Consider the following 144179-nt stretch of genomic DNA (forward strand, 5'->3'; position numbering starts at 1 on the left):
CTCCTGTTAAGTCTTTTATGCCATGGCGGTCCGCCTTTGTCTCCTAACACCAAGACATGTGCCATCCTTTTGTACTCCGAGCAAAGGTTCGGCGAGTCTCACACATATGAAACGATCTTGATTTGATTTATGCATATGTCGATACTCCATGACAAGTGTTCATTTCCGCCTCCAAAAGACACTCGAAAATCATCGTCGTACTCTCTCGGGATTTTTCCTTCATCTCACTTCATGACGATCGTGTATGTAGCACTGTCTGCATCTACACACAAAGAGCAAAAGATAGATTCATATTGTGAGTCGAAAAAACAGGGAAAGACTTGCTCTTCTAAATTCTTTGTTTTTCACTTCATTTACTTCAAAACTTTTTTTTTTAATTTCATGTCATCATTTTTCTCAGCACACAACAATTAATGATGATACCTGTGAACATAATAATGAGTCATACTGTAAAACATGATACATATTCGCGGCATTAATTTTTCGCGAATTGGAGCCGACGGCCTTTTTTGCGGCATGAAATTTTCGCGAACTGCCACTGGCATTCAATAGTGTAGACAAGAACTTTCACATGCATTTTAATTTCGCGAATCTTGGCGCTCACGAAATTCGCGAAATTAAGATGCACGCGAACATTCCTCGTTTTACAGTAAGTGATGCAGAGTCGTTTTCATGATTTTGCAATTCTAGCTTGAATTTCAACAAGCATTTAGAATTCATAAACAAAAATAAGACCTACAAACACAAAAATAATTCTGCAAAAATGATGATTCAAACACATACACACAATTAAACAAAATACTTAAAACTGAGGAAAAAAAAAATCATTTTCATACAAAAAAGATTGAAAAATTGAACAGTCATAATTTTGATTGACATGAGTAGCACCCTAATGGTTTCCTATGCAGTACATTCCCTTCCCAGATTTCTCATTTCTTTCTGTTTGCGAGTGATCTTGAAAATAAAGAAACACTAGCCGTGGTCACATTGACAAAACCTATGCAAAGTTCAAGTTCTCAGAACTTTTGCCAGTATGACCATACACTTTCCACAAATTTCTTGCAAAACTTCTGGTGAAATTTTTTAGTGCTTTTTTTACAGCTAATTCATAAGAAATATCATTCATATCCTTGGAAAATCAAACAATGGTTCAAATAAAACTGTATGACTGTAATGTAAACATTGAAAAAAAAAAAGACAACATAGACACGGACAACAAAATGTATGAACAATGGGATACGAGTTTCCAGTGTCATAAGTACCTTTCAAGGCTTCCAGTGAAAATATGCTCTCATCAGATATATTCTGTACCATCTGGAGGGAAAGGATAATAAAAGAGATAGAGAAATAGATACACATCATCACAGGACCTATTACACCATCAAATGAGAGATCATAGAGCATTTGACATCATCACAAACTCACATTTCTAATGTGGTGGCTTATTCCTAGTTACCCAATATGACCACCAAAGTACATTTGGGCAAAAAACACAGGTGCTGCCTTCAAAAGCTGGGAGCTACCAGTATACTGACTACTGAATGCAGTTTGGGTCAAAGAGTTGTGGAAGAGAGAAGGAAGAAGAGGTTAATTGTCAATGCTGATGATGTCATTCCAGCAAGTGTTAATACTGCATGCTTTATAGGCCCTATATGACACCTTTAACTGTCAGAAACATGGCCATTTAGGCTGCAAACATCCCTGGAAATTTGATCAGTTGACACAGTCATGCAAAGGATTTTCAGTACCTGCCTTCACATGATACAATTTCATGGGGTGTCGTGACAAGCATTTGTAAAGCAAAACTACAATGGCAGTAGAAAAACATATGCTATGCAAAGATTATGTCAGAACAATATTCTTTAGAAAACATTGACAAAGAATTGATGTCTACATAAGTGCTCAACTGTGACTGGCCATAATATTTCATTGATAAATTGTTCACCTGCTGGAATAAGTGCTCAAATGTGAATGGCCGTAATATTTCATTGATAAATTGTTCACCTGCTGGAAACCACAGTAATGTTGCTTGTTGTACTTGTAACTCAATGTGTGACTAAACATGAAGTGACAAGAACTGCCAGATAGAGAAATGAAAAGATAAAGAGAGAGAGAATGGGAGGGGAGAGATAGAAAAATTACAGATAGATAGATAGGTAGATAAATAGATAGAAAGAGAAAGAAATAGATAAATGCATAGATACCAGGTAGAAAGATAGATAGATGATAGATATGCCTGCAGACACAGATATAGAGAGACACATAGATCTCACATTACAATGTTAGTGCCTAACACACAGACTGACATATAAAGAGAAGACAAAACATGCAAAAGTGGCCATCTCTCACCTCGTCACTGACCAACACTCTGATTCCTCCTGTTCCCTGCTTTAAGACCCTGGAAATGTGCTCTGTGTCCACCTGAAATAGTGCTGCTAGCTTGGCCTTGAGTTCAGTGACCATCGGTCTCTCTAGGTACACAGCATGGTAAACTGAGTTGGGGGGGGGGGGAGGAGAAAAAAAAGAAAATTGCTCGAAACTTTTTTCTTCTTTGATTTAAAGTGAAGAAGAAGTGGCATACAGGTAAAAATTAGGTTCATTCCGAGCAGGAATTGCCAAAGCGGCAAGCCACGAAGAATTTGAGCAAAAATTGGGCAAATGCTGAGACTTGAAAACCACTGAAAGTCATGAAAATATCTGAGAGTGAAATTTTATAGAACCTACAATTTGTCGCTGCTGTCAAATGAATAATCTGCCATGGCAACTGCATTACACTGGATGTTCTGTAACATGTCAGCACCAATAATCTACACTATGCATTCACTGTACAGATGGCAGTACCCTGGAATCAACGACACTGATGGACAGTGTTTTACCAGCTATTTGTTTTGTTTTGTTTGTTTCTCACAGTGAAATGTTATTGTACTTTCAGCAAGAAGGCAAGTAAGTATACATATAGTGTGCTCATGCAGAACTTGCACACAAAACCCTCCCTCATTTTTTGAAGGATAGTGTTTGTCAAGTATGCTATCAAACAAAGCTTCATGGCCCAGTAGCATGGGGAAACATGGGTGGTCTGATTGAATCTTTTTTTTTTCTTTTCCACAGTCTGATTGAATCTTCATTCACTGCCCAACGGGGTTTATTAGAAAACCACAAATATAGAGCCCAACCGCCATGGGTCAGCAAATATGTGCATCAAAGCGTACGCTCATCGGTAACAGTCAGCTCCACTTGCGATTCTTTGCCTGTGTGTGCACTTACCGAGAGATCAGACAGAGAGAGCTATTCACAATTCTTTACTTGAATTCTCAAATATATTTGAGCCAAGCCAGCCTTTTCACTCCATGGTATCCCCACACTTAATACATTTCCCTGTCAATCTATATTAATAACAATATATTGAGGGGGAAACTGTTACTGCCCTCTTTTAAAGGTGCTTACAACCACACACTGACAGTCAAAGTCATCTTGGAAGGTATTATCTCATTGTACAATTGACAGTTGCTTTGCTGAGAAATATTCCTGCACCCACCAAAATGACTTTGAATGGAATGTATCAAGTTACAAGCAAACAGGAAACAACTGTTGATAAGTTGTTAACATCCACTCTTGAACTGATAGCTTACCTTGTTCTTGCTCTTGGCAAACATACATTGTCAGTCTTGGTCTTATGTGCCTGAAAAGAAGAATCATATCACATCACATTAATTCTCACATCCTGCTCCTTTTCACCCAACAGTCTGCTAATGATTCCATGGTCTAAATTATTCGAAAATTATGGGGCAGTCTCTGTTAATGTCTTCTTGATTCAATTGAAGGAGCACATACTGGTGTACTTCTCTTGGAAGATAGAACAAAAGTCTTGTGCAATACTCGTATAATCTCCAATTTGCAACACCATGTTGATATGTGAGAATCCAAGCTTTGCTTTATTGTAATATGCCATCTTATTGTTATAAGCAATGCAATATTTTCATCTGCCAACTGAAGACATTACATACTCGTGACAAAATATCAAATAAGGAGAAACTAAAAAGCATGCACTTCACATTTCATCTGAAAAACCCTAATAAACAAAAGACATGTCCATTTCTAATGCCAGATGCAAAAAGTCTTTTGCTATGCTACAGAAAACTAGAAGGCGTAGGGAACACACCTTACAGCCCTTAATAATGGCATTCACTCATTCATCTGTATGGCACAAAGTGTCGGGTTGATACTGTTTGCTGACTACTGGAAATCACCTAGGGCAAACCATTACTCACTTAATATTTCATGGAGTGTGTGCGTGTTGTGTGGGACTGACCACTTTATAGGGTTGCACCCTACTATTGCACCCTTCTCTTTGTGAGGATATTTGTAGGGCAAATTCCTTGACCCTTGATGTGCGAAGACGTTTATTTGGACTTGCAAAGCTTTTTCATCAGAATTCATTAATCCATTCAAACTTGGCCTAGCTGTAAGGCTAGCAAGCCCACTCAAGTGTAGCAATGTGCCTCAGTCCAACAAGAAGGCCATGATAAAATAGGGATAATCATGGGAGATGAGGTAATCTCCATCTAGACATCTGTGCAAATTGGTAAAGCATTCTAGCGTACATGTCAAATGGTGAATAAAGCACAAGGGTTCAACAGGCAAGAGTTGTGCCTCTATCGCAAATGGGACTGCCTATGTACATCCTTTTGGAGAGATAGAGCACTTTGGACTCAAATCTGAGCTTCTCGATTGCAAGGCAGACATGCTACCACATCAGCCAGCCACCTTGCCACCCCTGTGATGGCATCCACTCCATACCTTTCTTGTAAGGCGTTGTTGAGTCTAATTCCATCAGCTGGCCCTAGAATTCGGATGAGATCTTCCTTCGCTAGTCTGAGTAGATCAGATCCTGCATGAGAATGAGACCAAAATGACCGAACACAGATCAGAACAAACAATGGGTCACAAATAAACCAAAGCATTTTCCTGCGTGAAGGCACTTGAGAAACCCTGTTTTGTGATTGGCTAATATGCTGCATGTTAAATGAGGTCATTTCTTCCGTTATGTCAACTGCTTCTGCATTCGGATACACCAACACTACAGCTTATGACACAAATAACCCAACAGCAGGTAACAGTTTGGCAACTTCAGCAAACATCATCCAAAAAACCAGCACAACACACAAACAAATACTCTCTTCTTCCACAGTCACAAACAATAGCATTTGTGAGCAAAGATATCATAAGTGATCACGACAATCCATAAAAGCATCCCCCTTCTTACGCTCAAAATCACTTATACTGTATTATAATTACTTCATTACCATTTATATCATAATGCCAAATATTCCCTTCTACTGATTACTGATTCTCTACCCATATTGCAAGACTAACAGAAGACAGTGGCTGGATGAGGGTCTCCTACCTGCAAAGTTCTGGAATAATTTGCAGTAGTTTTCAAAGCGGTTCTGTTTCAGCCATTCTTGTGTTTGAGCTGCTGTAAAATGAGGATGTAATGGCTGCATGCCAAGGAAAAAAAAAAGGAGATGTAAAACCAACAATCAGTAATGGGATTGGAAACTTTTGACTTTAATCCACAGTGAGATTTACTTTGAATGAATGTGGTAAGCAGAACCTGTAGCTTCAACCACCATCAGAGTATTAGATTTACATGAATGTTAGTGAGTCAAACAAGAACGTACAATCTCATCATATCAAAACCATCGAAGCTGAGACGCGGCTAGTAAATCCATTGCCTATCAATCCTCATTCAGAAAATGACTAAATTAACATTAATTCTGCAATTTGACCACAGGCCATTATAAATGAGACAACTCAAAAACTGAGAAGAAAGTTTCTAGTGTAAGAAGAATTCAGCAGCATTCTAAAAAGTCAAATAAGAAGGACCTAAAAAGATCAATGTCACTATACAGTGCTATTACTTTTTCCACATTTCAGTTCATTCTGTATCAAACTACAAAATTACAAATCTGTCAGTCGGTAGGTAATTTAATCTAATATCCTCACAGTAATGTTGATGCAGTCCTTGACGGGACTATTGTTGATGAAAGAGGACCGTGGAAAGAGGAGAATGGCGGAGGGAAGTGACATAGGGAGAGTGTAAAGAAGGCAAAGAGTGACAGTTAAAGGGCAGCAGTGAGCTGGAAGTTGCACTAGTGGAGATGGGAGAATAAGAGACAGGGACAATTGTAATGAAGAATGGAGATAGAATTAGGTAAAGGGCTTGGAAGTCAGTGGAAGGAGAAAGATGAACCAGGAAGGAGGGAGAAGGTCAGAAAATCATGGAAATAAAAGAGAGAAGTGAAGAAGATGTGAAATTCACGAAATGAAGCGAGGGAAAACGAAGTCACTAAAGCAATGTTGGCTATGGAACGCAGAATTAAAACCTAAGTCACAAAATTATCTGACTGTTCTACTTGGGTAATCTGTCTGAGAGAAGCTTACCATGAGTGTGGCGGGCTGAGGAACTTCTGGTGAGAGTACATGATTTGAAGTAGAAGCAGGAGACCTACAGAGGAGAAAACATTCAATGATGAACAGAGGAGAGAAATGTCACAGTCTTGCAATGTGACTACAGTTCCATGTCTCAAATATTCAAGCAGCAGCAGTTCACTTTTACTCATAAAATCTTTCTAGTGCAACTTTGACACTGAGCTTGTTATGAAGTTGGCACTGAGAATACATTCCATTGATAAATCATTCAATTAGCATAGAATAAATCTGAGACAGTACCAAAATTCTGCCTACAAATGATGCCTTAATCATAGCTACAGAGTTTACCAGTTTGAAGAACCTGACAAATTAAGTGTCTCACCCATGAATGGAACTTTATTCTAAAGTTGAAAAAAGAAAACTTTAATATAAAATATACTTTTTCATTTTCAGATAATGCAGCCATCTGCACTTAATAATCTGTAAAAAGAAAGTAGGAATGATGCAAGTACCCAATCATGCTTTCACTCTTCAAAAGCTGTGTTATCATTTAAATCAGAACAGATGTTAATTAAAGCACTGTAGAATTCTGCCCTAAGAGTATCCTAGCCCCTTATTACTCCTCAACTGCTTGTAAGAGTCATGCAACAAATCATTTGTTAACGGATTTGTGCATATTTTCTTCGGAAGAAAAATGAATGTCTGCGCAGGGTTTTTATTTCATGATTCAGGTTAATCCCCCTCCACCCTGCTCCCCACCTCTCCACCCCCAAAAAAGTAAATGCGAAGACCTAATACCTTTCAAAAGCTGCGCTGTGATTGGCTAAGTTCGCTGACCTGTCCGGCGTGGCCCCAAAGCTCTGGTCTATGGACGAAAAACTCCGCTCAATGTTCGGGTAGTTCTGCTGCTCTATGGAGGAAAAGTTGTCGTTGTGGTACGGGAGGGGGCTGCTGGTGATTTGTAAGGAGGACGGCTGCCCAGCATCATGAGAACACTGAAGGAGAGACCAAAAAGTCATATTTATATACACCTCACTGTCAGAAAGGTGGCTTTTGATAAGTTGAATACCACAGTAGGAGGAGTTCTAAAGACTCTACCAAATTTCTCAGGACTAGAGAGAGAGGTTGCAGTATAATGACACCTTTGATACTACTGTTTGCATTTTCAGCCACCATCTAGCATGAATACAGTGCCAGCTAGATCAATGCCCAGATGATGGCCTGCAAGTGATTTGAAATCAGAAAGGTATGAGTAATGCCTTTACAAATGAAATATCTAGTCTTGTTCAGTTTATAAAACAAATATTGACCACTCCATTATCTGAGTCACAGTAGGCAATATTTGTATGCTATGCATTAGCACAAATTTGATAAATAAAGAAACAAACACTGGTAAATCTTTGCAACTGATTGACAACATCTCGACGGAAGAATTTCACTAATTTGAATTTAAAAAAAAAATAAAAAAAAACACACACTGGTAAATCTGTTTTTAAACACCCCATGAAGTGATGCCAGAATACCTGAGTGAGTCTTCTTCCATACTTCCCTCCTCTCAGTATTATCTGTGGAATGGGTAGAAATTGGCAACAACAGAGCCTAAACTGAATTTCTGAAGATTTTCCTTTTTAAATAAGGGTACGGAGAAAATTTGATTGACTGCCAACTTTTCTGGCATGCAATTCTTCCTCGCCTAATATTACCACACATATGCTGCTGATCTTCAGAAATTCATGTACATACATTCCCAACACATGTTTTATATCAAAAGCTTTTAAGAGCGCATGATTTGTAGCAGACATGAACACAATGACCTTCTGCTAAAGCTGCAATAAGCCCTTGGATCAAGCTCCAAATACTTTGAACACAGATCAATATACGCACCTCGGTAAGAACTGTACACTCGTAGGAAGGTTGGTACTTGTGTCTATCTGTCTTCTTCTCCATCTTTTCTCTGTCTGTCTTGTGTTTCCTGTCAGCTCCCTTTGGCTGTGGGACACACACAAAGACACAAGGGTCAAACAATCTCTCCAGTGTGGGACAAATTGCATCATACAGCATATTGTGAAACATTTAACCCTTTTAAAACTAGTCTAGTGTACACTCAGGCTAGTGTCTATGGGAAATGTGTGTTATAGCTGGATCAGCTGGTCCTGAATGGGTTGATGGAGGAGCCACAGTCAGCTCCATAGGGCTGCTTCACTCTGAAAACGTTGAACGGGAATTCCACCCTGAAAACTAGTTTGTGTGAATAAAAGCAAAATAATCAGAGGAACAGCAGAGTGAAATTTTGAGCAAATTCTGATCAAAACTAAGAAAGATATTATTTTCTTTTTGAAGTTGTCATCTATCAAGCATAAATTGGCAACTCAGTTGTGTCATGTGAGCTCATCTTCTATTTGCCTTGTGCATTTATTTCAAGCATGAATATTCAGTGAAGACATATGTGTGAGCATGAAGATTTGTGAGGCAATGACATGCTCGCATCTAATTTGCATAATATGCAAATTAGATCATCATATCTTTATCATCTCATTCACATATTAAGTGATTAAGACTACTATCACTATCTCAGGAATATGTGATCCTCCTAAATTTGATGTGCAATATCGACAAAAGTGTTGACTCTTCTCTGACCTCACCTTGAATACTTTGACCTGACAGTTGGCAGAGTGTAGATGTTTCTCCGTGCCATCATCATCCACATAGTACGTGTCGACTTGTATCCTGAAGACCACCCCCTTCTCTCCTCCATGTTTCTTGGCCGTGAATTCCGAACTGATGCAGTGGATCTGTGCAGCATTATTGAACAAAGATATACCCCATTAAAACCAAGTAACTGTCAATTACTGAAGCCTCCTCACACACGAACACAAGACTACTGAAAAGGCGATCACATCTCATCAGTTTCTGACAACCACATACAGGGGGTGGTTTCAGTGTATAAATGCTCCACTTTTCAAGAAATAGCCTTTTTGCCGACCTGAAAGTTAATCACTGCAGGTCATCACCCATTAACAGAAACATGTGACTGAAGGTGAGCTAACCATAGAGCTACAGCGAACAAAGCTCATGTTTCTGTGAGAACGTGGTATTAAAAAGTGTGCAGTATACAGGAGGGGAACTCGAGAACGCAGTCAGTCAGGGCATGCTTGGGCAAATCTGAGTGGCTGACCCGAGCAGTACAAACAGACAAGCAATTGGTTTCTCAAAAGAGTTTACAAAACAGTATGAGGAGGCTCAAAATTTTGGCCACAGTATAGATACAGGAATAGATCCAAAATATGTTAACATTGAACTTAGAGAATTAAGTCATGCAGATTGGATGGCTTTGATGCTTGACTGAAGTGAGCATACAGCCTTCTACACTTACAAACACTTTGAGCCTACATTCAGTTGTAAGAATGAATGGCTGAAATAACAATTCAGCATACACATACACTGCTGCTGGGTCGAACCAAGTTAAAAAGACACTAGTTAAGTTAAACATCAATTACAAATCAAGACCAGAAAGAATGTAACTGCATCAACTTGTCAGAAGGTCAGAGCCTGTTGTATTTGAGATACCGACATCATTTGGTTGACTAATCCTCAATTTGTTCTTAATACTGCATCAATACTCGATTCTTGTATACTTACCAAGTGGTAGAGCTAGTGATACAATAAATCCAAAACATGTGATGATGCTTATGTTCAGCAAATACATTTGTACATTCTACTTTCTACTTGCTCTGCAGGTTACTAATCTTGATGCACTCATTAAGCCATTACTACTGCCTGGTGCCATTAGGGCACATTTCTGCCTCTTGCTGATTAGAAAGAAACAATTGCAAAGACCGACATGGATTACGACACAAAAGTTCGAGTTCCTAACCTGTAGAAAACAGCCAACTGTGGAGGACGGATCCCAGAAGAACTCGACGGCGTTGATGTTCTGTGAAGCGGTGTTGTACTTGACGATGTTGTATGAGAGAGGTAGGTCGATGCGGAGGATGCGCTCTCCTGGCCTGTTGGTCTTCCAGCCGTGGATCTGTGCCTGCTCAGTGTACTGTAACCTCTTGTCATGGAATAGCACTCGTACGACACTCTGGAGGATGTTAATGAGGCAAGAACAAATGTCAGAACAACCCAAGGAGTAAAAACCAATCCTTAGAAAATCTCAATTTTATTTTGTTTTTCTGACTCTGCAGCTCTTGCAGAAAATTCAACAAAATTTCATTTTTTAGAAGTACACATTCCCTCATTTGTTACCAGTTTATATTAATTTTAACAAGGGAAATATTAGTCCCTCGCTTTCTGAAAGAGGGAAGTCAAGTCCTGTATCATTATGCTGAATAAGAGAAAATATGTCAAAATTTCTATATATTCTCTTTATATTGTTCTTCATACATAATGTCACAAACTGTAGTGGTCTTCTCATCCAGTGATGGCTGCACCAAAACTTTAAAAATTAATAACTTTTGAACGTATTGTCCGATTTTCCTCAAACTTTCACTGATTAGTTCTACTAATATTACAGCAGTCACTCAATCTAAATGTGAGTTTTGGTTTCATTCCCCTTTTACTTTAGGACTGGCTTAAATTCTTTGTGAAACACCCCCCAGGCCAAGGTACCTTGAATAGCTTGCCCTCGTAGTCCTTAGCACCCTGCCTCTTGATTTTCAGCTCGTAGGACTGTCCCTGGTTGAGGTAGGTCAGTGTCTCCTCATTCACCTTAGTGGCTGGGGAGGTCGCCGCATTCAGTATGACTTGAAAACTGCAAAGGAAACCATGACTCCTGTTGTTAAAACATGTTGCAAGAGATCCACACAAATCGTGCAAGCACGAGGGACCGGCCATAGTTAACTTACAAGTCTTTTCACTTTCATTTCAAACACATGGGTTGTGTGTTTCCATTTCTAAAAGTATAAAGATGACTAGGGGAAGAACTATCTGGAAGCTGCATTATTACAAAATCAATGGTATGAATTATCATTGTCAATATGCCACCACCACAGTGATAATCACACTTCACCACAGCAAATGTGAAAAGCTAGGATACATATAAAGATACATAGCACCTGGTAGGAACATGCACTTCTAGACGGTCAAATACTTTGTGCCGTGTTTTCCGTCTTGTTACATATGGTGTGCACCACTACAAAACAGTAAATAAAATTTCTAAGCACTACATGAACTAAATGTGCTCTTACATTTCTATCACACACACAAAATCTGAAACAAGTGCAGTGCAGTCTAGCAATGACAATCACATAACATGAGGAAGACATGGAACTGAAGTTACCATAGAACTTTCACATGGTTTCAATCCCAATGCTCTTTTACAATACAGCGAAATGAAAAAATTCTTTGGATCCAACGATTTTCAAAGTGAATAACATTGCTAGTCACTCTCTGGAGCTCAATATACATGTATGTGCCTGACTGAACAATCAGTGCTAATCCTTAGTCAGTGACAAAAGCACATGATAGCCTACACTTCTACAGAAGCTCAGTATTGGGTTGATCTTCTAAATTTACATTTAAACACAATTACATTGTTTGCATAACTACATAGGCTGCAATGTTCAATTGCATGTACAATTCTATCACAAATTACAGTCTACCATAAGTTAGATGGCAACTTATCCTGATATAGCATCAGATCCATGTTGAATAAAAAATTAAAAACAAAAATATTTGTAGAACCAATTCATTCCAACCCTAGAAATAAAAGTTCTGAAACTTCATAACTACCATCAGAAAAGGTTCCACAATTTATAATGCAAAAGAGAACTGCCACTCTACACTGAAATTGACTTCAATGAGTCAAGTGAATTCTCATAAGCTTAAAGATAAAATCTCTGAGTTTATCACATTTGGACAAAAAAAAAATTAGAAAGTTGCACACTTAAGTTTCTCATTCAATGTTTTCATGAAACAGTAACACTAGATGCAATCATACATGTATTCAAATATGACAAGGTGGTGAAGTTAAGGTGCCTTTAGTCTCCAAATGACCTCCACATACTAAATTTCCTTTTTTGACATGAAATCAAAATGACGAGTTTGCATCCTTAACATGTTATTGTGTGGCAATAACTTGAAGATCACAAGCTAGCTATCGCAATGGGTCCAGCTTGGACACATTTTGAAGCAACAAATCTTTTGTGTGTTGCTTTCACCACATAATCCCAAACTACAACCCACTTTAATCCTGACAAACTTTGGCTGAAGCACTCTTGTTGCTCTCCATTTATGTCTGAAACTGATGACTAAATCCAAACAAGCAATAACAGAGATTTACAATCCAAGATTGCAGCAGCCTTTTCCCCCCATAAAAATTCAGCAAAGTTGAAGAATGCTGATTGTGCATATGAACATTTGCCATCTGGCGGGGGGGGGGGGGGGGGGGGAAACAATCTGTGAGATTGCACAAGAGAGTAGCATCTCGTCGGTAAACATGTTTTGCTTCATTCTCGAACTCGAGTTCATTTTAGTGCGTGGGACGAGGACAATCACCCTCTATTCCATATGTACAAATGTTTATCATGCCAGCAGCAATTTGCCCAGATCTTTACTCACCCTCTTAAGAAAAAAACATGTTTGCAAGTGTATGTGACTGCACTATTTGTGACTGTACCGTTTTGTGTGCTTGTTCTGCTGTCTGTGTACTTTCAAACAGAGATCAGTGATGAAGCTGTACACATTTTGTTACTGGGATTCTTGGATTTATATCTGAACCAGGTCGGCCTTCCCACTCCATGGAATCCCATGCTATCCATCTTTAAAATATGCCTCAAGCATTCTGTTTAGATTCACAGTCCTTTGCTCGCATTATTCCTCCCCTAAAGGGGGTATCTCACTGAGCGGCGAACGTTTGAAAACGTAGCGAATTTGGGATTTTGCCAGGGTTCGTAAAGGGTTGCAAAAGGTTCGTTAACAGTCGCAAGAAAGTTCGCAAACGGTTTTTATTGTCGCAAAGTTTTTCTTGTCGCAAAGAAATTTTGAGCATGTTCAAAATTTCTTTGCAAACCTTTGCGAATTTGTATTTTCGCTAACAGTTGCAAACATTCGCAAAACACTTGTAAGAATTCGCAAACGGTCGTAATACGGTGTCGCTAACATTTTTATTTGATTCGCCACTGCTAGCGAACAAGTAACCATATGGTTCCTATATAAAAGCTTCTGAAACAGACAAGGTTCCACTCTAAGAAAGTTCTTGAAGCTCTTGACATCTCCATCATGTAATTGCTGCAAGTCTGTCCTCTGCAACAACCACTCTCTGACCCAAACAGTCTTTCTTCTCTTCTTCCTTTCTTGTTTTTCTTTATTTTATTTCTCTTATGCTGCACAATAGCTGTAGCAGCAGCCTGACAAAGCAGCTCTTCAAGGATAGCAACACCTTGAGCCTCTTCTTGGCAGAAATTTATTTCCATATACTGGAAATCCATCTTGAACGGTTGTCACAAAGGATCTGAATTCAGTGGAAGGTTTTACGTTCGTTTTATGGGTCTGACTATACATAATCGCCTGGTACTTTTCTAGGTCCAAGAACATTCGCAAAATTGTCGCAAAGGATTTGCAAAAAGTTGCTAATATTTGCAAAACTGTCACTAACCTTTGCAAAACTGTCGCTAACATTTGCAAAATTGTCGCTAACATTCGCTTATAGTCGCCACCTGTTTTTCACAAACATTCGCTGAAGTGTTGCTAATTGTCGCTAAACATCGCTAGAAGTCACTAACTGTCGCTAATGGCAGAAGCGAACTTTGATTTTTCGCAAACATTCGTCAGAAAAGATGGCGAATCTCAAATTCGCTAGGTTCGCAAACGTTCGCCGCTCAGTGAGATACCAGCTTAACCCTCCAGTCCTTCCATACCGTATGTTGCGTTTACACCATGTTCCCGGCAGCCACGGCAGCCCTGTTGTAGTGCACTGTGGATAGATAAGACAGTCTCCTGTTTTCCCTCCTTTGTATTCTGGTTTTGTTCTGTCCAGTCCTCACCCCACTGAACGTACAGCTATCAGACCCTGTTCTCACAGAGTCTGGTCAGGGTAGACTGTCAATATTTTCCTACTACGGACCGCCTCCAAGTTTTGTTACGGCCTATTACGTGCCGTCGTGTCTTGTTGCGTTCACCCTGTCTTATTACAGCAGCATACAAGATTCCTCATTATCACAGGGACTGCCGTGGCAAGTTTAAAAATCTGACACGGCATCCACGGCAATCACAGCCAGTCACGTTTGCCTATCCTGTTTCACATCCATCCCATTTTGTTCAAGGTGCCCTGAAACGTGACTGCTGTGGCCACCAGGAACATGATGTAAACACAGCATTATGCATTCTCCATTCTATCTCATAAAACTGCGGTCGTGTCATAACAATGTCATGACAGCATAGGATACATGGATCAAACAGAAGTCCTCCTACACAAAAGCCCTTACAAGTTTTAGGGAAGAATCTAGTTAATCAATAATTGCATCAAGGTAGGTAGAATTCTGCATCATTCTTTTCAGTGTCGTAACTTGAAATGTCATGCACAGGACTACAGTTTTGCAAATCAGCATGAATGCACCTGTAGATACATGGTAGTGTATTAAAGTCGAAAAACTTGCATAATGAGCGCAAGGCTATTTCAGCTACCTCCGGATGAGTTTACCAAGAAATCACAAAATTGAACAAGAAAGATAGGGGTTAGAATCAGAAATGAATGATCATCATTCAGTGGATTAACACGAAGAAATTCGAAATCTCTAAATTTGCATGCAAATAATGGAATCTTTGACCCCGTTTACAGCCCGGCCTCAATAGCGCGGCCGAGCCTCGCAATTTTGTCCGTTTACACTGCTGGGCTCGGCCGCGCTTTTAATTCAAACCTTTCAATATTTTGTCGTAGTGGCGCTCTGCTTGTAAACAAACGCAATTTGATATAGTCTGGTTTTCAGACCCTTTGCCAAATGGATTCCGTGGCGACGAAGTCCCCGTTCGGGCAAAGGCCTTTGCCGAAGGAAAAATCCTTTGCAGGACAAAACCACCTTAAACTATACTAGCTTTCGACGTTGAGGGGGTTAATATCCTGAATAGCGAAATAGTAAGGGCAGAGGGTTTGGAAGCCAGACTAAAATTGGCCGCGCATTTGGCCCAGTTTGCGTTTACACTGAGAAAAGGCCGAGACCACCTCCAGAGTGAGGCCAAATGCGAGGCCAATTTTGGAGCCGCATTTGGCCTTTTGCGCGTTTACACTGAAGCGGGGCTGGGCCGAGCCGCGGGCCGAGCCGCGACCAGCTTCGCACTGTAAACGGGGTCAAAGTGTACAGTGTTCATACCATAATGCATACACTACATGTGTACAGAAAATTACAACAAATTTTAATAAATAGGATGGACGGCTAAAAAAGAAATTGCGCGTTGTAGTTGGAAAGTTGGGCGTGCCTACGGGTGTGAGCAGGACTTCTATCATATTGACAAAAAAAAGAAAAAAAAAAGAAGAGAAAAACAGAAGGAAGTTGAATGAAGGACTACACTGGACTGGATAACCAGTACATCTGTACGTCTCCACACAACAGACCCAAACGGGCGGGTACCTTGAGGGCTCGTCCTCCTCCGCTGAGCGAATGGACGAGAAAGCACCCACAAACGCCTTCTCGAGACTGGTGGGGAGATCTGAGCTGGCACTCCTGGAGTCGTAGTGAGGGTTACCAAACGGCAGAGAAACTAGAACAGTAACACACAAATCACCCAGCGGGACAGTCCCTCTCCCAATTACATTTCAATCTTGTTTTTGTTTTTTTATCCAGACAGATTTTTACAAAAAGAGGAGAAACTTTGTTCCAATTCACAGAAAACAAACAAACCTACAAACAAAACCCCTTCACTATCTTTTTCAAGCAACAGGTGCATATACTTCAAACAAACATGATGGATCAGTCAAAACCACACAAGTGCCCGATCACCTATCATAATTGTAATAATCTGGTAGAAATATCAGTTGAACATTAATGCATTAGAAAGAAAGAGATTACAGCCCAAATGCAGTTAGGTGTTAAAAGGAAATGCCACTCCATGATCCAATTGATTTGACTATAATTGTAGAACAATTTAACCAAGCAAAGAGTACAGTACAAATTTCACTGAAAACAGATCTATCATCATATGAGAAAATATTGGGATTTGTAAAGTTTCACATATTTTCACAAAACAGCATGATCAGTCAAATTTACATACATACATATATGCAAATCAGATGAGATTATGCCATTGCCACACAAGATTCCCACACATTATATTTCCTTCTTCAAAATGAAAGCAAAATCAGAATTGTATCCTTTGCATCAAATAATTGTTGAGATGGAATATTTTATGAACAATGATTGTAAAGGGGGTTGCAATTACTGTGTTATCAACATTCTTTTAAAAAACAAAACAAAACAGTAGATTAATGAACAGTGAAAAGAGGCAATTATACATGATTATTCAGTATACAAATGTCAGCTGTTTGTCCCTAATAAGCCATCCATGGTTTAACACATAGTTTGTTGAATAGACTATCGGTGTTCAATCCAAAGGGAATTGTACTTTGTCAAGCATTCAAAGTGATGCACAAAATGTGTTGCACACAGGTAACAACTTGGGCCTCTAAGGAATAAAAAATGAAGCAACTTCAAGACATCTGTCTCATACTGCTAGATGTGTAAGCACTTGAATTACATGTACACAGAGATCATCACATCAAACATGCACATAAGACAAGGTTTAGGTAGAAGAAAGACAAAAAATGTGCACAATATACATGTTAAAACAGACAGATCTGATCAGATGTTTATACAAAATTATAAAAGAAACAAAATCATGCCCATGCTCACTGTGGTCGATGGCATCCCGCATGTAAACCTTTTTATCCTACGGACCAAGTCCAAATTCTAAAAATACTTACAGAATTATCGGAAGTTTAAAATCTTTTGTTTCAATTATGGGTTTCAAATCTGAAGACTTCATAATTAGGCATTTACATGAGAAATCATGGCTGAATAAAACTAAAAAAGTCTTTTCATTTCAAACCTTCAGTTTATAAATAATAAGCAATGCCCACTACAATATATGGTAAGAAATATTTTTTTTTTTCTGCTTTAAATGCAAATATGCTATACATAAAAATTGTGTATTCCTCCCATGGCTTGGCTAAATGCTTACAGAGAATTGAGTAAACTGTGTTTCATACTTGTATCACCACAAACAAAGTTAAGAGTTAAGATTTTAGTGCCAGGTAGAAATGTCACATGAAAAATGTCAGCCTGGGTAATAATGTAATGGGTAAAAATGCTAGGGGTATTTTTTTTTTTTTTTTTTTTTTTTGGGGGGGGGGGGGGAGGTGTTTGCAGTAAGAAATTCAGGGGGAGGGGGAAAGGTAAGGGGTAAAAATGTCACAGACAAAAATGTGTCAAGAATAAGAATGTTTGGGATAAAAATGGCCAGGGAAAATGTTCACGGGTGAAAATGTCAGAAGTTAAATGTAGTGCAACTCTGGTAAAAATGTCAGCAGTAAAAATGTCCTGAGGAAAAAAAAAAATCAGGGGCAAAAATGGCAAGGGACAAGTCTGATTAGATGATAAGAATTAATGTCCCTCCTAACAATTTCGCCCCTGTCATTTTTAAGTTTACATTATCACCTTTGACAATTCTGTGCCGACATCTTTATCCCAAATTGACATTTTCATTCCAAATTCTTTTTCTTGGGGGTATACACATACAATGATGATTGCTATTTGCTCTCAATACCACAGCAACTTTTGATCATGAGTTCCCCATACAAGTTTCCACTGACAAACAAGGAAAAACTTGAGACTAAAGAAAAACCAACAGAAAAGATGATGAATCATTCTTCTACTATCATACAATTATCACCACTAATGTCATTTTGAGGAATGCTAAATGAGGGAAAGGGGTTGATGAATAAAAAAAACCCCAAGAACAACAAAATAAAAACAAAGTGGGGAAATCCCTGCATACAGATGCCAACCTTGAAATCAACACTGCAGTATTATGAGGGCTTAAAATGATTTATGTGTGTGTGTGTGGGGGGGGGGGGGGGGGGTGGAAAGCAGTATTTTTACCTTTCCTACAGTAGACAGGGGTAGTAATGCAATTTGGGGAGGAAAAGTATTTTCCATGAAACTTGCATATTTCTGGCAAAAAAAAAAAGTTCAAAATACGGAGAAAAAAAAGAAAAAAAAAGTTGGCATCTCTGACAGCAGGTCTCCAGCACATCTTCACAATCCACTCAAAGGGACCCAAGAGAATGGGGAAGACAGGAGTACTTACCCAGATTGTTGGTCTTCCTCAGCTGCATGGATGGAGGAAAATGCTCCAGCCAGCGCCTTCTCGATGCTGCTCGGCAGATCAGTGTCACCACCTCTCCTGGAAAGTATTCAAAAGACACATCCTTGACATGGTGGGATAGAGGGTGAAAGGATGGGTGACGTTCGTTTACACTATTCCAAAGGTTCGTTAATCCAGAAAGGTTCGTTACTGCAAAACACACAAATTCTGCATACCTAGATGTTCATTAATCCAAAAATGAAAAGAGGTTTGTTACTCTGACCTTCTGAGCTGCTGTTTTAAAGCTTCATAACTCTGAACTTTTGGAATAACTAATCTTTGGAAGAGCGAATTTTTGGAACAGCAAACCTTCGGAATAGCGAACTGTAACAGAAAGGATGGCTCCACATCCATTTTCAGGTATACTGAATGTCTCAGATTCATAAAAGCAAGTATAGAAGGTTTATTCACCAATACAAGAAAAGAAAATGCCGCTTCTGATTCTGCCTTTGGAAAGCACTACATGATGACACCATCAATGCTTCCCAGTACATTGAAAAATGCTAATCTGAAATGAATGTCGGAATCAATCTTTGGCTCTTCTGGGCCCCATTTCATCAAAGATGTTAGGATAGCAACTCCTGCTAGAACAGCAACTTCTCGTGGCAAAAGCCAATCAGGAACCGGATTCTTCTTGTTACCATGACAACTGCCATTCCAGCAAGAGTTGCTATCACAAGAACCTTTTATGAAGTGGAGCCCTGGATTAACATTCATCAGATCACATGCAGCTTCTGAGAAACAAGCTGATGATGTGTGGACACATGAACTTACCCTTCGATGACCTCTTGTTTGAACATGGGCAAAGCCAAGACTTCACTGCAGAGAAAAGAGAAATAAATATCAAGAAAAAGAAGATTACAATCCCCTCCAGTTTTCATACTATGAATGATCAATTGTGCTCCATTTGTAGAATATCAAATACCAGTAATAAGAACTGATCAGGAAAGCAAACTGCTTTGTATGCACTATATCATGACATAAAAGTTAACACTACAGGTTTATGCATGAAATACAAACTCATTGTTTTCTCCTACAACAATTTTAGACTTCCTAGGGTGTAAACACTTTTCTTTTGCAATGCAATGATCACCAGCCTAAGGCTAATAAAGTTCGTCAGAAGTGTGGAGAGCAATTTCCAGATGCCACTCAATACTAAATAGTAATATTACTAAAGACTATTTTGAATGAAACCAGCAAAAGCAAAAAGTTTTCATTCAATAAGATTAAAACAAGACAGTCATATGACCATGACTGTTACTTTGAATGGCCACAAGGACAAGATGTTCGTGACAGAATGACTTTACATTCTCACAAGGTATTTTTCCCCTTTTTCTGGCTATCGGGTACTTGTTAATAAATTCATCACACTTTTCAGCAATTTTCATTAATTTGGTGCATGATGACCCTCATTCCACCACGCAACCTTTTCTTGATAAAACAGCAAAATTTAGAAGCAAAATATAACAAGTACATGATATACCTGCGCTGCTGTGTTGAAGCAATGATAAGGTCGTGTGTTTATTTGGTTTGTCGTTATTTCCCCCGAAATGATCAGTCTGTGTAATTAATAGTCTGTCTGACATAGCTGCACGTACTACGTGACTCAGGACTTTTGTGTCTACCAGCTTTATGAAGTTCTTCCTGCTTGCATTGTCTGGGGTCATGCTCATGAATTGTCCCCCTCCCCACACAAGTTTTTGAGTGGTCCTATCCAACAAACTCTAAGTGCAGATACAGTAGTTTCATGCACTGTTTGATTTGTTTGCAATTCAAAAAAATAAACTTGCAATTCAACACCAAGCTACAAGGATGTACAAATTGTACTTCTGAAGGTATAGTGGGCGACTATTTTCACATCGGATCGCAAGAAGTTGGTAATACTGAACTACATGTAGCTTCTAGGTGTAGCTACAACCATTTTGCAATGTATACTCTCAAAGAAAATGCAGGGAATCATAACACAAAAAAAGAGCATTTTCACAGCAAATGACCGATCGAGTGGAAAGCCTCTACATTTTCACACAATATACACTTTAGGTATGTATTATGTTCTGTTACAAGTGTTGTAGTCCATTTAAATTCATGCAGATGAAGTTCACTGATCTTGACAACTGACAATGAGAATTAACCTAGGCTCTCAGCTCTCCAATGAAGTTTCTAAAATCATTGTAAATCATTAAACCAAATTATATTCCCATTGGCCTTTAAAAAAAAAAAAAATTGGCTAGTAAAATGAAGCAACCTTTGACCTTGAACTCTGCCCTCTTACCCAGGTCACTCGTTTCTTAACCACTTACATTTGTATTCCTGTCCTTCCTATGTAATGATATTACCACTGGACATCTCAAGGTGTATTAATTAACCCGTCGAGGATGGACTGATTTTGCTACAACAAACATTTCCCATGCACGCTTGCCAAAGTATACTCGGGACTCGTCCTCAATGGGTTAATAAGGCCCCAAAATGAGAAACTTTGATAACTGATTTTTGCAACATGATGCAAAAAAACAAAACAAAAACAAACCCAAAACAGATCATTCTTGTGTGTGACATAAAACCAAATTTATACCTGACACATTGTGAATATCAGTCCATGTGTCTTGATTTTTTTTTTTTTCTAAAAACTAATCCCTCACAATCCAGTGTGTGTGAACAGCACATGATGAAACTCGCCTCACTTATCCTAGGGTGAGGCTGCCAGGGTCATGCTCCAGTTATTGGGCAGACCAGTACAAATACATATTGTATATCGTCGCTGGGGCGACAAGACCTCGTATCTCAAAAATGTCAAATGTTCAGGAGAGCCAAAAAACATGGCGGCCAAAGCACTATACTGAATGGGATAGCCGTTCCTTTGACATGCCGTGGTGGCTTCATTTGGGGGGTAAGACAGCTGGGATTTGGACAGGACATCACTTAACCGATTATTTGACCACTAATGCAAAAAAGTCATTTTCACCAAAATTTGAGATACAAGGTCTTGTCACCCCAGCGACGAATGCACATTTTCGAGATCTAATGCATTTCACTTGCAGCCATAGTGTGAATGGCGGCGTACAAAATTGATTTTTGCATCACAATCCAAAAGTCAATCATTCTTGTGTGTGCACAGGCATTATTACAGGATACTTCTCAATGCTAGAAGATTTAGCTGCCATAGTCATCCTCTATTCATACAAGTGTGCCTTCTAGTATGGACACACATTGTACTTTGTAGTAGTAATTCTAATGGTGTGTCATAAGCCTTGATTGGAAACTTGTCACAGCTGTGACATATACAGCAACAGCCATTGAGTTTCACAGATGAATCATCACTGCAATGGCATTATAATCTATTTCTAAACTTATTTCCTGTTTTAATTCATAATCTGATCATTATTAAAAAACTGTGCACAGTATTTCTGTTGCTGCTACTAGACAAAACCTGAAATTTAATGATTCTACTCACAGTATGAGAAAAATGAAGATTGTAACTCATGAACATTCCAAAAATCTTGATATAATAATACACCAGATTCTTGATTCAGCTAAATCTGCAATAAGATACACTTCCTGTTTTTCACATATTCCTCCTCTGAAAGCAAAAAAAAACCAAAGTTCTAGATGAAACAGCTCAAAAATGGTAATGTGACTTCAAAGTTATATATTTGTATGGACCTACACAGTCATACATTTTGTTTATTGCAGAATTATCTCTTTGAATCATAGCTCATTTACATTAGCTGCAAATATTGGAACCAGTATCCTCTACACAAGCTACAATGTACCACTTCCCCCATTCAAAGTTTGACTCTTTGTAGATAATTATATTCAAAAGCATGACTGGCTCTTTTCTGCCTCTTTCCCACATATTTGCCAAATTACTCGGATTAAATCATTCGGATTAAGTAATTCAGATTAGCGATCAACCCATACCAAACAAGACTCTAAAATCCCCATTGATTCTCTATGAGGCTTTATACATGACACATACTGGCAGTGGGTGAAATGTCACAGCAGGTGGTTTGTTTTTTATTGATTACTTTGAATGACAATTGCACGAAAAAAAAAAAAAATAGGATTCCATCACGATATGATCCTATTTTCTGGGCTCTTTTTTATATTATATATAAAAATGTCATTTTCTGGTTAGTTTCCCTTTTGTTTGTATTTATTGAATACCTACAATGCACTTCACATTATTTTGATATGTATATGCTTGTCAATAATAAAAGATATTTTAAAATCACATTATTTTCTTCTGCCTTTCATACCTGAAAGGTGGTAGTGAGGCTACAGCCGCTTTGTTATCTACTGACAGTTTTGATTGGTTTTGCCAATATATCTGATGTATAGGTGTCAGTTCATTTGCTGCTTCATTGTTCATGTGGGATTTGGTCAGCTCCACAGCCATAGCATCCAAGTGCGGCGGATGAGAATGACAAATGTTCTCACTCGGCTGCCTGTAGCCATCCGGCCCAACCACATCTCGGGTTACCAGGGTTCCCGAGCATGTTCTCCGCTTCCGACAACGCCAATAGATGAATCCGTTTGTCCGCCTCCTTTCAGTATAGGAAAAACCCCTATAGGAAATACAGGGTTTTCCTTTTGAGGTCAGGTACACCTCCATTGTACAATACCTGAAATCAAGGTAGCAATGGTAATAAATCTATGATTTCCCAAGAGTTTAAGTCTAGACTGATGCAGTCTTGTCGCTGTATACCACTACATACCAGGTTAGCTGTAGACCAAACACCTGCGTGCTGACAGCGCTGTTGGCACAAGTTTACGCATGCAGAGCATGTGTGCATGCTAGCATAATCCTATCATTACCATAGGCATGCAGATAGTATAATCAGTTGATGGGTTTACCCAGTAAAACCTTTCTTGTCATTTTAGGTTTGCTGCAGGTCACACGCAGGAAATTTGAATAATAATCACAATAGCCGACGATATCATATCCAAGCTGGCTTCTTCTTTTTCTTCTTCTGGGTAATCTGCCTCCTTCAATCCTGAAGACTGTTGTAGATCTACAGTTACTGCAAGTAACTTGGCTGCCAGCATCCAGTGAGGAAAAGTCATGCAAGAGCTAACAGGTGCTTGGTGTTTAAGAGTGCAAGTATTAAGCTCAAGATAATTTACTTCATGCCTTTGGTCAAATGGTGACAGAAGCACTCCACAGATGGCACCACAGTATGGTAGCGAATGGAAGATTACAAGTACTCCACTAACGGCTCTCTGTACACGGAAAGAAAGAGTACCATATATGCTGATGAGTTCCAGAGAATGGAACTTTTATAGGTGAAATCTTTCATCATTCAAACATCGCTCTATGAGACCAAGGGCTAGATGTACAGCATCACCTGAAGGTCGAAATCCACAAGTTGGTTGTGCATCTTGTACATGTAGAGAAGAGGGTAATGTACGTTGTTATTCTCTTCTGGTCCGAAGTGCTACCCATCCAAGTTGGGCAAGCATGTCAGCAACACTGGAGGTGTAACTGTAGTGATTTGTATCTGCTAGTCAGCAACCGAATCACCATGTGGATCTCGATCCATCTCACTTAAAAGTTGATTTCCTCTCTGTGACTTGCAATCTGCCTGCATCTGTACTGTACCACGTGAAGATGAACCACACTTGCTCAGATTTTTAATCTACCTACATGTAGTACTTGTAATTTGTACACAAAACAAGAGTAGCCCTGTTGGTGATTAAACCACACGAGAATGAGACTAAACTGTAATTAACCAACTTCAGCAGCATTTAGACGAAATGACAATCAGATGCATTTGCTCGTAGACTAGGTGGAAATAAGACCTATTCAACAAAATTAGATGAAATGGAAATAGACCAACTGAATCGTAGTGAATAATAGGCCAAATGGGTAGCACACCATACAGTAATTAGACCTACAGCTGTACTGTCCATGAAAAATGGACTACCTGAGAAATAGATGAACTGGTAATAGAGCAAATGGTACTAAAAAAAAACTGGGGGAAAAAAATTAAATCAACAAGATAGCAATTAGACCATTTGGTCATTAGACGAAATGGCAATCAGCCAAAGTGAGTACATGTACCAGATTAGACCAAATGGCCATTAGCCCAGATTGATCTAGGAGGTTACTGTCCAAATGGCTTCGGCCATGTTGCTATTTTAGACGATTTTGGAAATAGACCAGTTGACTGAGGCCTGTATTTTATTTCAAAGCACTAATGTAATTTCTATTCAAACAAACAAGAAGAAGAACAAAACAAAGAAACAGAAGCAAGCAATTAATTGCTAATTCATCAAAGCAATGTATTCCTGTTTCCTTTGGTTGAATTAAGAAAATTGGTCAATTTGAGACGGGGGAAAGACTACCATATAGGTACATATGAATGTCCCCCAGCACCCCTCCCCCCCCCCCCCAAAAAAAAAAAAAAAAAAAAAAAATTGCCACACCACTCCGCACTTACTAAAACTGTAAACGTTGGAAATTTTTGCATATTTTGATCAACTAGTGCAAATTCTATAATACGCAAAATATCTTCACAATTTTCTCTGCACATTTTGAATGGTTTGAATAGTGAGCTTTGTCAGTAACTAATATGCCCCCCGTTGTATGAGTGTGTGTGTGTGCATGTGCCCTTGGAGTATTCATTTGAGCATGTGTATGTGTGTGTGTGTGTGTGTGTGTATGTGTGTGTGTGTGTGTGTGCAGTACAGTAGTTTCTGTGCAGTCTGTGCATTTGAATGGATCAGGCAGCACCTGATGATATTCTGTCTTTTTTGTGACTTAGATGAAAACATACAAATATGTACAAGTATAAAGCAATAATCTGCACAGAGCGTGAATTCAAGAACCCGCAAAAATGTTTTTGAGCTGGTCAGTGCGAAAAATTAATTGCGTGAAAATATTGACGTTTACAATACCCTACCCTTATCAAAATGTAGGTGAACACAGATACACACACATTTGTCAAGTGGTGTGCTAATGTGGGGGGACATATACACAGTATGGAAGTCTTACCGAGACGGTCGTTGATGAATTTGTATCACCAATTTAATAGCTTTTGAAGTCATACTTTAAACAGGAATGGGCCAAAATTTGGCCCATTCCAAAATAATCATTCCAAAATGATTATTTTGATAATCATTTAATGATTATCAAAGAAGTCCTTGTCACAACTCCAACTTAGTATGCACAGAGAGCTGAGAGTCTGACACCAATAGATAATCACCTACAAAACAATTTTGTAGGATTGTGATTTTTTTACGCCTCTGCCATGAAGTGTCGCCGGAGGCATTATGTTTTTCTTATGCAATGCTTTTCAATGGCATGAACAGTTGTACAATAGGAGTCATTATCAAATGAAGTCAAGAGTCTTAATCTTACTTTAATACTCAGACAAAGTCGCAGTCACATGATCATGAATCAACGTTTGTAGAGTCAGCATGATGCTGGGCAAGCCAGATCTATATTTGTTTCATTTTCATTTGCCCCATCTTTCCTTTCAGGACACCACTATATATGAATAGTCTATCATTTATAGAATGTGAAGTAGAAAAGAACAAAAACATTTTTTTTTTTTTGTTTAGAGTCCCTGCCCAATTTCTTTCTTTGAGGCTGCCTGCTCTTTCTTTTTCTTTTTTGTTTAACTGTGTAAAAACAAAGAAAATATGATCTTTTTTCCATTTTTTAAAAATAAAAGATCACATTTTATATTTAAAAAGATCACATTTAAATATGGCCGTAAACAGTTTTCTAACTGCACATATCAAGCAATGTCAATAAAATGACTGGATATAAGACAATTCGCGCAAGCGCACGGCACTCCAAGATTGAGTGCATTGCTGCCATAGAGTTACATACCTTAAACTCTGATTGCTGCATATCATGCACTTGCACTGCTGCAGTGGCAGCTACATTGTAGCTGAGTAAAAATCTTCTGTATGCACTATCTGATATGAGCTGCGTTGCTGTATTTGAAATAACAGTTTTTCGTTATGCAATAACAAGGTGCAAACTTTTTGATATCATTGGGATTTATTCCATGTCACTGTCAAAAACACAATGGTGTTTGTTTGTGTGTTGATGAGAATGCCAAAGAAAGTCGTGAAGCCATGGTTTGCACGCACTGTACTGGATGGAAGGAAGACTCTCGGTGATATTTTTGCCGAGTTCTCAAATGGAGAATTTGATGGGGGAGAACCTCGGTATCACCAATGCCTGGGTGCCATTCGGCAAGCATCACTATAGATGCATTACGAGATAGCTCACAGGACAAACTTGCAACCATAGACACAGTTTGGCTAGATATGCACTCGGGTCACTTTCTATCTTAAAGGGACTGTACAGTTCTGGTTGAGGTGAGGATTAGCTTTTAAGGTTTTGCGAGATATTCAGAAATTCAAACCATTCTATGAGATGTCAATTAAAGAGCATGCAATTCTAAGGGGTATCAAAAGTTTATTTGATGAAAATCGGCTTTGAAATGGCTGAGATATCCAAAACAAGGTGAAACAAACAGATCCTAATAAAAGGCGTGGCCTGTCACGTTTTATTATTATCACTTTTTTGGATATCTCAGCCATTTGAAAACCAATTTTCATCAAACAAACGTTGAATCCTTCTTAAAATTACATGCTCTTTCATATTTCATATGAGGTTTCTCATTATCTCACTTAGGAATGTTATGAACCTGAATCCCCACCTCAACCAGTACTGTACAGTCCCTTTGATCCAGGGATATTTTTTTTTTTTTGAAGATTTCTTCGCTTTCCATTATGTGACCAGCAAATCAAAGCCTCGTAGTAGTGAACCATAACTCTAGTGACCACAAATCAGTCAAATTTAGAAGACTGCGTTTTAACTTCAGTCTAATGCACTTGTCAATGTAATGACTCACCCCACTACCCCCGGACATGGGTGCGTCATTTCCTCGTTTGGTCCGTCAAATTTGTGACCCAGGTGTTCGTCATTTTACCAGCTTTGTCCGTCAAATTTTTGACCGAGGGGTGCGTCAAAATCCCATCATTGTCGGTCACATTTTTGACCGAGGGGTGCGTCATGGTACGTCACTTGGCTATGGAAAATAACACGCATTATTTTGAACCGAGGGGTGCGTCACTTACTATGGAAAACTGCACGCATTTTTGCACGCTACCAGTACCGTATACACGTACCGCAAGTGAAATTACAGTGAGCGTTTTCCCGCAGCAAGTGAAAATCAAAGTCGGGAAGCGTTTTGGAATAAGAGGGTAAAATACTTGCCAGAATCTGGCAAGCAAATAATTTAAAAGCCACCCTTTCTCCTCACATTTTCTAAATAATGTTCTGTGGTGACAAAGGCGAATTTTTGACAGTAAAAGAAGCGGCAGCAGACGAAACTGCCTGCCGCATGCCATTTTCTGCTCGCGGGATTAGCCAGACGAGCGAGACGCGCGATGCTGTTAACAGTACGTAGTGCGAATCTCTACGTACAGCGACGACTGGGCTGTGTGTACTCGCGGGAATGCCGTGGCGTGGTGTGTACCTGCGCTGCAGTATGCATCCACCGGACTAGCAATGGCCGCGCACACACAGCGCATCTGCACACATGTGATTGTCATGTATGGATTGCATGCACAGAATACACACTATAAATGTACGGAATACTCAGTGTCGTATACTTCGTAGCATGCAGCAGCGTGATATACGGTGAATGACGGTACAGTGCTTACAGGGCCAGGGTAAGGGAAACTTGCCGAAACTTTTACAAATTGTGTTCACAAACCAAAAGAAAATGAAATTGCTTGAATAAAACGTATGCAAAAATCGTTTCAGTATTTTCGGGGGTGCGTCAAATGTACCGAAGATGTCCGTCAAAAAAGTGACCGAGGTGTGCGTCACTTTCTACGTGTTGTCCGTCAAAAAAGTGACTGTGGTGTTCGTCACTTGCAGCGTTTTGTCCGTCAAAAAAGTGACTGTGGTGTCCGTCAAAAACCCTGTGTTGTCAGTCAAAAAATGACCATGACGCACCCATGTCCGGGGGTAGTGGGGTGCGTCATTACATTGACAAGTGCATAACCAAAGAAAAAAGCAGCAACCAGAGAAACGCAGACAGAAATTGCATCGAATTGCATGGGAACTAAGACACACGCGCAAACCAACCAGAAGCAACAAGGCTCCCAAATCACATGGTGCATCTCTGACAGGGCTCTGCAGTGTGTGTGCAGAAGCTTTTTACGCATTGGCGATACTGGGGGGAAAAAAAGGAGGGGGCCTCCTCCTTCCTTTTTACCAAAAAAGTAGAGCGCTTAACAGGTTTGTTTAACTTCTTTTTTTTTCTTTTCTTTTTTTTACTTTGCCTTATTTTGTCATGCTGATGCTGGAGGCCAGAGGCCACTGTTGTGAGTTAAACTACTTATTTAGTTACTTACCACACAATGATTGATGTTCTGATGTTAAGTAAAATTAGCGTCCAAAACAAAACATAACAGGCCTCTAGACTACTAGATTCTAGGCCGTTCTACAGTCACAGAATCAATCTCGTGATCTTACTGTGATGGTGATTGGTAACCTAACTAACCTTGCGACTTTCTCTAGCGTCAGGCGCCGTTGCGCATAATATAGCATTGTACTCGGAACACTAATACGTTATTGGGCCACAATATTGTTACACAGGCTGGCCACATAAGGAATTTTCTCCCTTTAAGTCTGGCCTTAAGTTTTATGTTTTTTTCTGTTTCAAACCGTTTTGCCACAGAGTCCGAGAACGTTGCTGGCTTCCGATTTATGACCCCCGCAAGCGCGCCCGAGCTCGAGTTTATGTTGCGACTAGACTGCGATTGCGAGCACAGCACATACAAATGTAAGTCATGACGGTGTCTCACCTCATGTTGTATGCTCCTGTACCAAGTTCGGTGCCCAAACCGGACAAATTCGATGCGAAATCCTCCGCAAGGGCATCGTCAACATGAAGAGTATTACTCCACGCCATATTTCCTCTGCTCATGAAGGTTTTCTTTTTCTATCGACGAAATATAACCATACAATCTGAACACCTTTCCACCTCCACCTTCGCAGACTTCAATATCAACAACAACAATCGACCTCCAATATCAATGCAATCCGAACGAATTTGTATGGTGGCATCAAATACCACATGACAAAGGTAAATCTACACTATGTCTGGCCGCGCATCTGTAATAAGATTTTGAGCAGCGAGATATAATCATTACAGTGTATATGTAGTTAAGTACATACCATTGCATCTTAGATGTTTGGTTTAATATAAAATATTTTTTTCATGTTACTTTGGCAGCAAATATTATCGGCATTTAACCTTGGAACGCATTAGCAGATATGTCATTAACAGGGGATGGGGAAATAATAGGTTTAAATGAAGATCTGCTGTCTGCATGAAGGTTGGGTCTCTCTTCCCATTTCTCTCCCTCCCTCTCCTTCTCCCCCTCTCCATCTTTCTCCCCCCCCCCCCACCCCCACCATGTAATCATCATCTTCTTATCTTTGTATTATCCATTCCCATATCGATGAACACAGCTACATGATGGTCTCTTTATTTTTTGAAATCTCTCTATTCCCTTTTTTATTTCCTATCCCTCAATTTCTTTTCTTAAAAATTAAAGAGAAATGAAACCCAAACATACGTATTGATCAAGTGAATGCAGCAATATCAGTACTGCACATCAGTGAAAGTTTGAGTAAGATCTGATTATCAATTCAAAATGTATGAATTTTGAAATTTTGGTGATGAGACCACCGGATCAGAAGATTACTACATAATAATCATGTCATCACATGTGCACTACCATATAAAGAATCAAAAGATAGAAAATTCCACAAAATATCATTTTATATGAATAGTCTTCACTCCCTTCACTCCCTGGCCTTGTTACTGACATATGTCAAGGGTAATATGATTACCCCTCCTGCTTTCTGAAAGAGGAAGGTTTAGTGCTCCTTCACTATGCTAGAAAAGTGAAAATATGTTGAAATCTTTTAAGGTATGCATTTTCTTCGAGTTGTCTGCCACCTGTACAAATGAAATTTTTAAGATCAAAACTGCTGCTCTTTAATTCTGACAGGTAATGTTAAAATGTAAATCGGCAGTTGCAATCTGACAAATTTCATTTGTAAGGCGAACATGCAGACAAGAAAACTCACACCTTAATATCTCCCCCCCCCCCCCTGCTGAATAATCTCTTGCTTTCATTTAACATGCCTTGTCTGTCTTGGATTATTATACATGTATAACAATGTCAGAATTTCAGAGCTTGGGTATTTGTTCCAAGTTCATTGTGTCAATGCCGGCAACCAGGGATAGCCTGGTAATAGTGCCGATGACCTGAAAGCAGTAAATGACAGGTTTGATTCCTGTCAGCTCCTTTTTTTTCCTGATATGTTTGTTAAAAGTGTTGATTTTAGAAATACATTAATTTCAAAATTATATTCTTCATGAATAAGTACATATTCCTTTGACTTCTTACTGATATATGTTAAAGATAATATTATCCCCCACATGTTCTGAAAGAGATAAGTCAATTGCTCTTTTAATTTGCTAGAAAAATGACATTTTGCCGAATTCTCTTTTAACATTTTCCTTATATTGTTGTTCTGCTGACATCACAAACTGTTGCAGTCTTCTTATCCAGTGATGGTGGCATCAAAGCATTTAAGATTAAAACTTTATAACTTTTGAAGGGATTGTCTGATTTTCCTCAACTGACTTTACTGATGTGATCCACATGTATAAATGGGGAAACTTCCCATTTAATACAATTAAAGTGTTGTGGAAATTGGTGGGTTTACTACCAATATCTAGAAACACATGATAATATATTCATATATTTATGTATTCATGTATTTATGTATTTATATATCTATATGTTTATATATTTATATATTTTTATATTTATATATCTGTTTACATATTCATATATTTATATATTCATATATTTATGTATTTATATATTCATATATTTATATAACTTTGTATTTATATATCTATATATCTATGTTTATATATTTATATATTTATATGTACAGCTGACGAGTACAGGAAAAAATAAGTGAATTTCTACAAACAAATTTAAAGGTGATCATACTATGTTTGGCTTTTTGCACAAGTACTTAGTAAAAAAAAATGCTAAACATAGGGCATTGTAGTAATGTATGTACAAACTAACACTCCATCATTTTAGCACATCAACTTTCAAATAGTCATACTAACACGCACACACACAAAGTTGGAAACTGCTGCCCATTCTAAACCAAAAGCGTACCATCCCTTCAACTTTCTATCAAGTTGGCATAACGGGGTAATATTGCATTACAAACACACAGACAGAGACACAGGTCAGCACAAGGTTTAAATGGTTCTATCCTATTTTTATTACAGTAATTCAAAATCAAATTTCATTACATAATTCAATTCTTTTTTCATGACATGAATAAATCAGATTACCATTCAAGACATCATAATGGAAGTAAGACCACGCATAATTCGGGAGTCAAAACTCATCTTTTATGAAGACATAGTATTCCATCAACCCTTGTCACCAATTAAACCAGATATTCAACTCTCGTTATTGTTTGTGCACCTTAGCAATATCACTGCAACTCACACTGTCTTTGGTAAGGGCCGTTGTTAAGTACAGACAGGAGAATTGTTATCAGTTTAAGCATTTTTTTTTTTCTTTTTTGTTAATGGCATCCTGGCAGCACTCAAAAATTGTGGACAAATTACCTCCTTTTGGCCATGTAGAAATATGACAAGGTGGAACAAAAAGAGAAAAAAAATCAAAACTAAATGAACTTGTCACATGATTTAAAGAAGAATGTTTACATATGTACAGGAACTGGTGGTATTAAAGTAAAAATAAACACAACACTCAGAAAGTAATGTGCAAATGTCAACATTCCACCACCACCATGATCCCAAACAAATGCAGCAAACGCTGCAAAACTTTTGATATTTCATTATTCACACAGGCCTCAAACATTTTCTGTTCCCAACAATCATGTAATGCTCAAAGCTGTACTACAAATCAAAAACGAAAATGCTTTATCCCGTTTCCTTGTTGCAAGTTTATCAATCACTTCCTCCAATTATACATTTGACGAAGAACCTTCGTCTACATGGCCTTGAAACGTCACGAGTTACATTCATAATGCAACCAATTCCAGTGGATTCAGTACATGTGAAAAGTCCCCAAGAACATATTATACTGAATGAACATTCTATATAACTGTTGGAGCTGTCCTTGCTCAAAGTTGTAGGTTTCAAATAACAGGCTCAGAACCGATTGAAGTGGATTCGGTACATGTGAAAGGTCCCCACGAATATACACAGACTGAACACCTATATGACTTTTACAGCAGTCCCTGCTCCCAACTGTAGCTTTTAAATAACATGTATAAATGTTGTGTATTAAACAGTGAATATAGAATGCTTACCGTTTTCCTCTACCTATGTTTCTAGCTACTATGCACTGATAGCATATGAGTAGATGAAAGCAAAGATAGAAAATTTTTAAATTATGCATAGCCTACACGACCATACAAGGTAGAGGTATTGAAAAGGTCTACACAGAATGTGTATGCATCTATAAGACAAGAGTAGTAACTTTACACAGAGATCCCTCATTAACACTCTGGTGTCTTCTACGGTTCTACAAATGCATGGAAGTGGACAGGGAAGCTACTTTCCCTGTTAACACCTGGTGTTACAGTAATCTCAATTGGGAGCCATTAACACCCCCTCCCATATTTCATTCAATAACATTCATCTAGGGTAGCATTTACACACACTGACACCAACATGCACACTACATTTTCCTTACAGAGTTCCCATATTACTACACAGGCATGCATATACCTTTTTATACAAGAACTCTTTAACTAAAGGACACATACGTAACGGCTGTTCCTTCTTAAATAGTGTTTTATCTCTTCCTTCCAATGGCAAGAACCCCTGGGTTGGTAACTGATATTCTTACTACCATTGATCGGTCTGTAACGTTGGGGTATATCATATGATATCAATATGGGAGTGTCTAACATACGGCATGGGGGAAAACTTCAGGGTTAATTGCACCTTCATGCAAGTGTAAATCATACTGTACCACATTTTACACCTGAATGTCCAAAATATAGTACTGATCTTACTACGAGAATTACAGCTACCAGTAAATCAGTGAATGAAAGAAAAATCACTCCAGAGAAAAGTAGGCAGTACATGAAATACATACGAGGCAATGCTCACTAGAAATTTGTCTAGCTGGCATATTAAAGCAAAGTTTTGAAACATATATCTGGCAAACTACAGGCAAAACTTCCACCATGCAAAAGCAAACATACACAATAACCTCTAGAGCAAGCTAACTACAATAATGAAATAATCTGTTTTTTATACAAAACATTTACAAATAGAATCGACATACATATGGCACAAGAATTATTCTTGGACATATTTCACCTTCTTTAAGTGCACCATATTTACATTTGATTACACACAGAGCCCCAAGATTTCTAGCAGATATTTGCAGGCAAAATTGCTCAAACATTACAGCACATGGTTTGATTCCACACTTGGAGAATCAGTTGAAGATCACTTTCATTTTGCTAAAAAAAAAAAAAAAAAAAAGAGAGAGAGAAAAAAAGAATATGATAAGCACAAACAGTACAATTGCTTTTACTCATGTGTAGTTCTGATTCAAGGTTTGCAATTTTTAGCTGATAAAATGCAATGCAGGTACCATCATTCAACACTCAAAGACTATGTAAAGACCATAGTCTTGCCCTTTGTCTTGTAATGAATGACTTCAATGACATCCAGTAAATGATGACCGTCACGTGCTTCGTCAGTGATCACTTCATTATAAAGTCTCAATACCAAAGGCTTCTGTCTGCGAATGCTGGCAGCTGGAGCGTATTATTTTGACTGCAAAAATCTGCTATTGAATGAAAGGCTTGGGTATAAATGGGCATCTAACACTAAGCAATTTTACATCGAGATGTTGACAGATATTCCTCCTCCCACTTCTGCTTCCAACTTACTTTGACCTGTGATCAGGTTCTGCAAGATATTAAATTGTGACCTTTGACCGTTGACCTTATGAAAACAACTCCCAAAATCGAACAGTGTGCTGTCGCACTTTTGATCTGCTCATTTTATTGCAAGAACAGAGTACATGCAGATATGACTCACTTCTTGAGAACTACCAACCAGTATTCACTTTTCTTTCTTTAGCCATACACAGGGAGATTGAATTTCATTTGGTTACCTTGTACACTCCTGATGTTATCAGTTACCAAGCAAAAAACAAACAAACAAAAACAAGTACAAAACACACCCATGGAGAGATATCCAGATACATAATCAGACAATGTGGTGCCTTTGCCGCCATTCTGGGATGGAAGAATCTTCAAAAGAACAAGATGAAGAGCACAGATCAGATACCTCGAAATCAAATTACAATGAAGACAAGAAGGATCAGACAGTCATACGAGACTAAAACATTCACATTGGGTTGAAGTTTAAAAGGGTGGCAGGTCAGTATTGACCGATTCTGTGACGCGCTATGTGTATTTTTGGCATGGGCAGCGCCATTACTGCGGTGTCTCAGCCGACCCCCCCTCCTCTCTCCCCACCCCTCTCACGCGCGCGGAATGAAAAACTGATGCATGGTTGTTTTAGCCAATAGGCGTCTCGTACTGAGTGCGCGAATGCTTGCTAAATGCGCGAACCTTTGTTACAAGTGCGCGATAAACATGTTGCCCGTGGGGTGGGGGAGAGCAGGGGGGGTCGGCTAAGACACCGCAATTTGAGCTCATGGCTGCGCCCAGTGCCATAAAATGTCTGCTGCCCTCAACGAACCCGAATCGGTCAATAGGAACTGGAACAAGCCCAGTATAGGGGGAGTCATCAACACAAGAGGCTAGTCATGTCCAACTTTCCCAACTCTCCTGATTACCAAAGATAGTCAAAGAGGACACTTTGGCCTGGTTGTATAGACTCGGGTACCAGTGTTGTTTTCTGGAAGAAATGTGACCAGAAAATCAAGGAACTCATTTTTCTTACTTTTTAAGTCTGTTGCAATTTACTGTTTCACTGTTTTGAAGGGGAAAATGAGGCAGGTATGCGATGGCATTTTGTGACTCGTATGGCAAACGATCTAAACAGAATGAAACAGTTCCTCCTGCAGTCATTGTATTTTCAGGTAGTCAAAAAGTAGTAGGGGAAAGTTATCTTTAATATGATATCTTACTCTGAATTCAATTTTCACATAACTTCAGGTCAGCAAGAAATTTGAGCAAAATCAGATGGTCACTGGGAAAGCTGACTTTCAAACCATCATAACTTCCCAAATTGCATGTAAAACATCCAAATTTGAACTGAACTATTGCTTTGCTCTCCAACATTTTATGAAAAAAAAAGGGGAACAAACAAATCTCCTTGAACTTGAATACTGCAGACCCCTGTACTGATGGTACTTTGGGAAAGACAGCAAATCAAATCAGTTACATTGCGGTGAAAATTTTTCTCATCTGCATATTTACTCAGGTAACTCTGTGCCTCCACATTTTGAACTCGAGATGATTCCTGCGGTCTACAGGCGATGCAAATCCTGGAGGGGCGTGGTTGGCTGGAAAACCATCTTTGACTGCAATCCAAGCCCTTCTAATACCGATATACCAGCATGACAGCTACACCATGCCTGGAGAGCACAATCAATCTAGCCCAACAGTGTGGTGTGACAGCAGAGTACAGAGGATGACTTGAAAGACCACCATGCATCATGCTCCTCTCTCCAGCGCTCAACCATACTTGGCTCCCAAGCGGTCAAATTGGGAATCTCTTGACCAGCACGCAAATGCCACTACAGCCATGCATGGTGTTCATCGGATGTTGTGTCATACGGAAAAAGCATTAGCACACGCAGACAGAGTAACTCAAGGAGGTGAATCCCCCATCAGGCTACCAGAAGTTGGGCACCACAGCTCAGGAAAGTAAAATGGGAGGAAATATTGCGTATGCACCAAGTCTTGCCACAGACCAAACGTGGACAAGAAATAGCACACGTATGTTTTGAACTGCACAGACCAAAGGCACACACTGATATAAAAGAAATTACGATCAACATCAAAATGAGATCCAAGACTGTATGATTTCCCCCTAAGAGCATTCAAAGAATTTATAGGAAAAGAGTGCAAAATGGTGCATACTTAAATCTTGAAGGCAGAATATGCATACACAATAACTGTGGTCATGGTGGGTACATACAAACACAATGTGACAAAAATTATTAAAATGCAGATCTGAACACATCAATTAAGTTAATTTTCGACTCAAACTTGTACATGATGTGAGCACTACATTTACATGTTTTGACGATATCATTACACGCTTTTTTCATAATCTATGAGAACACAACTCTCCTTGTTGCTGCTGTCCTCTTATTCCCATTCCACTGCAGTTTGTCACCTCTCATATTTAAAGTAGATAGTATGAACAAAATTTCCATAACAATCTTAAATAAAGCCAATGACTGGAGCTATACTCTAAAATGCATGTGGAAAGAAATGAAGACTTATTATCTATAATGACTATGGATTCAAACTGGAACACATATCTGCAGCATAGCTGTAAATCTGTTTCAGTGCAGTATGCAAAAAAAAAAAAAAAAAAATATATATATATCTTCTATTCAGCAAAATAATACTATGTACACAGGTTCCACAACCCGTCAGTTGATCCTACACTACCAATGGACTATCAAACAGATGATTAAAGCTATAGAGCGCATCTTGAAGCTTTGTTTTGATTGATAACAATCTTTAAATAATATTTACTAAATACATACTGAAAACCAAGATTTTTTTTTCCTGCAAGGTTTATACCCAGCATAGGCAACAGTGTTAAAAATCTTTTTTCACTGATATGTATAGCACTTTACTTTCTTTAGCCCTTCCATGGTAGATATGTTAGATCTCCTTTATGAATATAGTATACCTCCTGTAAAGTTTTAAAGGTCTAGTAAACATGATACCACCACTGCAGCTACTTCAGCATCTCGCCTCAAAGAAGCTGACAGTTGACCCTAATGCCTTTTAAAACTTATTACAGCAAATTTTGCATGCTCCAGCTCATTTGGGGTTTTTTTCTCCCTCATTATAGGCAGCTGTTTGTTAATCAGGGCATCACTAACCACAGAAATCAATAGCCACACTATGCTCCCATCATACTTTGATTAGCCAACATGAATAGCAGATATTTTCTGCTACAAAACACATCAAAATGATCACCCAAAGTAAGAATCCGGTATACCTACCCATAAAGTGATTCTTTACTCCTACATATGAATATACGAATTTGTATACTTTGAAGCATATAGTACAATATCCATTGCTGTGATAAATCGTACAAAGTGGTAGTGAAAACTTGTAGAGGAGTATATTTTCTCACTACTTCAAACAGGAGTAGCTTTACCTTTCCTATGAGAACAAACGACACCTATGTACACCAGAGGAAAATCTACGGAACTGCTGCTATTTCTTTCTTACTGTTCACATATATGTTCACATCTTGGAGAAAGGCCTTACTGATTCATACTAATAGCTTTAAAATTCAGACTGAAATGCCCACTATACACACTGACATTCCATGAATAGATTCTTGAATACATTATGCAAATCACTGTAACACTTTTTTTTTTCCGATGTCCCTGGTACACACCATAAAGACTTCCCTGTCCAACAGTAATGGCAATAAAGGATTACTCCAATTTGGCTAACTACTGTATGAAATCTCACTCATGTCAAACAGAACTCTATCTCATGCTCCTTTTCCCATTTAACGTCATTGGTATTGTTTCATGTCAGATGAATGAAAAAAAAAAAAAAAAAAGATAAGAGGAAGAGGTACAACAGTTCACTTCCTGAAGAGATAGCAAACACCAACATCAAAGTTTTGAATTTACCTGTGGACAATACAGCACTTCAATACGCACCTAGTTACATGTCTGTTAGTTTTGATTATTTTCTACGCATTATACCAATATGTGAGAATTTGGGATACAAAATACTGGTATGTAAATACCATCAAGGTTGAACGGAATACCAAATTATATATGAAACTTGTTGTAGTACTGGATCATTAAATCAATTAACTTCTTTGCTTATACATGTGTTGCTCTTAAAACAGTCTAGTATAAAGGAGTGGAGTTGGCAAACATCAGTTATTGCTGAATTATGGTACACTAGTTTCAGTGATGCATTGTACAGGGGAAAGGTAAATTAAGCTGGCTTGTTACACACTTCAGCTACAGAATTTAGAAACGAAAATTCCATGAGAGAATTCCCTTATCATAAACCCAACTGCATCAAAGACTCACTGCGGCCATAAAGAACGATAACAGCAGTTACTGAAACAACGACTGTAAATTCTGAACAGAAGCGGCTGATGTGGTTCTTGCCATTATGGTAATTCTACCATGACAGAACTCTCAACATGCCATTGGGTCCCTTATCATTCATAACATGTGTTGAGATTTTATATCATTCGTAACATGTGTTGAAATTTTATATGTTTACAATGCATTTCTATGGCAACTGTTGACTTTACTCAGCTCAAGATATGGTAAAAATGAGCTCTTCATTGCACTTTTACTTCTACACAAAAACTCACATTTACACACAGCACAAAGTCAGTATTGTCACTCTGAATTCAAAGGAAAATGGGTACTGATGCGACCGTCGTTGAATGGTTGCACACTGCATGCCTCTTCATCGAAATCAGCCCACTGTTACGGGGCATGACAGCACAGCTCAACTTCCCCTACCCCTCCCCCCCCCCCCATCACCACCCAGGTAATACAAAACACTTTGACAATTTGCCTGATTTCAAATTTCATAATGGTTAAGTATCTAATCATTCTGTGACCAACAGAGTAGCACACACTTCCCTTCCTTCACAAAAGGGCACAAAGTTGCTACCAATGCAAATTAAATTTCATTTCGCAAACACCTTTAATAGCATGAAAACAGCAACCCAGCGCTCTAGCACTACCAAAAACCAAAAAAAGGAAAGAAATATTACAGTTGTTGTCACCACAGATCCAATAAGAGATGATGACAGAATTATGCTGTCTTGTTTTAAAGTACATTGCAAGTTACAAACATTGATTTGCATATCACATAACATTGCTTGTTTCTATGATTATTACATAGATATCGCGATAGAATGAACACCCAAGATTACAAATAAAAGGCCCTTTGACATCATGAAAAATTGACTCTACATAGCGCGTTGGCCACTGATAACACACAAGTTTGTCAATGTTATGTACAAACATCCCGTCTTACTGCTACAGCATCAACTCCTCGTCACAAGGTGTAAACTGATTGCAGGTAAGCCTTCCAAACACGACAAACGCCCCCCCCCCCCCTCCCCCCTCCTACCGGAATCGACGACGCTGCAGAGGTATGAAGGACTGGCGGAAAGAAGCTGCAAAACCTAGAGAGTTGAGACACTTCCACAGTCAACGGTGAGAAAAGAGAGACAGAGAGATATAGACTCAAGAGAGATAAGGAGATAAAGTACAGGAAGTCCAACTTTTGAGTTGATGAGCCACACACACACGGCTGAAGAAGTCCTCACTTATCTTCTGATCGCTGCTTGCGCACTGAAAGGGGGGGAAAAAAGTAGAGAGAGCCAGAGACATTGAATATGGACTTTAGACTCGTTCTCAATGTGACATATTGTTGATACTGCAATGGACAGCAAGGATAAACATGTCACACTCCTCAGTAGGAAGTGAGACCCAGAAAAATTGGTATACAAGACAAAACAATCATCTGTGTAGACTTTTGAACAAGACACAATGAGTTCACTCACAAAACAGACACATCTTTTTCCTTTTTCTCTTTAAAGATTGTCCTGTTCCACATTTTTTTTTCTACTTCTTTCATAGTTCCACCACTTCTTCCAAACCCTGCAACCTAACATTCATAATGTCTCCCCTTGAATTTATCTTTCCATGTTTTTTCTTACATGATTCTTACCACACAAACCTGATTTTCATTTTTCCCCTCATCAACATGCTCGTTCAAACAGAAAAATCAAGATTTTACCGTCACATTTGTTTTGAAGGTAAACAGCGTTTTACAGTGAACTTACCTGATTTAGAAATAATTAATTTATTTGTTTTGTCTACAGAGAAAAAAGTCTGTCAACAACATACTAAAAAGGATGCTGCTCAAATTTTGTGCTGCTGCCAGTTGGTAAACTTGTTTTTTATTTTCTATATTTCATCTTTCTGCAAAGACATGATGTACTCTTAAATGTACCACAGGTCATGTCAGACCTTTTAATTCAAGGCAAGCTGTGCAAGCTTTGATAACAGTAAGACTTTTTGACTTTTCTTGGAGAATGATATGAGCATTGGTTATCCACTCACCGCTTTCGTTGTTCCTCATGAGCGCTTCTTGCGCCATGGCTCGTGGTCCCGCATGCTCGAAGGCAAGGCCTAGCTTCAGCAGCGTCTTGTTTTTCTTCTCCAACATGTTGGCAAACTCCTGCTCCACTTTGCTCCCCATTAGTCCTCTCTGATTGGACAGATTAAAGAAATCAAAACTTGATTATGACATAACGTCGCTGGGGGGACAAAACCTCATATCTATAAAATGTCAAATGTTCAGGAGAGCAAAAGAAAAAAAAAAATGACAGCCAAAGCAGTTTATCAGATGGGACAGCCTTTCCTTTAAGATGCCGTGGTGGCTTTTGTTTTGGGGGTAAGACAGCTAGGATTTGGACAAGACATTACTTATCTGATTATCTCGTCGGTTGAGAATGATAAGGGCGTTAAGTGACCACAAAACCCATAGTGTTCGAGAAGACTTAAAGCCCTTCTCATTCTCAACAGACGATCTGACCATTAATCCAAGAGTCATTTTCACCAAAATTTGAGATACAAGGTCTTGTCACCACAGCGACGATAAGAAAGAACAGGCAGGACAGCACACCACACATGAGAGAGCAGTTGGGTCATGATTTACGAGTAAAGTGCAAGCAAAAACATTTTTTGTTGATACAATACACTGAATGCCAGTGGCAATTCATGAAAAGTGTCATGCCGTGAAAAAGGCTGCCTGCTCCAATTAGAAAAGTTTCAAACCACAAATGTTTCTGGTTTTACAGTAGTAATACATCAGCATATGAACTCTTTTTATTCTTGTGGGCAACTTTCATGATATCAGTGCAAAGTATTGACAGTGTGAGGACATAGTCTTTAATTTCTACAATTCTGTTAATATTTCTGTCCAAAATATACGTGGATGACACGTTCAAGCATTCTAGCCATACTGACATGTTCCATTGCATCTCTCAAGTTTTAGGTGTTCCAACAAGTCACACTTCAAATATGGTACATATTGACATACGGACAGAAATAAAGAGAGATGCAAAAATGTAAACACACTTACCTGGTTTGCTAATCTCAGTTCTGTCAGCGTTGTGTTATTTGTCATTGCCTTACACAATGCGCTCATGCCTTCACTAGTGATGAAATTTGACTCCAGGTTTAGTGTTTTCAGTGTCTTGTTTTTCTTTAGTACCTCAGCTGCGAGCTGTGTGCAATATAAAATGCAAAAAGAAATTAGCACTCAACTGCCACAGGGTTGGGTCACCTACATGAAATATTGAGCACTAATCCAACTGGAAAAAAAAAATGAGGGCCTTACACTGTTTACATGATTGCATCAAAATGGAACTGTAACGTAACATGTACTTTGCCTATGGTCGACAAAAGAATGTGACAGGATCAGTTAAAAAATATCACAAAAATTCTGTGTGCTTCTTTGACGGAGTATGCACAGTTCGTGTTCACAAATCTCTGTATGCAAGACAGCAACCATGATAATTCCAGTTTGATGGAGTAATGCATTGCGCTGTTGATATTACATCATAATAATTTTACTATACTGGCTGTCAATTTGACCAAAAGCATTGCTACATTGGCCCACCAGCTGTCAGTGGGAAATGAATATGCATGAGCTTTTGCAAAGCGAGCCTTGCTGATTGATAGTCATTTCCAGTACCAAACACTGGTAGCAGACTTCAGTTTTAAATTTAATGGCTTAACTTCAGAAATACAGATGGGTCTCCACAGGACCTCTCGCTGGGACTTGCCACTCGCGGGTAGTTTTACTTTGTCTCATGTGACAATTCTATGCTTGTTTTTGCTTGCAATTTCTATGACAGAGAGTGGCTTTCAGCAAGGGGAAGGAACAGATACTAGTAGTCCACAATACTGAAAATTGCATGGCAACTGAGTTACACACCCATCTGGCATTCAACCAACGACATGCTTTTTCAATCCTATCAGCTTTGAAAAGCCACTTGAGGGACACATATACTTGTTCCCGTACAAACACTACTGTACAAGCTGTTATTTTCCAAGTATAGACATTTTCACCAATGAGGAGGATACAGACATTTTCACGTGATGTTGTTTTCACCAGCTGACAAGGAGGCTATCACTAGGACACTAACGCCTGCCCATTTACTCCCCAAATTGAATGCGATTAAGATCAGGTGGCGATATTTTCATGTGTTGTTAAATTCGTGCCCCAACTGTGATTTGTGAAATTTACGGAAAATTTACTCCCCATGACACTAACAGCTTTTACAGTGTTCTCCTGCACTGGGAACTATGGTGGCCAGACTCTGCAGGTGGCTGCTACAAACAGGTAGCCTTTAAGAGAGGTTTGAATGGGAGATATGTGGCTGCATGAAGCTCAAATGTAGTCACTCACCAGTGCTGCTTTGTCTGCAAGACCTGTACTCGCCATACTCAGTGACTCCAGTACTGTGTTGTCACCGACAGCAGCAAAGATATCTTTAATTAGGTCCATTTTTATCTCCTGTCACATTACCAGGCAAACAGGATAGAAACAGCAGAAAAAGCAGTAATAGTGATGATCACAAATATAAGAACATTGAAGAAAAATAATGGGGCACTTCTATGACTACAACTAATAACAACGATAAAAATCATAATGACGATCCAATTACTTATGAATCAATCAATAGTCAATTAATGTAGAGAGACAGAGAGAGGTATTTAAAAAATTGAAGTAGAATCCATTGAATCAGTGAAAGAGCCCATTATGATCATTCTAACAAGGTCTAGCACAAACTTCCCTTTATAAATGTCACTGTAGATGCAACTGTAACTTATACATTACTTGAACTCTTTACATGCCCCATTCCACATGCCTGACTCAGTCAACGGCGTGCAAAGTTCACATATTTTGCTCAAACACACAAGCCCGCACAGACTGATCAATAAATCACTAAATGCTGCAATAACATCAAAGCTTAACCATTCCTCTCACATGTATCCGGCATCGAGTGGTAACTGAATATCAAGCGGTGTTTCCTATTGGATTTTCAAGTAAATTCGAAGTTTCTGTCACTGTTTTAAGTGCAAAAGTCATGCCTGGACAATAATGTAGCTACTGGTCATTTGAAAGAAAAATGATATATTTGCAATAAAATTTAAATCAAAGCAGCAGTTGGAATTTCCTCTGCAACTTTGCTCATGTCATTGCATGTCCAGCAAAACAAAAAATCTGTAACAAAATTACATGGAGGTGAAAAACAGAATGTTTTCCCAAGGTATGCCTGCATTGCAGTCTCACAATAATGTAAAACACGTGGGTGGCGCATAAACAGCTAATCACCATTAGAACCCATGTATTAAAACCAACTGTTGATGAGAAGTACTCAGAAAATAACAAGATCACATTGATTTCTTTCTCTTTTTTTTTATTACAATGACTATGGAGTGAAACACTGCAGAGCTCATTTTCTTAGAATTTCTGACGTCTACCCCTTTCACAGTCTCAAAATTTTAGCAAATTACGTCCAGATGTACCCATGTTCACAGAGGTGAAGCACGGCATTAGCATCCTACAATGGGGAAAACAAGTAGATTCAACAGAATACTGCAGTCAGTGCTGAGGACCAGTTTGTGCAATGGACCTATATGATTCCTGTGCACCAACCTCATACAACATCTTCTCAGATAAACTGAAGTCGTACCTTGATGTTATTCAAGTTGAGATTCTTCAGCTCTTTGTCGTTGGCCTTTAGTTTCTTAAGTGAGCCCTCTACGTCGGTCGTGTTGGGTGGCTCCAATTGGAAGTCGCCCTTTGGTATAGTTGCCTTGGTGACAGCTACATAGCAAGGAGGCATAAACAAGTAATGATATCTAAGATGTACGATGAAAACAATTGCAGAGTTTGATCACATAACGAATTAATTCCATTCTTCTTAATTTGGATTAAAGCTGTTAAAAAGAAAAACCAAAGAAAATAATTAGAAAATATGGAATATCTTAACTTATAACTTCACAAATATTCCTTGTTATGTAACATGTGAGGTATACCTAAAAATGTTTTGTTTTGCTCTATCTGAAGATGCACAAGCTAAATGTTTACAAATGGCTCTTAACCTGTTTGTGATGAAACTCTTCGATTGCATGAAATAAAGTCAATTACAATGTAAAATCAATTTCAACAGACCAGTCAGAAAGAAAAAACAACAACTATGCTTTGATCATTTGATCAACTCTTATATGGCAGTTTGTCAATCTGAAACATTAAGCTGAGGAGGATTTCAGGACTATTTTTATGATCATAAACGTAGTGATATATTCATCCCAGAATCGTTGACTTTTTGAAATTTATCCATTCAGCCACTGCAATGAAACATCTCTGAATGACAACCATGTACACTTAGTCAATAAGTGTTGCCACCATCTGAGGCTGGCAATATCTTTGGTTAAAAACTGTATTTTTTTAGAAGAAATTTGACCAAAATAAAATGAAATAAACACAAACACAGGAGAACTAACCCAAAATTGATATAATTTTTCACTAGGAATAAAATGAGTGAAAAAAAAATTGTGGTGGGCTCAAATGTAGAATCTGTGTCACTTTGCACAGGGTTGACTCACACTAAAATCTAGTTCACTGAACCAGTTTTAAGAACTGCAATGACTGTGTGCATTGGACCAATTAGAATTGCCCTCACAAAACACAAATGGTCTGTTTCACATAAAGTATGCTTTGCGAGCTAATAATAAAATGGCCTCACATGGTTAATCAACAGCTGATGAGTTTTGGTCATTCTCCAGTCACCCTCTTACACCCAGCAACCGGCCTAACCTCACTCGAAAATGCCACAGATTTGAAGCTTAACTCTTCCTCCCCTACACTGACAAGTAATCAATCAATTTCTAGGGATGAAACAGATTTGTTTAGATCTTTTTTTTTTTTGTGTGCAACTTTTGACAAGCCATCATCTTGCTATCTAGTGCTTAGTTTGATTCCTGTTGAGTGCTCCTCACCTGTTTTGAAGCTACTGTACAAGAGGATATCTCTGCACGAGTAATTTTTTGCACTTGGCCAAGTGAGATGAATTTCAAATGTTTCCAATTCCGCAGATTTAAGACATTACATAGTGGTATATGAAACAAGCAGAAATATTTGCATGCTTCTATTTTCGTGCTAGTTTTTGGTTGCGAAAAATGCACAAAAATTTCTACTTTTACAGTATCCTCTGGAGTCGCCTCCCTCATACGGCTACAATAGAAGCATGCCGCTTCACTGGAAAGGGGGCTATCACAGTGCATGCAGATGGTGGTGTAATCAACTTCACTTCTCCGTTTTTCAACTGTATCGGGCTTAATTAAAAGGTCTCCTAAAATCCTGAGGGTGATTATGGGAGCACATCCAGCTGCTTCGTCAATGCAAGATTAGAAATCCACCTGGAAGTCCTTATTACACCATCATACAACTTCCGTGCATCATTCACAGGAAAATTACATAGCATTTAAAGGGAAATTTGACCCAAATATGTATATTATGTGAAACAGCATTTAAAGGGAAATTTGACCCAAATATGTATATTATGTGAATCCATGAAATGCATCAAAATTAGTAGAACACATCAGTGAAGTTTGACACTGAATCAGTGACCATTCCTTAGTTACGAATTTCGCTACTAGAAATTTTGGCTGAATCCAAGTGCCGTCACAGGTGTATGGAAAGGCTACAACAATGTGATGTCACAATGGGACAGTGATATGAAAATATGAAGAGAATTCAATAGATTTTTATTTTCAGTTCAAAAGTGAGACCTTCATACAATAGCTGGCCTATAGAGTACTTGGTGCCACATTCATTACCCTTGATACACAGTGTCCAATGTTTAAATAATAGACAAACTGGGAGAACAAAGTTAAAGGAACTGTACAGTACTGGTTGAGGTGGGGATTCATGTTTTTGACATTCCTAAGTGAGATAATGAAAAGCCTCTTATGAACTATGAAAGAGCATGTAATTTTAAGAAGGATTCAACGTTTATTTGATGAAAATTGGTTTTCAAAATGGCTGAGATATCCAAAAAAGTGCTAATAATAAAAGGCGACATGCCACAACTTTATTAGGATCTCTTTGTTTCACCATGTTTTTGGATATCTCAGCCATTTCAAAACCGATTTTCATCGAATAAACTTTTGATACCCCTGAGAACTGCATGCTCTTTGACATCTCATAGAGTGGTTTCTGAATATCTCGCAAAACGTTAAAAGCTAAATCCTCACCTTGACCAGAACTGTACACACCCTTTAAGGTTGCAACAGGGATCTTCAATACAGCATGAAGGTTTTGAAACTTAATAAATTCAACACAACAAAGAAATGCCACAGCATCTCATTTACAAATGACCCCCTTGTCTGAGAGGGTCAGAGACATTCAAACTTTGCTTGGGAACTGTTGAAGGGTCCTGGCTCTACTAGTCTCCAGCTTACCGTGAAACTTCATCCTCTCCGTGCCCAGTCCTACACTGCGTTGTGAGGCATCGTACTGCTCCTGATCCAACATGCCGTGCAGTCCAAGGATACCTGGTGTGATGGTCAGACACAAGGCATCATGAAGCATAATGCCAAACTACTTCTTCTGAAGAAGACGATATGTTTTCTGATCTTGATCTACTCTCATTACCGAAGTATTGAACTAGCAGAAACATATTCTAATTCAAACACTCTTGTGATGCCATGTTAAACACTTCTCAAAATTTCTTCCACTTTAACAGGATGTCAAACAGTATCAAAAACTGGTAAGTGTGCAATTTAAAAACTTTAATTTCCTTTGAGATAATGAGGTTATCCAGGTACAATCACAACCAAACTCATTTTAGATATACTGAGTATAACATAAAGAAAAGGAATCTGTTGTTATTGGCAGCTGTCATAGTGTGGTCACTATTGAAGATTAATCAACTACTGTATACGCTATAATTTTCGCGTACATAAATTTTCGCAAATTGCCGCTGTCACACATTTTCGCGAGTGGTTAAATTCGCGATTGGGGGACCAGAGAAAATATGAAGTGGCAAAGAAAGTGTGAATTTTCAACTTACTAGCAAATAAGAATGATACTAGTTATACACTGCATGAAAAAAAAAAATTACCAAACTCTGCGAACTAGTAAGTTAGAATTCAACATTTTTGAAGTGGTTAAGTCCATCGCGCTAGATTACTGACGAGTGGTACGAGGGGTTGCGATAATGGATTGGCTCTACAGTATTCGTATGTAGACGTGGACTAGCTCGACCACCCCAGACGCTGTTAATACGCTGTGCTGTGCGAATGCTACGTAGCGACTGGGCTGTGTAAACTAGTTAGTAGTTAGACGTGGACGTGCTATATGTACGTGAACAAGCTTAGCCAGTATGGTCTGTTCGGTAAGCCGTGACATGGTATACTAGTACTGAAATGTTCGAATCATCAAGGCAAGGGATTCATTTTGGAAGGTAATATTTTCGCGTGTTGTTGATTTCGCGAATAGCTCCCAACTCGCGAAATTCGCGAAAATAAAACCCACGTGAAATATATAGCGTATACAGTAACAAATCAATGGATGTGTGGACACACTGTCACACCGATAACCTGCTCATTCTATGAGATCCTCCTCTGTATGTATATGAACAAATGAACAAAAGATATGGATGGATGGATGAATGAATGAATGGATGAGTAAATGAATGAATGAATGAATGAATGAATGGATGGATGGATAGATGGATGGATGGATGGATGAATGAATGAATGAATTAATTAATTAATTAATGGATAGATGGATGGATGGATGGATGAATGAATGAATGGATGAATGAATGAATGAATGAATGGATGGATGGATGAATGAATGAATTAATGGTTGATGACTGATTGAATGAATGGATAGATGAATGAATGAATGAATGAGTGAATGAGTGAATGAATGAATGAATGAATGAATGAGTGAATGAATGAAAGAATGAACGAGTGCAACCCTGTCACACCACTGACCTGCTAATTCTACGAGATCCTCCTCTGTAGCATGGTCCAGCTCCTTCTCCCACTCCTCTGGCTCTCGGTTTCCATTCTCCTTGATGTTATCCTTCTCCTTGTCTTCCTTCTTGTTCTCATACACTTTGCCTGTTTTACAAAATCAATCATGTTGAGGTTAGAAAAGATCCACATGCACATAGGTCACAAGTACATGCTGCCATCCACATATTTTCTCAAAAGTGCTTGCATCTTTAAAGTGAAATACATAGTTTTGGTAAGGGTTTGAGAACCCGTCTGGCACCATTTCATATTTGCTTGCAATATATCGAAAGAGTCTACAAAGAAACTTACCTGGCTGACGCGATTTGTCGGGATGATGAGTCGTTTTGGAGTATTTTGAGAAAAATAATAAAAGTCGGAAAACCAACTTTTATTCCAGAAGGATCCAGACTAACTCGGTCTGAGGGAAAACTCGACCCTATTTCAGACAATTTACACGCAGTTTGTGATCGCCATATTCTACTGTATAATACCAAACGAGGCCTAACTGAACAGACAGGAAAGTGCGTGCTAATCCTGTACAAAACAAATGGACAGCGCGCGGTCATTAAGCCTATACATACATCACCTGAGTTGCTGAGACGCGCTGTCTTTCATAAGTTTTTGTTGTTGTTTATCAAGCGTCTTTGATTGTTTTTAGAGGTGCTTGACAGGAGCACACTAATTTTGCATGCGCGCCAAAGAGGTTTTTTGATGCGCGCGTTGTAACAACTCGGACCATTATTGCGAGTAGCCAGAACGCAAAGCGCTAGTTTATACAGGCCGCTCCCATAGTACAACACTGTACAATCCAGAGGGACAACCAATACAACTCAGCCCGCCGTCAAAGCGAGGCCAAGTTATCCCCGAGTCTGAGTTTAGCCTGACCCCGTTCGGGTAAGTTCTGAGACTGAACCTTTTTGGTTAATATCATTACCCATCGAATATCTTGTTATTACAGCGTTATTCCGCGCATTTCTTAGTCATACGTTCACATTTGGGAGCGAAACTTGACAACTTTTGCAGGCGTACCAGAACTATGTTTTGGCTTTAATAGCTGATTTCATTCATACTCTGTTTGCTATTTGGAATAGAGACATCTATTTTCATAGCACAAGCAATCAGCTGTTGTCTTTTGCCATGCTAGGATATGCTGGACGGTATTCACCTAAATCAAGATTCAAAAGACTGCAAAATTTTACATCACTGATGCCCATTGTAATGAAAAGCAGAACTGGACATGTTTTCTGAATCCCGAAGAAAGACAAAGATGTTCGTGAACACATGTGACATACATGGTTCTGGCATGTAGTCAACTGCAAAATAATCCTGGGCAAACATAAAAAATTTTTCTATACATTCATTCATATGCAAAGTGAGCAAGATCAGAGTTCAGTAGGTTGTCCTATCTACTGACATTGTTTATAAAACTACATACAAAAACAAACAAACAATCACATCCCTGCCTGACTTTGTAGCTGTTATGAATATCTGATCTTTCCTGATATTGTGACGGCTAGTGCATCATTTCAATAACATGTATATATATATTTTTTTCTTCTTCTTCTTCTTTTCTTCTTTTTTTTTTGGGGGGGGGGAGAGGTTCACTTCAACACAAATGCTCAGCTCTTTGATACAAACTTGACGGAGTTTCTAATATCACATATTTTTGTCTTGTAAAATTTGCTGGTACTTAAAGTTTTTCTGATGAAAACGCATGTCATGTGAGTGCTCAATGTTTGTCTTTTTCTTTGTTTTGTAGGTAAAGAGTAAAGATGATAGATACCATCCGTGACATTGGTAGATATCATGTATATTGTTAGATTTGGTATTAGATACACAAATGGGGGGGGGGGGGGGAGAGATGCTTAATACATAACCCAGGGCATGGGTTTTGGTCCATTATTCCACATACCTCTCTTCTGCCCACGCACAAAGGGCACATTCTCCTCCCAGTCCTTCTCTTCTTTTGCTTTCTTCTCCAGAAAGTCCAAAAGTTTCTGGCGGTCAAACTTTCCGGTTGGTGCCTTCTTGGTTTGTGGACGATGCCGCTCTGATGGAGGTAGCATGGAATTCTATACACACAAATACACAAAAACAAGACAAACCAACATATATGTAACACTACAAATCTTGTTACATCAAACACCGATCTAGCAAGGATTTCTTCATAATCTTTAGCAAGAGAGAACAATAAGGGAGAAAAATAATCATGAATGGCATTTCGAAAGTAGTATAAATGCATTAGAAAGATGTGCTATGGTATGATACAAATGTGTACAGTATACCATGGTGAAGTATCAAAAGTCTGAGTGGAGTTTCACAAATCATTAAAACATATTCGTCATTTTTTCAATATTTATTCCGTATCATGTATCATACCACATCTGCTAAGAGTTGATCAGTTGGTGAAGTATCCCATAACAAACCACAGTACATGTATTTCTCATGCCCGCACAAGTACATATTCAGGATACCATGTCTCATCAATATATCACATGTTTCATAACATCAAATTATATTGTCTTTTGAATTTAATCATAGCTCACAATGCAAGATTAATACCAGCCAATTTATTTTTGGGCAAGCTTGCATATTTTGCAACACAAGAGCCAACTTTGCAGGCATACTATGAGGTCATCCACCACATGAGGTTGGTAAGCAAATAATCAACATTGGTGAAGGTGATGGGACAAACTATCACTTCCGAGGCGATCTGGATGTACAGTAGCTATCTTTCCGAAGCGCAGCTGAGGAAAGATAGCATACACATTCAGATCGCCGAGGAAGTGATAGTTTGTCTCATTGCCTGAAACTGAAAGTTGATTATTTGCTTTATATTCCACATCTAGGGTCCTAGAAATTCCCATTTTATTCCACATCTGAAACCGTTTTAGCTGTCTTTAGGTATCCTTAGGGCTTAGGCTACGTGTGCGCGTAGATGACAAAACAATGAATTTGCTGCACGCACCGCGCGGCACTGAAGTGAAAGTGCGTTGCACTGTGTACTATCAAGTGACTTAGGTCACATGATAGTCCACAGTGCAACGCACTTTTATTTCGCGCGTACTCATCTTGCGTTAGGACTGTGTGGACTGTGTGGAGATCAGCGAAACAAAAGGGACTATCAACATAGAGTGTAACGACCTTTTCTTCTCAGGTGATGTGATGGGCAAAACTACGCTTCATCACGTGATCAGCTCTGGACCAATCCTATTGCAACATTCTTAGTATGTGGAATATAATATCTTATTGCAAACTTGTGATATCCCAGCAACTCCTTTCATGGCCAAGATCATAACTTTGTGTTATATTTTTTTTTTTATTGTTATTTTTGTGTTATTTTCTTGTTGTGAGAAAGAGTCTCACATCCAAAGAATCAAATGAGGGATTAGACAGTGAATGTAAATTTTAGGATACATTTTGTGAACACTGCCAGTATCATGATGCCACCACGCACCTAGGCACTGCTAGTCTTGGTAACGTCAAACTGAAAGGCCCTATAGATACATGTTTCCGTATACCACTTTTCTTTCCTATCCTTCCTGTTTGCATGTAGCTCATAGGAATGTCAAAATTGATGACTTCTGAGGTGTATGCTTAATGCATTACCTATTAGGCAGCTCACATTTCAAAATTACAAGTATGATTTAAAACTGCATGATTCAAGGGAGATGATTTTTCACTTTAAATACCAGTACATAATCCCCTCCAAATATATAGCATCAATATTTTTCATGCTTTGTTTCATAAATTCTTCTTGATTTTCAGGAAATGCAATGTAGGGCCTATTTATGTTTGAGGGCTAAAATGGGTACAGTACATTGAGAATACCCATGCCAAATTGCTCTGTGAATAATTGACCATCTGAATTATGATTTGAAGCCAAAGTGCAACCACCTAATCACCACCACCTAATCACCATGGCATTAATTTGTGAGTAAGACAGTCAACCTATTGTGCCCACTAAATATACAGAAGATACAATGTTCATACAAACAATCAGGGAGAACAAAGGTTTTGTGTATAGTATATCCATAAAGTTTATCAGTTTCTGTTCTCCAGAGTAGAGATTCTATTGCCTATGGTCAATTCAATATTCACACACACACACACAAAAAAAAAAAACTTGACCTTCACTCCCTTCAATCTTCAACAGAATGAGGCACTGTACAGTGCACAAGTACGATGTACATTGTACTCAACAGTAGACACAGTTCAATTACAAGCAGGCAGGCACACAGATTTTGCACAACGTCCAGCTTTCTTTCTACATGAATGCATTGTAATGAAGATCCTGTGTTACTATGTTCACAAAGAAAGGACTTCCTGTATTTTGAGAACAGACTAAATGGTGCAACTTGAAATGATATGGTTGTTTGCCTTGGAAACTTTGTGTACCATTCACAAACAATGTTTTCCTGCTACTACTCCAGTATGTCATTCAGTTTGGGGAATTATTCAGTAGGAGAGATTACAAAAAAAAAGGGGGGGGGCCTACACTACATGTATATACCCTACCAATCTCACTCTCTTTATATCTCTTATAATTATTTCTGCTTCTTTGGGGTATTTTTGCCTCGCTGCAAGTGAATAAATGATAAATCAGGCATACAGTAGCTACTGTTGTAGCTCCCCATGCAGATGCCATCAGAGGAAAAACTCTATTCACTCAAATTTGTATGCAAGGCTGAAAATCATACAACGCACACAACGCTTTGTTTGTTCGGCAGCCCTTGCTTGGTACCAAAGGGTATGCAATGTACAACATTCCTACACACAGTGTGTACACAAAATGTGCAAGATAACGGAGCAGAAATTCCATAGTGACTGCACAATGTGTCCTTTCAAGTTTCTGCAAACCAGACCAATTTTCACCACATGTCTGTAGACATATGTTAAGAACTTGGGTGTCAGAACGGCATGCTACGTATACAATGTATGTTTTTTATGAGCTAAAACCACTCGCATTGATTTTGCAGACAGCACATCAATGCTCTCTTAAAAAATGTTTCAATGATTGTCATCCTGTAGCCATGCTGCAGAAGGGCAAACTTTTTCTGGAACATTCTGGTACATGGTTACCTTGTTGTCAGTGCTATTCTACATGAAAGAAGTGCTTTATGTAGGAATTGCGAGGCAACAAATGTGGGTACAACTGGTTTGTAGAACAACTTACAAGGAATACAGCATGTTACTGTCTAGGAATCAATGCCCAGTGCTACAAACAACAAACACAAACATACACATAATATACAATTATACCTTGTGTACAATGTACACATATTTGTACACAAGACTTCACACACATACCATGGTACACAGGCTAATCAACGACAGTCCCAATTGCAGATTTTCATCATGTTAGTGTTTACTGTTATCTTGCAGGGGTAACACTGTGACATTATGTACACTGTACATTTAACAGCATTATCATGATCTCATCACAGACTGAAAGTGCACTTTCTACATACGATGGTGCTTCCATCAAATAAATCCTTCACGAATTCCTAATTTTTTTAGAAAGATAAAAATGTCCATCAAAGAGGAAACACAGTAATTCCTGTTCAGACTGACCATCACTACTGATACTAGCAGTATGAGAGCCTTTTTAGGTTGGCACAAATCTTGTTTGCAACTGTGTTAAAAACATATTTTATGCTAATCACTGAGTTTTTGGTAAGTCTGAACACAGACTTGGGTCACACTGTTCAAATCATAATTAGCCACTCAAGGTCCAGAGGTGTTTTCTATTCCTAGTCATACTCGGCTCTGGGTGCGCGTCTTTATACATATATGTAGTATGAATGCTTAGACCTCTATGCAGCACATTTGAGGTGGTGAAGTGTACATGTACCTTGACTTTACGATTAAATGTGAATAGTCACCAATACCATGGTGCATGAATACTTGCAAAAAAAAAAAAAAAAAAAAAAAAAAAAGTAGCAAGAAGTGTGTGTTTGACTAGCTGGCAATGACATTTGTGATGTTGATATCATAGATTGATTTGTCAACAAGGAGACTCACTTCCAGTGTCAGAACACTCCATACTGTACATGGTGGCATGTTTCAGATACCATGTGCACATGAGTGTTTTCAAAAGTGTGAACCCCCCCACCAAATCCATTACATGACCTGGTAGCAAAAACATTATGCACTTTGCAGGGTGCAGAAGATAACAGCGAAATTCTTCTGACAGATGGAACATCTGTTTGTTTCCAGCAGCTGTGTGCTAATTCTGGAAGAAAAAGTAAACTCCCCATAGGAACGCCATGTTTATATTGGTGCACGCAGTGTACAGTGTATATAAAGTGTAACCATCCACGCATGGTATCCATTAAGGTCAGAGTCTGGTAATGTTATCTTAAGATGTAATGACTGAACTACAAACCGCAGAGTAGCCAAATTCTTTGTGCATGGGTTAACATACTTGTAATCAACAGGAAATGACTGATACACAGAAAATAAAAAAGACGCCTAGAAGAGGAAGGCATCAAATGTAGAAAAACAGGAAATTCTACCAAATTGTTCACTTGGCTAAAGAAAGTAAATTTTATGTACAATGTAAGGTCAACCCATTCATTCAAATACTTACGAGGACTACAATGTACAAGTGTACCTAGCTGTGCATGTTGAATTCACTTTTTTTCACCATGAAATGTGATGCTCACCTTGCTAATTATATCTTTTAATTACACTGAGGATATGACACTGAAATATCAAATACAAGAAAAAAAAATGAATTGTTGCACTATTTTGCTGAATTTAGATCTATTCCTGAGACCACAGGGAATGCTTGTTTAGTTGATGTTTTGTATGTCTTGCAGGTTCATAATCATCTTTACAAGAAATCCTACCTGTAAACTATACATGTGCAACAGCATCTGCATGCATATTTAAGTAATTTCTCTTCCAGGTTAAGTAAAATGTCTGTAATATAACATTTTTGTCTAAAAGTTTGTGTGTAATTCACGCAAGCTTTCATTGAAATAGCTGTACCTGTAGACCCACTTGAAAGTTGGAACATATTTAATATGGCATGGTGTATACGCATAGCTTTGACTGTGGGGAAACTACATAAATACAGCTGTCCTGATTTACCTTGTTGTTTAGAAGGGGATTCCCCAATCCTGGAAATCCCAATGACCTTGCTTAACCCATTGAGGACGAGTCCCGAGTATACTCGGGCAGGTGTCTATGGGAAATGCGTGTTGCAGCAAAATCAGTGCATCCTCAATGGGTTAAAAGGGTGTCCTCTGTAGCAGGAATAATGTCTTACAGGCCCATTTTACATAATCCTTATAACAATATCCATAACAGAGACAATGTGCCAAGTACAGGTATTTCCAAAATAGTAATAAAATTTGCCTGGATTATGTTGAATATAAAAAGATAATGATTCGACAAGGATTTTCTTTTTTTTTTCCTTGACCTGTTTTTGTTTTATGCTGCTCTAAATCACACACACACACACACACACACACACACACAAAATGGTCTGGCTGTACTGTCTGAAAAGCTGGAATTGCTCCTTAAAGGGTTTAGTGAAGTAGGTTTTTCCATTGGGTGTTTATTTAAAAAAGACAACTTGCCATATAGTTCCTATATAAAATCTTGAAATCTTCAGTTTTTTTCTTTTTCAAACGCAGTTATGCCCCGGTCTCAAATCTTAATGTATCTACAATGTTGCTGATCATTATTCCCAAGTTACACAGCCATAAATAACTTGTGCTTGTAAAAAAAAATAATAATAATAATAAATCAATCAATAAATTAATAAGTTACAATAATCTTTGTTTTCAGACTGACTTAAAGAAGAAATTTATAGGAAATAATATCATATAAATTGACTGTTTTCCATCATTTAATGTTATTTTGATTAATTTCTAACATAAATCATGCAATAAAGTTGTCTCTGCTTTTAATATAAGAATCTTTATTTTAACCAAATTTGAGCACTGGAAAAAGTTCGATGCGGTTACGAAAAGTGCCAAATCTGTGACGTCACCACGTGTGTATGCAACCCAGTGGGATTTACGTATCTATAGGCAAACTGTGCGCACTTTTCAGGAAATTGGTGTGTAATTTGTTGTCAATCTAGAATAAATCGTCCGCCAAAACTATATATTCACGTCGTGAAATTGTTTGTTTGTTTGTGTTCATTGGAATCATATTTTACACCCACAGATTTACGGAAAACGAAGTTTTGAAAGCACAAAACCTATCGTCAGCTCAAGATTCACGATTGCCGTGATCAGCTGTTCCTTCGTACAGCAACAATTTGCTGTTATTATTGACACAACAAATCGATCATTGTGGGGGAATTGCGTATAGCTGAGGTATACATACTCATGAAGGATGATAACTAAGTCAAAGGGCTGTAATTGATTGGAAATCATTTTTACACCCATAAATTTACGGAAATACGACGTTTGAACAGCACAAAACCTACCGTAATCAGCTCAAGATTCGCGATTGCCGTGATCAGGTGTACGCACAACAGTACCAGCAGAATCGGCAGTGAAGAGGCATTCCTTGATGCCGTGATTTCAGCTTGATTCTTCTTCGAAATGGCATGATGAAGGTTTGTTAGATAAATGTGACCTTCTTTTTCTCTTGTGTGTTGGTTTAAATTCTAATTTCTACCTCAACTTGCTAAAAAAAAACAGTCTAACAAAGCGGGAAACTGCAATATTTCCGTTTCATGCAGCCACGATACACTGCAAGCATGCATCGCTGCTGCAGCGATCCCCATAGTACATGTATAACACGTAGGTTACTTGTAAACAAGGGGGTCCTCGGCGCAGTTGACCAATCGTGAACACGTATTTCGATCACTTGTCTTGGTAAGCAACAAGGCTGTTTACGCGATGTTTCAGACGAATTTATGAATGAAAGTGAGTAGCATGACATCATGCCATGACCATACTTGGAATAAGCAGAGGTAGAGCTTTCTGTAGGTACCAAATGTGTCAGGGTTCAACGCAGAATATCTAAGACACGATCGCCAAAAGAACAGTCAGTTTCGCCGTAAGCGAAGGCAATTTGGTCGTAAGATTTTGGACGTAAGAATTTGGACGTAAGATTTTGGCCAACATTTGAGATTGACATCCCACTTTTCTCTTCAAAATTCCACATTTTGTAGGTTGTATTTTGAAATGTTGTTGATATCAGTCAGAAACTAGAAAATTTCCCCTACAACGTGATACCAAAATGTCAATTTGGTCCCTGAGGTAGGTCATTTTTTGACCTTTTTCGGGCTGTAGCGCGAAATCACATTTGCCGAGAAGTTTCGGGTTTTGCCAGAGCGGGTCTCATATAGACGTACGGCAAATCAGCTCATACACATTAGGTGACGTCGCTCAAATCCGATGTTTCTTGTAGCGAACGGAGCTACATGGTCATGGAAATTGGGTGTTTTTCAATCTCAAAAACAGTTTGGGGGTAAAGTTACATCGTCTAAAAGATATCCAGTTTTGTTAACTAGCTTCTTAGCTTTCCGTAGATATCAAACTTGTCATATTTCTAGATTCTCTATAAATTTCTGCTTTAAAACCTGTCTGAAATTCCCTTTTAACTCCAACATTTACTCCACATCAGACCTTCTAAATCTTGACACTTACAACGTGTACATTGGAAAAAACACATAATTTCAACAACAAAAGTGATCTTTGTTTCTCTTTCTACTTGTGCACAGACAAAACAGTAAAAAGGAGGATCTTACATCGGGGTCAAGCTCGTAGGCCAGCTCCTCCAGCTGCTCCTCTGTCAGGGTCTTCAAAATCTCGTCCTCATCGATGTCCGCGTACTTGTTGTAATCTGTCGCCATCTTGAGTCCAGATGTGGGGATGTATCAGAGGATCTGATGGAAAGATAAAAGACAGGTATAAACACGGGGTGCATAGAGTAGGAAGCGTCATCTCAAATAGCATGCATTTGATATGGCCACATGCATCTGGTGTTTGTCACGAGTCAGACGCAGATGCACCATGACGAAGAATTATCTCTCTTGAAAGGTCAAGCCTTAATGCAGCCCTTTTCTTCAGGCCCCTTTGATACATAAAACATGGCCTGACAGAGTGAGAGCAATTATTGTTTGAATCAAAGGTGAAGAATCGAGAATGCCCCTTCTATCAAAGACTTACTCTTGTGTATCCCACACAATTACTTATGCGTAGGACTAATAATTTCCAAATTATCACTGAATCTAGAGTAAAAAACGTAATAAATTTGAAACAAAGTTTCCACCAATTACAAACCGATGTGTATAATGTTGTCTACTGTCTGTAAAAGAGAAATTGAATTTTGAGAAATCACCTAAAATTTCTAACTGCGAAACATATATTTGCTGACCATTCCCATTGGATAATTTCACAAGGCATGTATGCATTCTACAAAGAAATAAAAAAAACACACAATATGACCGACACACACACATGCAGATAGCAAGAGATACATCTACTGTGAATACATGTGTATACAATGTGTATGCGGTTACAACTATCACATTGTAACTACATACTGTGTTGACTAATCTACTGTAAAACGAGGAATGTTCGCATGCACTTTAATTTCGCGAATTTTGCAAGCGCCAAGATTTGCGAAATTAAAATGCACGCGAAATTTGTCTATACTATATAAATGCATTGAACGCCAGTGGCAATTCACGAAAATTTCATGCCACGAAAAAGGCCGTCGTGCCATGAATATATGTTTTACCCTACAGTATACCCTCAAAGTGAAATTAATATTCAAATTGTATAATGAATGTACCCAGTTTACTTTGTGAAACTGACCCAACCTCTAGAAGTGCTTCAACTGAGGAACAACAAGTGCTTTCCAAAGCTATCAGTTGATACTTGATTAAAAAGAGGCATTCTGACAAATTACTCTCATATTAGCCTAGAGTAATTCTTACTGATGCTTACTTACACTTGGAGGTCATTAACTACAGTATGTCTGCTCTATATGACACCTCTCACTATATTCAAAGTGGTAATTAACATTAATATGAGACTGATGCCGGATGGCACTCTGCATTGACCAATCTCTGTCCAGTTTCAGTTTAAATGCATTTATGGTCTCACATCAACAATGATATGCACATTTGCAGAGTTCTACCAAACAACAACAACAACAACAACAAAACACTACATAGTAAAGGTGCTGTCAAGCACACACAAGGCTTTGGGAGAATACAGTAAGAGCACTACAAAAAGGCAAAACTGACACTAATAGAAGAAACTCTGATCTTTCTCTCAAAGCCATTTTTTAGTTTTCTGGGAAGCAGAACACGAGTAAATATGGATTTAGGCCATAAATGCAGTACTCTTGTCTACATTTTGGGAACCTGCACCAGGTTCCTGTGAGGAACCAGTTAACAGGCCATTCGTTCAATCAACTCTGTCGACTTGTGCAACTTGTGTGCCTCAAAACAAGTAGCCAATCACACCATATTCTTACAACATAACAATGAATTTATCATACCGGTACTGGTTTCAAAGTTGTGATTGTTTACAAGCTTAACAATACCAAATTATGTACAAACTCAACAGGTTTTCAGTTCTTGAGCAAGGTTGCTTGCTTGTTGCTCTAAGCTGGTGATGATGCCCTGCCTTGAACAGCGGGTCATCTCCTTGTATGATCAAGGGCTCTCCAACTTCGGTCCTTGTCAAATCCCCAAACTGTGGTCCTCCTTGGAACTCCAAACTGTGGTCCTTCTTGGAACCCCACATTATACCAATGTTACAAATACACATTCCATGTCAATCGGGAAACTAGAAACTTACAAGGTACATGTACAAACAACTTAAAATTCGAAATGGACATGTACTCACAACAGTTGTTGGTGCTTTAACTTGAATTCTCCTGGTGAGCAATTCTCTTCTGGAATGCTGAAATGCTGAAATGCACCGAATTCCCAAATCACAATGATTCCAACACTCTGCTACTCTTAACTTCCAAATCTAATTTGACCTAGCCTGATCCTGAGTGTTCAGCAATAGTACAGTATACTGCATCTGAATGTTGAGCCTAAACATCTCATATTTATACATCTATTACACCATAGGCCTCCATGTCAAATAAGTCTGATGAGGTGGCTTCTTGGAAAGTTTTGCAGAAGTCCTGCCCCCAACTCCTTTATCAGCTGGCATTTTCTGCCTGTCAAAACTTTCTTAACCATTGTATTGGTCAAGCCTGACGTCAATACTTCCTGTCCATAGAAACAGAAAATTCTCTGAAATGGCCCTGTCTTCATCAAGCTGTAAACTTGTTCTGTGATGTCCATAATGACATCCACATTCCAGATATTACGAGGCACATTATCTGGGATACCCTTTCCTCGTATTTTGACATCACATTAGTTACGTTCAGACGGCAGGCCCTAACCTCGAGGTTAGGAAACCTTGAGGTTTAGCTCTTGCCCCCTAACTACGACGTGTGTCCACACGACGAATCTTAACCTCGAGATTACGAAACCTCGAGGTTAAGCTTCTGCCCCCGTAACTAAGAGTGGGTCCCACTCGATGTTAAAACCACAAAACCGGAAGTTTCAGCCCACACTGCAAACAAGGCGTCTATTTATTCTTTAGTCCAACCCTGTCGGACTCGCTTACAGGTACTCTTTTTCTCTGTCATGGTATGCAGAGATAGCACTGCACTGATGACTTTATGCCTTTATGAAGACATTCGTCTAAAACATTTTTTTAGCGTCGGAGAAGAATATAGAATACAGTAGCGAGTTCGACGTGTTCAGTTTCAGAGATCAAGAGCATGGGAAGAAAAGATGATGTTGTTGTGTCGTGTGTCATAGGTTTTTTCACGTGTAGTGTATTTGTGGTGTACGTTTGGGAGGTTGACCCGGAAGCAGAGGGAAATTGTGGGGGATGGAGTTTACGGCGAGGTCGCTCTTAACTTCGATTTCGTTGTTTTTTGTGTCCACACGGTGCTTAACTACGAGTGGAGACCCCGCGGCTCGTGGTTAGAGCGCTAACCATAAGATTTCTTGTGGCTCGAAACATCGAGCAAACCTCGAGGTTTGCTAACTACGAGTGCGTCTTCACGGTCCCTAACTACAAGCTCTAACCTCAAAGTTTCCGAACTTCGAGGTAACTATTACTACTATTCACGATGGTAACATTTAATTTCAACCCACCGTCTTTTACTTTCATCAGACGAGTGCATCACAGAGTCTCCTCATGTGGTCATGCTGTTCAAGCTCAAGTCTTTATAAAGTCACACTTCTTGTTCAAAACCATTAAAGCAACATCAATTTCTTGCATAATGAATATTAATAAAATGAGACTAATCATTATGTAATGAATTCATACAAATCATGTCATACCACGACATCCTCTTCTATTAGTTTTGCACTGAGTGCAAAACAATGTAGGGCCTATCCCCTGAGCTGGATCAGCTTGTGACAAGGCCAAAATAATGTAAGACTGGCTCAAATTAAAGTGAAAACATACATACAATATACTGTATACGCTATATATTTCGCGGGGGTTTTATTTTCGTGAATTTCGCGAGTCGGGAGCTATTCGCGAAATTAACAACACACGAAAATATTACCTTCCAAAATGAATCCCTTGCCTTGATGATACGAACATTTCAGTACTAGTATACCATGTCACGGCTTTCCGAACAGACCATACTGGCTAAGCTTGTTTACGTACATAATTATAGCACGTCCACGTCTACTTACGAATACTGTAGAGAGCCAATCCATTATTGCAAGGGACCACTCGTCACAAATCTAACGCAATGGACTTTAACCACTTCAAAAATGTTGAATTCTAACTTACTAGTTCATAGAGTTTGGTAAGTTTTTTTTTTTCATGCAGTGTATAACTAGTATCATTCTTACTTGCTAGTAAGTTGAAAATTCACACTTTCTTTGCCACTTCATATTTTCTCTGGTCCCCCAATCGCGAATTTAACCACTCGCGAAAATGTGTGACAGCGGCAATTCACGAAAATTTATGTACGCGAAAATTATAGCGTATACAGTAGTTCTTATTTGCCTGCAGAACTGTCAGTCTTTGCTTTGAAATGTACACTTAAGCATACCTGTATGAAATGCATAAAAGAATGTAATTTCATAACCCAATTTCAGTTGGGTATTGATGAAAATGCGAAATATTCACCAAAAAGGTTCATCAAAAGTAATGCAGTCTCAGATCATACAATGTGTACACTGTCATGGTTGCTACGTAAATCATAATCAATTATTGAAATCGATCAATCGAGCCACAGTCCGAAACAAGTCATTATCCTGGCAAATCATGTCAGCCAGGTATGTTTCTTGGTAGACCCTTTTGATGTATTGCAAGCAAATTCCAGTTGGTGGAAGATAAATTTTGAGAACTATGTTTTAGCTATAACTTACTACATAGACATACAGTACATACAAGAATTCATACTGATAGCATGTCTTGCACTATTCTTGCATTAGTTGTGGAACTGGTGTGAGATGTGTGGTCAATGTGAATGTGCCATAAGATGCACACAGGGGTCAGGCTTGTATTACAGAAGGTTTACATGTAGGCCTACATGAAATGACCACAGGACTGGATGCTGGTACAGCACTTGACCTTTGAAAATCATTACGGTAGAAATAGGCCATGGTGCATCTCAGACTTGCTCATAAGTCTCACATCACAAACCTGCATCATGCTGTGCAAAAGCATAAGTACAGCAGAGCACAAAAGGTCTGTTGTATTTATGTCCAACTGTACGTGGACTTGCACATGGCAACGAGGAATGGTGATGACTGGCATCTGCTACCATGAAAAATGATTTATTCTCAAAGCAGTCAAGATACGCTATGGCAGACACTATCATTCTTTGTCTTTGCTGTTAATACAGTAGTACATCCTGACAAGTTCATGATTCAGCCATCTTGTGGTACTTGTGGCTTGATGTACGCCTACATGTACTACATGTAGCAGCAGTTACCTAAAAATTGAGCAACAGGGTGATCTGCTCACCACACTGGCAGTATACATTTTTACTTAAGCTACTAACCTACATGTACTACAGTCATTAGGACATTTAACAAGAACATCTTGGTAGTTCCCTCCATTCACAACATGTGATAACAATGCTTTCAAAACACGAAAAACAAAATCACGTATCTTGTATACTGTTTGAATATCGCTACACTGAATAGTTAAAAGATACCAATGGGGGCTGTACATAGGCATTTAATACTATTACTACAGACATAAGAAAGAAAAAAAAAAACTATTCAAAAAGCCTGTGCAAGGTTGCACACAGAACCAGGGAGAGTTTTAAGTATTGCTGGATGCTTACTTGGTGTAGATCATTTATCGGGCTCTCACAAGGAAGAGCCATGTAGAAGAGAGATCTCATAATATTGTTGTGGTCGGATAACATGCATGAAGGCCAGACTGAATGGACTTTCTGGGAGAGTTGGCTCCCCTGCCTGAAGGTTATTTGACCTCAAAAACCTTAAAGAAGGCATCACATGACAATACAAAGAAAGTGTTCACAGGTTTCTGCAAACATCTCATGCCAACTGAGTAATCATTACCAGTCTGGAAGCAAAATCTACACGTTTCTCCCATACAATCATGTTTTTCAAAGCATGATTGCTCACCAGTATATCGTACCTAATGGTCCAGAGGTGTTTTGGCTTAATTCTTCGTGCATGTTTGCTGTTGGAAGAGTTTGATTCCTGAAACACGACTGAGGAGGTGAAGCCTTGCCTGACCCTATAATTGTCTTGAACTTATACTTTGCATTAAAAAAAAAAACCAAACAAACAAACCTTAAGATGGCTGTTTGATGGACAGGCCAAGGTGTTTACGACACAGCTGTTATATGGCGTGTCATTTATAGTTGATATGGTCATTGAGGTGACTCACTTCTGTGCATGGGAACACTTACATTTGTAGGAACATAAACATGGTTAAAAACCTTTTCACAAATGTGATTACCACTGAAGTTTACCTACATAGAGAATAAAAACCCTCACAATCTCCTATATAACGACTGCACAAATTTAAAATATTTAATGACACATACCCTACCGGCAAGATATTTTAAAGAAAAGAAATAAGATAAATCAACTTACACTGTAGGCCTACACTAAATTTCAGCAAATAATCAGATTCTGAAGGAGCATGTTTACATTAAGATATTGATTATTTGTTACTTGTCAGTTTGATCTATTAAAGTCAACAGCATTACTGCCATACAGTACTTACATGTAGCTCTTTTACTACAACATGGAAATATTGAGAAAAAATATACTGAATAGTGTATTGTGCACCATACATGTATAGCAACACATGGACATACCCTGTCTTACTGGACAGGCGATGTCTTTACTGATCTTGAGTATACATGTATATACTGTATCTTAGATGGAGACAACCTTTCCCTGAATAAAAACCTACATACAAAAAAAAAAAAAAAATAAGTAAAAAAAAAATTGATCTACACATGTAGGCCTATGTAAAAGAATGAAGAAGACTGCTTGCTTTGTTAGCCTCTGAGATTAAAGGTATTCTCTTTTCTCATGAAAAGAAGACAATATCATCTGTAATTAGGCTTTTAACAGGATGTTGGTGATAGAGGCATTGAGGAGGTGTATAATACATCTACTTGGAAATCTGATTGTACCTATTGTATGTATTGTTATTAGGCAGGAATGACAAGCATCTGGTCCTTCGTGATACCTTTTGTGTTGAAGACTTGGAATACCAGGTATGATCTACCGTGTACTCAAGAGTTGTTTGACAGATTAGTTGATAACAATACTTGCTGATGAGGAAGTGCAGCCATCATACAATGGGCAATTCCGTGGGAATGTGGACATGGCACTAAAATTTCAAGTTTATTATATTGCAAAAGAATTACTCATTATGTATTACCCATATACTGAAGTTGAAGAAACTAAAAGAATTATATCAATCGGTCAAATATTTCCCGAGAAACAGCTACAAATGTTCAAGACAATTTATCAGTCATCCAAATTGATAAAATGCATGCTTAACTTGATATACATTTTTTTAAAAGAAAAATTCTGCTAGCACTTCAGTTAATTCATTTTAAAGAAGCAAATTGGTTCTACTTCAGTCTCCCATGAGAAAATTTCTATGCCACCTTCAAAAAATTTTTATCACCACCTAAAAGTTCAGCCCTTGAGCCATGTAACGCGAGTTACCGAAACAAGAAATATTTTTCATTCTGAAGGAAGCAGTGGAGGTAATTTGTTGGGAATCATAATTTTCTAAATTCATCACACCCTGATACTGTACACAGGATGTTGACTTGAATAAACACTGTCATCACATTAAAAATTGTCAATGAAAAGTGTAACGCGAGTTACCATGTAACGCGAGTTACCGGTATGTAACGCGAGTTACCGACTATAAACACAAGTTTCCACCAACGTAAGCAAATTTTAACACTTAACTGAGCTATATCATGGTAAAACAATCAAATCCAGTGTTATACACACTATGCTGGACTGAAACAAAGGAGAGTAGCCTAATAAACTGTGATTGTATAATACTAGCATCAAGGCCACTGATCACATGCCTCATTGAGGAGTCTAGCCAGGCTTTCACTGCATGTGTACATACATCCAGCAGTGAACGACTAAAATTTATCTTCTGAAATTCCTGCATTAGTATTACAGAATTTTTATTACAGAATACTATAAAGCAGCAAGTGTTGGTTCTATCCTTATTCGGTGGTCTAGTGAAAATGACGCCTGTCCGGAGATCAGGAGGTTGTGGGTTCGAATCCGGCCTGCTAAAGTATGTGTGCCCATGATTTTTTATCATGGCTACTAATAAAACACTGATCAATTCAGTTTTTATTATGTTGATGTACAGTAGGGCAATTTGTCAATTAGTTGCAATAATAGCATCTCAACGAAAGAATTTCATGAATTTGAATAATTACGCAGTACCCGCTGCATGATATAAGGATTAGAACCAACACTTCTTGTCGGGCGGAAGTTCGGTGGTCTAGTTCCGAGATGATGCCCGTCCGGAGATCAGGAGGTCTTAGTTCGAATACTGCTCGAGTATGCACGCCCATGACTTTTGTTATCATGGCTACTACTAAAACACTGATCAATTGAGTGCTTATTTAAGTTGATGTAGGGTAATAAGCCAGTTCGTAATTACACTGTAGCTCATGTACACATTTTTATGGTACAAATGACCTTTCTTTTCACTCAGTTGGTTCGGCACTTCACTCTTTTTCAAATGCATAAAACTTGCCCGACATAACAATTTATGGAATTCATGTTCAAAAAAAGAATGAACTTGCATTTGGATCAGGGGATCAGAATACTCCCATCAGTTTATAATTTAGCAATCATCCATTTCATTGTTTTGTATTGAATGCAGTAACAGCTTATTTCCTTTTATATTGCAAAATACCGTTCTTGCTGTCAGGTGGATGTGCTGGCAAGCATCATTTAGATAAGGATCACATGAATAACCATTGCATCACAGATGCTATTGATCAGTGAATTTACAAACCAAAATGCCTGTTGGTACAAATGAACTTTTTCTGCTCATGTGCAAAGTGGAATTATGAACTGGTCTATTTGTCAATCAGTTGCAAAGAAATTAGAGTTTTCAAAAAGACAGGATTTCAATTTTTGAAAGATTGTAGACTTTTTTGTAAACTTGTCAACAGGGTTTGATACTTTTATGTTTTTTGTTTTTTTCTAATTTCAACATCTTTCATTTTTACACTCTGAAAATTATGTACTTATACACCTAATTCATCTGGGTATATAATGAAACATATTCAGGGTCTCTTTGAGGAGTGAAGCTCTTTTTAGTCTTAAACACATTCTTCTCTATCAATTGGGTTGATTAGTAAAATATTTGTTTAACATTTATTCATTTTACTATGTACAAGCATCTCTCAAAATATTCAACACAAGATTCAGTGCCATCAGAACAGTTGTATGTCATCAATTTGTGTCACCCTGCGTTAGTGGACATAATGTAACGCGAGTTACCGTAACGCGAGTTACCGATATAAAGGCTCCCTACATTTTACCAGGTCATTGTTACTCAACTTTGATAGTGTTAATTCACGTGTCCTAACCCACTATCAATTCAAGGTAGGAAAACTTTTATCAGGATTGTCTAGTATGAGGAGACTTTCCAAAAAGAGGCCTTTATAGAATTGACCATGTCCTTTTTGTGTAACGCGAGTTACCAAAATTAAATGATTCAAGAATCCCAACATGTTTGTCCTTTATTTTTCTTTTTGGATTCATTTTGTTGGTGTATGTCTACTTAACCAATGATGAAAAAAGTAACCTGTGGATCCTTCCAATTACAAAGATATTGGCACATTATCCCATAAATGTACCCATTATTTGTAACGCGAGTTACCGTGGAATTGCCCCAATGTATATATATGTTAACAACCCCAACCTGAGTATTGGATTGCTCACAGAGCAATCTAATCCATTAATGAATGTAAACACATCACAAGGCTTCAACTTACTCACTGACAGCCCCTTTCACAAAATGTCCCGCACTCCAGTGTATGTTCTGATTTCGAAATATGTATTATGATATTTGTGAATGAAAGCCGAATAAATAATAATAATAATAATAATAATATAAATGTACAATATGTACATAATAAGTACAGTGTAGGTCTACCGCTACTATAAAATGATACACAGGCTTTGGAAATACAGTCAACCTTGCATTAAAGTCATATTTATTTGGACTGAAGAAATAGCTTTGAATTAGAGAAAATTTGACTTTATGAGGGATTAAAATTGATAGAATATAAAGCCAAGAGGACTTTCGACTTGCACATCTTCATGCCCTTTATACAATGTAGACAGGAACTACTCAGCTGAGCGATAACACAACTATTTGAAGTGCTTGAACAGAAGTTTTATAAAAATCGTCTGATAGTACACGTACATGTATAATGCAACACTTCAGGTCAGTGGCAGTTGCCAAACTGTGTAGACCATGCAGATTATGTTTTGTTTACTGGTATTGTTATGTTCCATTCAATGGTCTGAGCCTATTCTGGCCTTGGTTTATCCAGGCTTGTCACCAATTTGAATACGCCTTGTCTGGCTATAAGACCCCGTTTACAGTGCGAGGCTCGGCCGCGGCCGAGCCGCGGCCGAGCCCAGCCCCGCTTCAGTGTAAACGCGCAAAAGGCCAAATGCGAGGCCAAAATTGGCCTCGCATTTGGCCTCACTCTGGAGGTGGTCTCGGCCGTGGCCGAGCCGCGGCCGAGCCCTGCCTCTTCTTGGTGTAAACGCAAACTGGGCCAAATGCGCGGCCAATTGCGCGGCCAATTTTAGTCTGGCTTCCAAACCCTCTGCCTGTATCTTTCGCTATTCAGGATATTAACCCCCTCGACATTGAAAACTAGTATAGTTTAAGGTGGTTTTGTCCTGCAAAGGATTTTTTCCTTCGGCAAAGGCCTTTGCCCGAACGGCGACTTCGTCGCCACGGAATTCATATGGCAAAGGGTCTGGAAACCAGACAATACCAAATTGCGTTTGTTTACAAGCAGAGCGCCACTACGACAAAATATGGAAAGGTTTGAATCAAAAGCGCGGCCGAGCCCAGCAGTGTAAACGGACAAAATTGCGAGGCTCGGCCGCGCAATTGAGGCCGGACTCGGCCGCGGCTCGGCCGCGGCCGAGCCCGGCCCCGCACTGTAAACGGGGTCTAACTTAGCCTTTGAGCAAAGGCCCTGCGTGGCTTACACACCTCTCATTCTGAGAATAATTAAACAACAAGGCACAGGGCGTGAAAGCGCAAGAGATCTTCTCTTGTCAACCACTACCTTAAAACTCAAAAATTTTTCTACCATAATGATAATGGTTGCTGCAAATCAGCAAACTTACCAGTCAAATGACATCAGCCTGTACATTCTGTATGCAGGTTGATGCAACGAAGATGTTACATTCTGTACAAGTATAGGCATATTGTTCTCAATGGACACAATACACATGAATCTTCCCACTGGATATGGGGAGAGTGTGATATTCAGAGGCTAGATCCTTTGCTCATATTAAACATGTATATTTCATATATTTATATACAAGCCAGGATATGACATGTAGTGTATATTAATTTATGGATATATGTCACCTATCATCATTGTACTGCCGGTCACTTAGTAATTACTGATACCCCTTCCACACTGAGAAAGTTAAACGAAAATAGGTTTTGATAACGCTTTGCTTCACTTTCATGAGGCTTTCGATCTGAGGATTGATATCCATGTCGCAGACCTCCCAACCTTTATGAATGAAAAATAAGAGATGATTTGGCTCAAAAATAGGAAAGAAATAGCAGTTCCCATTGGAGTGTGTAGTAAAATTTTCAAGGAAAATAGAAAATTCCCATTAAAAAAAGACCTGAGAATGGTCAAAATTCTGATTCTTTCCTCCAAATTCAGAATGGTTGGGCAGTCTGATGTCTTGATCAGAGCAGAAAAGACTAGGTAATTAGTGAACAAGCTATGTTTATAGAATACTGTACATGTGTACGTGATCAGTGCAATCCATTTTCAAATACCTGCAAATGGCCTACTTGTACATGATAAGACTATGTCCAAGGCTCAACACAACTTTTTTTTTTGTCTGGGGGCCTGATCGGGCCACTAAAATCTTTGAATGTGAAATTTTGGTGGCCAAGAAAGACATGTAGTGGTTTGAAATAAAAGGAAAAGTAAGTCTATTTTTAGTCTATACCTGTAGTTGCCAGATCAGGCCACCAAAAGATGAATTTAGTGGCTGGACACTAATTTTTACGGGCCACAGGCCACAACATTGAGCCCTGGTGCATGAACAGAACATATTCATATATGTCATAGCAAGGAGCTGTAGCTCCATGGTCATAGCAATCAGTAATGTGATTATTGCTGACCATGTTAAACAAAGAGTACCCATGGTACTTCACAGATTGCACATGATGACAAGCCATACACTGTATGTAGCTTTACAGCACACGCAGGTCTGACACGTATCCTTCCCACAGTACAACAGGGCTACTACTACTCCCTACCAGGTACTGTAAAAGTGGATAAAAATGACTAATTTTTCGTGCTTGGCCGGGAAAAAAGAGTTTCGCATGTTTTTAATTCCACGAAATCAAGACATCAACTACTGGAACATATGGGAAGCGAAAATATTTGCATGCTTTTATTTTTGTGCCAGTTTCTGGTTGCACGAAATGCGCAAAAATTTCAACACCACAAAAATTTCCACTTTTTACAGTAAGCCATCGAACCTCAGCTTGAGTAACCTGGCAGTATACATTTATGCACATATTTGGGAAATAATCCATCTCACATTGCTGGCTGGACATTCAAAGCCGACAGTGAAATAACACATTTAAAAACTTGCACCATTATCATGAAAGCTACTGACTAACTACACGTATGGCATCCAGAACATTGCTAGGATAAAAGAAAAAAAAAATAGTGGAAATTTTCTAACTTCAGTTAAAGGGAAGATAAACCCCAAGAACAATGTGGATTGAGTGAAAGCAGCAACATTAGTAGAACACATCAGTGAAAGTTTGAAGAAAATCGGACAATCGATGCAAAAGTTATGAATTTTTAAAGTTTTGGTGTTGGAACCGCTGGATGAGGAGACTACTAGAGGTTATGACGTATGAGTGGACTACAGTATCAAGAAAATATAAAGAAAATACTACAAAAATCAATTTTTCATGAAAATTACAAATTCCATCAACTTGATATTGACATATGTTAAGGGTAGCAATTATTCCCCCTGCTTTCTGAAAGCGGTTGGTCCACTGCTCTTTCATAATTCTAGAAAAGTGAATTTTTGTTGAATATCCTTTATATTTTCTTTGTATTGTTGTCCACTCATACGTCATATCCTCTTGTAGTCTCGTCATCCAGCGGTTCCAACACCAAAACTTTAAAAATTCATAACTTTTGCATCGATTGTCCGATTTTTCTCAAACTTTCACTGATGTGTTCTACTAATGTTGCTGCTTTCACTCAATCCACATTTCTCTTTGGGTTTACCTTCCCTTTAACAGAGATGTTTTCCAAGTTTATTGAAATTTAGTACTTTATTTGCAATTACCCACTATCATCAAAGATCATTAAAAATTTTTGCGAAGTACACTGCCGACCTCTCTACAAAAGAGACAGAATAATCAACTTTTACGTGGTCGCTAATCTGCAAGAAGAAGAAGACAGGAATCTTTCACAATATTTTGAAATCTGTATGTGAGCTAGGCTAGTACGTAGTGGTAGTTGTAGTTAAATATGGTATGTTTTCCCATGAAATTTTCACCCACATCTCGGATACTTCAAACAGCTGGTGAGCGCACTTATTTTATGTGTTGTTGGTTTTACTATATCTTCAAATTTGCCAATCTAGAAGTAGAGTAGAACTGTGAATTTAGAGGCAATTGAGAAGTGTGAGGTACCTAACCCAATTCTCCATAGGGATAGTTACTGCAGTCCCTATACAGCAATGTGTATGAGTAAATGACATGTCTATGGAGGAGAGCCGTAAAAATATTTTTAAAAAAATGATTAAAAAATTCTTCTGGACAGACAGAATTTTCTGTCTAGGTCTATAGATACTTTAGAAGGCTTCACTGGTCTTCAGTTAGTTAGATCTACAGACACCAAAATGCAAAAAGTATCAACAGCCAGCCATCTAGAAAAGAATCTTAACAAAGAGCATGGCTAATGTCAATGACATTCCCCTGACCTCTAGTCGAGTTTAGCATGGTCAAAGGCCATGGGCATGGCGGCTTACTGTTCGTACACCAAGATTATATTCATCTCACTCTCAGGATATGTGACACGAGTGAGGTGTTTTGCCTATTTAAAGCGAACCTTTTTAACATGAGAGCTTAAATTTTAGCCTACCCTAGATATGTCAGGATCTAACAGTACACATGGTTAAACGTTTCTATATCACTCGTTATCACATCTGTTGGAGTGTAAACATTGTTTCTAACACAACACTCATTGTTTCTACTATTCTACAGCTGTCATAGGCTTACAGTAGGGTTAGCGGTTAGTGATAATCATTGTGACCAGTCGACTAATCATGCCGGGAAATTGTTGTAAATGTCAACGTTGCAGGGTCAAGATCAGCTGTATCAAGACAACGCAGTCGCTTGTTTTCTGGCAGGTACAGGTACAGGTCGGCATGTCTGTTTGGCCATATCCAGGCGGCATCTACCCGATTTTCAGCAGCACCAGACAACACCAGCTGCATGCTGAACAAGCACAATACCGCACACAAACTGCGTACCTGCATACTTTGAATGCCTGGGTGAGCTTCTTCAGTCACCAACAGAGAAACACTATCGGTAATAGCACACTGAAAACATGCCAGAAATTATCAATAATTACCCAAGACAAACCACATAAACTTACCTCAGCTTTCTCCGTAGGAATTACTCTATACCACGAGACGGGGCGACAGGGCGAAGTCTCGACTTCCAAATTCTCTCTCGCTCCGGGAAAACGCCTATTGATGTTGCGGCCTATCCTTTGACCCACATTATCATACACAACACACACTGCATGCAATGGAGTCAACTCTTCCTCAGCATGTTCAACGTCGCATCCCTAATTTTCGATCGCACACCTCGATCGCCCACACTCAGTACCCATGCATGTACGGCAATATGACACATTCGCAGGAAAAGCGCATGCGCAATATATTAGTCTGCCCGTTCAGCCCGAATTTTACCTGCTGCCTTACCCGAAAATTGTTTCACAGTTGGAACTATTCAGCCGGCACCGTCGTCCTGCAAGCAGCCGGGAATTGAACTTTTGCCAGTAGATTTAGTTTGACATGCTTTCATGCCAAATTGAGTAGAACAAATACATCAAAGAATCAAATTTGTATTTTCATTATTCAATTTTGAAAGTCATAGTGGAATGAGTACCTATAGCTGCCAACATGTAGTCCCATTTTCTGATTAGATTTTACCAACCACCATAAAACAATTTCAAGCTGCGGGAAATGTGGTTGAAGTTACGGTTCTTTACCAAAAACGAAGTGTCGTATTTAATTGATTCCCCTCTTCGCCCAGAAAGTGGAATCTAAAGTCTAAGTGACTAAAAATACACGTGTGTTTATTTGTATTGATAGGAAGAAACAAAAGAGAGTCATGCAAAATAATATGCAGGGAAAAAATGACAAAATGAAGTAGGAATTTCATTTTTTGCACCATTACAATGATATCTGTTGCAGAACATTGCTTTGTATGGTATTATCGTTAAAGTACTAGTATTAGGCCTATAATATTGGCTTACTACTATTACTTTAAATAGTAGTAGGCCCTACGTGCTGGAGCTCATGAGTAATACATATATACATCCATATACTTTTCGTATATACCGGGGAGGTGAGTTTTCTCTCACCTCCCTGTACATACATAATCGTGTGCATTATACATACCTTCACATACGCACAAACATATTAATATGTTAGGCATTACGTGTGTGTATGTGTTCGCATCTATTTCTTATGAGGGGATAAGTAAATAGACTAAAACATGAACAGTGGTTACAATAATATTATGCCTTGTAAGTATATGAGTGTATAGGACCGTTATTGTGTCGTTATATACTAAGTAGTACTTCCTTGGAGTTATATACCTCCTTTGTATCAAGTTCAATACATGATTTTGTAGTTTAAAGGGATCATATAGTTTTAGATGAGACCTAATTTCAGGTTTCTAACATTTTTTTTTTTTTGGAGAGATAATGAGAAACCTCTTATGAAATATGAGAGAACATGTAATTCCATGAGGAATTCAACGTTTATTTGATGAAAATTGGTTTTAAAATGGCCGAGATATCCAAAACAGAGCGATTCTAATAAAGTGTGGGACCCACACTTTTACGATCGCTTTGTTTTACTTTGTTTTTTGATGTTTCAGTCATTCCAAACCCGATTTTCATCAAATAAACTTTGAATTCCTCTTGGAATGGTATGCTGTGTACTATTTCATAAGTGTCTTCTTGGTATCTCGCAAAAAGTTAAAAGCCCAATTCTCATCTCCACCAATACTGTACCATCCCTTTCACAGTCAAAGCGAAAGTGAGTCTGCTTTTGGAACCGCGTCATCATAATATACTCGTAAAGTTATCATCCCCGTCTGGAAGAATAAAGGTATACTGGTAAGCAGAATTTTGAGAAGACAATATTCCCAACAAGCCTGAAAGGCTTTAATTGGTCCCCCACAATGAATATGTTTATACTATGACTTGAAATGTAATGATTGTTGTTTTTTAATGTGGAAATAAATGAAATGAAATGAAATTAGCAGGCCCCGCTAAAGACGAGTTCCACTGATTGTCTTCATTGTCATGTGTTGCCATGTTTGAGGTCATCATCATCATCATCATCATCATCATCATCATCCACATTGTAGTAATTGTCATCATTATGTCATTTCATTTCATTTTCATTTATTCATTTTTATTTTCAACAAAAAAATTTGAAGTGTACAAAATGATGATCATTATCACAATCCACAGTACAATCGCTGTCGTCACCATTTACGAACCGCCGTTGATATCACCGTCATCCGTTTATTCTTCATAATCGAATAGCCCATTTTTCATCCTGACTGCAAAGTCGTCGTCACGGTCATCATCCATTGCCCCAGAGATCGTCCTCTCTTTAGAAAATGTTACGTGGTTGCAGTTGATTTGCTATGTGCCAGACTATGTCCAAAACGAATCGGAGAGAAGTAATCTGGGGCTGTTTCAGGGGCGGAGAGACAACTCAAAACTCATTACTGATTCCAAAACAAGTAACGCTTTCCGTCACGATCTTGTTTGCGTTTTGTCTTTCGCCGAGACGTCTCGAACACGTGGTGTATAGTTCCTGGCTGCTTCCTTTGTGTAACATGACAATAGTGGTGATAAATCGGAATCCGAACACAATACGAGGGAAACTCATCCCCACTCACGCTGCGCATATCCTGCGATGATGCGTGATGCGTATGATAGATCCCTGTGTGTGAATAAGAGGGACAGTGATATAGGTCCCCACAACCCGATTCAGTCATTGACCCCTCCGCGCTATGAAGCCATATCACAAATCGCATTAATCAGTTGAACTTTTTTTAAGAGCTGCTGAGGTAACCCATGGAGGTGTGTGATACTTCCTTGGGTATCCTGAACAGACATAACCATAAATTGTAACATAAATACTATTGCACAATTTATTCCGGTCTGGTGCTTCGTTGTTGTTGTTGTTGTTGTAGTTGTTGTGTAGTTGTAGTTGTAGTTGTAGTTGTTGTTATTGTTGTTGTTGTTGTTGTTGCTGCTGCTGCTGCTGTTGTTGTTGTTGTTATTGCATTACAATACTTTTTTTAAGTCACAGCCCAGAGTCTGCACGGTCACATTAGTAAATAGACTCATGCTACTCTTCGCATTTTCGCCTGCATGGGATTGAGCGATATTGGATCGACTGTGTGGCTCACCTTATATCTGTGTTCTAATTCACGGGACGTGTCTGGCCCATATGCATTGATCTACTTCACATTATTTTCTCTTTGTTTATAACGGTATGACGTAGAAAAAGATAATCACCAACACGTCAATCAGAAAATGGGGCAAGCTTGGATAAACTCCGTATAAAATGAAGGACTCACCTATAATCATACCCAGTTTCTAGTTTATCAGCAGAGTGTTTGGTAAGCCAGAGTGATACTGCGCGCTTTTGGAAATGACACATCACAATCCTTTCGTATTTCATTTCCAAGTAAGCAAGAAGGATATTTGAATCAATTTAAATTTCAAAATATTCCTTTACTTTCGTCACTTTTGGAAATCACATCATAATCACTTCTATTTCATTTTCAAGTAAGCAAGAAGGATATTTCAATCACTTTGCATTTCAAACATTCATTTATTTTCGTAATTTAGCAAAATGAAAACAAACAAAGAGTATTGAGTTCATGGAGTAGGGACAGTAACAACGTTGCAGTGATTATACTAGCGTGTGGTCACACTACGTAAGTTTTGGCCACACTAAACAAAATAGAAGAAAGTGATCATATTGAGAACAACTTTCCTGTACGCTGACCTCTCTTTACTCTGGTATATCCACAAAGCAACCCATTTGGATTTGATGTAAATATACTGTAAAGGGAAAGTGAATGAGGAATTTATTCTTGATTCACTTTGTCTAATTGGTAACGAACGTTGAGAAATCTATGTGTGTGTGTGTGTGTGTGTGTGTGTGTGTGTGTGTGTGTGTGTGTGTGTGTGTGTGTGTGTGTGTCAGTGTGTGTGCGCGCACATGTGTTTGTGTTCATGTGTATTTGGCAATTTCGTGTTCAATCTACATGTATTTCCTGTTCACAAAAAAAGAAGTGATGTTTGTACTATGTTATTGTCGAAAAATGAAATAAAACATTGAATTGAATTGAATTGAATTTGTTCAATAGTTATTGAATGAATATATGGGACACAAATTTCTCAACGTTTGTCACCAATAAGACACTATTTTTGTTGATTTACCAGAATCATCTTTTTCATCACCATTCTCATTATTATTATTATCATCATCACTATAATCGTGATACCGATCAAGATTATTATAGTTATCATTATCATCGTCGATATTAGGCCCATTATCACTGTCATCATAACTCAATGTGTGCGAAATTGTGCGAATCAGCAATTACCCATCAGTTCGACACAAAATTTGCCATGATCTCAGGTTTGCTGCTCCTCATCATCTGTATTTATTCAAAGACATTTCCGTTTGAAAAAAAAGGCACATCAACGAAACAAGACTGAAATGAGGGAAAATATTATTTTGTTAGTGACGATACATGATCACACAATCTTTATTGTCCAGACACCTGAATGTACTCATTAAGATGCACATAATCAGGTGTCGGCGACGATCATTACATCAAAGAAAGACTGCAGTGAACAGTCCATCGTAGGTACATGATCCTACGAAGATTTTTTTTTAATCGTATAAGAAGTCGTCATAATTAGGAAAATAATGTTTGCAAATCTTTGTAAGATATAACTGTGAATACACGGGCAACATGCAGGGTTGATTAAAACAATCAAACTTCATTTGTTTGAACAATTCACTACTTTACTTAGCATTGATACTTTAAGTTTAAACATGAAAATTATGTAATACTTTGTACATTTCGTAAACTTTGTCGTATATTCTCGACATATTGTATTCTTGCATGTTTCAGCATTTTTCGTCAGTGACATATTGTATTAAACGCTTATTTTATATCTTGGGAACCTATACATCCTACATGGTTTGCTTTTAAGTAGGTTCCTCATATTACACATTACATAAGTCCTTGTACATTTGCGCAATTTAGTTTCAAACTGACTGTCGCGTTAAACTTTTTTTTTCTGAAATCAAGCGAATATAAAACTTATATGAGATGTGGAATATGGAGCAAGAATTAAAAAAAGAATAACATCATTGACATCTTCTGTAAGAGCTCTGAACATAATACTGTGGACAGGGCTCTGCTTATGGAATCTACAGTGGGAAGATCATGGGTTCGATTTTCGCCTCGCCCTTGCCCGGAGGTCTGGGGGAGGGAACCCCGAATAATATAATGGTGTATGTTCTCTTTTAAACTGAAAGAATGTACACATATAGGTCGCGGAATCCCCCATATGCTTAAATATTGTTGGAAATTGTCACGCGCTGCTCTTTTACTTACTTTTACGTTGCATGATCATGATGATGTGCCTAAATTTACACTATATCCCGAGCCTATTATCACGCATTACGCTCATTGAGTGTAAAAGCTTATTTGAACTGTGATCATATATTTATACACTATAGTGTGAGAACGAGGATAATGTACAATATTCATATACTACCTTTGATTATACTTTTATGTTATAATCTGTAGCAAATTACGTTTCATTGAGCCAATGTGGAATCGGCGGAAAATAACATTCTTCCGTCAAAAAAAAAAAAAAAAGTAGTAAAGTATTGACCCAAATTGTTACTGTAATGATGAAATGCTTTTGACGAAAACATTGCCTCGATGGGTTTTCTTTCAAAAGATTGCCCGTTGTATGAACCCAAAGGAGAAGAAAAAAATGGTCCTCGCTGATTTTAGATGGTTGATGAATAGGTTGAGGTCAGGACCTTCGTGCACTGTCTTTTCTTGCACAGGTATTGATCTACAAGCGGGTTGTAGAGGTTATTCTAATGCCTGACACAGTTCATCTGAAACAAACAGGGTGATACGCGTGAACGACTCTCCTGTAAAAGCCCCCGTATTTTGTTATATTATTGTCCCCGAAACCCGCGGTATGAGTAATTCATTTTCATCACTAATGTGGCGTCACTCGTATGCACGCTGCATATAGGGTCATGTGTAACTTCATTACAATGAGTACAAAATTGTTGTGTAATTTTGTCTGTATACCACGGGATATGCGTTGATCAACACCGAGTTTCGAGTTCTAGTAGTAGTAGTAGTAGGTAGTAGTATCATAGTAGTAGGAGTAGTAGACAGTAGTAGTAGTAGTACATGTAGTAGTAGTAGTAGTAGTAGTAGTAGTAGTAGTAGTAGTAGTAGTAGTAGTAGTAGTAGTAGTAGTAGTAGTATAGTAGTAGAAGTAGTAGAAGTAGTAGTAGTAGTAGTAGTAGTAGTAGTAGTAGTAGTAGTAGTAGTAGTAGTAGGAGTAGTAGTACCGTAGTAGTAGTAGTAGAAGAAGAAGAAGAAGAAGAAGTAGTAGTAGTAGTAGTAGTAGTAGTAGTAGCAGTAGTAGTAGTAGTAGTAGTAGCAGTAGTAGTATAGTATAGTGATTGGTTGAAAGAGCTTCGATCGCGTTATCACATGTATTTTCAACTTCTAAAGAATGTTGGCCTGTTTGACCTGGTTTAACATTCGATGCCATTTCACGCTGTACTGGTATTTGGAAAATGACATCGCTGTTTTTGACATTTTCCGTTTATAGTGCTCTATTTTGTGAAATGGTAAAATCAATTTTTACATCGCGCGCTACTTCATAACGTCACTCTGTGACATATTACAAAGCAATATTGTGACGTCGCAAAGCATTTTTGACATCGCGCACTGCTCAGTACGGCAACTGTGAAATGTTACAGAGCAATTGTGACCTCACAAAGCAATTCTGACATCGCGCACTGCTTCTTACGGTCACTCTGTGAAATGTAATAAGGCAATTGTGACATCACATAGCAATTTTGATATCGCGTATTGCTTCGTGTCCACTCTGTGAAATGAAACAAAGCAATTGTGACATCACAAAGCAATTCTGACATCACAAAGCAATTCTGACATTGCACACTGCTTCGTACGGTCACTCTGTGAAAAGTAACAAGACAATTGTGACATCACAAAGCAATTTTGAAACAAAGCAATTGTGACCTCACAAAGCAATTCTGACATCGCGCACTGCTTCGAACGGCCACTCTGTAAAATGTAGGAGAGCAATTATTGTGACACCATGAAGCCATTTTGCTGGCACTGCATTTTGCTATCGTGCACTGCCTCCTACGACCACCACTCTTGAAATGTAACAAAGCAATTATGACATCACATCAATTATGACATCAATTCTGATATCGCGCCCTGCTTCGTGCGGTCACTGAGTAGCCCACCACAACATCCCATCTACCACACGACTTCTCCCCTCAAATTTCCCTTTCTTTTGTTTATTTTTTAAAAATCCCAAATATAGATCATATATACTGCCTAATTTCGAGTTTCTGTTTAAAACTATGGGCCTCGATGCCTCCAAAAGTACGATTTGTAGTCACCTCTGTCCGAAGTTTTAACCAGAAACTCTCAAGGCAAAGTATATCTGTATACCATTATTGTCATTGTCATTATGATTGCTATGATTATTGCAATCATTATTACCATCAGTATAATTGTTTCATTATGGATCATTTGACAAGTAAGCAGCAGTAGTAGTAGTCACTAATTGAAGTCGTAATAAAAGGAGATGTATATAACCATGGACCTACAAAAAACGCAGTGAATTAGTGATCTACTTCTAGGTCGATGCTATTGATCTGCATTCAGCAAAAGAGGGCGACATTCATTCCAAAACTTGCCTGCGTTTACAACCGTATGATACGAGGCAGCAACTCGGCTATTTTCTTGCGCATGATGAGTATACTGTTTTATAATTATAAGGGCTGCAGAACAGAAACTATTGTGATGAGATTTCAAAATGTTATTCAATCCCTACATACTTTGAGCTTATAATGGGATTTCCACTCATTAAACTACAATAGCCTTTACGCAATTGGATATTTACATAATTGTTTTGTCCTTTATGTTGATAATCATGAAAACAAAGAATGAAATTCACATCACATCTATTTTTTTTTTAATCTGGTCTCAGTGGTATTTCTCAGTATATTTCATTCATATACTTGTGCTATCGAGAGCAAAGTAAAAGTTATTGCAAAGTCATTTAATTGCATGTTTGTTTGTTTGTTTGTTTTTTTTTTTTTTTATCACAGCCGATTTCAAGGTGTGTTCAACAGGATTGGCACTTTTGTGATTAATTGGATTGCCCATACCGCCACTGGCATTTCACTTTCTTGATTCTCTTCATGATAATAATTAATAATGATTAAACAACTCAAAATTATCATTTCACATGTTTCTTCCATTAATTCCATCAAAAATTAAGTTAATTTCATTATTAGTCTCATCATTGTTTTGATGATGATTTATTCAGTGCAGACAACCATTAGGCCTTGAATAAAGAAGATTTGTCGCACTCATCGCCTGCAAAACATTGTTTCTTTCCTAAAATTCCTTCTTTATTCACTTCAAATTTCAAATTTGATAGTTCTACCCCTTGTTGTATCATAGCAGTGTGATTTGATGGATTTTGGATTTGAAGGACGCTATTGGTGTTAGGACGTCGCCATTTTTTAAAGTTGTGAAGAAGGTAAAAGGAAGACCCTGATTCTGAGTAGAATGAAGGGTGAAGAATCCTTTACAATTTGGATTTGTGCATGTCATTTGCGTAAATGGTTTAGGTCTACTTACTGCACCCAACAATGTTGTACAGGACCAGACCTGTAAAACGATCAAAGTCTTGCTTCTTTCCTTCATATTCTGTCAGGAAAGGTATACGTAAGCTTACAACAACAACAACAACAACAACAACAACAACAACAACAACAACAACAACAACAACAACAACAACAACAACAACAACAACAACAACAACAACAACAACAACAACACCAACAACAACAACAACAACAACAACAACAACAACAACGACAACAACAACCCAAAAAACAACAAACAACCGTGTCATTTTTTCACTAACTTTTCATGCTCCTACAGGCCTTCAGCTACTCCTTTCAAAACTATTATATTTTTCGTGTGTTTAATAAAGCAAGTAGTTGTCTTGCGTATTGAAAAAAAAACATTGAAGAGTATAATACATGATATGCATACACAGGCTCTAATTATATCATGTTGTAAATGAACTGATTTTCTCGAAATTTAATTCAGTAACAGTATTATTGCCCCTATGTCAGTTTAATAAGCAATGTGTTTCTTCACAATGAACTGCTAAAGTTTCATACACTTGAAGTACATATTTCATTGACCGTAAACGCAATTGTACTTCTGAACATTTTTTTTTCTTCAATAAACAGTTTCTTTGTATCTGAAGACATTGATTGATTTCCTCGCACCTACTAAATGCCGTTTGGAAGATGGGTAGACTGCATGCACAAGACATGGTGTACATCGAAAATCCGTCACCATGTGAGTCGAAACGTGTATGCGTGTGGTTGGTATTCATGCTTTACGTGCAAGTTTTGGACGACGTATAACGTACACGGCATGCATCTGATTTCGGCACGGTCCGCGTCCACACACTAGGGATCGAGGCGAACCTTCCGTGCATAAAGCACGTCGTCCCCCGCCATCCAGGTAACCTAAGCGGGATCACAGGGTCTTTACGAAGGGCGCACCGGCGGTGTATGAACTTGGGACTACCTATGGGGTGCAGAGGAGGCGTATGTTCATCACCAGGTTGATTTGTACATCACAGTACGCTCGGTTACCTATCAATATTTCCCACATGTTGTCTATTTGCACGTTTCGCATCGACTACTTTGGGTTAGCCGAGCTGAACATTTCCATTTCCGTTAGTGAGATATTTGTGGAGAAGATATCAGCGAATTTGTGACCGGACATGGCGTCAAGTTCACAGCATCACGATCAGTACGATGCCACTGCTGGGGACGAGAATGTAGCCGAACATGCCTTGTCTCTGTATCCAGGATCGTCTGGAAGATCGAAAAACGCTGCAGCCATGTATGCTGTGAGTGCTAGGGGGCAACACCTCGGTCAATCTGCCCCACCGTCGAAACCCAAGCCGCCAATCCATGTTGACGCGGTGAAGGGATTGCTGGCAGTAGTCATTCTGTTCTTGGCCTGCTTGGCGGGGTTCTCGTCTCGCCTGTTTGCCGTCATTCGTTTCGAGAGTATCATCCACGAGTTTGACCCTTGGTACGAAATGTTGAGCAAACCTGTGAATCATGATGTATTGATTGATGTATTCATTCTATTGCCCAAACTGTGTGCAGTAAATATCTAACCGTAGTGTAAAGATTCCATTCCAAAGAATGCTGACATGATCACATGATGGGGCACAGATACGGTAATATTAAATTAATAATCCGCCAGCTAATTATAGTTGGTGGATTATTACCATATCTGTGCCCCATCCAGTATTCTGCCTGGACTAAAATTTTTAGACTAAAAAGTAACATCATCAATAATTTTTACAGTAACTAGACAGTGAGTGTATTGACAACTAAGTACACGTATCTATACACACTGATACAGGGTCAGCATTTATGTGACATCAGTTTGATCTATTTTCAAGATCTTACGGGATTATTTTTTCTGTGTAAATGGTGAATTTGGTTTCGTGGTTACTTTTAATGCATCGCAGCAACAGACACAAAGACAACCCAACCATCAATCATGGATGATAAAGTGCTGTGTGGTTGCGTGTAATAGCTAATTCACTTAATGAAAATTCTTGTCCAAGTATTCATTGGAGAAGTCCCAAAGCCATCAAGAAAAAGCAGACATTGTAAACTTGTGACTTGTACTCTTTTCGTTAGTTTCCTTGACATCTTTGATAAGATCTTGCTACACACTCTTGAAATGAATTTCAAATTTTCTTGAGAATCTGCTCCTACCTAGTGTAGTATTTACTTCCAAGGTCTTTAATTCTATCTCTACTCATTGCTTTCATCAAGTTGGAGTACTTTGACAATAACAGAATTCTGTTTGACAGAGTTTGCATGTTTTCTCCAATAGATGAAATGCCATTGGTGGCAGCAACATTAATATTTAATTTTGTTATCATTGTTATTATTATTGTTTATTTCATTTGTATTTTTTTTTTTTTTTTGGGGGGGGGGGGGATCTGTTATATCAATGTTGATGGCTTCTTAGTCTTTAAAATGATCCTGCAGATTTCATACTCCCAAACTGTAATTTGCTCCACAGGACATGCGCAGTCTACATGTTGTACATGTATACGCACTGTACACCTCTACTATCCCAATCTTCAAAGTGGTATGAAATGAACAAGCCATTTCAAGTGGACTTTTCCAGCAATCTAACTCTATGTGCTTAGGGATGAACATCACAGATACATCAAAATCTTGTTCTTTTTGCTTTCTTCTTTGATCTGACTCCACTCCCGCCATTGCATCCTCAACTCCTCCACTTATAAAGGGATTTAAACATTCAGCTCCAATCCACCCTTTGATTGTTTACTAATAGAGATTTGTGTATTTCCATTGTCTTTGCATTAGAAACTTGCTGAGACACCATGAATTTACAATACATTTAACGCAATAAGTTGGCAGTTAGCGTGCCAGTTAGTGAACAAAGCAAGGTTATGAAAAGGCAGATTGGCGAATACAGCGCAGAAATGGTTGATCATGCAAATCATAGGAGAGATGTCAAATTTCTTTCATGTTTGGCAATATTTATTAATGTTTTGAATTCAACATTTATTCTTTCACCCCAGGGGAGAAGAAACTTTTCCTCTCAAATGCTTGTCATATCTAGTCAAAATGGTAGAAACATTAGCAACAAAAAAGTGTTATTTCAAATTGATTGGCACTTTCAATCATTAATCGCTCCAATGAGAACTTGCAACACACACACACACACACACACACACACACACACACACACACAGTACATTGTGTACATGAAACTGCTGAACAACTCTTTGTGTTGTGTTGCAATTTGGCAAACTACTTGGAAAAACTGTGATGTGATACCAGGAAATCAGATCACTTGTATGGTCATATCCATGCCAGATGAGATCAATCCATGTACCAGTGTACAATATGTAAAGTACACAGGATCTGTGATGTAGAGTTTTCAAGAAGCAGCCTTAAGTATTTTGAAATCTTGTATTTTAGTACTAGATATTGTCTTTTGTGGAATGAACAAGAAGTTTATATGCAGTGAAATCATTGATTATTGTGTTTGTTTTTGTCATTATTTTCATTCTTTTTTTTTTGGGGGGGGGGAGGGGGAGGGAGGATAATTGCTAAATGTGTTTGGCCACAATGAATAATGCAAAGATAGGACAAGATGCACTAAATTCTAAAGGAATTTGAAGTATAACAGTGTACTCAAACATAACAGCTTCTTTTATTTACACCCATGCCAAAGTACCGTACTGTAGGGCAGATAACCAAGGATTTTTTTTTTTTAATTTCACACTGTATTGAACTATCCCATTAGCAACCAAAAATTGTAAGCAAGTAAATTTTGTACAAATGTACTCTCATCAATGCAATACAACAAATGAAGTTTACTGCAGTAAGGGCAGATCAAGTATCATGTTTCTAGTAATTATGCATGTAGTATGAAACTAGGTAAGTGACAGTTCAGTTGGTTACAGAGAGAGAGAGAGAGAGAGATGAAAAAAAAATTTTTAGAAAAAAAAATGTTTGTGTACATGTGAGTTTGTCTTTAAGATCAGTCAAACTCAATCATGCTAACTGCATGGAAGTACCAGGAAAAGTATGGTACAGGGAAGTGTGCAGAGGTGTGTTTAGCACTGACTGAGTGTCGGTCTCATGTAGCCAGCTTCTTCATGCACATTTTATGTAATATTGCTCACAGGTTCAACTACCGGTCAACACACTACCTTGTCACCCATGGGTTTTACAACTTTTTGAACTGGTTTGACGAGCGGGCCTGGTTCCCCCTTGGGAGGATTGTTGGTGGGACTGTAAGTATCTTTTCCAGCAGTTTGGGGTTCATGAAGATATCAGTCTGTGATGCCCAGAGATTTCTGTGAATTTGTCTGTATCTTTGATTGTAACTTTATACCAGAAGTTTGTTGTGGTTACTAAGGTGTGACAACAGTGACCTTTTTGCATGCAGCTGATGAGTGGTGGGACAATCTATCTTGAGTAAATAGTGGTATAGAGGGTACGGTAAGCTACAGCATAGGATTTGATGATGTTCTCTGGAAGCTGTGATGTTATTTCGACCACTTGCTGTAGAAGTATGCTTGAATTTTTGTCTTTTGCAGTTTAATGAATACATGAAGAAAGTGATACATTTGCATGTTTGTTGTCTTTATGTTAATTAAGGCTGATGAATTTATATTTGACGGGTGAAAGAATTGAGAAGCCTGACAGAAATTGTGTCCACACAAAAGCTACATGCTAAGGAAGGTATCTCTGCTGAATACATTAACAAGATAGAACCTGGAAACACAATGATGTTCTTTTCATTTTTTATAGATATCTGATAATTTGGTGTCTGGAAGCAGGAATTCTCTCATTCATCTTTCCTGTACCGTTTTTGAAGGGTAGTCACAGTGTGAAAATGTTCTTTAATATGAAAGCCAGCTACACATTGTTCCCATGGGCATGTGCCAGATTATGGTGTATGATATGCACTATCATGTTGCTGTTTTTTTGTTGGTCATTGTCCATATCAAACAGCTTTGTCGATGGCATGTGCATAGTTTTCTTATTAAATGAGCTTGCAAAAGACTTCAACTACTTCACACGTTCTGGCAAAACACAATTGCATGAACATGTCAAATGATTTCCTTGGTCGTTCAAAAAAGTTATCTTTTAGAAAAATATATTAGTGTTGTGTTCTTCGGTCTAGAGATAACAATTGGTTTGATTGTAGAGATGATAATAATTGGCATGCTAGTTTATGTATACAGTTGCAGTCATGTAGGTTTACCATGCTTAACACGTTGAGAACCAGTATGACTTATTTTCTATATATCTGTCATGCAAAATTATTCAGGTGTATCCTGGACTTATGGTGACGTCTGGAACCATTCACAACATTCTGCACAGCCTCAACATACCAGTCCATATCAGAGACGTCTGCGTGTTTCTCGCCCCGCTCTTCAGGTATGGCAGACTTAAAAGTTGTAACCCCAAACATGCATGATTGATGTTATCTGAAGGTCTTACCTTCCCTATCTCAGTCTCTTCTCTTTGTTTCTATTCGACACTGAATTGGGAATTCAGGAGCTGACAGCGGTTCCACGCACCAGGCGACTAGATGATACAGGCATGTAGAATGCATCACATCATGTCTTGTGTCTCTTTTGCAACACTGAAAATAAGATTCCCTTTGTGAGCTGATTAATTGTAGATTACCGTATTACCGTAAGATTTTATTGTTCAACCATGTAGAATTTCTTGATGTTTGCAAATAAGGGATATATGACCTTTAACACATTCTTGAGTAAGCCAGTATCCAGCTCCAGAGGACGTGGGAGATCAAGGAAGACTTGATCTGAATGTATCAAGGCCGACATGAAGATATGCAACCTGAGCTGCATTGACCCACTAAACAGAGTCACATGACGGGCGGGTGTTAAACATTCTCGCCTCCAATTGTTGCCCACCCCCAGAACCTGGGACACCCGTGGTAGAAAACTAAAATCAGGATCAAGTCTAGTCAAGTCAAGAAGGCTTTGTGTAGTCGGGATACCTGTATGCATGTTTGTCTACATTGGATGACATCTTGTTTCCATGACAACTGGAGATATCTGCAGAGACTCCAACTCTCCCGCTTTCGATGGGAGATCTCCCCCGCCGAAAACCCGTTTTTGCGAAATCTCCCGTTCTCCCGCTTGAGATTTAATTTCTCCCGCCCTGGCTCTTTGTCTCCCGTTGGAAAGGATTTCTTACTTATTTCTACCGTATGTTGAAAAAATAAGCCTTAGATAGCACCAGAGAGCATCTAGAACCCTAGGAACTTCGCGCTTCGCACACATCAAGTTGGAATCTCCCGTTTGCTAGTGGTTTCAGGCGGGAGAATCTCCAGATCAGAAGGTGCTTTGGGTTGGAGTCTCTGTATCTGATTCACACTTGGTAATTGTGTGTATGCCAAAGATGAGCTGATTGCATTTGTGGTAGTAAAACTAGAAAGCAAAAGACTATGGGGGTCTAAGTCCAATCCTGAAAAAAAAAAATGTATAGTCGAACAAAACTAAAGAAAGTATGGGATGATATTTAGTCTACAGTGATAATGGAATGAAGGCATTTTAAAGGCATTATATATGGATCAGGGGTCGCACTTAACTTTTTTTTTAACTAGCCAGGCGGACTACTTAGAATCACTTTTGACACTGAAGCAATATTTTGGCTATCCAGACGGACTAGTAACTTCAGAATTTTATGATTTTTGGCTAGTCCGACGTGATTTTGGGTGGCCAATGGCCAGCGGACCATCGCCAATTTCGAACCCTGTGGATTGTTTGAATTTATGAAGGTCAATGACCAAAGCTTGCTTACAGATTGTACAAGACTGTGATTTTAGAAATATATGACAAAATGCAGCCAGACATGGTCCAATTTTGCTGGTCCAATTGGATAATTTGACAGAGTTATTCACTTGTACAGTATTTTGGAAACCTGTTTAATGTATGAACAGTCAAAGGTCATGGTCATTTTTGTAAATCGATATTTTGTCATATTAATTGAAACAGTAATTTGAAAATCTAATCAAGCATAGAATGTTATGTGACTGGGAGAAAGTAATTCATTATCATATTTGAGGTTGTAAGTCAATGTCAAAGTTGGAGCATATGATTAGCCTGGGGTTTAGATAATTCCCAAATGATTTTGGTTGGGAGGACAAAAACGACAACTTGGTTCTCCTCTGTTGCTCTCCTTCATTTCAGTACAGTGCTCTCCGCTTAATTTGGTAGTGTCAGACAGAGTATACCCAATTAAGCGGTACCCGATTATGCGGAGACTACTGTTCAGTTGTATTACCATCATCACAGTCTTATTGCCCCTCTGTTCTTTGCCCCGATAGTGGCCTCACAGCTTTAGCTGCCTATGGTTTAACAACAGAGCTGTGGGACTCTAGCGCGGGTCTCCTTGCAGCGTGCTTCATTGCTATCGGTAGGTACAGATTTCTGATTCACTGGAAGCACGATTCAATTACTATATGACCCCGTTTACAGTGCGAGGCTTGGCCGCTTCATTTCAGTGTAAACGCGCAAAAGGCCAAATGCGAGGCCAAAATTGGCCTCGCATTTGGCCTCGCTCTGGAGGTGGTCTCGGCCGCGGCCGAGCTGCGGCCGAGTCCGGCCTTTTCTTGGTGTAAACGCAAACTGGGCCAAATGCGCGGCCAATTTTAGTCTGGTTTCCAAACCCTCTGCCTGTATCTTTCGCTATTCAGGATATTAACCCCCTCAACGTCAAAAACTAGTATAGTTTAAGGTGGTTTTGTCCTGCAAAGGATTTTTCCTTCAGCAAAGGCCTTTGCCCGAACGGCGACTTTGTCGCCACGGAATCCAGTTGGCAAAGGGTCTGAAAACCAGACTATATCAAATTGCATTTGTTTATAAGCAGAGCGCCACTAAGACAAAATATTGAAAGGTTTTAATTAAAAGCGCGGCCGAGCCCAGCAGTGTAAACGGACAAAATTGCGAGGCTCGGCCGCGCAATTGAGGCCGGGCTCGGCCGTGGCCGAGCTGCGGCCGAGCCCGGCCCCGCACTGTAAACGGGGTCTGAGATGCTCGTTTTGATTTCCAGGTCTTTGTGATGCATGTGGCAACAAGTTGTGTGCCTCGTTTGTGTGAATACAGTTTGTCGTGTCACCCTTACTATTTCCTGCATTACTTTGCTGGTTTTGAAGAAAATAAACAACAAACAAAATGGTCAACCTTATTGTTATTGGGGTAGTTTTGACATGCTGATTACACCCGTTCATGTAGCATATTGTTATGTTTATCACTCAATGTTTATGTACTATCTATGACTTGCCACATATGTTTAACTACATTGAGGCAGTGTTAGGAAGGATGCTAGATAAGACAATATGCCAAATAACATTGTGTTACTATTGCTCATTGCCCTTTACATTGAGTCAAGGAGGCCAAGACCTTACAATACAAAGGGTTACTGTGACAGTGACTATCAAACTTATCTTTGTGCTTAATTTTGTGCTGTGGGTACTTACATTCTGTTGATTGTGTGTAGCCTACTGGATACTGGGACTGGACTGATATGATTTAATTACAGTACAGACTGGCATGCTCAGAACAGAATAGACTGTACTGAGTTTTGTTAGCCCTCTTGACTATTGGTGGTGCACAGATGTCATTGTCTTCAGGGGCCCATTGCATAAAAGTTACAATCATGGTAACTTTGCCATCCAATGGTACAGTGTAACTTCCATGGAATTCTTGATTTTGATTGGCTGTTGAGTATTGTTACCATGGTAGTTACCACTGGATGGCAAAGTTACCATAATTGTAACTTTTATGCAACGGGCCCCAGATATGACACACAATGAGAGACTTATAAGTTGTCTGAAAGATTGCATTGTTATCTAAATGAGGAAGAGAGGTTTGTGGTAACACCACTCTCAAGGTTCTTCATTCGTCAAAACGACAGTCCTGTCAAGGACTGCATACTCTTGGTGTTACCACCAACCTCTCTTTCTTGATGCCTTGATGTGAGGTATTCAGAGAGAAAACTCATTTAAGACTGGCCTTAAAATCATCTATAGTGTTCAGACAGAAAGAGAAAGAAGAAAAGGGATTATCTCAGATTGCATCAGGATTGCTACTAATTGGTAATTGAGCCTTGATTAGTGCAGATTGGATGCCATCTATTCTTTAGAGGTTGCGACAATTAAGGGATTGTGTACAGAAAAAAACTTTTCACAAAATTTCAAATAACAGTGCAACTGCATCTGCTAACTTGTCTCTGTCTTTGTTCTTTTTTTTTTTTTTTTTGGATTGTCTTTTCCTTTTTCTCTCTTCTTGTATCCAGTTCCGGGATATATTTCGCGTTCAGTGGCAGGTTCCTATGACAACGAAGGAATCGCCATCTTTGCTCTGCTCTTCACGTACTACTTGTGGGTAAGTAAGACTTTTGTCTGTAGATCGTGTGGAGATACAGAGGCAATCCCAGTAGAGTTTCCATCCACAGCCATGGTGACTAGAATATGTCCCATATGTAACACTATTAATCATGATAATGATGGCAGTGGTAGTTAAATGTACAACTGTAAGTACATTGTATGTTTGTAAGCTTATATATGATTGTATTTGTATAATGTACCTTTCATTGTGTACCAGTAGAAGACAAATGTCTGTTTTAATGTTTTAGCAGGCAATAAATAATCATTTCACATATCATATATCATTTTTTTTCCATTATTGACTGATATAGGATATGTGGTGCTATTTGATTGAGTGCCCAAAAGTGATGAGGATGCTGTACATTATTTGAAATTTCAGTTTCATTTTAAGCTGTGGTTTGATTATCGAGCATATACTTTCTGTAGCCAGCCAGCTGCACTTGGCCCTTTTTTATTATGCCTCCGCCACGAAGTGGTGCCGGAGGCATTATGTTTTCGGGTTGTCCGTCCGTCCGTCCGTCCGTACGTCCGTACGTACGTCCGTCCGCATTCGTTTACGCGATAACTTGAGTAATATTGACTGGAATTTTACCAAACTTGGTCCAAGTATAAAGTATGATGGGGCAATTAATTGATTAGATTTTGGGTGAAATCGGCCAAAGGTCAAAGGTCAAAGGTCAAGGTCAAATCATTAAATTGTATCCGTTTACGCGATAACTCAAGAATGGATCAAGCAAATTTCACCAAACTTTGTTGGAGGATAATGTATGATGGGACAATTACTTGATTAGTTTTTTAGTGAAATCGGACAGAGGTCAAAGGTCAAAGATCCAGGTCAAATCCTAAAATTTATCTTTTTACGTGATAACTCAAAACTGGATGAAGCAGCTTTCACCAAACTTGGTCCAAGGATGATGTATGATGGGGCAATTAGTTAAGTAGATTTTAGTGACATTGGCAAGAGGTCAAAGGTCAAAAGGTCATGGTCAAATGCTAAAAATGTTGCTATTTCCCCCATATCCATACAATGCCCGAAGGTATTATCTTGAAACTTATTGTAGACATGTACTACTGCATAAAGATTCTCCAGAGAGAGTTTCATGTCATAAGGTCAAAGGTCAAAAGGTCAACGGTTAGGTGAATATGTTACAATTTCACTTTTCTTGCAAATGGTTCAATGTATCTTCATGGAACTTGGTACATACACATGTACTGACTGGCAGGGATTTTCTAGGGAATGTAGGGGGGGGGGGGGGTCATGGGTCACTAGTCAGGGGGTCAAAGGTCAAGGTCAACTCCTCAAAATTTTAATATTTCCCTCATATACTAGTATATGCAATGCTTACATTATTATTTTTAAAACTAAAACTTGATATATACATGTATTCCCTAATGGAGATTCTCTGAGAAATTTTCAGCCAGAAGGTCAAAGGCTAAGGGTCAAAGGTCAGGTTTAAATGCAAATATATATATATTTACTGTAATTACACTCTTTCTTCATACCTTGAAAATTACTCAATGCATAAACTTATAAAAGGGTAGGTCAGAAGTCAAGTACCATACATACAGACATACAGACATTGTACCATACACCTATTGGGAGAATCATGCATTATGGCGGAGGCATCAGTCGCCATAGCGACATTTCTAGTTTATTCAAGTGAGCTTCACTCGGCAGGTTCCAGGGTTAAAACTGAGTATACATGACATTTTTCTCCTGCTTTAATTCACAGTTGTTTTAGAGATATGAGAGAGGCCAGAAATTTCAAATTAAAATAAACTCGCTGTGCCGATTGTAGAGCTAAACTGAGGATGCAAGTTGATTTTAGAATAGTTGACTTGAGGGAATTGGTTTCAGAAATGCCAGGTTTCAATGACATTGTAGTTTTGAAGCCTGCCACACCTTACAAATTTAACATTTTCCCAAAACAAAAGATCTTTCTCAAGGTCACTCAGTTTTTGCAGTGTGAGGAGATCAAAAAAATAATTCATAATTAACCAAAATGTCATTGCTGATTGGTTAAAAAAGAACGTGTGCATCATTATGCAAAGTGTGAACATTATTGGGAGATGATGAACTGAGAAATGATGACAATGTTCAAGAATCAAGATGAAGCAGGGGGGGGGGGAGGGGGAGGAGGAGAAGCAGTTGGCATGAACAAAAGTTTTGAGGAGTATTTGTCAGGATGATTGTGACTGAAACACTGTGTGATTGTCAAACGAATGGATGATTTGCAGACAAAATGGGGTATTTCCTTATCGTAGTATGTCTATTGAGCTGTAGTTTCACTGCATTACATGAGCAAATTAATATGAAGAGCTAAGGAAAATAAAATATGCTTTATAGGGGGAGAATGTGGAAGTTAGAGTATCACAGTCCTTCTAATGGGCTAATTCTGCACTCATGTCCTTAGCTTTTGTTGAGGACAGGCTGATCGCTTGCTACAACATGCATTTTCCATAGACACCTGCGCGAGTATACTTGGGACTCGTCTTCAATGGGCTAAGGACGAGGCAATAAAGCGCTACGCAACACCGTAACCTGTGGTATGACCGTACCGTACCCCTGGTTACGGCATTGTTTAACGCATTCTTGTTTTTTTAAGATGTACAGCTACATACTGCTGTCATGGTTGCAAAATTTAAGCGATCAGCAACGACAATCCCAATGCCAATTCATCCCTGTGATGATATGTTTAATAGTAATTTTATAAATATTTCATAATAATGGTAATAGATTTGTTGTAATTTTTTCAAAAATTGTTATTATAATTTTGCATAGTAATTTGGAAAGAGACAATTTTGATTCACAAACAGCTCATGACCTATACTTACTGTCATCTGATAATGTGTAATGCAGTAGAACAATGCTGCTGCAGCTGCTGTGCATACAGAGTGCTGTGCATACAGAGTGTACATGTACCTTTAGTAGCAGGGCATTAATGTCATACTGTTTGGCACCATAAACAAGAGAAAGAGCGAGAAAAAAAGATATATTACAAGATTCATATTGGATGTATGTAGCATTCATTCAGTGTTACATTAAGAGTACTGACATTATAAACTTGCATAGAGTGCAAAAAATTACTTCACTAATATTTTTTGGTAACCCAGGAAACAGTGCTAAAAAAATAGATGAATAATTCAACAAACTGGCAAATTTGTAGTTGGTATCCTGGGATACCAAAATGCTGCATCAAATATGCAGAAACCATTTGCTCATGTATGTGATGTGCATGCAGTGCATTGGCAAAGATACAGAGCATATGGGATCACTGTTCTGTTGTCATAAAAGCATACAGAGGATTTCTGATAGGTCGGGGTATCCATGTAGGTCAAGTTAGTTTCCAAAATTTGATTAAGTCAATTAAAGAATGTGAGGCTTTTTAGCCTTCAATATTTTGCGTATGATTCATTAAGAGCTGCTGTCAAACTTTGGTAGCAATCTGCACCACCCCAAATATAATTTTGGCTCTTTGATACATACATTGCATTGGAAATGCAGACTTTATTGAACTCTTTGCACATCATTTAGTGTAGAAAAATCTGCAGTCAGTATTATTTTGAAAAAAATCCAAACCTACAAAGCAAATGAGCTGTGAGGGAAGTTTCCTCAATACAACCCTTACAGTCAAATACCCTCTCATCTGTGGTTTGGCATAGACAGTCTTAACACTGAACATAATGCTACCTTGGTTCCAATATGCTGCATTTTTTTCCACCCATGTTCATGGCCATAGCACATTGTGACATTTTAATCATTTCTGTTCGTTTCACTAGGCCATATTCGTCACTCATCTTAACATTATGGACTAGGATGTTGATTGCCTCAGAAAATTTTGATCATATGTTCGTTTGAGTAAATGAATATCATGGCATCTTCTTAGAACTGTGTTTGTCTATTAAACAATATGAATGAATGAATGAATGAATGAATGAATGAATGAATGAATGAATGAATGAATGAATGAATGAATGAATTTATTATCCAATGCAATAACAATCACTGTACATGTTTATAGTCGTATCAGTTACATAAAAAAGCGAGGATAATAGGAACCAGAAAATAGCATGAATGCTAGTCAAGTCTGGCCCCTTACAGTTTATGCAGTTATAAAGTATAATTATTTCTTTAAATAGTATGTGCCAAAGTACCAAGGCACAGTTTCTGTACATACTCTGTGATTGAACTTCATCATGATGATGCTAAGCTGTCAGAGAAATAGACCAGATTGTTATAGCAGACAGCTATACATTCCTATCACTTCTACTCAGGAGCAAAAGCAGTGTCCGTATGCAAATCCATAAGCAGCAAGATTTGGTCTGAACAGTGAAAGTATTGTCATGGCATAAATGGATTGTGCTGACTTTGCTCAGAAACTGACATTCGGTCACAACAATGGGACATCTTGCTGATATCACAGTTTTAGTTCATACAGGCAACACATCCATCGATAGTAATGTCATAGAAAATTGAATTGAGAAATTAACATATTGATCATATTAACACAGTGGGTGTCGGTCAGATGTCAATTATTTATGTACAATGTAAACAGGGCACCGGACCACTCCACTGTTTGCCAGGCATCTCAAGCTGTACAAATTTGTATAAGGCTATGTTAGCAGCAAGGATAATGAGGGAAAGTTCAGTTGGTATAAGAAGCTTGGGGTCTGTGTGTATGGATACAATGGCGATGTGTTGAAATCAATAAGTGAGTGTATGTAGCAAATCTAAGCTTCATAATGAGATATTGATGTGTAGAATACTAGTAGTGAGAAGACGTATCACAATTCGTGTGTGAATGTAGTGACTATAATGTTTCTTGATTTGAGCTCATTAGACTTAGGATGTAGGAAAGATATATTTTTCTGGGGTAATTAGGTTCTGTGTGTGAATGTCCTTCAACATTTTTAGGCTTCATTATGTTGCCTATACATGATATATCTAGGATTTAAGAAATATGATTTGATATTCAACATACTTTAGCAATTAGAAGTGTCATTATTTACCCCTTTGCACAAGATGTGGAAGAGATGTGCGATGATTGATGTATCTAAGGGTTACATTATGCCCTGTTTTGAAGTTTCATAATGATGCCCATGTGTGATGGTAAAAATGAATTATGATAAGTATGTAAGTACAGTGTATATGATTAATTTCTTCAGTCTAGCCAATTGGACCCTTCTCATCTTCAAGATCAAATAAATTCATATGGTGTGTGGGTGTATTTTGTTAATACTGCTACATGAAGATGTCTCATCATTTTCTTTTTTTTTCATTGTTTCTTTTCACAGCTAAAGGCAGTGAAGACTGGATCGGTTTCATGGGCGTCTGCTACAGCTTTGTCCTACTTCTACATGGTGAGTGAGCTGGTGTTTTTAATTGTGCAGAATCAAATTGTAGAATAGTTCATCAAGCAAAAAAAAAATAATAATAATAAAAATTGTCCATTTTTATCTTCTCGGGGTAATTTTATGCAGTGGAAAATGCATGAAAATTTCCACAGTTACAATATATGACCTTTGCTTGGTATTGACAAATCCTGGGACAGAATTTGGGTACAAGTCAGTTTATTTCGCTGGGCAGACACATATGTAAATGTCAATTGTTAACATTGTTTTTTTTTTTTGGGGGGGGGGGGGAGGGGGAGGGGGAATAGCTTTTCTGTCCTGATTAGAAGACACACCGAAGATACCATGTCAGGTATTAGGCTTCAGCATTTAATTGCTTCATTACAAATGTACATGTGTGATTGCCATGGCAAATTTGATTTGTTACTCTTGTATAATATATCATGACTTACATAAATCATGATTATCACACTTAACTAAGACAGGCCTGACTAAGAATCAGTCTATAAGCCAACGTTCAATTTTCATTTGTCCTACAAGTACCTTAGTGAATTTACTATCCTGTTAGCCTGGATGGGATTTGTTCGTGTTAGATATTTCTCAAATTATCCTCAAAATTATGGAGGACAGCGTCTATTGCATGTTTTTCAGCTCTGTGTGCAAAGTGATGGAACTACACATGTATCTGTAAAATACGATATTTTCGCGGCATCAAATTTTGGCGAATTGGAGCCAACAGCCTTTTATGCAGCATGAAATTTTTGCGAGTTGCCTCTTACATTCAGTGCATGTAGTGTAGACAAGAACTTTTGCATGCATTTTAATTTCGCGAATTTTGGCTCGTGAAATTCGTGAAATTAAAATGCACACGAACATTTCTCGTTTTACAGTACTCTCCAGGTTAAGAGAGGCAAATAATGCAGGTTTATTTCTTGGCTTCAATTATTTTTTGACGTTTCTCACTGGGTGCAATAAAAATTTTGTTACCTGGTGATATTACTTTCAGGTCTCGGCATGGGGTGGCTACGTGTTCATAATCAACCTTATCCCTCTACATGTATGTGTGCTTCTACTCATGGGGAGGTACTCCAATCGTATATACGTGGGTAAGTGTGAACAGTATGCATGCTACATTCCAAAGCAGGAATTAGGAGAAGGGTGTACCATCACAAAGTAGTGATTGAAAGGACAGACAGGGGTCTATGGGAAATGCATGTTGTAGCAAAATCAGCGCGTCCTCAACAGGTTAATGTGTGAGGAGTTTATTTAGAGTGTAATGTTGAGTCCTCACATCCATACAACACTTTCATGTAGTAAGTTTTGATGTTTATTATTTAAGCAGGTGTAGTTCTTATGCTCTGATTATTGAACTCTGCAAGGAATAGTTGTGATGTAAGACAATTTATGTGTTTGGGAAGAGCTTTTTTCTCATTTTGGTAATCTGTAAACAGATTTTTTTAAAAAATGTTTATTTTTCAAAGAAGATTTTCTTTTCAAGAATTTTCCACATTATTTTGCTAAGTTTCTGAATGAGGATGCAATGTAATGATGTAACTTCAGTGAAGAGACATGCACTGCAAATGCAATGTATTTTTCAGTCTCTATTCATTGCATTCCTTGATGAAGAGTATGGCATTTGTGCTGAAATCGGGAATTTAATGTGACCAGCACAATGTAACATCCTATTCATCACAGAACGCTCGGCATTTAGGTCTCTGGTGTGTGTACAAGAAAGAGACTGTAATATGATACCATCTTGTCATTAAAGGCAGTGTCTGTTTCCCTTGAGCTGGTCTGTGTGTGTGTGCATATGGTACACAGCTTCCGAGATTCTTATCCTGCATAATATACACTGACGTATCACTATTGTCATCATCGGTGCTCGGTACTAACTTTTTTTTTTCTGGTAGCCCATTCAAGCCAATTGTGATGGCCAAAACAAGAAATGTAGTGGCCCAAAGTTATTAGAAACATAGCAATCCATTTTGAATCTGAAGTGCCTGATCTGGCTACCAAAAGATGGCCTTTTTGGGAATTTGACATCAACTCTTAGTGGTTCCAGGCCACTACTAATGTGTTGAGCCCTGTTCATCATCATTAAATTTATCATTATCAAATGTCATTGTCATCCCGATGTTTCAGCATTCTGCACATACTATGTGCTGGGGACGTTACTGTCCATGCAAGTGCCGTTTGTTGGATTTCAGCCTGTCCGAACCAGTGAACACATGGCCGCTGCTGGTGAGTGAAGTGTCTAATAGAGAACATCAAGAAAAAGTGCTTCCCATAACCTTTCTTTTTTTGTGTGTGTGACCCTTTCTTGTAAGCCTTTCAAATTCTATGGAATTTCACCTTTTGGCAAGTTGTATACATCTTACTGTCAGCAAAGAAAAATTATAATGATTTGTCTTTTTTATTTGTTTTGTGTGAGTGTATAAGTTGTCTTCCATTGGTTTATTAAACACATTTTATAGATTCCTCTTGAATGTTTGGATTTGTCATGATGCAATATCTTATGTGGATCAGTTGTCGTTTCGATGCCACAAATTGTTTGTTTTTGTGTGTTTCAGAAATATGTATTTTATGCTCCCCTCCACATAGAGAATTAGGTTGCAGTGTTTCAGAGCGATAAGGTATTTGCGTAACCTTGTCTCCTACTGTTTTATGTCCAAAGCCTTACAAATATGAAGTTATTTGATTCCATTGTTTTCTGTGATTATTTTGTTCATTTGTTTTGCTTATTGTTTTGTACACATCTATGGAGCAACCTTGTCCAAGGGTCTTAAACTGACTATTTTTCTTTTCATATCCAGGGACATTTGTGCTTCTACAAGCTTTTGCCTTCTTGAGATATATCCAAGACTTCTTGACCAAGCAAGAGTTCCGCTCACTCTTCTTCTTTGGCGTGATCGGAACAGCGGGAATCACTTTTTGTGCTGTCGTGTTCCTAACATATGCTGGTAAGTGTGCCACAAAGAAATTATCACTAGTAAGTAGGATAGCTAGTGTCTTGACAATGGGGGTAATTTAATACAAGACTTGTAAGAATAATGAGAATGTTTACAAGTAAAGTGCTTTGGCATTTTGCAAGAATGCTGAAATTCCACTTGGCTGTTCTGCCAGAATGATATCATTCATTCATTAAAGGAAAAGTTTCAGATCTTTGTATTTGCATAAAGTTGTACAGCCAAATGGCAACATGTAGCAGTGCATTCAAGTATGTATTGGTTCATATCACATTGATTTCCCGCTGCAAGCTTCTTTTGTTTAATGGATTCAAAGGTGATGTGTGGTCAAATCTGATGTTGGAGCCACCTGTATAGAATACCCATCAGCCCAAAATAACAGCAAATCAACGAGTTGTTGATAATGTATAAAATTCAGCTTCGGTGGGGCATAGATAGATAAGATGCTATGAATGAACACACAGCAAGGTACACTGAAAAACAACATATTATACAAAAGAAATCAACAATATTTTCCATTCTTAGTGACCCATTGTAGATTTTTATTATAGAAACAGTACCCATGCATAAATCCAACACACTGTTCGCAGTGCAGTTTGCAGCCATTGCGTAACAGTGTAGCGGTGAGACAAAGGGGTTTGTCGCAATTCAGAATTGCTGACAGAAAGGTCATTGTGCTATTGTAAGTCAATGCTCTGTTGTTGTTGTTTTCTTGGGTGCTCTTCTGTGTAGACTTGACTGTGTTAGGACCTGTTATTGGTAGAGCCCACAGTATATGCAGATTTCTAAAATTGCCAGGATGTTTTCTCTGCAGGTTATGTGGCGCCATGGAGTGGAAGATTCTACTCTCTCTACGACACAGGGTAAGTTTTCCTTAAACAGTGGTATTATTCACAACCGCAGAGGCAAGTCAAATGTGCTGAGGATGTCATTACCTCACAGCACTCCTCTGGGTGAAATTTCATAAAGATGTTGTTAAAAAATCATGCTTTGGGTTGATAATAAAGAAGCTTCTACCTTCTCTCTTTAACCCTATTCTAACTGGGGGGGGGGGGTCAAATTGACCCCCCCTCGACGTTTCGTGCCACGATTTCGCAAAGCTTTTGCCGCGTCGTGTCTTTTTTTCATTGAAGTCTCCCGCATATTTTGAGACCAAATTTGCGACGTCCGGGTACACCATTTTGAAGTTACATAATGTTTTGCTATATGCATGTCAACCAAAAAACAGCTCAAATTCATGATATTGTGTGCAAATCCAATGCAAATTGTGTTTTTTGGTTAAATATATATAAATTAGATTATTTCAATTTATAACCATTGAAATTAATCAATTCTAGTGTAGGTAAGCCTGAAAAAGTGCCTGCAACAAGTTTTGGCAAAAAAACGGTGGAAAACAAAAGGTTGAAAAAACAATAAAATACATAAGAAATTAACAAAACAATAAAAAACAAAAGAAATTAATTTCAATTGAGCTATTCTTGTACACAAAAATTGTTTGATGTGTCTTGAGGAATTCTGACACAAAACTTTAGCAATCCTCCAGTCTTTTTAATGGAGTTATAGGTGGAAATATGATTTCATGCACAAATTTGCATAATTAATTTATTAAAAATAGAAAGGCAATATTTTTCTATTGTATGATGATGTAATCTTGTAGTTGACATCCAGCTCTATCTTCAGGCAAAATTCGTGGCGATCGCGTGATCGGCGGCCAAGATCTGAAGGGGGGGTCAAATTGACGCCCCTCAGTAAAAACTTGGTCTCAAATAGCCCAGTTAGAATAGGGTTAAAATCATAATTACAAAGGTATTGCAGCACAACAAAAATCTAATGCAAATGATGCATGTCTTTCCCTGGATATCATTTCAGCAACAAAAAAAAAACAACAACAAAAAAAAGATGTCATTTGGTGGAGATTTGGGTGAATATTACTAGAAGACTTATGGGGACGTTAAATCATTTTGTGAAACTGTAAGAATTAATGACTTTCTGATTTATGGTCTCATATGGTGAATCCTCAACCAATCTATTATGCAGATTTCATTTCTATTCTTTTCTATTTGTTCAAGGCTATTTGAAAATGTAATGGAGATGTACTTTAATGGCACACACATAAGACCAACTACATCACCATTTGGCTTATTACTAGTTACCCATTCATACAGTGTGTGGGTAGAGGAAGAGAACTATTGTAGGTAATGGGAAGCCATATATTAATGTCCGATAATTGCATAATGGATGCAAAAGAATATTGGGACCATTCTAATAATGGAAAGTCATTAAAGACCAGGTTGTGTGGGGATTCAGAGGTAGCCCAATTACTGTATACGCCAAATATTTCGTGAGGTTTTTATTTTCGCGAATTTCGCGAGTCGGGTGCTATTCACGAAATTAAAAGACACACAAAAATATTGACTCTGATCCCCGATGTGTACGTGTGTACATTTCTCCGTTCAGTACAGGACACCATGATCGCGAATTTAACCACTCGCGAAATCGTCGGGAATTCCCGATTCGCGAAAATTTAGACTCGCGAAATATATGGCATATACTGTAATTTGCTGCTCACCGAGGTACTTTCAAAAACGGCCAAAAGCATCGATCAGCAAATATGTGCATCAAAGTGTATGCTCATCAGTAACGTTGACTCTAATTGAGATTGTTTAGATGTGTGTGCACTTACACAGTGATCAGTGATAAAGCTATGTGCAGTTTATTACAGGAATTCTCAAATATATCCGAGCTGTGCCAGCCTTTCCCCTCCATGGTATCCCCACCATGGTATCCCCACCCTACCGGATCTTTGAGGAAAGTTTCCCTTCAACTATTCATAAGCTTTATAACCAGTTGTATGTCTCTGTCCATTCAGCTACGCCAAGATCCACATTCCAATCATAGCGTCGGTGTCGGAGCACCAGCCGACGACCTGGGTGTCCTTCTTCTTTGACCTTCACATCCTGGTCTGCACCTTTCCGGCCGGACTCTGGTTTGTCATCAAGGAGATCAATGATGAACGTGTCTTCAGTGAGTTAGACTTCATTTTGATATTCAAAAGCTACAAGAGAAAGTGCCAAACAATTTGGAAAATGGGAAAATGATAATATTCCCTCGTGACTTGCCATGCACAGCTGGTAGCTGTTAACATCATCAGCTAGGCACATCTGGGCCCCATTTCATAAAAGATGTTAGGATAGCAACTCTTGCTGGAATGGCAACTTCCAATAGCAACAGCCAATCAGGAAGCTGGATTTTTGTTGTTACCATGACAATTGACATTCCAGCAAGAGTTATTATCATATCAACTTTTTATGAAATGGGTCCCTGGTCTTTGAAGGGAAGAAGAAGACATAGTGTAGTGGGTAAAAAAAAAGAGTGCCTGTAGGTTTTCATTGTTAGCTCGTAGCTCTCGAGCATTTCTTGTAAACGTTGCAGCCAAAATTTCCTTTCAGAAAAGGATGCCAATGATGGTCAATACAGATTTGCGTTGGACAGCCTTTGAAAAGACAAGTACAAATACAGTATTTGATTATGTGTTATGCCACAATCACTTGCAATATAAGGATGCACATAATCCAAATAATCCTCTTAAGGTACAATTTGATTTGGAGAGAAACAGACTGAGGCTGTAGTGCAAGCAATCTTTATAGGCTGTCGCAAGGAAGGTGAGAAGAGTAAATTTAACCATGAATATGTATGATAAGGTTTAAATAGGCCTGATGTCAAGTGTAATTTAGGGTTTTGTTTGCGTGTTTGATTCTGATTCTGTCTTTAGGAAGTCAGGATAGGAAATCTAAATCAGTCGTACTTCATATGCATACATGAAAAAAGATATGCTGATGAACAAGAAACACCGCAGGTGTGAATTGCTGCTCACATGTATTCAGTATATCGCCCTCTTTGGTCTGTCTCTGTACAGTCACCTTGTATGCCTTGAGTGCCGTGTACTTTGCTGGGGTCATGGTGCGTCTGATGCTGACCCTCACCCCAGTGGTCTGCATCCTGGCGGCCATCGCCATCAGCAAGACCCTCAATGAGTACCTGGTCGACGAGCTGCCAAAGAAGTCGCAGTCGGCCGAGGACGAGGACGACGAGGATGAGGAGGACAATGACCGCAAGAACAGAAAGTATTACGACAAGGTGAGCGACTCCTTGACCCATAGGGATATGATACATTATGCCACACCCTGGGGTACTGTCATACCATGGGCTATAGCATTGTGTAGTGCCATCCCATGCTTGTAGGATGTACAGTTACACATTGCTATCAATGCTGCCAAATTTCAGCAGTTGGTGATATTGATCCCAATGCTAATTCCGCTGTCTTGTGACGTTATTTTTAGCAACAAACGGTCAGCAAATGGTATCAACTAGGCAAACTGCCATATGAAAAAGGAGAAGAAGTAGAGGTGTGATGATATGAGTTTGCCCTCATATGCATTTTGTGAATTAACTAGATACCCAAGATGCCACTTGCTAGGTTTTAGGTGTTCTATGTTCGGTTCTGTGTAGTTGAGTTCTTACTTGTGTAGATGTGAAGTGCAATCAACTTTCTGAGATCAAATGTTGAAAGTGTAGAAGCTTATTGCTCTAGTTTTGTGTGTCCCAATTTTTTTGTTGAGCTGTAGCCAACATTTTCACCTGTAGATTTTTTTTTTTGCACCCTCCTCTCAATGTTTTTTTTTTTTTTTTTTTTTTTTTTTTCTATTGTAGACATGTGTCATAATTTGTTGTGGTGGTGTTTTATTTTTCTCATGTGTGCACAACAAGTCAAGTCTGTGTGATAGTATTAGTATTGAATATCTACAATCTGCTGCTTGTACCCTTCCGCAGGCTGGGAAGATTCGTCGCATCAAGACGGACAAGGGGAAGGAGGAGGAGGGGATGGGGGGAAACCTCAAGGGCTTCGTGGTGGTGGCAATCATCATGACACTGATGCTCTTCTCTGTACACTGTACCTGGGTCACCAGCAACGCCTACTCCTCACCCAGCATCGTGCTTGCCTCCCACAACCAGGACGGGTAGGTGGCCTCAACCCAATCAGGGGTACACCGCTTGATGCAAAGGCTTCTGTTGTATTTGAGTGAAGTAGTGCCTGCTTGAAACAGCAGTGGAATATCAGATAGTCTTTGTTGGTTACGAGAGCATCAACCGTCATGGAAAGGCCAGTACTTTTCAGCATGACCACACATATATTATCATGATTATAATTATAATAGCTAGTTTTTATGTAGCACATTTCAGACTTGTTAAGAATTTCAATGCACTTTACAGACTATTATTACCCCGGTCACTGGATGCATTATTTCCAACCAGCACTGACTGTGCTCACTCTCCACTCCCTTGGGATCATTCCAGCCACTAGGCATTTTACAGGCACGCACGTGTTGGTCAACCAACATAAATATTCTTATCCTACGGGGTACTCTCTTTTAGGCCTACTGCAGGGTGGAAGAGCAACAATGTGGACAAAATGCCTTTGCTGAAGGGCAAATGTGTCAGGCTTTGCATGGGCTTTAACCCACAAACCCATAATACGTTCATGTGATTCAGAGACGAGTGCTCTTATCCACTTAGTCACGACACTACCATGACACCTCTCCGACTCCAAATATGTTGGGCAGATATGGTAAACAAAAAATCATAAGGAAATAATAGTGATTTTTTTTTTTTTTTTGTTTTTTTTTGGGGGGGGGGGGGAGGGGAGAGGGATGTTTTCATACATTCCAGGTGAGACCATTGTCTGGGTCAGACCTAGAAACAAGGAATATCAAATTGACTTGTAAGTGAATAGTTAAGCACTCTTGCAACAGTGTTCAATGTCAACATGAAGTTTAGTAGATCCTAATTCCCTTGTAACTTAGTGCAGTGCTCTCTCAATTGTAAATTGACATTGTTTTGTTTAGGTCTCGCGTGATTCTAGACGACTTTCGAGAGGCCTACTACTGGCTGCGTAAGAATACTGATGACCATGTGCGTGTCATGTCGTGGTGGGACTATGGCTATCAAATAGCAGGCATGGGCAACAAGACGACGCTAGTGGACAACAATACATGGAACAATAGTCATATAGCATTGGTAAGTCAAGTTTTAGATTTACACCAATAGGTGGAACAATAGTCTATAGCGTTGGTAAGTCAAGTTTTGACACAAGTGTCCAGCAATATGCGGACCAGTAGCCAATAGCATTGGTAGTTACTTTTGACGCCTTCAGTTTTTCCAGGAATACATGGGATAACAGTCTTATCATCCCTTGGGTGACAAAAGTCTTATTTCTCAAAATCATGAATTTTCAGGAGAGTGAACAAAATTATTTCAGTTTTGCAATACTTTTGCCCAGTAACATCAGTTTTGACATCAAATAATGTAGAAATATTGTTTATGAATTACATTGATAATCATTCCCTTTTTAAAATCAAATCAGTACTTTTGTTGTTCAGAGTTGAGATAGGAGATTTTTCAGCATATGCAAATGAGATAGAAGTTCCCATCACCGCAGGGATGATACAGCATCCTCAAGTCAAGTTTTTGATGCTTTCAAGTTTTTTAACAATTTGTGGGACAGTAGTTGTAGAACACTGGGGAGTCAAGATCTGACCCTTTCTCAGGGTTCTCGCCAGGAATTTCTTCACGCTTGTCGGCATTTATTCGCGCTTTTCAGGGGGTGATGCTTCGGTAATGCTCTAATCAACACAAATAAATCGCCGCTAAAATGCCACTAAATGCGACATTTTCATGGAGATGTAATGATCGTTGTGAAGGGCATATTCTCACAGAAACAATGCAGAAACTCCATACCTTTTGTTGGCGGCAGTTCCTAAATAATAAATGACAGAGAAGTAGGTGCCGATGGTGAAGGTTCCGATTTCTTTTAGGCCTTTCCTGTTTCATTGTTGTTTCATTCATTGTTGCAATAAATTAGCCGTCTCTGCATCGCAACAACGCGCGCCGTATACTAGTACCCGTGGTGTTTTCGCTTTCTCGCCGTCTGCTCGACCACGTGGTAGGCCTATTGTATGCAGATGCGCGAGAACCGATCGAGAACTTTCGGGACATCGTTGCACTTTCCTTTCTGTGTATACTGCGGTAGTTTGGCCGTGACATCAAAGAGATATCATACAAAAATGTAATGATGGTCATTATTCCGAAGGTTTGTTTAATCATAAAATGAAACGATGCATTACTGAGTACTTCGAAGGTTTGTAATCGAAAACAACAACACCAAAGGTCGGTACTACCGATGAATGTTCAAAATAAACAAAACTGATTTCGTTCGGAGATTAACAAACATTTTTTTCTTAATCATTTTCCGATCAACGAAACTTCAGAAAGGAATCTATCATCTATCATCGTTATTGTTTCGGAATAACAAACCTTCAGAGTAAGAAAACTAACCGTTTTGGGGCCGTTGTTGTATTCCGAAATTATACGGGCAGAACGTTCGAAATAACAAAACTGATTTCGTTTGGATATAAACGAATATTATTTTCTCCTTTATCATTTTTCGATTAACGATCATTCATAATTAAGAATGTAGAGTATTATTTTACCATTATTCTTTCGGAGTAACGAACCCCCAGAGAACGAAAACTGTAACCATTTTGGGGCCGTCGTTTTATTCCGTAATTACCGGTATACTGGCAGAACGTTCGAAATAACAAAACTGATTTCGTTTGGAAATAAACGAACATTTCTTCTTTATCGTTTTCCGATTACCGATCATTTAGAATTAAGAATCTTAAGTATTTTATCATCATTATTCTTTCGGAGTAACGAACCTTCAGAGTGAAAGAAAACTGTAACCGTTTTGGGGCCGTCGTTTTATTCCGAAATTTCACTGGCAGAACGTTCAAAATAACAAAACTGATTTCGTTATGAAATTAACGGACATTTTTTCTTAATCATTTTTGGATTAACGAACCTTCAGAATAAAGAATCTAGCATCATTTTATCATTAATCTGTCGGAGTAACGAACCCTCAGAGTAAGAAAACTGCAACTGTTTTTGGGCAGTCGTTTTATTCCGAAATTTCACTGGCAAAACGTTCGAAATGACGCACTGATTTCGTTTTGAAATTTACGGACATTTTTCTTTAATTTTCGGTTAACGAACCTTCAGAATAACGACTCTACAATGTACTATTTTATCATTACTATTTCTGGCGAATTAACAGACCCTTAGAGTACGAAAACACGCTGTTTTGTGCCGTCGTTTTATTCCGAAATTTCACTGGCAGAACATTCGAATTAACAAAACTGATTTCGTTGTGAAATGAACGGACATTTTTTCGTAATCATTTTTGGATTAACGAACCTTCAGAATAAAGAATCTACAATGTATTGTTTTATCACTACTATTTCTGTCGGAGTAACAGACCCTTAGAGTACGAAAACACGCTGTTTTGTGCCGTCGTTTTATTCCGAAATTTCACTGGCAGAACGTTCGAAATGACAACTGATTTCGTTTTGAAATTTACGGACATTAATTTTTTTTTTCTTTATTATCTTTCGGTTAATGAACCTTCAGAATATAGAATCTAGTACTATTTCATTACTATTTTTTTTCTGTCGGAGTAACGAACCCTCAGAGTAAGAAAACTGTTACTGTTTCATTCCGAAATTTCACTGGCAGAACGTTCGAAATAACAAAACTGATTTTGTTTGGAAATTAACGGACATTGTTTCTTTAATATTGTCCAATTAACGAACCTTCAGAATAATAAGGAATGTAGTATTATTCTATTATTATTTCGGAACAAACCCTCAGAGTAAACCCGTTTGGGGCATCGCTTTAATTAGAAATTTTTCATTGGCAGCGAACTGAACACAGGCTAACCAAACTGCTTTTGTGAATGTGAAAAACATTGTTAACTTTCACTAAATCAAGAAGTGATCTGGAAGGAGAACAATTCACGTGTTCACGAAAATCAAAACTACGTCACAATATATGATATGTATACATGTCTAGGTAGGCCGTCATTGCTAAAGAGAACATTTCGCTCTCTCCCGTAGAAGAAAAAAAAAAGAAAATGCTCGGCAGTTAAGCGCATGAAATGTCAAAATAATCTTTTTTATATTACTTGAACAACCAAACATTCTTTATTTTAAATTGAAAAAATTATTATAAATAGATGAAGAATGTATGGTTCTTCATAACACGTCAAAACGTGGGCCTCTGCGTGCGGTATCCATTATTAATTTTACACGGGAAAAGCGTAGCTCCTTGAAGCAAGAGCATGATAAAAGAAAAATGAATAAACACAGACACACCATGATGCTGGTGTAGAGAAAAACAAAGACAGCTTGCCCTAGATGCTTCCTTCTTTCAGTTTATTTTCTCCCCAGTCATTCCTATCGTTCTACTCTTATGAACCCCTGCCATGCACGGACGATGAACAAAACAAAATGTTACCGACGCTGCAATAAAAAAAAAAGAAACACGTGCTCGAAGCAAATTACAAAAAATGTATCGATACACTTTTCAAGATGAACAAATTGATGTTCGTAATAAAGAATAAAAAAAAAAAACACGACCACAGGCAGTGGGGAAACTTGATATCATGGCTTGTGGAAATTTCTACGACATTTCCACGAAAGCCAGATGTCAGATAAAGGAATGCCGCGCGTACTGCCACCTTGCTTCAGTGGTCGTAAACAGCGTGTAAATAGCATGTAAACCAACTGGGAACATTGATGAATGATTATCCATTTATTTTCTGCCCATGAAGGCTCCCTAACACACCTGCTAACAAACCAAGCCAGAAGCACGTGGAGCATTACTTACGTTGAACTTGAGTTGAAAGACCATCATGACAGAATTGCTATAAATGTCGGCCCGGAGAAGGAAAATGGAATATTCACGAATGACGTTTACAAATCCATTGAAAGTGAAAAGGCTCAAATGGAACGCATGGCTTTTTAAATAAAAAGAAAAAAAAATAACCCGTTGAAACTACCAAAAATAAAAATAACAATTTGCATTTGCTTACTCCATCGCACGTTCTCTTTTCTTTCTTTTTTAAACGAAAGATGGAGTTAATTTTCTCTCTACGGCAATGCTTTGAACGCATCTAATATTTTGCGTCATTGCCGATGGCCAGCTTCCTAAAGAATTGATACGAATCCTTTCAAATATACGAAACAAAGTCTAAAAATCTTGGATCCTGGCGGTGAACTCCGGTGGTATTATAGATCCTGATCACTATCAAGATTTAATCATCTGTTCCTTGCGCCATTTTACCAACCAACTGTTCCTGAAAATGTCATCCTAATCTGTTCCCAATGGTCACTTATTTTGCGAATAGAGAGAGAGACAGGCAGATAAACGAACAAACAAACCAAAGCAGCAAAAAAAAAAAAAAAAAATACAACCTTTGGCGGAGGGGGACATGCATTTCATATCGTTTGTTTTTGCGTAACCCGACAACAAGCGTGACAACAAGCGAGCACGTGTCAGCCTTCCTCAGCCTCCCTCGGCCTCCGACCCTCTCTTTCCGTCCTCTCTCTCCCTCTCACAATACCGTCATACACAAAGGCGGCTGTCTGTAGCCGGCTGGGTGCATGCAACCAGGGAGGTGGACCTCCCTGGTGCATATTGTGTGTGTGGATCCCGAATCAGAGCGCATTCAGTGAGCAAGTGTGTGATGTGCTGCTAGTACATGTAGGTCGTTATGTTGAGCCGCGTTGTTGTGATCGGTGCGGTGACTACGTGGATAACTTTTTGCGCTTGTAAACTGCTGCTCCTTTCGACATCTAGCTTCTTTTCTAGCCAGATAATAAAGAGTAAAAAAGGCGAGAAATTGGTCCGAACTTAGCTCGTCAAGCAAGTTCACGCGTGGTGTTACCCTTGTCGGCAAGTTCACGCGTGGTGTTACCCTTGTCGGCAAGTTTTACCCTTGTCGGCAATTGTTTCTTCAAACCGCACGCTTGTCGGCGCCGACAAGGGTGATATACGCTGGCGAGATCCCTGTTTCTAAGTTTTAACCAGTTTTGTGGTACCGTAGCCAAGTAGCATTGGTCAGTCAAAAGCAAATATCCTGACAGATACAGTCTGCTGATCTGGCAGAAAGGATGTTCACTCTAAAATCATCTGACTTCTTTACTCTTCATCTACCACAAACATTTTGCATCAGTGTTGACTGTTGTCTTCTCTGCGCATGCACATATGTGTTGTGAATCCACTGAAATATTAACCCTTTTGTGCAAGGGACTTTGGACAGTGAGTACAGTGCTATGGGTTTTTTTGTGCCAGTCGGCACTTATCAACGCACGCTAAAGGATTTATGACGAAAGCTGATTGGACAATGATATTATTCACACAGGTCGGTAAAGCTATGTCCTCCAATGAGACGGAGGCGTACAAGATTATGCAGTCGCTGAGTGTCGACTACGTGCTGGTGATATTCGGCGGCATGATCGGCTACTCCGGAGACGACATCAACAAATTTTTGTGGATGGTTAGAATAGCTGAAGGGGAGCATCCTCGAGATATTAAAGTAAGTTATCTCTCCTCTCTTCTCTTCTTGCAACCACCTTGTTGGATGTAAACAAAGAAAGTGAATGTACTGGGATGATTATTTTAGCTCTAGCATCAGTTTTGTCCATTCTTCCACATAAATGTGTATAGGCAAGTTATTTGGCAAAGAAAAAGAACACAGGACATTTCATTTTGCTTCAGGAGAGTAGTTTCTTCCTCATATCTCTGGTGCACTTTCTGTTTCTAATACAGTGTGTTTATCTTGTTTGTGGCTTTATTTCAATATCCCTGTTGTCAAGTGCAAAGTTGTGTATATTTTCTTGAAGAATTGTGTGATAGAACCTAGTGACACCACATTTTATTAGCAACTAGTAACCATTGTTTCTCTATTATTTCCCTTCCAGTGCCAACAAATTCCCCTTTAGTGTTTGTGCTTGTATTGCTTGGATGTTTCCAAGTACAGGATTTTTTTTTTTTTTAATGAAATGATAACAGAAAGGCTGGTATCAACAACTAGTTTAAAGCTACATTACCTGTAGGAATAAAGAGATTAATATAAAACTCAGCAATGTTAAATTTGATTGATTGCTCTTGTATTTGTTATTTATTCTCCCATTTTTTAATTTCATTCCGATCAGAAATTCTTCCATTATCACTGTAATGTTATCAATGTATTTAACAGAGTGTATTGATATGAATGCTATAAATTCTTACAAAGTCGTAAGATGTAAGTTTATGTTGCAAATGTTGTAATGTTGCTCTACCACTGGAAATGAGCATTTTGCGCATAATGTCTGACTGACAAGCTAAACGCGGAGAAAAACTTAAGTAAACATACATTGCCAACAAAATGCCAATAGAAAATGCAGAGATTTTTTGCTTAATTTCTCTTTACCAGGAAAGCAATTACTTCACAGCTAATGGGGAGTTCCGTGTTGACAGGGCAGGATCCCCGATACTTCACAACTGTCTCATGTACAAGATGTGTTACTACCGCTTCGGACAATTACAGGTATGATATTTCATGCTCTATCACAATGTAGAGAATGCAAAGTTGCTTCTCATTTGTATATTCTACCCAAAACAATAACAACAAAAGAAAAGAAAAGGAAACACACACAAACAAACACATACACACACACACACACACACACACAACAAATAAACAAGTAAGTGAACAAATAAGCAAATTATGAAGAAACTTTGATCCAGATTCTGTAAATCAGCCAAGATTAGCCTTATCAGAGTGTTACCAAATTAAAGGATGAAAAATGATGAATCAAAGAAGAGAAAATACATTACATTTTTCTATCATTATGCCTCCGCCACGAAGTGGTGCCGGAGGCATTATGTTTTCGGGTTGTCCGTCCGTCCGTCCGTACGTACGTCCGTCCGCATTCGTCTACGCGATAACTTGAGTAATATTGACTGGAATTTTACCAAACTTGGTTGAAGTATAAAGTATGATGGGGCAATTAATTGATTAGATTTTGGGTGAAATCGGCCAAAGGTCAAAGGTCAAAGGTCAAGGTCAAATCATGAAATTGTATTTGTTTGCGCGATAACTCCAGACTGGATGAAGCAGCTTTCACCAGACTTGGTCCAAGGATGATGTATGATGGGGCAACTAGTTGAGTAGATTTAAGTGACATTGGCAAGAGGTCAAAGGTCAAAAGGTCAAGGTAAAATGCTAAAAATGTTGCTATTTCCCCCATATCTATGCAGTGCCCAAAGGTATTTTCCTGAAACTTAGTGTAGACATGTACTACTGTGTAAAGATTCTCCAGAGAGAGTTTCATGTCATAAGGTCAAAGGTCAAAAGGTCAAAGGTTAGGTGAAAATGTTACAATTTCACTTTTCTCGCAAATGGTTCAATGTATTTTCATGGAACTTGGTACATACGCATGTACTGACTGGCAGGGAACTTAGGGGTCATGGGTCAATAGTCAGGGGGTCAAAGGTCAAGGTCAACTCCTCAAAATTTTACTATTTCCCTCATATACTAGTATATTATGCAATGCTTGCATTATTAGTTTTAAAACTTAATATATACATGTATTACCTAATGGAGATTCCCTGCGAAATTTACAGCCAGAAGGTCAAAGGTTAAGGGTCAAAGACCAGGTTTAAATGCAAAAAAAAAAAAACCAAACTATTTTGTACTGTACTTACACTCTTTCTTCATACCTTGAGAATTACTCAATGCATAAACTTATAAAAGGGACGGTCAGAAGTCAAGTAAAAATCCTCAATTCCCCAAATATGTGTACCTGCACTCTTAGACAATTATAGCAAACCCAGTTCAAGGAAAGTGAACATTCAAGATATTTCTGACAAACCTGTCATTTCAATATTTTGCCATTTATGTGAAACTGTCATCACACATTGTGAAGGCATTGTACTATACACCTATTGGGAGAATCATGCATTATGGCGGAGGCATCAGTCGCCATAGCGACATTTCTAGTTTAATATTGCAATAGCATTTGTAAAGAAAATTGTGTATGCTTTGCATGTAGGATTTCAAGTATCTACAAATAAAGAGTTTATAAAGGGAACAAAAATTCGAAATTGAGTGAAATTGATTACCACTGTTTATCTCAAGTGTTGGGTTCACCCAAGACAAATATTTTCAACAGAGTTTTGTGAAAGTGCTACCATTTAGATTAGTATTTTCATTTTGTAGATGATTTTGTCATCAGAACTTGATTTCTTAGAAGATACAAAACAATGCTGCAACTTGTCTCAGCATGCACTTAAAGTACTATTTGTATCATTTTATTGCAGCTAGTGTTAAACTTGGTAATGATATAGACTTCATCATGGTAAGAGTCATCCCCAAATGGCTTGTAATAGTCGAGTGAGTTTAATAGTGGGAGCATAGTGGCATAGTGGATGAGGCTTGTGGTGTTCATTGGAGGTCCCGAGTTTGAATCCTGTCATGTGCCTACTTCCTTGGATAAGATGGTCTTACCCACCACGTCCCTCTTGACCTGGGTGTATAAATGGGTAGCTTGCAATGTGAGGGTAATGATAACGGGGCCTCTGGTAGAGAAGTGGCAACAGTGAAGAAGACCTTATCATCCTCGTCCTCATGATCATCGTTATCATAGTCGTTGTTACCGTTGTCGCTGTTGTTGTTGTTGTTATTGTTAGTCAGTGAGTTCCAAAGTATTTATTTTCCCATTAATTGCCTCAGCTGGACCCCAGATCGCCGCCAGGATTTGATCGGACGCGAGGAGTTGAAATCGGCAAGAAGGACATCTCGTTTGAGCACCTAGAGGAGGCGTACACCACGGAGCACTGGTTGGTACGCATTTACAAGGTCAAGCCTCTCCGCAACAGGGTGACCCTCGGCAAGCCGCTCAAGCGCAAAGCTGGAAAGAAGAAATACGTCTCCAAGAAGGTGAGAGATGCGTGTAACATGTAGTACACCACCCTTTATCTCGCACTGCTCTTATGATGTTCATCTCCCTACCAGCTGTGCTGTCCTGTCTCCATGGCTACGCCACAATAAAAACACATCACTGGTCTCCCATGGCATAGTCTATCTACCTCTTAGCAGACCCTGAGACCTATCCGGACTGTATCAATAGTTGTTAAAACTCGGGCAAAATTTTGCTTCATTCTCATTCATCACGATCGCAAAGTTGACAGGACAGTGTCGTTTTGCTATTGGAAGGTGCACAATGCTCATACCTTTGTACAATGCTCTGCTATACCAGGCAGGTTTGAGTTTGATACCCAATTAGCATGATATTTGGTGAATATAAGCAGACTGCACTCTTCAGCCGCTTAACCCTAAAAAGACTGGGCTATTTTGGTAGCTCGAAAGACTGGGGGGGGGGGGGGCCTAAAGGGCCCCCCCTTAAGATCTCTGCCGTGGATCGCGCGAACGCCGCGAAAATTTGCACAATGGTAGTGTGCGATGTAATCTACAAGATCGTATATTTAAATTTTCCAAAATAGTCTTCTTTTATTTTATTTTGATTAATTATGCTAATTTATGCGAGAAATCAGACTCTTTGATCTAAATCAGTAAATAAAGCTCCAAAAGTGCTCATTTTTGGACTAATTATTCTTTGTGGCATTCTTAGCAAATGTACTTGAAAAAAAATTCGGTATCAAAATTGATTTCTTATTTATTTTATTGTTTTATGAATTTCTTATGTATTTCTTTGTTTTTTCGACCTTTTGTTTTTGTTGTTTTTTTAAACAAAATTTGTGGCAGACACTTTTTGAAGCATAATACTCCTAAAACAAATTAATTTTAGCCATTGAGAGTAAAAATAAGCATATTTATATGAACCATGTGAAAAAACTCAATTTGCATTGACTTTGTACACAAAATCACATTTTTGAGCCATTTTCGGCCTCATGTGCATGTACAAAAAGTTATGTAACTTCAGAACCGTAACCCCGGGCGTCACAAATTTGGTGTCAAAATGTGCGGGAAACTCGAAAGAAAAAAGTCATAGAGCATCGCGGCAAGAGCATTGCGTGTTGCAGAGTAATCGCGCGAAATGTCGAGGGGGGGCCTTTTAGGCCCCCCCCCCCCCCCAGTCTTTTTAGGGTTAATATCATTTTATTTCACATCATTGTGGGAAGTTTTTTTTAGATTTGCTTCATACAGTTCTGGCCTATAGAAGGTCTGGATGTATTTGGTAGGAAATCCCATGGAAGTACTTTGATGTATAGAGAGCACTGTTATCTCAAAGCAAAGTGATGCCTCTCTCTCAATGGAGAGGAAAAAAAAAATGTTTTTAAAAGAAGAACCCTATCTGTGGAGAATGTGTGACGACTGAGCAGAATGTGTTTCATGCATGTGACTTCTTTGCTGCACAGTTATCATACCAATATCTGTAGTTCACACTTAGCTGTTACACACATGTCACCCTTTATCAACGTGCCATTACCATACATTTTAAACTTTTTAAAAATTCATTTCATTATTATTAATTTACTTTTTGATTTTTTTTCCTGTTCTTCCTCCTTAGACAAGCAAGAAGAGGCGTGGTTTCATCAAGAACAAGCCAGTTGTCAAGAGGGGTAAACGGACTAGAGGCAAGAATAGCGGCAAGAGGACGTAGATGACATCAGGCATTTAGTTTAGAAGTTCCAGTGAAATTTCTTGTGTTTTTTTTTTTCCTTTGTTCCACTTTCACAGTGGTCAGAATCTCTGTAGATACCTAATTGGATCTGTATAGATGGGATGTGTAATTGGGAAGTGACCCAGTGTAAAACGGCACTGTTGGGATTTGCATTCATTGGTGAGAAAAGCTTGGAGAGATATTGCATGATGAATTGACCTGTGAAGTCACATAAAGTAACAAAGTCCATGTTTTCCTTCAGTGCTGAGATAACGGAAAACTTCAGTTTAATCATGATACTTCTCTATGTGCATAAAAAGAAAGCGTGCTTTTGTAGTAGTGATGACAATGCAGTACGCAAAGACATAATTTGTAGGGGGGATCAAATGGAAGTGTTTCTTTGACAGAAGCAGATGAAATGTGTTGATCAAAAAAGAAATGAAGAATTCTCTTTACTTTGTTCATTCTCAAGTTTTACTCTTTTTTTTTTTTGGGGGGGGGGGGGGGCAAATGAACCAGGTGTTTGGAGTTTTTTGAATTGGTCAGTAAATTACGCTGAACAGTATTGATTTATTTTTTTTTAAATGCTAGTATAAAAAGCAATTGAAGAGTAGGATGCTTTCAAAAGATTGAAAGCAATTCCTCATATATTGGTAAGAAGAATATATGTATATGTTGTGTTGGATGATTGAATGATATTTCTGTTTAATTCTCAAGGCCAAAAAAAAAAAAGAAAGGATGTGGATTAAACCAAGATTTGAGGAAAGATGTGTTCTTTCCTATCAGCATTTAAATGAGTGCAATGTTTGCTCGGCCCTGGTGTGGAAGAGGGAAAAAAATGACCACTTGAAACCTTGTGTCTGATTTGCTCACTTGAGTTGATTCAGCTGGTTTCAATGCAAAATATCATGTGATTATACACTGTCTGAAAATGTGCATGTTGTATACTCACGATACGGACTTGATTTCAGTGTTTGAGGGATATTCCATTTGTTGTTATCACCTTGTCAAACTCATCCTTCCTAGCACCATTGTGCAAGAAATGCTGAGTATGCCACAATTTATGCAACGCTTGTTTTAAACCATTTCATTTTTGAATGAGCAAGGTATCGCAAAGAATATTTTTGTGTTTGTTCCTACATAGGTTGTTTAGACATAACATGTACAGTATTTGTTTGACAGTGCAACAAACACACACGTACAAACACAAAAATACATTTAACTTTATTTTTCTTTATCTTTTACTCAGCATGGCCACCAGGGCTTAAAGGGAAGATAAACCCCAAGAGCAATGTGGATTGAGTGAAAGCAGCAACATTAGTAGAACACATCAGTGAAAGTTTGAGGAAAATCGGGCAATCGATGCAAAAGTTATGAATTTTTAAAGTTTTGGTGTTGGAACAGCTGGAAGAAGAGACTACTAGAGGTTATGACGTATGAGTGGACAACAATACCAAGAAAATATAAAGAAAATTCTACAAAAATCCATTTTTCATGAAAATTACAAATTCCATCAACTTGATATTGACATATGTTAGGGGTAGCAATTATTCCCCCAGCTTTCTGAAAGAGGTTGGTCCATTGCTCTTTCATAATTCTAGAAAAGTGAATTTTTGTTGAATTTCCTTTATATTTTCTTTGTATTGTTGTCCACTCATACGTCATATCCTCTAGTAGTCTCCTCATCCAGCGGTTTCAACACCAAAACTTTAAAAATTCATAACTTTTGCATCGATTGTCCGATTTTCCTCAAACCTTCACTGATGTGTTCTACTAATGTTGCTGCTTTCACTCAATCCACATTGCTTTTTGGGTTTACCTTCCCTTTAAATTCTAAACTTGACATGCAGTAGATCGCATTTATACATGGGTATGCTTCTAGTTTTTGAGTGATAATTTGTTAATTGATTGCTCTGAGCATTGTCAACTGAGCATGTTTTTCAATGATGTTTTATTTTTTTTTCTTAATTCTGAAATTGTCTCATTGTAACTGTTCATAATGCTCACAACCATTCATCGAGTATCAAAGGTCATTTCTTCTCATCAGCGAAACCTTTCAAGTGGTTGAGATCTAGGTAAAATACACCCATTACAGCTTGAAATAATGACTTGCGTGGCAAAATCTCTGTAAAATTGATAATCGATTCATAATCTGAGTCGTAATTCAGTGTAACATTCACCTGAGGAAATCAAGTGTTTACAATGAATTGGCTTCAAGGCATACACAGAATCAGAAAAGTGAAGAAAATTTCAGTCCTTGCTCGACCAAGCTTTAACAGTGTGTTGTATTTGTTAGGTTTATATTGATTTACAGTGTGTTGCTGCCATGAGTTTATTTTCCAAGTGCCCTCTCACTGGCATTATACTTATATTCCTTTTATTTTGCATGGTACTACTGACATAAAGGGTCAGGCTGCTTTGTGTGAATATTAGCAGAAGCAATTTTGGACACAGTTCATTGAAGATAGGCTGCATGAGCTTTAACATTTATTTCAAGTTACAAATAAATCACAAGAATTTCTAAGTGATGGTGGAAAATCTGTGTGAAACTATGTCCACTATGTATGGGATTACATCACCAGTTAGTAAAGTTATAGCACCTGCAGTTCTTCAAACATGTGGATATCATGAAATACAGGCAAACCCTGTTATAACAAACAGGGATACAACTAGATTTTGTTAGTACAAAAGGATTTTACCTATGAAAATAGTAATTTTAGCTGTATTTACTTTGTCCATTTTAATGAGATTTGGTAATAATGAGAAAATTCTTGTGATCCTGACCATCTCATTATACTGTATATGCTGTTATTTTCGCGTACAGATATTTTCGCGAATAAGGTCACAGACATTTTGGCGAGGTGTTGTTTTCGCGAATTGACACAGAGGCCTTCATAAGCGCTATATTACCTTAGCGCATGGTGATATATTCGCGTGTTGTTAAATTTGCTGTTCAGCTGTGATTCCTGAAATTTGCGAAAATTTGCGAATAAGGAGGTCACAGACATTTTTGCGAGGTGTTGTTTTCGCGAATTGACACAGAGGCCTTCATAAGCGCACTATTACCTTAGCGCATGGTAACATTTTCGCGTGTTGTTAAATTCGCGTTTCAGCTGTGATTCATGAAATTTGCAAAAATACCAGCTTATACAGTAACAGGATTCACCTGTACATGTACCAACAATAACATGGAGATAGAAACCACAAGTTGTAAGCAAATCCAATCTTACCAAGTTTGCCTGTCTGTCATTTAGCAACCCCGAACAACCATGCCCCCCCCCCTCAAAAAAAGAAGAAAAAAATCTCTACAGGAATGAGAAAAAAAAAGAAAAAGAAAAAGCTGCAAACCCATAATGTGAAGGAGTGAGTAAGCTTTTTACAATTTACTGTTGCCCCTTGAACCTACCAGCTGATGCAGCGAGCCCCCCCCCCCCCAGCAGGTCAGTTCCCCGACATAAAAAAAAATAATAAGAAGAAGAAGAAATATGTCTTGTGACACATGTGATGGGATGAAAGATGGCCTGTTCATTTCATCTGTGAGACAAAAAAAAACCCCCAAAACAAATAAGTCCAGGAAATGAATATCAGTACAATCAAAAAGCTCATGGTAGCAGATATTGCAAATTAAGAAGAGATAATCTGGTCATCATTATGTGTAAGCATGTTTATTGCAACATGAGAAACGTTTTGGGGATTTTTTATCACACATTGTGCAACTGTCAAGTATCTCTTGCTGTCAAGGGTCAGTCGTGGTGATTATGCATCATTTGTTTTGTTTATACATACCAGAGATTTTTCTGTTTCTAAAAAGGAGCAGAATACTTAACAGTCTTGGGGCTCAAGTGCAAACATTAAGGAAAAGAACAACGAAAAAAGGGCTAAAGTGTTATTCTTAGAGATTTGTAGTCTCTTGAAAGAAGACATTATCCAATGAAATACATTTTCAGCCAAGCTCGATAAGAAGACGTTTTTACGATGTTTATAAAATATCTTTACAGTCTTTGATAAAACATGTGTTTGTAAACTCACTATAATCATCTTTGGTTGCTACATTCCCATATTCATATCAGTGTATGTGATATTCAAAGCTTTTTTGCTAATCATGCAGCCCACATATTCTGTGTTTAAATGTATACAAATAAACAAGTAACAATGCCTAAAATAATGTAATGGTTGTTGTGGAATAAGTTTTCAGCACCAGAATTGAAGTTGGCCCTGATGCAGACAGGTTAAACCTATCACAGATTTTGAACACATTGATACGGTAATGACTGATAAATGTGGAAATAAGTTGAAAAAGACTGGAATTCCTTCCAGAAAGGTTTCACGTTCAGATACATTTATAGTGTAAATGTGAACAGTAGAGAGGGTGTGAATCATACGACAGCCATCTTTTTAATAGACATTCTACCAAAGTAAACATAAACCCTGAGGTCAAGATGTGCCCATTGTACCACTGTGGGCTGTTTGTGTACAGACCATATCAGTAGATACACAAGGTAAACATGATACCACATGACTTTGTACGTATAGCCGAGGTGATTTCCTGAAAACAATAAAAAAGTTATAGGGATCAATGTTCTCGTCTGTTTTGTCTTGTGTTCGTTTTCTTTTGTTTTATTTTACACACTTGCCATCCTCAGGTATTTGTATGACATATTTACCTGCTTGATAAAGACTTGGGTTGGGACTTATGTCTGAAATCTGTACAGGAACAAACTTTAGTAGTGAATTTCAGGGAGTACTGGTAGTAACTCGACGAGTAGAATGTAAATTCTCAATGACTCACCATCTGTATTTTGTTCGAGAGTTGATGTACGCCTCCAAATGAACATAGTTGATTTGGCGAGTGCTGTAAGACGTAATCATAGCTTGTAAATGTTGATCCACCAACAAGAAAGTACAGAAAGAGGAAACTAGTGTTGTATTGCATATAGTAATTATTTGTTATGTGTTTGTTTACTGAAGGAGCAGAAACATTATAAAACCCATAAAAGGAAAGGGTATTTGATTCATCCAAATGTTTCCTCTGGGATAACTTGATGATACAGTGTCATTGTCGAACAGTAACAGTAGGGTGTTTAAGTGATGGATCTAGGGAATGTTTTTCACTGATGTGAGCTGATAGAGCAAAGAAGGATGTGATTGTAGTTAACTGTGATGTTTCTAAAGGGTGTTTCAACATTTTATATGGAGATCATGATTATTTTCACAATGTGCTGGAATTTCAATAAATGTTCTTTGCTTCAGAAGCTATACGAATTACATGATTTCATATTTGTGTTCTCTTTTATTAATGTCTACATGAATTATATGTACAAGTTTATTTACCACACAATATCATAACCATCTCATACATACACTGTCCTTCGTCTGGTGCAAACATCAATGGTATTGCGTGGGTCTCCCCATTCAGTTGATTTTGCAGAGAGTTTACTGGCTGCCTTTCCCTGCATAATTGTAGATTGATACAGGCACTCAAGACAAAAATCAGAAAATAATTATGCAATCATTTTTAGTGTACATGTACACGTAATACAGTTGCACAAATATCGGGCAAGTCGTGTATCACCTCCATTGTGAATATGGTACTGGTTAATAATCTTCTTTCAGCAACATGATGGTACCCTGGTATTCAATCAAATGTCTTACAAGATTGTGAGTGCAAATGGGTAGCATAACATTTTTGTATGGTTTCAGACATTGTGCCTTCCAATGGAAAAAAAAAATTGTAGGAGGGTAGGGGTAAGTCTGATCATTCATTAATCTTTTTTTATGATAATGGATAAAATACTGTTACGAATATCACCCCTAATGACAATGTGCTGTGGGAAGTATGGGGGCACAGGGCATGCACAGTGCAGCTAATCGTTCCATTTTAGCAAAATAGACTGGCTCTATCTACAGTGGGGTGTGTAGGCTTCCGCAGGACATGTTTGTGGTAGATAAAATTTTGTTGACTTTCCCCCCCCCCCAAAAAAAAAAAAAAAAATGGAAAGGGCACTTGAATGGAGTGAAGATGATTACTTTTAGGTATATTCAGATACAAGCATACATATTACATGCTTTGCCCATGATGTACTGTGGTAATTTATACCCGGGTAAATGGCACCATATTTTGTTAACATTACAAAGGCATAATATACGCTGTATATTTTATTCATTGCATTTTATTCATTTCATGCTGCAAGGTTGGCCTGTTCAGTTTTGTAATATATACATGTAAATAAATAAATAAATAAATAAATAAATAAATAAATAAATAAATATATATATATATACATATATATATATATACAATGTTATGTATATATATATATATATATATATATATATATATATATTAAGAGTTTGTTTGCAAAAACCGATAGGTCCATATTTGTCAAATGGAGATATTTGCAATTAAAGGTCAAGAAAAATAAAGAGAATGATAAGAAAATTTTTGCTTCTTTTCACCATAACCTCAAAAATGTACCTTTAAGTAGTGACCAATATATCATTTAAAAGGTATTATTTTGTACTTTATGACAGAGACCATACTTGAAAATCTTCAAAGATGGACTTATCGGTTTTTGCGAACAAACTCTTCATATATATATATATATATATATATATTCAAAGTAAGGGAGGTGCCCTCCTGATAGGGCATATTTCCAACTATATGTGTATCTATTCTCTATATGCACGTATGTTTCTACATGAACATACATGAATATATATTCGATAAGGTTCCTATTACACAAATAGATTCTCGATATTTATTACTGCATGTACTTACATGTAAATATTATGGATTAAATACAATCAGATATGACATCTTTTTAACCATGAGATACAACACACATAGCTCCATGGTTTAACTGAATTCCTCATTGGTTTCCAGGAAAAGTATGTTTTTTTTATTTGCCAATATGTATAAGCATTAACTTCAGAAAGTAATTTAGTGTACTAGCTGTGCTTGATACCATGACAAAATAATCAATTACCCGGCCCGGACCCTTCCCCTATGACCCTAATCCTAATCCTAATCCTAACTGTGATCTTTATACTCTAACCTTATCACTAACCAGTATTTAACTGGGGGTAATTGCACGGGGGGGGGGGGGGGGGGGGGCTAGGTAATTGCCCTGCGGGGTACGGTTTATATACACATAAAATGATCTTTAGATTTTATGTACTTGTTTTACTATTATTTTTAAATCATATTCCACAGCTGTACATATATATATATACATTGTATATATATACAATGTATATTACTATACAAATCGAGTTTATATAAATAGGATACAAACAGCAGGTCAAATACATATAATGTTTTCAACCTAGAAATATGAAACTCCTGTATATTCTTCATGGCTTATAAAACACATACATGTAGTTATATTTTGAATTAAATCATTATTAGCAGTAGGCCTATACGCGGTAATGTTTATTTTTAGGGAATAAGTACTACATGCATTGAATATCAAAGTTGACAAGTGCAGAGGTAACTAATGCATGTAGGTGCCTACCTGTATTTGTAAGGACCTGGAAATATTCTATGAAGAAAAAGCTAGGGAATGAGAGAGAGGGAGGGAGAGAGCAAGAGGGAAAAAAAAAGAGGGGAGCGGCAGATAAATAAATGAAACAGCAATGAACAAAACAAAAACCCCTCAGTTGCAACGTTGCATTCACGTTGGTGAAATGCAGCCGGTTCGCGCTGGTTGCCTTTAGTGATGTCATAGTTTTAATAATAGCAGCCAATGAATTGCGTGGACTTATTGTCACCTGATAACATTTGGCCAATGAAAGCACGAGCTGACGAAGAATTGTGTCTCGTGACTTGCGGACACAAGTCGAAGTCGTCTGCTATGTTTTGGGATGTGTTGCAATATCTCCCTGCCTGTTTTACTTACTCTGTACCTGGCCGAGCCGAGGGAAGGTAACGCGTTTGTGGAACATTTTCTGCGGACCACTGCCTTGTTTGTCAACCTACGGTGTAAACCTCGGAAATTGCCAACCAAGGAGGGCCTCTTGTTATTATCGGTAAGATTTGTAATATCCCAATTTTTGAGCTGTCATCTCACTCTTTGTCATTCATTCTTTCGAACAATAGAGTCTACGACCCGTACGGGAGCAGGGGGTGTTTCATAAAGCTGTTCGTAAAGTTACGAACGACTTACGAGCGACTGGTGATCAGTTCTTGTGCTGAATTATTGAAATTCTAGTAAGTATAGCACATTACAACTGATCACCAGTCGCTCGTAAGTTGTTCGTAACTTTACGAACAGCTTTATGAAACACCCCCCAGGCAGCACGATTTCCACCGTAATCTGATAATGTTATTTTTATTGTAGACGAAGCTCACGTCATGGTCACGACAAACAGTCGGAAACACTGTTTTACACTGTTCCCGACTGATGATTGAGAGTAATAGCTTCAGCATTCAGAGATAGGATAGAATAGTTCGGCTATAAAACACTACCTACCAGTCCAGAAAATTTTGTAGACGTTTTAGTGTTTAGGGCCTACTGTTAACCATACTAACACTACCATTGACTACAGACTAACACAGTTAACAATGGTTAATGATGAATGCACAAGCAAGCGTATTTGGTATTCACCGTTCAGTTTGGAAGACAACGTAACGTAGGCACTGGTAGGTCATAGGCATAGCTATAAATTTACACAAAAGTTAACAATGGACGTCAGTAGTAACGTTACAGTGCCAGTAACATGTTAGTGTGTATGATTGAGGGTACCACCTATACTCAATAGCACCTATTATCAGCTGATTATCACCATAGGCCTTAACAGTTAGCCTGACCAGACACTGTGCTGCGATTCACGACAGCGGCTGCGTGTAGTTACATAGGCCTAGGCATCTGCAGCTTATTCATTCCAAAGCAAAGGTAGACCTATACTAAAGAACAAATTCCCCTAAGTTTTGCCTCAAATATGCCATGGCATAAATAATAAAGTTTCGAATATCGTGACCGCGTCTCCTGTTGATTCTGAATCTCCGTAGGCTAGTGAAATAAGGCTTATTAATGCCGTTTTACTTTAGTACGCGTGCAATGCATTTTCTTTGAGCGGCTAGCGGCTTAACATAAGGGTGACTACCTCAAGCTAAACATCAACACCACCTCCTTCAACAACAGTAGCATTGAGCATACTACTAGGTAATACAACACATGAATTTCACAGTCATGCGTCATGTTTGCTATTTATGATACTATAATGATAGCTCTACACTTCGACCACCCTTTTTGAAACCAACCAAGTATTTTTTGGCGCACAGCACGCTTAGTAGTAGTACGCACTGCACGCAGAGCACATTAAAATGTATTACTTGGCTTTGACTGTCGATTGAGGATGTGTAGGAAAACGAAAATTCACTGTTCATTATTATGGTTTAAATCGAGGACAAATATTTCAAATGAATATTTTAACCGAATCGTAATATAATGTCAATGCATTTTCTTAAAAGCTTCATACAGCACGGTGTTCAATACAGCTTTGTCAATACAAAAACAGCGATCAATTAAAAAAAAAGCAGCGGCACCACGAGGAGCTGAAAAGAGGGCACTCAAGTTCGACTGCGATAATTTTGCACTGAAACTTCGAACTGAAAAGGGGACAACAGCATTTGATAGTGCTGGATTTTCTCAATCATGTAGGCCAAGTTTTAATGTGAATTACAGTCTTAAATATTCTTAATCAGGCAGATAAAAATTAGGTGGTCGATGAGTAGTAGGACCAACCATACTAAGCATGGCTAAGTGGATGTGTAACTGAACCGTGTTTAGTTTAGTTTGTTAGTTTGTTTTAATGATTTTGTTTTTTCGTCTTCATTATTATTATTTTCATAGCTTTATGGCGCGCTTTATTGTTCTATATGCTAACAGCTATGATATGCAAGGTGCCGATGTCAAGGTACCCTGCCAATACGTGATACCCTTACCATATGTGCCTGTACTGTAGGTCACTGTGCGTGCACTCAAAACTCTCTGATGACTGGTCACGCTGATCCATGACGTCAGAGCAAGCCTACCGACTCCAATATGAACTAGAAATCTAGATGGGCTCTAGAATTTCTAGCGAGGGCCTGTATCTGAATGTGGTCATCGTGGCTGTATTGTGTGGCTAGTTATCAATGGTTATACTATTGTTAGGGGTCACTTCATCGAGAAATGGTCAAAAAATTGTCAAAAATTTCAGCTTGTCAGATGATCATTGTTTACCTCTGTGTGCTGACTTTGTTTGTATTGTAATTGTCATTGGAAACTGGGCTGGGTCTGCCTATATTCCTCTTATTAACGCCATGATCTATCTAGCTAGTCATTTACTTTTGTTTCTTACTCTCTAGATTTCCAGACCATGACCACTCGCTGCCCTGTAACTGTGCTAATGCCATCTATGACGGGCTGCTTCCAGACTCTACTCTAGCTTTCTCTACTACTGTAGTTCTTTCTATTAAAATCAGTAGAATCTAATTTCAGTCTGAATGAAATTCAATTGAGCTATTACACAAGACTTCTCATCACTTTGCTTGTCTTGTTTCTAGAACACATCTTGACTGTCCTCCCAGCTGGTGCCAGGTCCCTGAATACTTACGATTAAAGTTCTTCTCTAGGTCTGATGTATTGATAATTCCGATTTAAAAACAAACAAACAAATTTAAAAAAAAAAACTTGCATTGTCATAACGCATTGGATATTGTTTCATCCTTGGACATTCAACATATAGATTTCCCCTCATCGTCAGTTTGTGCTGCCTGCTCGAAAAGTGGTCAACATATCCGGAGCTGCACTGAGAACTGAAAAACTTAGAAATGGCATATTTTGCCGATTCAGCATTCTCCAACTGGTCACAGGTTGATCTAGATCTGTCGTCCCTGATGACAAGTGATGGGGATGGAATGTTCAAAGCTATGACTCCATCCTTGTCAGTCTTTGACGAAGATCTTGATCTGTACAGTGTCAGTAACAGTGGAGAGAAGGATGGAATGTATTCCAGTCATCTCCAGGCCAGCCCAAGCTCTCTGGCATCCGACGACATTCCGACATCGCCCCTTTCTGAAGGAATGGAAGACATGCAGATGCAGCGAAGTCCACCACTGACCAACCCAGAGGAAATGTACGGCAGCCTGCTAAGGCAGGTAGAGGGAGATGAAGCAGCTGCAGAGTCCTCTGACAGAGATGAGCGCCTGGGGGACACAAGCCATGGGGAACAGTTCCTATCAGCCGTCCCAGATAAACCCAGACCAGAAGCGCCACTTTCGCCACTCTCCAGGGGAGCCCACCAAGCAGCAACAGCAACCACACCGGCTCCAGAAATGGGTTCTAATCCATGTAATGGACAAAAGGCTGTGTCAAACAAAGTTAACAAGCGTGGTGTAAAGAGGAAAGCTCTGCAGGTTGAAGAGGAGAAAATTGAAGAGAATGTCACAGATCCTACCTTGTCTAGGAATCTGAAAAATGCTCTGGCTGCCAGAGAAAATAGACTGAAAAAGAAAAAGGAGTGGGAAGATCTGAAAATTCAAAATTCATCTCTTGAAAAGGAAAATCGAGCACTTCGTAAGGACAATCAGGAACATGTAGAGACAATAGCGGAGTTGGAGGAGCAGTTGAGGTACTACAAGTCGGTGTTAGTTAACCAAAGTGCCTTGTCCAACTTGCTGCAATCAATGAATCCCATCCCAAATCTTAGCCTCAGTTCATCTACTCCCAAAACAAAGCATCCCCCCCGGCTGCAGGCAGCCGAATCTCAGGGAATGACAGGGGGTGTTTGTCTTCATGTCAATGGCCCACAAGCCTCACTGGAGTTTTGTTCAAGATGTTCACGCAATGCAAAATGTTCGTTCGATTCATGAGCATCAAAGCCTGCTGCTGATCTAGGACAGATACAGAATCTGTGTACATAACCACTCATTATTTGTGCACTACTTCATGTGAAAACAACCACTGGCATGATATGTGATCAATCTCAAAATCATTTGAATCTCATGACATAATTTTGTAGTGATCTACTCAGTTCAGCCCTGTCCTATTGTGAATGTTGAGGGTGCAGTCTTATACAAGTCAACTTCAAAACTGTGTGAAGACCATTGACAATGAACATAATACTTGTACTAAACCACTGTGTTTGTTATGAGGCAACCCAATATGCTGTAAGGTCTTGTTGTACCAACATGTAATTTGGAGGTCTACTGCTATGGCAACTTCACAGATGAACTCTGAAGTATGTAAGTAATCATGTAATCCAATTGCTTCTAAATTCATAACTGGCATCCCTTTGAAAAACAAACAAACAAACAAACAAACAAATCAACCCCAACACTTGAGAACTTTGATTTGTTTTTTTAGCAAGATTACAGTGATACTGATGTTATTTTTGGTATTTTACATTCTCTCAAAGTGGCATAGGTTTTGATTTTATTAGGAGGGATGTTAGCCTTGATATTTGTGCCAGAAACAGTCAGTGAAGGCAAATGCAGTTGGAATACATGCTATCTTAGTATGTTCAAGCACTGGAAGGAAAGTATTTTGTGTTGGTATGCATATACTGCATTGCAGTGGCTGGGAAAATATGTATGAATTGTAATATATATGTTATGATGTTTGACCTTTTTATGCATTTTATGCAAATTATGCATTTTGATGAGCATAAACATAATTACCCTCTTGTACTTGAAAATATGATTACAGATTTCAGCCACTGCAATGCTCCTGGTTAAAACAGAGACTGACACTTTTGCATTGCTTTGTGTTTTCCAGATTTTTCACTATGGCAGTACAGAACGGCTGTTTCCTGTTCATCTTGAGTTGATATGTTGGTAAGCAACTAGTGAACATGAAAAAGGAGGTACAACTTGATCTGATGTTTTCGAGAATCATACACACCTCCTATTTCATTGTCAGTGTTTGTCATATTCATGTGCACATGGCTTATATCTTTAAACTCGCAGTAGTCATGCCTTTATCCTAGAATGAATAGACCATGGTCATTTTCCTTCAAACTGGATTAGTCATTCACTGTAAAAACCTGTTTTGTTTCATCAATTGCAGATACAGGAACATGTCAAAAAATATACCCTCCCCCCCCCCCCCCCCCCCAAAAAAAAAAAAAAAAAAAAAAATGAACACAAATATTTTACTGTGCTGTCCCTCCTTATACTTCCCTTATTCATTTTATTTTTAAGATAATAAAATTAATTACCCACTTTGTCTTTTGGCTTTCTACTTTAAAAAAAAAAAAGAAATAATGTAAGAAGGCCAAAGCTTGCAAATTGTTTTGGAAAGAAAAAAAGAAATCTTTGCCTCCTGATATGAGATGACTTCTCTGTCATTGCTCCTGTAACTTACCAGAGTCCTTTCTTCTTTTGTATTTAATTCCTCTGCATTGTGCCTGGACCGACTTTGATCCCGACACACCCAATCCTCGTTTCATTGGTGTAACGCTGCCGTGTCATGTGCTGCTGCTACTGCGTCATCATCCAGAGAGAACAGATCAACCATCAACCTGCCATCAGTCGGGTTATCAAGCAATGGGTGTCGCCAGAAAGTTGTTCGTGTCTCTGTATCCAGGCGAAGGTGAGGTACCTGCTCTCGGCCTTGGCTGCTTTCGTCCCAAGCAATTCGACCTTAGATAAATAGAAAACAATTTTTTTTCCACTCTGAAGTCCATTCTTGGAACAAAATTTGCTTTAAAGGGATCGTATAGTTTTGGTTGAGACCTAATTTCAGGTTTCTAACTTTTTTTGATGAGATAATGAGAAACCTCTTATGAAATATGAAAGAGCATGTAATTCTATGAGGAATTTAACATTTATTTGATGAAAACTGGTTTTGAAATGGCTGAGATATCCAAAAAAAGAGCGATTCTAATAAAGTGTGGGACCCACACTTTATTATGATAGCTTTGTTTTACTTTGTTTTTGGATGTTTCAGTCATTCCAAACCCGATTTTCATCAAATGAAGTTTGAATTCCTCTTAAAATGGTATGCTCTGTACTATATAATAAGTGTTTTCTTGGTATCTCGCAGAAAGTAAAAAGCCCAATTCTCATCTCCACCAATACTGTACCATCCCTTTAATGAGGGGACGTGAGTAGTGTTACAGAAAATTTAGTGAGTGGACTCCTGCAAAAGCCACGGGAGTAATGGTCAAAGCATGCAACACAGAGTTTGTGCATGATGCTACAGATAGTTTCTAAATTTTTATTATACTTTGTGATGAAACAGATTACCATCATTTGCCCTTGCCGTTTACTATACAATCTATTGTGAGAAAATGTGAGAGCTTCATGTTTATGTAGGTTGGTTTCTAAACAAAAGGGCACATGCTTAGCAGTCTGTTTGATTTTACAGATGAATGAATTCCTCTACAGTTCATAAATAATGAAGGATGGACAGATACCTTGCTAGCAGCCAAGAGAAAGAGAGCAGATACCTTCACTGACCAGTGTGCATACCACAATATATGCATGGCACAGTGCAAAAAAGGGTGGATGGACAGTACTCTCTGATACGTGCACATCGTACTGTTTTTGCTTTAGCTACTGAAACCTGCTACATGACAATTCAAATAGGGTTAGGGCCAGTTTTAGTCCAAGTTTTTAGATATAAATATATAAGCCATTCATCCTTGGACAATTTTTGTTCAAGTCAATGATACAGCTTTGTCATTTTCTTGACTTCATCAAGCTTGCTGTGCATATGAAATATCCAAAATTAGTGACATGGCAAGTTCATTTATGAATTCCTAAAATTACTTCATTGATAAACACATGGGTATCAAAATTTATTAACTGAAGAGAGACTGTCCACTCGTGGTTGACTAGGCACAAGTTTCAAAACAAGTTCTTGAAATTGCGATGAGCCAACACATTTTGACATGAGAGAAATGGTCCATTGTGTTTCAATTGTGAATTTGGAAGTCGGCTTGAATGCACCTCATCCTGCCAAAACTGTGCCATGCATATAATATTTCATATGTGAAGTGACAACATGGCACCAAGAATGGTTAAGCAAACATCCCCCCTCAAAAAAAAAAAAAAAAAGAAAAAGAAAAAGAAGAAATCTATATAATTGTAAATTTCTTTTATGATGATCAAAGCAACAAAAAAAAAAAAAAAAAAGTGTTATTTCCATGATGCAACATTGCAGCATTGTAAGCTACCACCATTGCTACTCACCCAATAGTCATGATTTGAATGAATTTTTCCTGGAAATCCCCACTTGCTGAATTTTCAATGAGGAAGAAATTGTCTGCCATGTTGTCATGACTATATCTGACAAATGTAACACATTTTTACATGTACTGCTTTACTGAAGCCAACTCAAGCAAGATGATGTATTCAGTACTTTTGTACATACTGTTGGTATATAGAAAGTATTTATTTTTTGTTTGTTCATTACACATGTACCCCTTTGAAAATTTGGTACATGGATGTGTGTTCATTGTAAATATGCAGGGGCATATAAAACTTCACATGTAAAGCAGTACAGGTGAACTTGTGATTGATACTGAGATTCATGCCTTGTACACTTTCCCTTCCAGTGCTCAGATGATGACTTGAAAAAAAAAAAGAGAAAAAAAAGAAAGAAAGAAGAAACAAAAACTGCAGAACATTCTGTAAATACATGTATAAGAAAACATTGTTTAAATGGAAAAAAAAATGTGTGATGGTTCTTAAAAGCAAGCCTGTACATTATGAGAACTCTGTGATACCTGAAAGGCATCACCATTGTATGAAGGAAAAAAAAGAAAAAAGATTATTAAACATTTTCACTTCTGGAACCATCTTAATCAGTTTGTACAAGCTTCTGTCATTGTATACTTGCAATGGGCAATGTTTGAGAGAATTAGCATACCTTCAAGTTGATGTTAACAGGAGACATGCTTTGCTGTTGACTTTGAGTGTGTATGTATGTATGTGTGTGTGTGTGTGTGATGCCATTTTTGACTATTGCTATTGGACTGCTGTAGGACAATAAGTACATGTATAATATATAGTATACACGCAAGTACTATATATAGTACTTGTGTGTATATATATGTAAATACATAGAAGTTCATGTAATGTGTACATGTATATACAGTATATATATATATATATTATGTATATACACACATAGACAGAGAGAGAGTAAATCGTAGTCAACGTGTTGATAGAATTAAAATCAGAAATAGAACAGAACTCAAACTCATGTGCTGTCAATATAGACAGTTTATTCTGACACACAAATTTTCAAAATCCAAAATCTTTATCGAGGAGGCCGGAAAATTTGTGTGTCAGAATAAACTCTTGATATTGACAGCATGAGCTTGAGTTTTGTTCTGTATATGCATATGCATATATATATATATATATATATATATGTATATGTACATACATACATACACATATGCCTTGTATACTAGTATATATATTTCGTCTGTGCCTTGTGCCTGGGCCTGCGTAACCAAGAATGCAACCTAGGCTTTCCATGTGACATCACATTACTTATTAACACAATAAAGAATGTTTGACAACACACACACACACACACACACACACACACTATATATATATATATATATATATATATATGAAATATATGCATACAAATAGACACATTTTGGGTAGGGTACCACAATCGTGGTACAGTTTATAGTTCCCTGTTCAATGCTCACACAAGTTTGTGACAAGGATTCATTATTTCTTTAGTATGAGAAGTGAAGTGTAAACTAGAAGACATGATCATCCACATTATTTTCTCGTTCTTGTTCCAATGATTTGTGTAAGATGAACTCAAGGAATTCAGACAATAGTAAGAGTCTAAAACTGTCCAAACACAGAACCGAGGGATTATACTTGGTACCTTTCACATGGTGTTTAGGAGAAATTCTGAAAAACAGTTGGGCCTACTTCCTGTGTGTCATATTTAACAAACATTTCAATACACTAATTTTGTATAAATGTATTAAGATTTTATGCATTCTTTGTTCACAAAAGTTGCAACTATAGAATTTTGTGAATTTCATAAGAAAGATGAAAGAATTATCCACACAACAGTGCGAAAAAAAAATGATTAAAATCAGATGAGAAATAAGGAAATTATGACATTGTGAAATTTTTCAGAAAATGCTTCTTAACCAGTCATTATGAACATTCAACTCCACAAGTTGATGATGTCATGCCATCACAATCTTGTTAGAAAAAAAAAATTAAACAGAAATGACAAACATCTCATAATTCAGCTGTATAAATATAGAACTTGCCTTGAAGGCACTCAAAATCAATAAGAACCAATGCAAACAATAAAATATTTTGGTATGGGATTATGCATTTATCTGTGTTATCTAAAAAATAACAAATTTTCCGAATTTCCTGTAAAATATAATTGAAAAATTGTGAATGCATGACATTATCAACTTGCTCATTTGAATATCCATAAGGACTAGTCAAGAAATGTAAAAAAAAAAAAAAAGTCATATCTTCCTTATTACTTATCTGATTTTTTTTTTTTTTTTACTTTTTATTTTTGCAACGTTCTGTAGGGAATTTTTTTGTTCTTTCTTTTAAAGATTATTTGTTTTTGGTATGGATTTCCACTTTAACAATTGCAATGCTTATAGCAACTGTACAACTAAGTGAATTCCTTCCCAAAGAGCTCGAAGAGAGGGAGCAGGTTTCTGGGCTGTAGGAGAAGTAACAAAGTATCCATACGCTAAAAAATAATAATAGGTTACCTGGGTTACCTACATTTTTAACATAAATGGTCTATTGAAAACGTAAGCAAGTGGATGATATCACAATGAAAACTATGTACAATGTATTTCACTTTGAAAAAAAATCCTTTGTTTAAATTAGGCTAACAAAAATAAAAAATAAAATAAAATAAAATACTTACTTGGGTATACTTGGGTGTAGAGACTGGAAGCAAAGCTTATTTGTCCCTCGTTACAGTTCTGTCCCGTCTCAGGTAGGGCTCTTAAATTTTGATTGGGTTGTTTCTCCAGTGTCTTTCTAGGGACGACTTGAATTGGTTTATGGTGGTAGCGTAAAATAAATAAAATTGCGTAATGACAACCCTAAGGGCAAAAACAAACAAAATCAAGTACATCCCCCATAAACAAAACAAAACAAAAACAAGAACAACAAACATACAAAGACAACAACATTGTACTTCAACTCGGGACTTCAAATCGGTAAGTTGGTCCTGCCGCCCTCTACTGCCTGTTTGCTTACATGTAAATGTTGGAAAAAACAAAACAAAACAAAACCAAGCACGAACGACGAGCGCCATTTCCAGTTCGAATAAGTAAACATCCTCCTTGAACAGCAACATTCCTGTGCTGTGGTGTGTCATACAAGGTTAACAAGATGAGTTTATCTTTGAGGTAGGTGTGCAGACTCAGTGTGCATTCGTAACGTAGGCTGATACTGAAATTAACTGAAATGGAAGGTGATGGAAACTGCCGCGCCGCTGCGCTGCTACACTGCTGCACGCACTAGATTCTCTAGTTAGTAGCAATCAAATGCACAGCAGATCCACTATGTGCAGTCCCATTCATAGTTTTTGGTGTTAATTTACATTATTTGTAAAACATGACAATGTCATCATTATTAAAGAGGTTCACTGACTTGATCATCTAGTTCCTTTAGAACATGTGGATGGCCCAGCAGATTGACCATTCTTCAATAAAGGCAGTTTCTTCTTATTTTTTTAACATCATCTGTAAGACCATATCAGTTCGGGAAACCCACTCACAAGGGGGGCCCCTCCTAATAAGTAACCCGTCCCCCTTATAAGTAACCCCGTCCCCCTTATAAGTAACCCCCAGGGCACCCCTTATAAGGAGTCTCCACGCTGTTTTGCAATGCAACGCGAAAATGAAAGGACTGCGGCAATTCGCTTGATTATGTCCATAAAGCTTCACAAGTTTCCTAGTTACTCACGAAATTTGAGCAAAATCGGTTTGAGGCATCATATCTAAAATCATGGATTTAAATGCGATGTCAAACGACCCATGCGAATGCTGAAATGCGAGCGATTACTGGCGTGAGTGTCGCCAGGCGCGGCGGCGCGGCAATGCTTGAGTGCAGACGTGGCGACTGAGTACGGAGGTCAGTCGCCACGTCTGCACTCAAACATTGCCGCGCCGCCGCGCCTGGCGACACTCACGCCAGTAATCGCTCGCATTTCAGCATTCGCATGGGTCGTTTGACATCGCATTTAAATCCATGATTTTAGATATGATGCCTCAAACCGATTTTGCTCAAATTTCGTGAGTAACTAGGAAACTTGTGAAGCTTTATGGACATAATCAAGCGAATTGCCGCAGTCCTTTCATTTTCGCGTTGCATTGCAAAAAAGCGTGGAGACTCCTTATAAGGGGTGCCCCGGGGGTTACTTATAAGGGGGACGGGGTTACTTATAAGGGGGACGGGTTACTTATAAGGAGGGGGCCCCCCTTGTGAGTGGGTTTCCCGAACTGATATGAATATGATATAAATTTACTCTTCTATTTACTAAATAAGGCCTAGCCTAGCTAGAGATGTCAGAGACGTAGAGTAAGAACCCCAATATTTGGTTGGCCTCCAAAATCCGGACACTTACCACTTATCAAAAGCCAGCAAATTCTACTGTCACAACACACGCATATCACATCGTTTCACATACTGGCACACTCGTTCACCACAGGAAAGTGCCTGAGTCACCTCCAAAAATCCAAAATCCCAAATTTTGCTGTCAAAAATGCAGAATCACCACAACTTTTCCAAAGCGCGCACAAATTAGGTCCTGTGTAAAGAATCGGGGTCCCGAAAAAACGCTAAAAATTGCAAAATTATGCCAATCTGTTGCGAGATTTTTCGCTTATCGCAAGCTCAGAGTGTGATGGTATCTTCAAAAATACAAAAGAAAAACAAAATCTCCGTACGTGTTGATGCAGTGAATAAATGTACAGGGGCTGAATGCAAGTGCAGAGTCCCCAAAATTCGGACACGAACGGGCGCTGCAACGTCCCCGATGCAAGTATGCAACCTTGCGCCAACAAGGTATGGCGCGCACGGATTTTTCAGTGGCCTTGTAAAGTATGCGTATTGACATTGCGCGCGTCTGAATTATGGAGAGGCTGTCCGAATTTTGGGGAATTGACGAGGTGATAATATTTGGGGATTCTGTGAAATTTTATGACCTATTTAACAAAATCAATATTGGGAAAAAGTAGGTTGATATATTTAACATACATCATTATAGATATAATTTTGTAGAGTATTATTTGAGTTGAACAAATATTGCAAAAAAGCTTTAAGTACACTATTCCAATTTTACTCTAGAGGTCTAATATATCAATAATGACTACAGCTTAGAGTCTAAATGTGAAAGCAAGATAGTCCATCAAGTGTCTTGAGATTATCCATTCATTCGGCATTCTTGTTCTGGGATACTGGAAAGATCCTCAGTGGTGAAGATACTACTGAATTTGATTATACATTCAAAACCTCAGCTTTTTCTTGACTAACAGTGGCTGTTATTCCATCGATTGTGGATGGATTGCCTATTTTGCTTCCTCTCTTCATTTACTATTCACATACATGTAATATCCAGAATGATTTGGGATTCAACTTTTAATACATGTGATGCTTGCTGCAATTCAAGATCACTGAGTACAGATCACAGGTCATGTAATCATGTCCCGCAAGGAGTTACATTGTACATACAAGAGCGTAGGTACAATAGCATGATCCAGAACACTGTTGGATTTTAAATACACATATTTTCTCCTCAATCTCTTTTTCTTACAGAGTGAGTCAGAACTTTGTGGGTGATGTACATGTAGATGCACATTCCTTTTCCTACCTTTACATGTGCTGAGGTTGCTAGTTAACTCCCCTATACAGTACATGTAATAGCACATGTTACACAACTAAATCCCCAGCCAAGCCCAAATCCTATATGTTCAGCAGCCCATGTCCAACGCTGATTATTCTTGGCATTAACATGGTTTCTTTTGCCACCAATTTCATACTTAATTCTTCGCCGTTCATTTCGTCACTGCGGATGAAGATGTGTCCACATGTGAGTGGTGACTTAAACTACAATTTAGCCTACGGTAATTCTTCCACTGGCCCTTTAAAGGACAAGTTTACCTTCATTAACATAAGGATTGAGAGAATATAGCAATATTTGTAGAACACATCATTGAAAGTTTGAGGAAATTGGACAATCCGTTCAAAAGTTATGAATTTTTGAATATTTTGTGCAGTCACCGCTGGATGAGAAGACTACTGCAGTGTATGATGTCACATGCGTACAACAATTATAAGGAAAATATAAAGAGAATTTCACAAAATTTCATCTTTTGAAAAAAGTACACATTCCCTTGACTCGTTACTGACGGGTAATGTTATTCCCATTGCCTTTAGAAAGAGGCAAGTGAAGTGCTCTTTTAATATGCAAAAAAAGTGAAAATATGTTGAATTTTCTTTGCATTTTCTTTATATTGTTGTACTCATATGACATCGCGAGCCTCAGTAGTCTCCTCATCCAGTGGTTCCAACACAAAAATTTTAAAAATTCATAACTTTTGCATTGATTGTCTAATTTTCCTCAAACTTCCACTAATGTGTTCTACTAATATTGCTGCATTCTCTCAATCCTTATGGGTCAATCCACGTCAAATCAACCAATGCTGTTAACCCGACCCCCTTCAATTTTCTTTAAACTCGCACCAAATGTGCCCCCATGTGTCTTACGGAAGATTCTGAAATATTTTGCCCCAAGGTCAAACGGTTGCTAAGATACGGCCCCCCTTAACAACCAATGCGTGGCCGAATAACCGAGTTTAAATAAAATTTGCTATTTTTGATTGACTGCTGCAGCCAGGTTAGATAAGATACATTGCTCATTTTCTGTAAATTGGAAGAACTTTATGACCTTAACATGCACAATATATTATGGCGCGGATCTGACAATCCGTTATTGCGCAAGAGGTCACCGAAAATGGTGTTAAGCGTCAAAGTTAATGCTTTCAGGTGCATGTTTGGAAGCTGATAACTTCAAAATTCAATTAGCTGAGATCCCAATATTATGCATATTTGGAGACTCTCACTTGCTCTACACACCTACCAAAAATCGGCCAAAAAGTATGCGTCGTTTTCTTGTAGGGCGCCCTCAAAGTTGGATTTTTTCAAAAAGTTGCCAAGTTCAAGGTCACAAATCACCCCTCGTCCCATCGAGGAGTGACACCAATTTTTGTGCATTGATAGACATTTACCTATATTTTCATTGGTTACCAAAAGACTTTTGTAACCAGAATGTTTGATAGCTGGTTTGCGCATTCGAAAATGGTCGTAAACACCCCCAAAATCAACGTAAAATGACACCTGGGGTTTACAGCACATTTCTAATTGTGATAAATCAGAGATGAAGTGCCAAGACACAATGGTATCTTCTGTGATGATAGTCTGTAATTAGTACAAAAAGGATATACATCACAAATCGTTTTGTCTTATTGGCAATGACCTTGAAAATGTAGCTGAAAACCGCAAAAAAACAATAAATCGGTCAATTTTCCGTAGCCATAATGGTGTTAAGCGTGTTTACATTGACTTTCATTTGTCTGCCATTTCAGTACTCTTGGTGACTTTAAGCTGAAAACTGCTAATCATGTTCCATTTTTATTCTATTTTAAGCTACAAATAATATTTCAGGTCATCTTTAGATCTTTTGACCTTGACATTGTTCTGAAAATAGCTGTAAATTCCTTAATATTAGCATATTCCCAACACACAAGATTTAACCATTAACAAAATTAATATTTCTCTCAGACAGAATGCCTGATCATATTTAAATTTACAGTACTTGTAGTCTGTAACGAGTATTTAGAGGATCTGGGATTAATTTATTTGTCTAACATGACAATGACCTTGAAAATACAGCTGAAAAACATAAAATCAATAATAATTGTTCACATTTCCAATAATGGGGTGTTTGCAATGACTTTGAATAGTATCCTACGTCATTTTAACATTACTGATGAGTTATAGCTGATAATTGCAAATCATGTTCCCTTTTTTTTTCCATTTTGAGCTACAAATAGTATTAAAAGTCACATCCATATCATTTGACCTTGACATTATTCTAAAAATCTATTTTAATAGCCATAATGCCTTAAGATGAGCATATTCACAACACGCAGTTATGAGCATTACAGCATATTTCAATACTGATTTTTTCACAGACAGAATGCATGATCTTGTTGATATTATTTTGCAGTATTGGTAGTCTGTAATGGATACTTTGAGGATCTGTAATGATCAATGCACACACATGCAGTAGTTTCTAATTTATCCAGAGTGTAGGCCTATAGATAATGGATGCACATTGTTATCTCCATTAACATTTTAGCCAGAGACCTACAATGATCAAAACACTAACAATTTCAAGACTACTTCCATCCTATGAATGTCATTGACTTAGATTTTCTGGTTCTGAATTTCACACACTCAGCATTCTGTCTGCGAAAAAAAAAAAAATCAAGTTTGAAATGTGCTGTAAAGATCAAGTGTCGTGAATATGCTCAATTCAAGGCATTTATGGCTATTTTTAGAATACTGTCAAGGTCAAATGATATGGATATGACTTTTGATACTATTTGTAGCTCAAAATGGAAAAAAAAAGGGAACATGATTTGCAATTATCAGCTATAACTCATCAGTAATGTTAAAATGACGTAGGATACTATTCAAAGTCATTGCAAACACCCTATTATTGGAAATGTGAACAATTATTATTGATTTTATGTTTTTCAGCTGTATTTTCAAGGTCATTGTCATGTTAGACAAATAAATTAATCCCAGATCCTCTAAATACTCGTTACAGACTACAAGTACTGTAAATTTAAATATGATCAGGCATTCTGTCTGAGAGAAACATTAATTTTGAAAATGGTTAAATCTTGTGTGATGGGAATATGCTAATAATAAGGAATTTACAGCTATTTTCAGAACAATGTCACGGTCAAAATATCTAAAGATGACCTGAAATATTATTTGTAGCTTAAAATAGAATAAAAATGGAACATGATTAGCAGTTTTCAGCTTAAAGTCACCAAGAGTACTGAAATGGCAGACAAATGAAAGTCAATGTAAACACGCTTTAGCACCATTATGGCTACGGAAAATTGACCGATTTATTGTTTTTTTGCGGTTTTCAGCTACACTTTCAAGGTCATTGCCAATAAGACAAAACGATTTGTGATGTATATCCTTTCTGTACTAATTACAGACTATCATCACAGAAGATACCATTGTGTCTTGGCACTTCATCTCTGATTTATCACAATTTGAAATGTGCTGTAAACCCCAGGTGTCATTTTACGTTGAATTTGGGGGTGTTTACGACCATTTTCGAATGCGTAAACCAGCTATTAAACATTCTGGTTACAAAAGTTTTTTGGTAACCAATGAAAATATAGGTAAATGTCTATCAATACACAAAAATTTGTGTCACTCCTCGATGGGACGAGGGGTGATTTGTGACCTTGAACTTGGCAACTTTTTGAAAAAATCCAACTTTGAGGGCGCCCTACAAGAAAACGACGCATACTTTTTGTCCGATTTTTGGTAGGTGTGTAGAGCAAGTGAGAGTCTCCAAATATGCATAATATTGGGATCTCAGCTAATTGAATTTTGAAGTTGTCAGCTTCCAAACATGCACCCGAAAACATTAACTTTGACGCTTAACACCATTTTCGGTGACCTGTTGTGCAATAACGGATTGTCAGATCCGCACCATAATATATTGTGCATGTTAAGGTCATGAAGTTCTTCCAATTTACAGAAAATGAGCAATGTATCTCATCTAATCGGGTTCCAGCAGTCAATCAAAAATAGCAAATTTTATTTAAACTCAATTATTCGGCCACGCATTGGTTGCTAAGGGAGGCCGTATCTTAGCAACCGTTTGACCTTGGGGCAAAATATTTCAGAATCTTCCATCAGACACTTGGGGGCACATTTGGTGCGAGTTAAAAAAAAATTGAAGGGGGTCGGGTTACAAATTGTCTGAAAATTGGTTGATTTGACGTGGATTGACCCTTATGTTTATGAAGGTGAACTTTTCCTATAAATTGTACTAGATTTCTGTCTCACAATGTGTAACAATCAGCATTAGTTAAATCAAAGACTAGTAGTGAGGTAAACATTTTTTGACTGAATATTCTCCAAAAATTCCACCCTAAAAAAAAAAAAATAAATAAAAAAAAATATTAAGTGTACTGGTAAGGGGTTCAACATTTCATTGAATTTCAATTATAAAAATGCAAAGCTCCCTTGTCTGGAAGGGACAACCCATCCCACACATTACTTTCTTCAGCTTGGTCCATCTGGATAAACTTATTACATAGTAAAATGATATACACAGACATGGAACAAGAGGTGACAAATACCATGATGTAGGCATTTATACTGTCCCTGAATATTCATTCTTTTTTTATTATTCTTTTTTTATTGAACATCTCCCCATTATTCTACCAGAAGTGTGCACAAGATCATTGAATTTTAATTCCAAATATGTAACAGCTCTGTTGTGTAGAAGGAGGACATCCCCCTCCCCCTCCGATCCACCTCCATAACTTTTGAACACTGTTAAAGGTCCTATTTACCACTGGGAACAGTTATTTAAAAAGTTTTCAAGATATGACATTTAATGCATATACAGTTAAACTCGCCTAAGTCGACGTCGCATATGTCGAATAATCGCGTAAGTCGATGATTTAAAAAAGTCCTGATTTTTCCCCATTGACGTACGTGTATTAATTCACTCACAAGTCGAATTTTGTAAGTCGAATACTCGCCTAAGTCGATGAAATTCCAAGAACACTTTCACGGAAAAATCATTGAATTCACTGTGCCTAAGTCGAATAAGATTTTATTGTGTAATAAATCACTGTCATTTATAATTCATTATTTATTACTCATCATTATTTTGTTTGTCAGATGAGTTTGAGGTGACAAAAAAAAATGATCTAAAATCAAAATTCAAAGCGATCGCATGGGATCGTTTAACTCTCTTCGTATTTGGAGATCCGCTGGTACAGCCCTGTCAGCTGTCGCGCTACGTACGTACAGCGTTCGTACAGTACACATGCGTTCATTTACATACATAGTATTGAGCTTGCAGTGTACATGTAGCTTGGCATTTGCAGCGCTGTGCAGTGGAGTGGTATAATGGATGAAGCTGCTGAGTTTTCAAAGCGGAAAGTAGGGGGAAAGTTACGGGCACGGGTAAATCAGAATTGCACCTCTACACGCATTTCAAGCCACGGTATGGTAAACTGGAATCAATCACTGCTCAAATATCGTCCATATTCACTTCCCCAAGGTTTAACAAGGGTGTAAAGTAATCGGACCTGTGCCAATACTAATGCACTGTCCATGCAAAGTTAGCCGCGGCCCTGCTGGGCGACCCGTGCTGCGGCACACCGCTCCAGCTCTCGGCTCCAGAGTAGACAACATACATGTACATTAAACATACATTTATGTACATGTATGTACCTGTGGTGAAACTGTAAGTCGATTTTTTTCGACTTACGCACAAGTCGAAAATCGCCTAAGTCGATGTGTTTTGCTCAGTCCCGAGAAAATCGACTTATGCGAGTTTAACTGTATGTGTAGGTCTGATGTACCACAAAACATCCCATGATATAAAATTTTTGCAATAAAGCCTAGAATATAAGGAGATGTATCTATATTTTTTTTTCAATATTCTGTAACTGTAGACGGTCTAGTCTGGAAACATTTTTATTATAACTATTGTTCACATTTTGTATATTTAACAACGATAGTATGATTTTACCGATTCAAATTTTTACAGTGGTTGTTTCTATCCCTAATTCACATTTTAGAACTATTTTAAAGCACTAATGCTGGGTTTTTGTTTCATCTGCAAATGGTAAATTATGCCTTTAAGGGACTATACAGTACTGGTTGAGGTGAGGATTCAGGTTTATAACATTCCTAAGTGAGATAATGAGAACCTCTTATAAAATATGAAAGAGCGTGTAATTTCAAGAAGGATTCAACATTTATTTGATGAAAATTGGTATTCAAATGGCTGAGATATCCAAAAAGTAATAATAACAAAAGGCGACAGGCCACACCTTTTATTAGGATCTCTTTGTTTCACCTTGTTTTTGGATATCTCAGCCATTTCAAAACCGATTTTCATCAAATAAACTTTTGATTCCCCTTAGAATTGCATGCTCTTTGACATCTCATAGAATGGTTTCTGAATATCTCGCAAAACGTTAAAAGCTAAATTCTCACCTCAACCAGAATTGTACAGTCCATTTAAGACACGCCCACATGGATCAAAAAGTGACAGGTTCCAAAACTTTACCGTTCACATCGTCCCTGAATGTATTACCCATGTGGTCTTCTTTAATACAGATCTGATTTTGCGGTTGAGAGGCCCAAGAGGAAGAAGCGGAGAGAATTGACAGAAGAGCAGAAGCAGGAAATCAAAGAAGCGTTTGACCTCTTCGACACAGACAAAGACAGAGCTATAGACTACCATGAGTTAAAGGTAGGATGAATGCAAACTGTATGATGCTCATAAATGCATTTTTCTTGTCATGCAGAATAGCTTTTTATT

At 38.2% G+C, this 144179-nt stretch overlaps 5 protein-coding genes across 7 annotated transcripts in view; 3 read left to right on the plus strand and 2 right to left on the minus strand.

The window, feature by feature from the left end:
* Positions 1-224: 224 nt before the first annotated feature.
* On the minus strand, positions 225-29837 carry LOC140237878 (transcription factor CP2-like). Its single transcript, XM_072317810.1, has 16 exons — positions 29632-29837; positions 19567-19611; positions 18736-18831; positions 16002-16094; positions 11047-11188; positions 10307-10519; positions 9075-9224; positions 8317-8421; positions 7231-7427; positions 6445-6508; positions 5405-5498; positions 4798-4888; positions 3630-3679; positions 2350-2492; positions 1263-1314; positions 225-262 (listed from the first exon to the last, which is right to left on the minus strand). Exons 1-16 carry the CDS (start codon positions 29751-29753, stop codon positions 225-227), a joined length of 1695 nt encoding a protein of 564 aa, XP_072173911.1. The 5' UTR covers positions 29754-29837.
* Positions 29838-40227: 10390 nt separating this feature from the next.
* LOC140237612 (tropomodulin-1-like) lies at positions 40228-73772 on the minus strand. The gene is made up of 10 exons (XM_072317542.1): positions 73639-73772; positions 58928-59065; positions 51119-51278; positions 49183-49311; positions 47641-47733; positions 44868-45001; positions 43577-43684; positions 42245-42388; positions 41221-41368; positions 40228-40446 (listed from the first exon to the last, which is right to left on the minus strand). Exons 2-10 carry the CDS (start codon positions 59030-59032, stop codon positions 40418-40420), a joined length of 1050 nt encoding a protein of 349 aa, XP_072173643.1. The 5' UTR covers positions 59033-59065; positions 73639-73772; the 3' UTR covers positions 40228-40417.
* A 9459-nt stretch (positions 73773-83231) lies between these two features.
* LOC140238151 (dolichyl-diphosphooligosaccharide--protein glycosyltransferase subunit STT3B-like) lies at positions 83232-116976 on the plus strand. The gene is made up of 18 exons (XM_072318090.1): positions 83232-83762; positions 86421-86529; positions 87573-87682; positions 89604-89692; positions 91574-91662; positions 96960-97025; positions 98023-98122; positions 99159-99257; positions 99830-99976; positions 100797-100845; positions 102852-103006; positions 103899-104119; positions 104813-105000; positions 105886-106057; positions 111300-111473; positions 112353-112466; positions 114654-114860; positions 116452-116976. The coding sequence occupies exons 1-18, from the start codon at positions 83446-83448 to the stop codon at positions 116542-116544; spliced, it is 2499 nt and encodes an 832-aa protein (XP_072174191.1). The 5' UTR covers positions 83232-83445; the 3' UTR covers positions 116545-116976.
* A 7463-nt stretch (positions 116977-124439) lies between these two features.
* Positions 124440-130368, plus strand: LOC140237426 (uncharacterized). 3 transcript variants are annotated; one of them, XR_011901839.1, is made up of 3 exons: positions 124440-124572; positions 129306-129364; positions 130029-130367. XR_011901839.1 is itself a non-coding variant. In XM_072317349.1 (3 exons), the coding sequence occupies exons 1-2, from the start codon at positions 127361-127363 to the stop codon at positions 129355-129357; spliced, it is 852 nt and encodes a 283-aa protein (XP_072173450.1). In that variant the 5' UTR covers positions 126570-127360; the 3' UTR covers positions 129358-129364; positions 130029-130368. The 3 variants fall into 3 exon arrangements, 2 of the variants coding, with proteins under 2 accessions (XP_072173450.1, XP_072173449.1); XM_072317349.1 differs by lacking the exon at positions 124440-124572 and adding an exon at positions 126570-128160 and having other exon boundaries at positions 130029-130368; XM_072317348.1 differs by lacking the exon at positions 124440-124572 and having other exon boundaries at positions 126570-129364; positions 130029-130368.
* A 4430-nt stretch (positions 130369-134798) lies between these two features.
* LOC140237578 (centrin-3) overlaps positions 134799-144179 on the plus strand; it is a 13054-nt gene continuing 3673 nt past the window's right edge. Inside the window, exons 1-2 of the mRNA XM_072317513.1 lie at positions 134799-134916; positions 143975-144110. Coding sequence (XP_072173614.1) covers positions 134900-134916; positions 143975-144110 — 153 coding nt within the window. The 5' untranslated portion in view covers positions 134799-134899. The remainder of the gene's footprint in view (positions 134917-143974; positions 144111-144179) is intronic.

The sequence above is a fragment of the Diadema setosum genome, chromosome 14, assembly GCF_964275005.1.
Source record: "Diadema setosum chromosome 14, eeDiaSeto1, whole genome shotgun sequence".
NCBI classification, from domain to species: Eukaryota; Metazoa; Echinodermata; class Echinoidea; order Diadematoida; family Diadematidae; genus Diadema; species Diadema setosum.

Excerpts from the sequence above, each read along its gene's own strand:
- LOC140237878 (XM_072317810.1), bottom strand. The coding sequence starts at position 29,753 with ATGAGCAGAGGAAATATGGCGTGGAGTAATACTCTTCATGTTGACGAT. Across the intron at positions 5,499-6,444 it reads CTCAGCCCGCCACACTCATG|CCATTACATCCTCATTTTAC; the intron begins GTAAGCTTCTCT and ends CTTGGCATGCAG. Across the intron at positions 4,889-5,404 it reads ATTATTCCAGAACTTTGCAG|GATCTGATCTACTCAGACTA; the intron begins GTAGGAGACCCT and ends ATTCTCATGCAG.
- LOC140237612 (XM_072317542.1), bottom strand. The coding sequence starts at position 59,032 with ATGGCGACAGATTACAACAAGTACGCGGACATCGATGAGGACGAGATT. Across the intron at positions 49,312-51,118 it reads TGTGCGTGGGCAGAAGAGAG|GCAAAGTGTATGAGAACAAG; the intron begins GTATGTGGAATA and ends TTTGTAAAACAG. Across the intron at positions 42,389-43,576 it reads TTGCAGACAAAGCAGCACTG|CTCGCAGCTGAGGTACTAAA; the intron begins GTGAGTGACTAC and ends TATTGCACACAG.
- LOC140238151 (XM_072318090.1), top strand. The coding sequence starts at position 83,446 with ATGGCGTCAAGTTCACAGCATCACGATCAGTACGATGCCACTGCTGGG. Across the intron at positions 86,530-87,572 it reads GGAGGATTGTTGGTGGGACT|GTGTATCCTGGACTTATGGT; the intron begins GTAAGTATCTTT and ends AAAATTATTCAG. Across the intron at positions 97,026-98,022 it reads CTTTGTCCTACTTCTACATG|GTCTCGGCATGGGGTGGCTA; the intron begins GTGAGTGAGCTG and ends TATTACTTTCAG.
- LOC140237426 (XM_072317348.1), top strand. The coding sequence starts at position 127,361 with ATGGCATATTTTGCCGATTCAGCATTCTCCAACTGGTCACAGGTTGAT.